At 44.9% G+C, this 144,179-nt stretch overlaps 1 pseudogene; it reads left to right on the top strand.

Moving 5' to 3' along the window:
- The first annotated feature begins 139,004 nt into the window (after positions 1–139,004).
- LOC123858553 (zinc finger and BTB domain-containing protein 1-like) lies at positions 139,005–140,374 on the top strand (annotated as a pseudogene).
- The last annotated feature ends 3,805 nt before the right edge of the window (positions 140,375–144,179 follow it).

The following is a 144,179-nucleotide window of genomic DNA, read 5'->3' as shown; positions in this document are numbered from 1 at the left end:
GGCCAGCATAATTCGATCCTCAAATCTAACAAGAATATTAAAACAAAATACCTTTACATACAGTTATCTCTCAAGAACATAGAAGAAAGCCTAAATAAATTATATTTCAAATCCAGAAATATATGAGAAGTACAAAATGTCACAACAGAAATTATTTATTCCAGAAATGTAATTGATCATATTTACTATCTTGATAAGAAAAATAAGTCATTTTATAGATATAATAAAAATGATAAAAACTCTTAGTAAATTAGGAATACAAAAGATCTTCCTTAATCTGATGAAAAGTGTTTGTAAAAATCCTGTATCTCTCTCTTTCCAGTCTGAGGAAAAAAAACCAAAAACCTAGAGAACACATCATATTAATGGTGAAATACTGAAAGATATCTTTTGGATATTGAAAATGAGGCAAAGATATCCACTATCAATATCTATTGGACAATGTACTGGAAGCCCTAGCTACTGTAATAAAGCAAGAAAATGAAATGGATGATATAAAATTGATAAGGAAAAAGATATGATTATTCACTGGCAATGTGATTGTGTATACTGAGAATCCATAAGACTCTACATCTTAATTGAAATTAATAAACGATTTTGTTAAGAAAATAAAAACCTTAAAAATACTATTTATTAAAAAAATCAACATCACATAGGCAGTAAAACTGTCTAAAGATATGGAAGACTTCTAAGCTGAGAACTATAAAATATTATGTAGAGAAATTTTAAAAGGCCTAAGCAAATACAGGGATAGACAATGGCTATGGATCAAAACACTCAATAAAGATACCAATTTCTTCCACATCGGCTTTACATTCTATGCAATCTCTATCAAAATCCCAGAAGATTCTGTTCAGGATAATTAACAAGCAGATTCTAAAATATATAGGAAGTGAAAAAGGTCAGGAAGAGACAAGACAATCTTGAAGAAGAACAGCTGGAGGACTTACATAACCAAGTTCAAGATTTATTATGGCATTCTGCATCATTAAGGCACTGCAAATATATACAAATAGACCAATGAAACAAAAAACAGCACGCAGATACGGACTCACATATTCATAACAAAGGTGACACTGCAGTTACGTGGAGAAAGCATGATCTTTTTAATAAATGCTGCCATGATAATCCCGACTCTGTATTTTATAATAGACATAAAAATCTCAGATGCATTACAGCTCTAGATGGAAACGGTAAACAGAGCTTCTACAAAATACCTTAGAATATCTTGATATCTTAAATAAACAAAAATTTCTTAAATAGGACAAACATATGAACAACTGACCATACAGAAAAAGTTTGACAGATCAAAATTTCAAATCTCTTCCTTAAAAGAAACCATTAAAAGTATGAGGAAGCAAGACATGATCAGAAGGAGATATTTGAAATTCAAGTGCCTGACAAAGGACTCACTCTGGATTATATAAAGAACTCCCTCAATCAATAAGTAAAAGATAGGAAATGGGGGGGGAAGAGTAAAATATTTCACAGTAAGAAATCACAAAAAAAGGACATCTAAGTGGCTAATAAACATATGAAAATAATTAGTCATCAGGACAATGTAAAGGAGTGCAAGGTGGCAGTATTACATACCCACTAGAATGCCTAAACTAAAAATACCACCAACACCACGTAGCATGCATGAATGAGGATGTGGAGCCATCAGAACATTTCTGCCCTACTGACAGGACCACAACCTGGTACAGCCTTAGAAAGCCATTTGATGGCACCTCCTGAAGGTGAACACACATGTACCATCTTATACAACATTTTCACTCCTAGGTATATGCCAAACAAGAATGAGTATGTAAGTCTCCCAAAGGACGTGAACAAGAATGTCGCAGCATGACTTCGTTAACTGTTAAAATTGGAAACTTCAATGTCTTCAAAAATAGAATAAATACATCTTTGTATATTCATATAATAAAATATTATACAGTAAGGAGGATGAACAAACCATTTCTACACACAACCACATGGTTAATTCTCAGAAAGGTAAGGTTGAGAAAAAGAAGCCAGATACAAAAGAGTATGTGTTCTAGGATTCCATTTACATAAAGTTCAAACAACACAATCATAAGTCAAGGTAGTGGTTCTGAACATGAGGGGTCATCTGGAGACTTGATCACATGCTGTTTCCTGATTTAGGTACTAGGTACTGAGGAGTGTTTATCTTTGAAAATTCATCAAGCTGTACTGGTATGACTCGAGCACCTTTCTGATGTTGTTTTACAAAACGTTTGCTCGACAAAAGGTTTACTTAACAACAGACTGTGTGGTATTCTAGAATCTTGCCAAAGTCCCTAGGACTATCTACCCCAACTTTTGGGCTCCTGGACAAAATTCCAATCTGTGCGTGTTTGGGGTGCACAATTCTCGGGACACCAGTTGGATGTCCTAGCATTAGCTCAGGTGACACTACCTGCCACTGGATAGCATCGGATTCCACAGGCTAAGGGTTCAGTCCTATAAGACTGCCTCCCACCCCCACTTCAGATGCCACTCACAAGCCTCGGTGATCACCTGTGCTGGATCAACTGGCTATAAATCAGAGGTTCCCAGGACGCCCTCCCTGAGCTTGATCAATTTGCTGGAGCAGTTCACAGAACTGAGAAAAACAGTGGACTTACTAGATAACCAGTTTGTTAAAAAAAAAAATGATGTAACTCAGCAACAGCCAGATGGAAGAAATGGACAGGGCAAGGTGTGGGGAGACGGTGTGGAGCTTCCATGCCCTCTCCAGGTGTGCCACTCTCTCAGGACCTCCACTTGTTCACCATCCTGGAAGCTCTCCAAACCCCTCCTTCTGCATTTCTACAGAAGCTTCATTACATTGGCCTTTGGTGATTGAGTCTACCTCTAACCCTTCCACCTCCTCACTGAAACCAGGGGGTGAGGCTCAAAGTTCCAACCCTCTATTCCTGACTGGCTCCCCCTGGTTAGCTCCCCATCTTTAGGTGCTTTCCAAAAGTCACCTCATTAACATGAACCCAGTTGTGATGGAAAAGGGCTTGTTAGGAATAACAACCACTTTTCAGGAACTGAGGACAAGAGACCAAATACTGTAATAAAAGACGTTCCCATTGCTCTTATCGCTCAGAAAAATTCCAAGGGTTTTGGGAACCATGGATGAAGACCAAAAATATATAAGAAATATATCTCTTATAAATCACAATATCACACCCCATTTTTAAACATTGCTTGTCTGAGAGATACTCTAACTAACTAAATGCCTGACATAGTCTTATGCTATTGAACAAGAGAAGGTTGTCTTTTTTTTTAAGTTTTTTTTTTATTTTTAAGTAATCTCTACACCCAAAGTGGGGTTTGAACTCACAACCTTGAGATCAAGAGTTGCAAGCTCTACCAACAGAGCCAGCCAGGTGCCCCCCCTTTTTTTTTAAGAATAGAAATGTATCCACCTAAAATAAATCAATGAACACCTCAAATATCATGTATATTTCAACTATTATAACATGGAAAATAAGACTCAAAAAAAAAACTAAGACAAAAATTACAACTAAAAATAAAAATATTAGGAAATTAGCAGCAATACACAGAAAATTCCTGAGGTTTTTCCCCAAATTACATGCCAGGGACATGCAGGTTCAACTCTCCAGATTAAACTCCAGATCTAGCTGAAAATTGCAAAAGAAGAGAGCACAGTAACATCACAAAACCATCTCTTCTGCTCATTAACTGGCGAATCCTCAATTACAAACTGCTCAGTTCCTGTGCACATTAGCCAACCAGCAAGCACGTGAAAGAATGAGCTATTGTCTGCACCTAAGCCACAACAAGAGCACCAAACTTTCATCTGAAATCCTCCACAACCTCCACCCCAGTCGGCAGCCCTAAACACAGCTGTTTGATATCCTAAGCAGATGTGAAACATAGGAACCTCACTGGGGCAGGATTCCAAGTGTCTGTCTGCCTTTGGGTCCTCAGCCCCAAACTATCTACTTGCAACAGAGCCTCGTCTGGAAACGAGACAATTCTCTCTTCTGGCGGGGGTTGCGGAGAGTAGAGGAAGAGAGCTTGGGAAGGAGAGGCAGAGTTAGGGGTGGGAAACCAACAAAATGTGGTATACACTTTCAGGAAGCTGCGAGGCTGGATCTTTCAGAGCAGCTCATATTTTTTAAGATGCATTTTCTTTGAGGTGCCCCACTCCGGATACCCCAGTGCCCTCCTTTCAGCCCAGACCCCTACTTCACCACCAGCCAGGGGAAGGGGCCGGGGCATGGCAGCGGTCACAGTTCTCTTGGATAAGCTTTACCGTAATCTTCATAAACCTCAATGCTCAAGGTGCAGAGGGAGATTGGAGGAAACTGTTTTTCCGTTGGTTTCTCTCTGACTTCTGTGGCTACTCATTCCTAGAACAGGAAGCTGGAGAAATTTAGGTGGGAGACACTCTTCCGACCAGTCAGGTTTCCTCACCCTCCTAGGGTACAACTGATTAGGAAAAGCTTGGGGGTTACATAACCTCCTTCCTCCAGGATGGTTTCTCATCAAAAGGTGAATGGGTTGCCCACCCCTAAGAAGCAGGGCAGGAATCTCGTGGTTGTGTTTTAGTTGCTGCACTGCAACACCCCAATGGACCAGTAGGGCAAGAGAACTGAATACACTCATTTATTCACCAAGTATTCATTGAGTCCCCACCATTCTGGGTTCTTGGGATTTATCTATAAACAAAACAAACACTCCTATTCTAGTGGAGGCAGACAGAATGAGCAACAGTAAATCAATAAATTGCATAGTGTGCTGGAAGATGACAAGTGAAACCAATAAAAGCAGAGCAAGGACAAGGCAATGGGGGAGGGGAAGTAGCGGGTGCAATTTTAAACAAGGTACAGGGTACAGGCCTTGAAGAGATGTCATCTGAGCAAAGCCTTGAATAAGATAAGGGTGTCAGTTATGTGACTATCTGGAGGAAAAGCAAGGATCTAAGGTAGGTGTGTTCCCAGTGTGTACAAAAGACAACAAAAGTGGTCAGGGTGGGAGGAGCAGAGTGAGCAAGGGAAAGAAGAGTGAGAAGTAATGTTGCAGAGATAGAGGGCCAGAGCAGGTAGGACTTTGCAGGTCATGGTAAGGCTTTGGGCTTTCAGAATAAATGCAATGGTAGCCATGGCTGCTCTGAGCAGAGAAGGGGCAGAATCAGACCATTCACCATCATGCTCACTCTGGACTGAGAACAAACACGGGAAGTTCCTTTAAATATCATTACCAGCTGTCTGCACTGGAGGTCCCTACAAGCTTCTACATGACGTCAGATTGACCTACAGACCCACGCCATCCTCACTGGCCTGGTGGGAGTAAAGGCGAGGGAGGGGACGCCAATAGCCTACCAGCCAACAACATGGTTTAAGTCATTCAACTGACCCATTAATATTTGAGAAAACAATTTTCCTGTAAAAGGAATGGCTTTACTCTGAGTCATTGCTCTCTCCCTTCCTCAAACTTCTTGGTAACCAAAGAGATTCCAAGGACCGCTAACTGGGTGCAGTCTAATACCCTCAGAACATAGCAAAGATAAATGGTTACTCTGGACCTTGGTACCATTAACAAATGCTTCAACTCTCCGCACTGGCCACCTATAATGCCTCATGGAATGCAATCATTTTTAAAGAAATAATGACATAGTGAGCACACTATTATTTCAGTGAAGTAGTAGATTGGGGGAATTCTTTTAAGCTTATCAGTTCATTTTGGGCAGGGTCACCAGCCTCTTTGATAGAAGAAAGTATTGCTTGTCGCTCTGAAGGCATGAAACCAGCGGGGGAAAAGACACTCAGAAATAATGACATTCTCACCCCAAAGTTCCAACAAATAATAGCAAGAAGGTAAGGTTAAAAGTAGTACAAGAGATTAGCCTAATATCAGTGACCACTGAATTTTGGATCAAGAAAGTCATCTAGACACTGGCCAGTCCTGATGTTAACCTGTGGCCTACAGGTTCAAATCCAACTGCCAGATATGTTTTGTTTGAACTTTGAAACTTTTGTTTCAAACTTTTGTTTGAATACAGCTTTTTCCCCCACCCGAATTTCTTAGGTACTCGCAAGTTATAGCATACACAAAGAAGTTTGTATTTCTTGCTTCTCTTTAAAAACGTGAATATTATATTATAAAAACGTGGTATTGTAATAGCATTGTATGGTGACAGATGGTAACTACATTTGTGGTGAAGGTACAGATTGTCAAATCATTATGTTGTACACCTGAAACTAATGTAATACTGTGTCAAATACAATTTTTTTTAAATCCCTTTTAAGACCAATAAAAAGAAATTTTCACATTTGTTCTATAAATATATATATAATACATATGAACGAATATATATACACATATGACTATCTAGCAACACCAATCTGTATCCCATCACGGCTGGACCTTAATAGTGGCTCTCCGCACAAATCAGGTTAATGGTCCCCAGTTCACCCCAGCCCCTTCCACTTATTATTACTTACTTTTGACCCATTTCACAAATTACAGCTCCTAACAAGCCCTCATCTCATCTAATTCCTTCTGTATAAAATACAGAAGGCTGAGGAGGGAGATGGTAGACTCTTGAGTCATAAATAAATGCAAGTGCTAAAAATAAAAACCTCACATGAGTTACGTTTACATGGCCACTCCTTCCTCCTAATGCAACCTGGTGGCCAAGCCTCCACAGTACTCTGGGGTCAGGCTCTTAGTTATATTTCGGAATTATTTTTAATTTGGATCTGATTCTGTTTCATTCAGTGCCCTACACTGAGCTGCATTTGTGGCGAAGGGCTTGAACAAGCCAACAGGAGTAGGAACCCTAGGTGGAAACCCCTTGTCCTGCCCCATTAGTGGTATTTCGACACTGTACGGGAGTCAGAATGAGTCGGCCTGCTGCTCTCCCTCCCTGGGATTGTGGCCTGGCCTGACTGGTAGCCAATGGTGAAATTTCTAAGAAAAACCTGTCTCGGGGACCCTTGGGCATGGCTCTCTGTGCTCTGTCCATTTGGTTCATGCCTCCGTCCCCCCTTTTGCACTTGCAAAGGCCCAGGCTGTTCCATTTCTTGCCCATTTTCACACCCTTCAGCAAAGATCTAGAATTCAGTGCACAGTCATCTGCTGCCTTTTTGGGGGGAAATTCTGGCATTAGGCTTTGCTACAAGGGAGGAGGAAAAGAGCTCCATGAATCACAAGCAGGTAGAGGAGGGATTTGAGTCAACAGAGTGCTTTCTTCACTCATTCATAACGAGCCACTGTTGAGTACCTACTGAGCTGGGTGTCTAGAAGATCTAAATATGACTAACACACCTGCCCTACCCTCAGAAAGCTCACAAAACCAAGTCCTGACCTTACAGTGTACACATGGGATGACTGAAGGACTCCCTCTGAAGCCTCCGTTTCCTCAGTTGTGATGGAAAGACCCCATTAACTTCCACCCTGGCCAGCTGTGAAGAACAAATGGGACAAATGGATGCTAACATTCTTTACAAACTACAAAGCACAACTCAGCACCTGATTGCCATCTTGTATCACTTGTGCTCAACGATGTGAACCACAGACAAGCAGTCTTCTGAGCAAATAAATACAGAAGGGAAATGTCTTCCCTACAGTAGAAAGCTAACAAATGTAGAAAGGATGATGGAAACAGAAAACCAACATTGGGCTACCACTGTAATAATAATCAAGTCAGGGAAGAATCATCAACACCTGATAAAACTAGTGGCTTAAGGTGTGAAGAGTAACAGAATGTTTACATAATAAAGTATCTTCTGAAAAGATACTTATTAATTACACAGGAAAAAAACAGTAACTTTACAGTAGAGAAACCTGGCAGACACCACCTTAATCAAAATCAACACTGGGAGAAATTGACATCCCGTGCCTCCTGATAGAATACCTGGAAAAGGACGCATCACTTCTGTGACATTCCAGCTGAAAATGCATAACCTGAATCTCATCAGGAGGAGACCTTAGAGAAACCCAGACTGAGGAGCATTCTACAAAATATCTGACCTATACTTTTCCAATCTGTCACTGTCAGAAAAGGGAATTGAGGAACTGTTCCACCTTAAAAGAGGCTCATCAGACACAAAAAAAAGTCAAGGCAGATCCAGTATTTTCTTTTGCTATTTAGCATATCACTGGGATAATTAGCGAGTCTGAATAAGGTCTATAGATTAGGAAGTAGTTTAGTTCTGTATTAATGTTAATTTCCTAGTTGTGATTATTTTACAATAGTTACATGAAAGAATGTCTCTGAGGAAACATACACGAGGTATTTAGGGGTAGAGGGCATCATGTCTGCAACTTATTCTCAAATAATTCAGAAAAACAATTATATGTAAGTAATTCTATATAAACATATATGTATGATATATGTCTTTGTGTGTGTGTGTGTTTGTGTGTGTGTATACACACAGGGGAGGGATTAACCAAAGTTGGTAAATTATCGACACTTGGGAATCCCTTGTACTCTTCTACAGAAAGGTCTGGCTGCATTTTCTGGAAACCCCAGATGCAAAATGTGTTTCACCCATTTTTCATCCCTGTCTTCAGGGTTTCTGATATTCATGACAAGATGGGAGATGATGCTAAATGGGCCCATTCTCTCGGTGATGGTTTCCCATAACTACCCATCCACGCAACAGAGCAGCATCGTTAGGACTAGCTATCATTCTCGAGACAGCTGGGGTCTTAAAAATTTATCTCCTGGAACCCATAGTTCAACTGCATCTCTTCCATTCCCGATGGAAGACAGAAGGGTAGCTCTACTGCAATGCATCATGCCAGCATCCATAGATCATGCAGAAATCAGGTGACAATTTGGTCCCTGGTGCCATTTACACCATCTGATGATTTGTTGTGCTGGACTCTTCATATGCCACTTGGGCCCTATGGTCAGCTCCTATCCATCCTGGAAAAAGCACTTGTAAAATCAGCCCAGGCGGGGCTCCTTTGCATTTTGGAGAGTTGTGAAATGGCCAGCCCCAGAGAATGGGCACACTGTAACCCACCACCCCCACGGTGACTCAGGGATTAAACAGGACAACAGGGACTAGACTTTGTCCCCTCCCTCCGCCTGGTTAAGACAATCTAGAGAAAGTGCAAGAGTGCCCCCTTCTGCCCAGAACTGGAATCTTTCTCCTTGGCCCTGTACACATTTCTATCTCAAGAGGACTTAGAATCAAGCCTTCCAGATAAAAACGTGATTCCAGCGCATCCATTTTTAAACAGTATACTACAGTTGTTCCTTACACCATCACTTATCATCTACAATAAGATTTCACCTTTATTATTTCATTTCATCCCTGCAATGACCGCAAGAGCCAGGCAGAGCAATGACATCACATCCCCTAACAAATGATTTGAAAAGACCGTGGTTACTTGTCCAGTGTTAGGAAGACTCTCCTCCATGTCTCCATCTTTAAAACTCAGCAACTGCAAAGAATGGCTTCTGAATTCTCTGCACCCCCAACAACACAGGTGAGATTCTGTGATTGTGGGTCATCCTTAAATGAAGCCGACTGGGGAAAACTGGTAAACCGCCATATAGAAACCATCCAAAATGACATCATTTTAAGTCAAAAATACAAACTGAACTTTCATGTTGGGATGTGACCCATCTAGAGCTACCTTCCTGGTTTCCTGTGAACCCACTGCTCTCCCTCCCTTCCCTCAATGACAACCGCCAGAATGGGAATGGCTGCCACATCTGAAGAGAAAACTGAGGAGACACAAGCCACACAGAGCATGGGTCCAGGACATATATACACACGGACATACCCAAACATACAGATAAAGACCTAGAAGGAGGTGCACCAAAATGTTAATGGTTTCTTCAGAGAAAAGTTCAGTGGGTGGGAAAGACAGCCCAAAGGGGGCTTCAGTCTCATCTGAAGTGTTTCACATTACCATGTAACAATGTATTTATGTATTAGATATGCAAAGGAAAGTTAATTTTTTCTTAACATTCAAAACATTTCTACTGGACACCTCAAATGTCAACTGGGGCATGGGGACAGCTTTTGTTTTTCCCAGACCAACCAGAGTAACTGGTAAAACCTATCCCAAATGGGGCCCTTTACAGTTCAATCAGTTGGTAGGATTTTAGGAAGACAGACCCAAATACCAGTCAGGATTGGACTGGAAAAGGACCCTGAAGTCCCTTTCAGTCCGAAGACATACTTAAGCATGCTAAGTGTGTATTAGTGCACTGTGCAATGTTAGGGCCTCGTTCTAACTTGGTGGGACTTTTCTACCTTTCACTACCACCCAATATGCTCACCCCCATAATGCACACATGCACAAATTCCCCACTCCCAATCAGGTGCAGTGAAATGAGTCTGCTCCCAACTGAGGCATATTCTCATGTCCTCTGGTCAAGGATTCTAACCTGGGGGAGAGGTAGGGGTGAGACTCTATGGTAGAAGCACATTAATAAATGCGTCGTTCCTCCCCTAGAGACATTTGAGTTGGCGGAAAAGAGAATGGCTTCCATGACTGACACAAGCAAACTGGGTCCTCTGTGCGCTGTCTGCTGCTTTCCCCATCTTCTGGGTAGACACAGACATAGGCAGACGCAGTGATCCAGCTGTTCGGGATTACCTCCACAGCTGAACTGGTTAGAATCGTTGTTCTTTAATTAGAAAGCCAAGAAGTTATGGTTTCGTGAGGTGAACTGCTGAGATAAACAGAAAAACCTGAAGGACCAAACTAGGACACGCTAGGAGCTGGCACTCTGGGGTGGGGAGAGGGTAGCTGCCTACAGACCCTCCCCGCTCAAACCCCGACACTGGTATCAAATTGCTCTTATCAGTCATGGAAGGAGGTTTGCATAGACTCGATGTGGAACAATGGCTGTGCTCACCTTGAAAAATAAAGTTAATTTTGTTGAGGTAGTGGTTGTGCTCTTGAAATTTAAAATAAACATACCCAAGATCTGTTCATAGTTGCTAATGGTACCAAATAAAGAAATGTTTTCCTGAACAGCTCTGAGGGAGTAATTAACTAATTATTCAGGCTAAAAAAAATGAGTTGAGAAGAAATGAAAAAAAATACTAGGAATTTGAAGACCAGGGTTCAACTCTCAGCTCTGCTACTCACTAGTTGTGTGATCTTGAACACAGTAAATATCTCTAATCTACAGTTGCTATCTGTAAAATGGATACAATGCTAACATGTAATCAGTTACATGTTACACAACACCATAACATAGTTCTCATTAGCCCCAGTTTACAGATGAGTCCATTGAGCCTGAAAGGGTTAAGTGGATTCCCCAAGGACACACAGCTAGGAGGGGCAGAGCCCGGTTTTAAACAGGGGGTATACCTGGCTGCAATGTCTCAGTTCCTTCCACACCCCCTGCCCCTACTGTTGCATGGGGTTTAACATTGATTATTTAAATTCCACCCATCACCAGCTCCACCCCCCAACACCCAGAATAAAGCCTATCACACAATAGGTGCTCATTACACGTATCTGTTGAATGAAGCAATCCACAAGTCAACAAATGAGCTAATTGTTGATTCAGTTGCAAATATTAAGCAGTTACATGCATAACACATGGAATATGACTGTTTCATGTTCGTAAAGTCAAAAATACATTTCTGCCAATTTGATGTGGGTGTTTCAAATATGAACATAGAGGATAATATGAGAATAAGATCAAGATAAAGCAGGGCACCTAGGTGGCTCAGTCAGTTAAGGAGCTGCCTTCACCTTAGGTCATGATCTCAGGGTCCTGGGATCGAGCCCCGCATCAGGCTCCCTGCTTAGTGGGGAGTCTGCTTTTCTCTCCCCCTGCAGTTCCCCCTGCTTGTGCTCACTCGCTATCAACTTCCCAAATAAAAAAAATAAAATCTTTAAAAAAAAAAGATCAAGACAAAAGCAATCAGCAATATGTTAGCAGCCCCCTCGGGACAAGATGGATGCCAGGCACCTGTCTTTGGAAACACTGGAAGCTCCCTAGGTATTTTCCCCCTCCACACCTCGTCTGACAGCTCTTATTCCGAACTACAGAGAGAACTGTCTAGTTCCTTTCTCCATCAGCCTTTGGTGCTCAGAAAAGGTCAGGTTTGAAACTGGATCTATTCTCTGCATTTCTAAAGTTTTGGCTTAAAGTGAGACGTAGCAGAGCTTTGTGATCAAATAACCAATGTGATCAGATAACCTTTCATTATACAATAAAGGCCACCAGAGCCTACCCACCCCCCCAACCTTGCCACCCTAGAGGAAGGGTCTATGGAATGCTGAACTGCTAAGGCTGGCTCAGAAATGCAGCTCCGGCCTCTAAGACAACATCCAGCTGGCTTTTCCACTTGCATTTATGCTTTATGTTTTCGAGACCCTCATCCTCTTATTTCCTCTTAGTTATAGTTTTCAGGCTAGACTGGGAAGTTTAGTGAACTCACAGGTAGGCTCACAGGTCTGGTGCTTATTCCGCTACTTCCCAGCTATGTTTGGGCAAGTTCTTTGACCCCTTGATTTCCTCATCTGTAAAAATGGGGATGATACCCAGAGGCTAAAATGAGTAGCACGTGTGAAGTGCAAAATGCTAATTAACTGGAAGGGTTCACTGGGCTGAAATATAGTTACAAGTATAGTTCTGATTATATAAAAGTGAGAATGGATTTCATTGAAAACAGGAGGGCATGAAATTATTCTCCTCATTCAAGACCCAGTTGAAGCCTGTCTCCTTGGGAAGCTGCCCCTGAGTGCCTTCAGGCATCTCGGAGCAGGCCTCTCCCAGCACTCCAGTACTCCATGGGGCACCTTCCTGTGCAACCATTCGTCTACCTGTCTGTAATCCCCCAACCAGATTGTGATTAGCTCAAAGGCCAGGGCCATGACATCTCCTGAATGCTTCTCCTCACCACCACTCAGCACAGATCATTCGATAAAAAAATGCTCACTGAAATCACTGACTTGAAATTGTAATAACCAACATGAATTGACCATTTAGCCACTAAACATGGCGCTAAATTGTAGTGCAAGGGAAGATTCTTACGACTCTTCCGAAAATGATGGCATTGAGACTCCGAAAGAGGAAGTGACTCTCCTAAGAATAGAGAGCTGAGGCTTCTGCCTCAAGATTTGTGCCACTTCAACCCCCAAATATCTTCTCCCAGAGAAGAGTACCCCATTACATTTGAATTCTGAATAAGCAACAAATAATTTTTTAGCATAAGTATGTTTCATGGAGTATTTAGGACATATATAGACTAAAAAACCTATTCGTTGTTTATCTGAAATTCAAATCTGAGTGTCCTGTATTTTTTTTTCCCCTGAATTTGGCTGCCCTCTTCCCAAACTCCAACATGGACCTACTTCATCAGCCCAAAGTCACCAGGCTGATGTGGGCCATGGGCCAGGTGGCACTTTTGATGGGAGCAGAAGGGACAGAAATGGAAGAACAGTTTGGAACTAGATGGGGAACTCTGTGGAGTCCCTGAGTCATAGGAGACTTGATCCAGGCACATGAGAAAGGGGCATGATGAGTAGCACCACAGGAGAGAAGGAAAGAATGAGGCCTTGTAGATGAAGCCAGAACCCCAGAGAGACACTGCCCCTGCCCATCTTGAGACTCCGTAACGTTGCAATAATATAACAACCTCATACGGTCTCTGCCATGATCAAGCGAGATTATGTTTAGTGCTAAGGCCCAGCACTTAGCAAACTCCCCAGGGTAGCTTTAGTTATTCTTCTTACTTCTGAAGGAACGTGAAGCAGCATTTATGGAACATACTGCATATGCCCAGCACCGAAATGAGAACTGTATATGTGTTATCTCATACAAACCTCCTAACAATTATCCAAGGCAGTTACTGTTATTAATTGCAATTTACTACGGTTCAGAGAAGTCGACACCTGCCCAAGGCCACACAGATAGTAAATGGTGGCGACAAGATTTAAAGCCAGGTCTGCTTATGCTTAAAGTCTCTCTTTCTCCACTGCACCAAGCTGCTTAGAAGTATCTTTTGGGGATCTTTGCTTTCTGATACTCTGTTCAGTGCTGACGCCCACTAGGAGACTTACAGCCATTTCTGAATGGCTCTAAGCCATTCCTTTCTAGAACAGCCTTTCTGACCTCTGCCTGAGGGAGAGCACATGGGAGCAGAAGGATTCTCCCAGGCTGCCCGTCAGAGAGTAAGTGCAGGAGGGTCCAACCTGAAATGAGGCATCCAGACAGGGCCCTTTTTCTCTTCCAGAGCCCCCTAAGTGACCAGCCCTGGAAGCAAGGCTGCATTTCTGGCTGTGACCTCCCATGCATGCCCTCGGACCCACTCTTTGCTCCATCTCTCTGGGCCCAGAACCAAGGGTGGGCTGTGGAAAGACATGAGGGTGGACAAGTCTGACTGAAGCCCCCCCTCCAATGGTCACACCCCCCCAGCCCCAATTCAGTTGAAGATTGCAGGAAGTGGTTTGTCCGTTTAGAAGTCATCTCAGCTCTGGGGCCCTTCTGAGAAATGAACTTGCAGTTCTCTAAAGATAGATTGCGCAAAACAGGAGGGGGCAGCCCCCAAGGACCCTCCAACAGCAACTCTCCTGAGGACTTCCAGAGCACTCTTCAAGTGCCTCACCCCACCCGCCCCACCACCAGCCAGCCCTCTAGCAGCTGCTGGCCCTGGATGGACCAAATCAACGCCCCACTCTGTGGTGTGTACTCTTGTGCAAGGCTCGGGTTTCGTATCCCCAGTGAACAAAGCTTGTTCTGAAGAGGGGAGGGGAGTTGAAGATGGTGGGGGCGGGGTTTTCAGCTGTTCATGTCATTTATTTTCCATGGGATCTTAACTGTAATTTCAAACTGCATCTGGGTTTTCTGAAACTATGTGATTGGACGTGAGGTTCACAGAGAGTTTAGGCCTCTCTCCAGACTTTAGCTCTTTCATGCCTAGGAGAACAGGTGGCAGGATCTAGGAGCAAAAAATAATGTGAAGAAGGGGGGTATTGCAGCCCCCTAACAGAGGTGCAAGTAAATAAGCAAAGAAGCAACTGGTTTGGTGACTGGTACGGGGTGAGGACCTAGAGGTGATTCCACTGAAAAATTGAAATTTCCTAGCAACCTGACAGGGCTGGCCTTTGGTAGAACAAATCTGCACTGTGTTTTTTACTTTAGACAATGACTTTTTAAGCAACTGGTTTTGGAGAAAGAAAGTAACTCACCCAAGAAGAACTAACAGAGGCTTGAGGCTTAAATGTGCCATCAACCCATATCCCCGATTACTACTCTGATCAGAATTACTCCTTCACTTAAGCAGCCCTCCATGCCTATTTGGGTTTGTTTCTTGATCTTCTCTCCTAAACATTAGGACAAAAGAGGTGACCAAAACACAATGAATTTAGCATCTAGTGAGAGATTTTTTAAAAAATGTAGATGAAGAAAAGACCCTGTGATTCCATATAATAGGATGAGTATTGCAAAGCACAGGTTGGCAGAGAAGGCAGCAAGCATCTCTCTGGAGGGACCAGGGAGCTGGGCGGCAAGAACATCAGGGAAGCCTTCCTGAAGGAGACGGCAGCTGAGCTAGGTCTGGAAAAGTGAATTCACCAAGCAGACAAAGTAGACAAAGCCAGTTCTGGCATGAACAACAGCAAGTGCAAAGGCATGGAGACATAAAATTGCCTGGAGCAATTGGGAGGTTTGTAATGGTCCAGGAGGAAAAGGATATTGGGCACAGTGGGATCAAAAGCCCCTAAGGCATCTGACCATGGGAGACAAGGGAACAAGCATCTGTTCTGAGCTCCACCCAGTGCAGAGTGGGCTCTGGGCCAACCTGATACCCTATAAAAGCAGGCACAGCGGGGCTTGGAATGTCACAGTCAGAATCCTCCAGCTAGCCAAGACTTAGCCATCATTGCACCCCACTGGTGCCCTGTTCACCATGACAGACTCGCCTTCACGAGATCTCTGCATGGCTATCCCAAAGCCCTGACCCCTGATTACCATCTGGAGCCCTGTAACCAGCTGCGAAGCCAAGCCACGGCTCTTCCCTGTGTGCTGGCTCGCATCCCTAGGACAAGCCCTTTAGTCGCTTCTCCTGTGCTCACACCCCACCAGCTCCATCAGAGTCTCTGTCCCCCACTCAGAACTCTGTTCACCCTCTCACACATCCCCACTGTTTCCCCAGGACCTAACTTCCTGTTAACCTCAACCTTTCCACGGAATGCTCATTCTTCCTCCTCACCTCAACTTAGACCTGACCTGGAAGCCTCCCCTCCTCCCTGCTCAGAATCACTGTCTTCCCACCACCCCATTATGGCAATCTGGCAAAACCCCAAACCTGAGCTAAACTCACACTCGCCTGCTTTGCGAGCATAGCCAGAGAAAATCACCAAGCTGGGAAGCAACACCCTCATCACCCACCTTCAAGTGTCCTGGTCCACACCTGAAAGCTCAGAGAATCAAGGTCACTAGTCAATTCGTTTTCTTCTGCTAGTGCAGCAGCCCTGCCACTGATTTCCAACACCTCTCCCTTCAGCTTCCCTATCCAGTCACGCCATCCTAGCACAGAACCTGACTTCCTAATGCAACAAAGACAAGGACATTAGGTATGCACGAACGAGCGCCCATCCAGCCTTCCCCAGAGTTAACTATTCCTGCATCTTCTCCCCTTCCAGTATTAGATGTATTTATTTCCTACTGCTGCTGTGACAAATCACGACAAACTTAGTAGCTTAAAATGACACAAATTTATTCTATTACCGAAAAAAAAAAAAAAACTTATTCTCTTACAATTTTGGAGGTCAGAAGTCCAAAATGAGTGCTACAAAGCTAAAATCAAGATGTCAACAGAACTATTTCTTTCCAGAAGATCCAGGGGAGAATCGATTCCTTGACTCTGCTGGCTTCTGGTGGCAGCCAGCATTCATTGCTTTGACCACAACACCCATCCAATCACTGCTAATGTGGTCACATAGCCTTCTTTTCTAAAGTCAAATCTCCCTCTGCCTCCTTCTTAAAAGGACACCTGTGCTTACATTTAAGGCCCACCCAGAATATCCAGGATAATCTCCCTATTTTAAGATCCTCTTCATTTAATCACATCTGCAAAGTCCCCTCTGTGGTCACTAGACATGGAAGATAACACAGAAGGTAACACTGGCAGGTTCTGGGGACTAAGGCTGGACATCTCTGGGGGCCTTAATTCAGCCTAGAAAGACAATGAGTGTGGCTCCTCTTCTTCATGGCCAGCCCTTCTAGAGGTCTCTGTCCCTCCCCTTCTTTCGAGGCCTCTATCTTTGGTCTTCTAGGCCTTCCATTCCCTATGGGCTCTCTCCCAGGAGCCTATAAACAAAATCAGGTGGCTTCCATATAAAAATATAAACACTCTCGATCTAACATTTCCCTCCAACCTCTACCCTATTTCTACTCCACTTTTCTTCTAGAAAGCTTTGGAAAGAGTATTTTTCACGTGCTATCTCTACTTCTCACTCCTCATTCACTAGCTGGGCTCTGACAATCTCCCTTGCTTCCCATCACTCCACTGGAATGCTCCTCTCAAAGTGTCCAGTGACCACAATCTTGCCAGAACAATGAACAGTGGGCCGTCCTGTTCCACCTGGACTCACAGCTCATTTGAAACTCTCTTTCCCTTGCTACATCCTCCTCACATCTTGCTAGTCAACCCTTTCTATTATTATTCATGGGCTCCTTCTCCTCTTGCCACTTCTGAGCCCTGGAATTAAGTCCCTGTTAGACATTCCTCTCTCCACTGGTGCTGTGCTGGGGGACTATAACCCACTCTCATCACTTTAGTGACCATGTCGGCGCTGACACCTCCTAAATTGACATTTCCAACACGAACATCTTGCCTACGTTCTACATTCAACGTAGGTGTCTATTTGACACCTCCAGCTTGATATACCACAGGCTTCTCAAGGTTACAAAACTTGTCCATCCTCCTACGTTTTAATCTCAGCCGAAGTCATCATCACCCACTGAGATATCATCTACTCTCTTTCTCTCAGTCACCAAATCTTAATTATTTCACCTCTCTGTGTATGTTCACCTTCACTACTGACCTACTGACCTAGTTTAGGGCATGCTACAAAGCCCCATCGCTGGTCTTACACCACCCCTGCCCACCGTGCACCCATCTTCTGCCCAGCCTTCAGAGGTGTCTGTGATCTCTCCACTTAAACATTTCAAGATGGCAAGGAGGATCCTGGACCCCCTCCTCCCGGGGACACACTGAATCTGCACGCGGAACAACTTTCCCTGCAAACAAACTAGACACAGAGCAACTCCCATACATCCAGCAAAGCAGAGAAGGCCCACGTGGAAGCAGGTAGGAGACGCAGGGCCACAAATTCGCCATAAACCGCATCCAGGGCGCAACAACCCACACTCACTAGGGAATTCAAATCCTGGAGCTTCTCCCTAAAGACTGAAGGGTTTGGACCCCACATCAAGCACCTCACCTTTTAAGACGTGCACCTGAGAGCCGAACCCCCCTAACATCTAGCTCTGGAAAACAAAGGAGCTCCACAGGAGGGGCCCCATAAGACGGCAGCGATCCGAGAAAACAGCTTGTAAAGGACTCACCCGCCCCAGGGCTCGGTGCAGAGGCGCCCTCCGGAGGCTCAGAGACTTGCAGGAAATGAGGTCCATTGCTAATCTTCAGCCTCAGCCTGAGGGGCAGGTGTCCGACTGAGCCCGCACCCAGGGGCCCTCTAGCCGGCGGCACCATCTTGGCGGCTCTCGCTGGCCAGGCTCCCCAGCCCAGTCCCTGAGGAGGCGAGCATTCACTCCTTTCACTGACAGCCACGTCCAATTCTTGCGGCTGTCCCCCAGAGAGACCTGGAATTGGGTTATTATTTTAATCTTAAGAGTTCTTTATTTACTGTAGATACAAGTTGCTCACCAAATTGTTAACCTTAAAAATAAAGCTGCCAGTTATTTTACCAATTTAAAAAAAAATGGGCTTATTCAAGAAGAGCATAGAACTGGGATGCAGGACAAGCAAGCTTCAGCTAAACAACAAGCACGTCTGCAGAATAGCGCAGAGAAATACTCTTTTATGTAGGAAAGGAGGAAGATGGGCGGGACTGTTTATAAGCAAAAAGTCCATTGGAGGAAACTGGGACCTCGAAGTGCAGTGGCTTCTCATTGGCTGAACTGTGACTGTCTCTCATTGGCTGAGCTGTTGCCAGGTGAGGAGGAAAGTCTTCCTCCTGCTGGGAGAGTAAACAGGCACAAGAGGCAAGGTCAGCTCTTCCTGTTCGGTTTGCAATTGATGAGGATGGTAGGGTCTTAGAGCTCCCCTGCTCACCTCCATTCTAAACGAGATTTCGTTTTATTAACTTTCACAAAATGTATGATTTGCAAATATTTTACCCCCATTCTGTAATTTATCTTTGCACTTTTTGGATAGCGTCCTTTAATGCACAGATTTTAATTTTGATGAATTCTTATTTATCTATTTTTTCTTTTCTTGATCATGCTTTTGGTGTCATATCTAAGAATCCACTGCCAAATCAGAGGCCATACAAATTTATCCCTACATCTTCTTCTAAGATATGTAGCTCTTATTAATTCTACCTCTTATATTTAGGTCTTTGATAAACTTTGAGTTAACCTTTTTATATGCTGTGAGATAAGGGTCCAATTTCATTCCTTTGCTTGTGGCTATCAAGTTTTCCCATACCAGACGATTCTTTCCAGGGCGCCTGGGTGGCTGAGGTGGTTAAGAGTCTGCCTTCAGCTCAGGTCATGATCTCAGGTCCTGGAATCAACCCTGCTCTCTGGCTCCCTGCTCAGCTGGGAGTCTGCTTCCCCCTCTCTCTGCCCTTCTCTCCCCCTCCCCAGTACACTTATGCTGTCCCAAATAAATAAAATCTTTTTAAAAAATAAAAGATGATTCTTTCCCCCATTGAATGATATGGGCACCCTTGTTGAAAATCAGTTGATCACATGGGTTTATTTCCAGATTCTCAATTCTGTTCCACTGATCTGTATGTCTGTGCTCATGCCCTACCACTGCCAAGTGAAATTTCATACAGTAATTTTATGTTTAACTTTTTGAGGAACCACCCAATTGTTTCCCACAGTGGCTGAACCATTTTTATATTACCAGCAGGAGTGTGTGAAGATTCCAATTTCTTCACATTCTCACCAAATTTTATATTTTCCTTTTGTTGTTGTTATTATTATACCCATCCTAGTGAGTATAAAGTGGTACTGCATTGTGTTTTCATTTTCATTGCCTTAATTACTAACACCGTTGAACATGTTTTCATGTACTTTTTGGCCACTTGTATAGATTCTTCAGGGAAATGTCTATTCAAGTCCTCTGCTTATTTTTAGCAGAGTTGTTTATCTTGGTTTTTGAGTGGTGGATTGGTTTCTTTGATCATTAATTCAATCTCATTGCTATAAGTCTATTCAAACTATTTCCTTTTGAGTCAGTTTCAATAGTTTGTGTCTTATGAATTTATCCCTTTCATGCAACTTGTCTAATTTTTGGCATACAATAGTTTTTATTTCTGTAAGTTCAGAAGTAATATTCCATCTTTCATTTCTGATTCTAGTAATTTAGGTCTTCAATCTTCTTGTTCAATCTAACTAAAAATTTGTCAATTGTGTTAATGTTTCCAAAATAACTCACTTTTGGTTTCACTGAAAATCTCTATTTTTTCTATTCTCTATTTGATTTCTACTCTAATCTTTATTATTTCCTTCCTTCTGCCTGCTTTAGTTTTAGTTTGTTCTTTTTTTCCCCAGTGTCTTAATGTGGAAATTTAGATTACTGATTTTAAATCTTTCTTCTTCTTTTTTTTTATTTTTTATTTTTTATTTTTTTAAAGATTTTATTTATTTATTTGAGAGAGAGAGAGAGAGAGAGAAAGCACATGAGAGGGGGGAGGGTCAGAGGGAGAAGCAGACTCCCTGCCGAGCAGGGAGCCCAATGCGTGACTCGATCCCAGGACTCCAGGATCATGACCTGAGCCAAAGGCAGTCTCTTAACCAACTGAGTCACCCAGGTGCCCCTCTTTCTTCTTTTTCATATAAGAATTTTACAGCTGTATCGGGGCACCTGGGTGGCTCAGTCGTTAAGCGTCTGCCTTGGGCTCAGGTCATGATCCCAGGGTCCTGGGATCGAGCCCTGCATTGGGCTACCTGCTCAGCGGGAAGCCTGCTTCTCACTCTCCCACTCCCCCTGCTTGTATTCCCTCTCTCACTGTCTCTCTCTCTCTCTGTCAAATAAATAAATAAAATCTTTAAAAAAAAAAAAAGAATTTTACAGCTATAAATTTCCCTCTAAATACTGCTTTAGCTGCATCCCACATGTTCTTGTTTTAGTTCACTCCAAGTATTTTCTAACTTCTCTTTTGATTTCCTCTTTAACTCTTTGGTTTTTAGAAGTCTGTTGTCTATTTCCACATATTTGGGAGTTTCTCAAATTTCATTCTTTTATTGACTTTTAATTTCATTCCAATTTTAGTATATGTGCTGCTGAAGCGAGCACTCTAATTTCATTCCATTATGGTTGAAGAACATAGTTTGTATTATTTCTGTCCCTTTACACTTATTGGGAATGTTTTTATGGCGTAGAATATAGTTTCTCCCATACTTGAGAAGAATGTCTATTCTGCTGTTGTTGAGTATGGTGTTCTACAAATGTCTGTTAAGTCTACTTGGTTTATAGTGTTGTTCATTTTGTATATTTCCTGTTGATCTTCTGCCTACTTGTTTCACTCATTGTGAAGCAAGGTATTAAATTCTGCAATTATTATTTTGAATTGTTTATTTCTTCATTTCTGTTGATTATGCTTCATGTGTTTTGATATTCTCTTGTTAGATGTACATATATTTATAATTGCTGTATCTTCCTGCTAAATTGACCTAGTTATCATTATAAAATATCTCTCCACATCTCCACTAATATTTTTCTTTTAAAGTCTATTTTGTCTGATGGACACTTGGGCTTTCTTGCTGTCACTGTGTACATAATACACCTTTCCCATCCTTTTACCTTCAATATATTTGTATCTTTGAATCTTAAGTATGTCTCTTGTAGATGGCATATTAGTTGGATTTTTTTATCTAGTCTGACATCACTACCTTCTGATTGGATTGCTTAATCTATCCACAGTTTATGATATTACTGATATAATTATTTTTACATCTGACATTTTACTTTGTTTCCTGTGTGTCTCATGTCTTTTCTATTTCTCTATTCCTCCTTATTGCTTTCTTTTTCATTAAGTGAATATTTTCTAATGTAGCATTGTCATTTCTTTAATGATTTTTTTCAGTTTTTGAAAAATAAAATTTAATGGTAGTACTAGGGCTTGCTATATACATCTTAATGTATCAAAAAAAAATCTTCGGTTTAGTTATTTGCAATATGAGCAAAGAAATCCCTGTCATATGGATCTAATACTTTTGTTTGTTTATTTTTGTGGCAGAATGTGAAATCAGTATATATAGTGGAAGTACTATAAAATGCATAATAAAAATTTCCCTTAGCAACTCTTGAGACATCAGTAAACCTAACTCAAACCCCCACCATTCCTCCGACATATAAATATATTTGAATATGGTCTTCTTTATGATATCCCCAAATTCTCTTCCTCTTGGCCCCATCAATCTCCCTTCCCTCTTCTACACTGGTCAATTGCCAAGAAAAAAAATCCACTGAAGCCAAACATCTGGTGATTTGAGAAACTACACTGAAGACCTGGGGTGTCAGAGCAGAGGAATATCATTTCTCACTTCACAGGACTCTGCCAACCTATCAAGTCTACATCTCATGATGCTCTCTTCCAAAGCCTATTATTCCCAAAACATGTCCCTTCCTGCCATGCACAGCCCCCTGGCAAGTATACCCATTACCCTAGCTCAGTTGCTTTCCTCCTGGATTATTGGGATGCAACATTTCCTCTACCACATCACATCCATAATGCCACATTTCCACAACTCACAAAGGAGAAGAAAAAGGAAGACCATAGGATTTTCCTAGAGTACAGATGTAAAAGCACAAACCCCACCAGACTTCAAAGCATGTTGGGAAAGAAAAGGAAACACATGCACACACACACACTAGATCCCACACGTCTTTATTCTTTTGTAGTAATGTGGCCGTAAAGAAGGTGTATCATGCCCAAAAGTGCCAGGAAACTGTATAAGGTCATCTGTGGCACAGGTACTTGACAAGTAATCAGATCTTTTGTCCTTAGGTAGCATTTAACCATAAATCATTACATTCACGTGAGTCATTCACTCCACAATTGTGGGTCCATGTGTTATACTCTTGTGTCATAATGAATCTTCAACAAACTTTCAACCAATGTTTTATAAAGCAACCTCATTTAAGAGTACCGAAAGATGTGTAAAACATGCAGTTCATGTTTTCACAATATTTTGTGCTTAACAGGATCTGCCTAATTTCCTGCAACAAAAACATAGAAACATTCTGAACAGTGTTCCTGATGTCACTATCCATTTGACAACATCATTCCTAATTACGACTACTGATAACCTGAATCGTCTGTACCTTACATCCAACTAAGAGCCTTTCACTATCTCATTTAATCCTCACAGACCCCAAGCACTCTGTCAGGAAAGCTATACACATGATTTCATTTCATCTCTCCTAACAGTCCTACAAAGTCAGTATGATTGTTTCTCGTTTACAGACTGGAGAAATAAAGGCTGATGACAGGCAAGAAGCTTGTCCAAAGTCACACAGGCCGGGTTTAAATCAACTCGACCTGACACAAAGACAATATTCTTGCTGTTACATCAAAGAAAAAATAGAAATAAAAATTCCCAACTGTGATTAGCAATTGATATAAACAGCATCCTGTGGGAACCCAGGATGTATTCATTTGTCTTCCATCCTCCCCCTCTTCTGCAAGGGGATAATCAGTCTACTTTAACTTGACCATAGAAATAGAAAAATCAACATTTCCTAATATCTGTGTTAGGGGCTGATGATAAGTGATTATGCAACTGATAATACATAGATTTCACATGCCATGCTCAACTTATAGTTTGATTGAAATAAGAGATGATTCAGAAACATTTTGAAAAATATACATTAATGAGCTCTGATGTTCCCATTAAGAATCAAAAAAGTCTCTTAAAAGACAAGTATCATATGATCTCACTGATACGAGGAATCTGAGAAACAAGACAGAGGATCATAGGAGAAGGGAGGGAAAAATGAAACAAGATGAAACCAGAGAGGGAGGCAAACCATAAGAGACTCTTAATCTCAGGAAACAAACTGAGAGCTGCTGGAGTGGAGGGGGGTGTGAGGGATGGGGAGGCTGGGTGATGGACATTAGAGAGGCTATGTGCTATGGTGAGCACTGTGAATTGTGTAAGACTGATGAATCACAGACCTGTACCCCTGAAACAAATAATACATTATATGTTAATAAAAAAATGTTTTTTAAAAAGTCTCTTAAGCACTTAGTTTGGGACCAAATAAATGCTTGTGTTTTCCTGCTATATTCCAAGTATTTCTATATTAAGTTTCCTTTTTCAGGAGTATCATCAGCAGTTCCAAAAAATGTCATTTGGCTTGAAAAAAGCCAATAAAGGAAAGTCTCCAGAAATCAAAACCCCTAATATGGGTACCTGACTCTACAGTTTACAAAGTCCTGTCAGGCCAATTATCTCATTTGAGTCACTCCAAGGTCTCTTGGAGGGACAGGAATTAATGATATCTGATACATCTTTATTCAGTTAACAATGTTAATTGAGAGCCTATTGTGTATCCGGTTCTTTGCTAAAGGCTTCAGATACAGTACTGCACTAATCACACACAACACCTGCCCACATGGAGCTCCTAGTCTAGGAGCTTTTAATTTTCATTAAAAATTATATTTCTCAAGTCAAAATACAAATTAGAGCCAGCATGTCATGAAACAGCTAGTAAGCACTGAGGACAAGGTTCAAATCCCCAGTCCTCTGTCTTCAAGACTTCTGATTGCACCTACAGGGTCATTTAACTTAGAGTCTCTATTTCCCCACCTCTAAAATGGGAGATGATGGTATCTACCATATCTGGTTATGGTGAGGATTAAAAGAGGGAACATATAAACACTCAGCACGGAGGAAGTGCTAGAGAAATATGTGTTCCCTTCTTCTGTTCCCCCCTCCTTTCTTTTCAAGACTCATCTTCAGTGAGAAGGCTTCCCTGCCGACCCTATCCCTCATCATTAGAGAACCTTCTCTCTGAACTACAATTAATCTTGATCTCTATGTCACCCCCATAAGAATTTTAAAATAAGTTATTTTTATTGTTTTCTTATTTTTTTAAAGTGGCCTCCATGCTCAGCGTGGAGCCCAATGTGGGGCTTGAATTCACAGCCCTGAGATCAAGACCTGAGCTGAAATCAAGAGTCGAACACTTAACCGACTGAGCCACCCAGATGCCCCTTATTTTTCTGATTATAATAGCAATATACTCTCATTACAGAAAAATATGTGATAATATAAGAAAAAAAAAGAAAGGAAGACAAAAATAAAGCAATTGCCTTAAACTCCAAGATAACCACTCTGGGTGTATGTATTTTATGTATTTATTCCTAGATCTTTTCTAAGCATATTTTCATTAAAAATTTTATAACCATTTTATAATATACTTGCCCACTAGATACTATATCATAAACAATTTTGTATTAAAATAAATATACTTTTGCATTATTTATTTCATTCTATGCATAGCTGGGGGCTACTGCATTGTCTGGATGCATTTTCTTAATCGATCTTGTATGTTGGCACATTTATGTTGTTTACAACCAGTGTTGCCATGAATAGCCATCCTCATCACTCTTTTTTTTTTTTTGCATATCCTGCATATTCCCTTAGTTCCCACTCATCCCTCTTAACAAGACTTGTCCTGATCACCAGTTCCACTAAATTGGGGTCTATCTGTGTCTTATAGTGCTTAAATTCCTCCTCAATGCCTAGAATGGGTGCTTGAAAATAGAAACTTTTCATTAAGCTTAGCCTGATGAGACTGTCTATCCTACTTTCTTTGAGGCTTTGAGGATGCTGTTCCCTATGATAGCCACCAGCCATGTGTGTGACTATTTAATTTTTTTCATTAAAATTAAATAAAATTATAAATTTAGTCACTTAGTCCCACTTGTGACAGTTCAAATGCTGAATAACCACATGGAGCTGGTGCTGCCATATTGGTCAGTGCATTTCCATTATCATAGAAATTTCGATTGGGTAGCCCTGGTCTAGAGGGATAGTGGCGATGAATTTGCTTAAAGAAAAAAAAAAAAAGATTAAAGCAGTCACTCTTGCTCCCTCATCCAAGTGTCTTCAAGACAGGAAAGTGTTGGGGGGTGTCTAGAAAGGAGAATCAAATCAGCCCCAGTGGTTAGGAAAACTGATGTTTAAGGTAAAAATTGAGGAGGACATAGCTTTGATTACTGCGTGGCTCATATTCATTAAGTTAAGAGAACCACCAAATAAGTGTCATCTTGGTTTTGCTAAAAGATAAATTACAATGTGTTTATAATGCATTGGGCTTTTGGTTTTTTCTGCATATAATTTTAATTCAAGTAAAAATTATACTGCTTAAATTAAAAAAAAAGGACAGGACCCAAGTAACTGTAAAACACAGACCCAAACCTCTGTCATCTCTGTTAATAGGTTCTGGTGGGACTCCCCTGCCCTCAGGATAAAGCCCATGGTCTTCCTCGCACTCTTTCATCATCCGAATCCTGCTCCCCCTCTCCTCCTCCTCCTCCACCCACACTGAATAACAGGCATTTTCCTGCTCCCTCTCACACTTCTGTGCTGAAGCAAATCAGGACCACCGCCCTGGAAGACCTTTCTTTTCTTTCTATACTTGGCTAAATTCCCTCTGTCCTTCAAGACTTGCTTTAAGCTTAGGTTTCCTCTGCCAAGTGTTTCTGGACATTTCCAGGCTCTACTGGGTTCCCTTCCATTGTGCTACACAAGACCCAAGACATATTTACATTAAACTGAAGAAGTTTAAGCCATAGGCCCCTTCCAGGCCTCAGGCAGAAGCCCTGGCACTGTGTTCACATAGTCATACATTTTTGTAAAACTGGCAAAAATAAGGTATTTTAACTGGAATCTGTTAGGAAATTCTTCCTTCCCATTATACTTTTTTTTTTTTAATGTCAATAGAATTACCGAGGCTTCCAGCATTTGCAGAATAGCTCTGGGAAAGGTAAATTGGGAATGTGTCATTTAATTTGCAAAACAGGTATTTTCTATAAATTAAATAAGTCAGAAATGAAAGGCTCTTTACATAAATATATATAAAGATACTTCTTTGTCATCTCTATATATTAAATAATGGAGAGAAAGCACAGATAAAAAAAATATGGAATAAAAGCAATATAGAAGAGTAATAAAATCAATAGAAATTATCCTGACCTCAAGAAGTAAATTACCAGGAGGGGTAGAATGAAGGGGGGGAAATCGGAGGGGTGGACGAACCATGAGAGACGATGGACTCTGAAAAACAAACTGAGGGTTCTAGAGGGGAGGGGGGTGGGGGGATGGGTTAGCCCAGTGATGGGTATTAAAGAGGGCACATTCTGCATGGAGCACTGGGTGTTATACACAGTGAATCATGGAACACTACATCAAAAACTAATGATGTAATGTATGGTGATTAACATAACAATAAAAATTTTTTTTAAAAGAAGTAAATTACCAAGAAAAAAAATTCAGACCATACCAAAAGTAGTGATTCACTAAGAGAAAGAAACAATTTTAAATAGAGTAATGAATAGGCTCTCAGATCACTTGATAGTTCAAATAATGAAAAGGAGTCAATCTTATGAACACATTGGAAAAATATTTAAGTTTCTTGCTAATTTAACTGACATTGACAAAGACAACAAAAAAGTCATAATACACAACTAAACAAAACATGGAGGACAAATCTGTTTTTGATGCGGTCAAGGAAAGGAGTGTTGTAAGCAGAATAACCGCTCTCCTCCTCCAAAAGATACCTACCTCCTAATCCCTGGAACCTGTAAATATGTTACCTTGTTTGGCTAAAAGGTCTTTGCAGATGTGATTAAGGGCATAGACCTGGAGATGAAGAGATTATCCTGGATTATCTGGGTGAGCCCAAACTATTCACAAGCATTTTAAAAAAATAGAAAAAGAAGGCAGAAGAGTGGGTTAGAGGGAAATCTGACTAGAGAACATTTGGGGCTTTAAAGATATTGAAAGGGGGCTAGACCTCAGAGCCAAGGAATGTGACTGTCCTCTAGAAGCTGGAAAAGGCAAGGAAATGGATTCTCCCCTAGAGCCTCCAGAAATGAATGCAGCCTTGCTGATACCTTGATTTTACTGCAGTAAAATCGGTATTGGACTTATAACCTAAAGAAGGACAAGATAATAAATTTCTGTGGTTTTAAGTCACTAAGTTTTTTATAGCAGCACTAGAAAAGTAATTAAAAAAAAAAGCCTTGAAGATTAGCCAGTACATAAGAAGTATCCTGAAATCTGATTGCTCATATATGAAGAAAACTTGATAAGGATTTTCCAAAATGTGATAGGAACCGCAGAAATTCACAAGACATTATTTATTAATAGTGGACTATGAAGTTATAACTTTTCCAAGCTTCCAGTTGCTTTAAAAAATTTTAGTACAATCATGTTAGAAGACTGAATTATCTTTCCAATCTCATTACAGAAAAATGTCACAAAACCATTGCCATGTAGAAGTAATAAAAAAAAATATGTAGCCAAAAATGAGGAAAAATATTAAAGGTGGGTTAGGTATTTAATTAATAAAAATGTAGCTGTTGTCTTCCTTCTCAGGTATTCGTGGAATGTCTGTGTGTCATAATTTGGGTTTCCCAGATGCAAATTCTAAGGCAGAGAAAGTGCAAGTAGTTCATTTGCGAGGGGACCCTACCAAGGACCAGGACCAGCTTTATAGGCCTACCACCTGTGTGATCACACAGCGCTTGTGTTCTAAACGGTCTTCTACTTGGTTTAACTATTACCATCTTGAAACTATAACAATTTTTCAAGAAGGGGCGCTGCAATTTCAATTTGTACTGGACCTCACAAATTATGTAGCTGGGCCTGACCAGAAAGGACCCACAGGGGAACGAGGAAGCAGGAAAGAAGGGAAGAAAGCTGATAAAGGTTGTTATTGGGCAAATTACTGCCATGGGTAAGCCTCAATCCCTCCAGGCAACTCTGGGAGTTTGTGTGGAAAATATCTTGGAGTTATCCCACCCAACCAAGTATTTCTTTCTTCTCCAACAAGTTATTCATCCTCTACCATCTAAGGATAGCTGGCTCCTGGCGGCAGTAACTCCCCCACACTTCGTCCCTACTACCCCAATCATGCGCCTGGGGAGGAGGGTTGCAGGTGCTTGCAGTAGGAACCTGACGCATTTGCTGGAATAGCAAGTGCTCAGAAGATGTGGCCAGGTCACTGACAGTGTGCGCCACAATTGAACAATTATAATTTGTTGTAGTATTTCTTCTCGTGCTAAATGAATATTTGGTTTCATAAATAATTCTGCTTTTCTTTTTTTACTGAATGCTTTAGGCCCCTCAAAACTGAATCCACTCCTATATGGCATCATATGCTTTTCTTTGTGATAGCAAGTATTGGTCCAGTTATAATTATTTCCTTTGCCATCTACTTTAATGGACCAGAATTATTCCTCTAGAGGTCCTTAACTCCAAAGAGATCACGTTTCTGGCCATCATTCTCCCCTTTGAAAATTCAGTGTAAAACAATATTAAGCAAAATCAATACCTCCAAAGCTTCTGGTAGGACCTCAGGGTATGGATTTGAAGGTTGCACACTGCACAATTCTAGAGGCCACCATTTATATCACAGCCTCCTCGAAAGGTACCTCCTGGAGTTGTGCTGTGCAGACCTGTGACATCTAATGTAGCCATTAGAGGTTGCTTTTTCGTCTGACATGAAATACTGAACCATTTTGTTTCTGTTTCATATATACCCATCTCTCCCTGCACTGAGCTCCCATAGCTTTTGCACTTCTTTGATACAAGAGTACTTACGGTACTGTAAGATTTAATCAGTGACTTTTCTAGCTATACTGAGATTCTGGGAGGTAGGAGAGTATCGACTTTTCATCTTTAAATCCCTGATACTATATTGTCTTGTCTAATTGCCCATGTTATCCTGCTCATCACTGCATGAAGCCTGGACCATAGTAAGATTTCAGTAAATATTATTTGACAACATATGTGAATGAGTAAATGAATGAGTGAACAAATGAATCCTCATATGCTCCATGTCTCTATCGTGCTATCCTGTCTTCCTTCCCAGCACTTTTGATTGTTCATTGTTATTCTCTGTACCCTGGATGTATGTTTCATGAGGGTACAGAAACTTCTGTTTATTGATTAACAAAACTTTATTCAGTACCTGACACGTTAGAAGATGCTCAAGAAAAGCTTGTTGAAAGAGAGGAGAAGTAACAACCAACACCACAGAGATACAAAGGATTTATAACAGCATATTATGAAAAATTATATGCCAACAAATTGGACAACCTAGAAGAAATGGATAAATTCCTAGAAACATATGACCTCCCAAAACTGAATCAGGAAAAAAAAGAAAATTTGAACAGACCAACTACCAGCAATGAAATTCAATCAGTAATCAAAAAACTCCCAGCAAACAGAAGTCCAAGACCAGATGACTTCACAGGTGAATTCTACCAAACATTAAAAGAAGAGTTAATACCTATTTCTCTCTAAGTATTCCAAAAAATAGAAATGGAAGGAAAACTTCCAAATTCATTCTATGAGGCCAGCATTACCCTGATACCAAAATCAGATAAAGACACTACCAAAAAAGAGAACTATGGGTATGATGAACATAGATGGAAAAATCCTTAACAAATTATTAGCAAACCAAATCCAACAATAAATTTTAAAAATCACTCACCATGATCAAGTGGGATTTATTCCTGGGATGCAAAGGTGGTTCAATATTCACAAACCAATCAATGTGACACATCACATCAACAAGAGAAAGGATAAAAACCATATGATCACCTTCAATAGATGTAGAAAAAGCATTTGACAAAGTACAATATCCATTCATGATAAAAGCCCTCAACAAAGTAGGTTTAAAGGGAACATAAGTCAAACTAATAAAGGCCATATATAAAAAAAAAACCCACAGCCAACATCATACTCAATGGCAAAGAACTGTGAGCTTTCCCCCTAAGACCAGAAACAAGACAAGAATGCCCACTCTCACCACTTTTATTCAACATAACATTGGAAGTCCTAACAACAAAAATCAGACAACCAAAAGAAAGAAAACGCATCTAAATCAGTAAGGAAGAAGTAAAACTTTCACTATTTGCGGATGACATGATACTATATATATGTAGAAAACCCTAAAGACTCCACCAAAAAACTGCTAGGACTGATATATGAATTCAGTAAGGTCACAAGATACAAAATCAATATGCAGAAATCTGTTGCATTTCTGTACACTAATAATGAAGTAGCAGAAAGAGAAATTAAGAAAACAATCCCATTTACAATTGCACCAAACATAATAAAATACATAGGAATAAACTTAACCAAGGAGGTGAAAGACCTGTACTCTGAAAACTATAAAACACTGGTGAAAGAAATTGAAGATGATATAAACAAATAGAAAGACATTCCGTGGATAAGAACAAATGTTTTTAAAATATCCATATTATCTAAAGCAATCTACAAATTTAATGCAATCCTTATTAAAATACCAACAGCATGGGCACCTGGGTGGCTCAGTCGTTAGGTGTCTACCTTCGGCTCAGGTCATAATCCCAGGGTCCTGGGATCGAGCCCTGCATCGGGCTCCCTGCTCAACCAGAAGCCTGTTTCTCCTTCTCCCACTCCCCCTGCTTGTGTCCCCTCTCTTGCTCTCTCGCTCTCTCTCTCTGTCAAATAAATAAATAAAATATTAAATAAATAAATAAAATACCAACAGCATTTTTCACAGAACTAGGACAAATAATCCTAAAATTTGGATGGAACCACAAAAGGCCCCAAATAGCCAAAGCTATTTGAAAAAGAAGACCAAAACTGGAGATATCACAATCCCAGATATCAGGAATGTACTACAAAGATGTTGTAATCAAAACAGTATGGTGCTGGCACAAAAATAGACATATAGATCAACAGAACAGAGAGCCCAGAAATAAAACCACAACTATATGGTCAATTAATCTTTGACAAAGGAGGCAAGAATATGAATGGGAAAGACAGTCTCTTCAACAATAGTGTTGGAAAACTGGACAGCTACATGCAAAAGAATGAAACTGAACCACTTTCTCATACTTTACACAAAAATAAACTCAAAATGGATTAAGGACCTAAATGTGAGACCTGAAACCACAAAAATCCTAGAAAAGAGCACAGGCAGTAATGTCTCTGACATCAGCCATAGCAACATTTTTCTAGATATGCCTCCTGAGGCAAGGGAAACAACAGCAAAAATAAACTATTGGGATTACATCAAAATAAAAAGCTTCTGCAAAATGAAGGAAACAATTAACAGAACTAACAGGCAATCTACCAAATGGGAAAAAATATTTGCAAATTACATACCTAAAAAAGGGTTAGTATCCAAAACATATAAAGAACTTAGACAACTCAACATCAAAAAAAAAAAAAAAAATTCAATTAAAAATGGGCAGCAGAAATGAACAGACATTTCTCCAAAGAAGACATCCAGATGGCCAACAGATACATGAAAAGACGCTCAACATCATTCATCATCAGGAGAATGCAAATCAAAACCACAATGAGATAGTGGATATACCTGTGGCTAAATTCAAAATGGCTAAATTAAAAAACACAAGAAACAAGTGTTGGTGAGGATGTGGAGAAAAAGGAAGCCTCGTGCACTGTTGGTGGGAATGCAAACTGGTGCAGTCACTGTGGCAAACAGAATGGAAGTTCCTCAAAAATTAAAAATAGAACTACCATATGATCCTATAATTCCACTCCTGGATATTTACCCGAAGATACAAAAACACTAATTCAAAAAGATGTATGCACCCCTATGTTTCTTACAGCATCATTTACAATAGCCAAGCTATGGAAGCAAGCCCAAATATCCATTGATAGATGAATGGATAAAGAATACACACACACACACACACACACACACATAGGAATATTACTCTGCCATGAAAAGGAATGAAATCTTGCCATTTGCAACGACACGGATGGAGCTAGAGAGGATGATGCTAAGTGAAATAAGTCAGTCAGAGAAAGACAAATACCATATGATTTCACTCATACATGGAATTTGAGAAACAAACAAACAAAACCAAAGGAGAAAAAAAGAGAAACAAAAAAACAGACTCTTAACTATAGGGAACAAACTGATGGTCACCAGAGCGGAGGGGGATGGGGGGATGAGTGATACAGGTGATGGGGATTAAAGTACACTTATTGTGATGAGCACTGAGTCATGTACAGAATGGTTTAATCACTATATTGTACACCTAAAAGTAATATAACTATATGTTAACTCTACTGGAATTAAAATAAAAAAGAGAAAGAGAAACTTTAAAAAAAAAAAAAGGATTTTCTGAGGGAAATTAGGAAAGGCCTCTTAAAAACAAGAAAGAAAAAAGAAAAGCTTGTTGAATAAATCAACAAAAGAAAAAAATCCCCAAAACTGTAGTTATTCCCATTTTATGGATGGAGAATGAGGTTTGGGGAGTTAAGTAGCTAGTAATTGCCAGCACTATTATTCAAACTCAGATTGATTTGATCTCAAAATGCATGTTCTTTCCGTTACTCCATCCTCCCCACCGTTACAGTAGGAGTCCTCTTAACTGCGCTTTCTTAGTTCAGAGTGACTGGCTTCCTCTGAGCTTGTGGGCACATAGTGGATGACGCTCACAAACCTGAAAGCCACACTAGTGGGCTACCTACTATTAAGCACACACTTCTGGACCCACTGAGGTATAGCCTCATCAGGAGTCACCAGGATATTTTTCTCAAACCAGTTCATGTCATTATGTACCCTTGGAAATGGGGATAATTATACTACTGGCCTTAAAGGCTGTTGAAATGATTAGCGAATTCAGGTCAAGCACCGAACAGTAACTGGAAAGCGTGAGCCCTCCAAGGCAGCTAACAATATGCATGTCATTTGGTGACATAATCTATAATCTTGTGCAAGCCGAATATAAAAAAATTACTGTTTCTATGAAAACTAAATTGAATTCTTTGGAAAAAATTGATAAAGGCGGTTGGTATTAAGAATTCTTTGTTGCAGGATGCCTGGGTGGCTCAGTCGTTAAGCGTCTGCCTTTGGCTCAGGTCATGATCCCAGGGTCCTGGGATCGAGTCCCACATCAGGCTCCTTGCTCAGTGAGGAGCCTGCTTCTCCCTCTCCCTCTGCTGCTCCCCCTGCTTGTGCTCTCTCTCTCTCTGACAAATAAATAAAAATCTTTAAAAAAAAAAAAAGAATTCTTTGTTGAAATTAATTATGGACAAAACAACCATAAAATATTGGGGGAGAAGACTGTAGAAGTCTGAAATCAAATTGCTTCAAAAATATCTCTAAGCTCCTGATCCACTTTAAAGAAACTAGAACTCAAAACATGGTTGATGCATTATGGGCGTGGCTTGAGCTTTTTTTTTTTGCAAGAAAGATGAAAACCAACACACAAATGCCTTGTAGCAAAAGACAGATGAATGCATATGCAGACATAAGTTTTAAGTAAAAACAAACAAAAAAATTAATGATACATGTATTTAAATCATTCCCCTCTTTTAAAATCTTGATTAACTGGCCAAATACAGGTTCTGTGCATGTTAAAGACAGGACTTTTAATATAGGTGCTCAAACTTTTAAATGAATAAATGAATGAATGAATCCCTGAATGCAAGCATAGTGATGCGTAAACAAATGATAAAATGAGTGGCTAATTAATCGGCCAGTTCTAATAAATGACCTATTTTCGAGGCACACTGTTAATCAAGGATAAAGATTTCTACCCTTCTGTTACTGGTCTGCTGGCTTGTTAGAACTTATTAAGTAAACAATGTGGGGACAGCTTCTTTTGGTTTACTCTTCCTTTTCAAGTTCCTAAAGCTCGTCTATTCTCTGCCATCATTTTCCCATTTTCTTCACCTGCTTGGGTGGATGAAAGAATCTTAGTGAAATAAAAAGCTCAATGAGGTGAAAATACCTCCCATAAAAACTCCCACGAAGGAGTTTACTGGCCGGGCTTGGACTTCCCTCACTTAGATGGCCATATTTTATCCCTCCCAAGGAAACCAGACACTCTTAATCCAAAAAAGAATGCAATGAGAATCAAAGCACAAGAGGCAGGATCGGGTTGCAATCCTTTTATTTGCCAAAGAGGGCTGAGGGGAAAGGGATGGGAAGAAATTTACAACTCGCTATTCTAGAGCCTTCTGAGCACAAAAGTTAAATCATTCTAACTTCTGCCTGATTTACTCGACCTCGACCTGAAGCCGGATTCTGTGTGAGGGGGATCTCTGGGCAAAATTGAAAATGAAAGAGCTGAAGTATAAATAATAAATTCAGCATACAGCTTTACAAATAATATGTAAGTATGTTGCATTAATGGATTTTTGTCTTAAAGAAGGAAAAAGAACATGGGACTTGGAAGTGAACAGAATTGGGTTCAAATCCTGACTGAGCCATTTGGTGTCCCTGTGATCCTAAGGCAGGTTATTTTTTTTAAGATTTTATTTCTTTATTTGAGAGAGAGAGAGAAAGCGGGTGCACGCATGGAGGGAGAGGGAGAAACAGACTCCCCCCTGAGTAGAGAGCCCGACGCAGGGCTCAGATCGATCCCCGGACCCCAAGATCATGACCTGAGCTGAAGGCAGATGCTTAACCGACTGAGCCACCCAGGTGCCCCTAAGGCAGGTTATTTAGCTTCTTTGAGACTCTATTTCGTCATCTGCTAAATGAAGATCATAATATCTATTTGGAAAATTTATGCTGAGAAGTATATAGAATACTAAATATAAAAGTGACTCACACAGCTCCAGTCTCAAAGTAAGTTCTATTTATTGATTTAAAGTAAGAGCTTTATTTCATCCTGGATGGACAACTCCACCATCCATATCCTGGGAGTATTAGTGACTTTAGGTAAGTCAGTCTGAGGGCGCTGGCTCTCCATAAACCGGGAAACAGGATGGAGCCACGGGGACTCCTTGCTTCCTGGGAAGGGAGCCTTCTTACTGCCTCTGAAGCGCAGCTGGATCACATCTACCAGCCCCTCTTGGCAGCTGAGTGGGCCTCAGTCTCTGAGGGCTGAGGTCCTGTTTATGGGTCCACCGGGCTGGTTCCACCTCCAGTTCTCTGCAGTGTGTTAGCAGCTTGCCTGCCGGGTCTCACCTGGCTGATGACGCTGCACACAGCATGCCTTCATTCAGTGCTTACTGCAAAGCAACGGGACTGAGCTATTTTAAATAATACCACCTCTGCACGAATTCCATCCAAACCAACACTGGCAACTAGCATGGGAGGAGCAATGATGGGGACAGGAGGATCATCCCCCAGGAACTTCTTGGGAAGAATCCATTAGTTCCTCCCCCTGTGATTCCCATCAGCCCTTCCGCAATGCCTTGATATGGACAACTGTAGAGTAATAAGCACATTCACATTTAGGATAGACCCCCTGGTTCCTCAGCCCCCTCTTCACTAATCTGGACTGCCTCCTTTGATCCTCTCCAAAGAAGAAACTCAGAAAAACGCTTCTGATGCGCCACATGGGGTTTAAGACACCAAGGTCCATTGGGCACATGTTGACTTGAGGTGCCCCTGGACGTGCCAGGGGAAGGTAGGAGAAGGTTAGTCCCTCCAGGCAAGGGGCAAAGGGACACTAGAAACAAAGGCAAGGAAGATGCCCGGCCACGGAGAGGTGGGTGACTGCAAGCCCCGGGGACGGGAGCAGAGTCCGCGTGAGAACAGGGACTGCCATAGAAGCATGTGGCCTCCATTTTGTGACTGGAGCAGCAAAGCCAAGAGGGGAGCCAGCTCTGGAACAGAGGGGGCGCTCCACCCACCTTCTCCACCAGCAGGGACAAAGGGCCAGTTGGAATCTGTGCCTCCCCATTTTAACCACCAAAGATTTCATTTGGCAGCCACTGTTCCGACAACACAAAGTCCTTTTCCCCCGAAATAAATTCTTCCTTTAAGAGGAGAAATAAGAGAGCCTTCGTCCTCAGAGCCCGTGGTGGCAGACAATGGCAGGAGCATGGCTGCCAGGGCTGCGTGAAGGGGGCCTGTGTGCCTCGGCCGCTGCCCTCCTTGTCTTTTATCTCCTGCCTGTGCCAGAGCTCTCGTTTTTCCTGGGTGTTTTGCCGACTTCTCTCCTTCAGCTGCTTTGACAGAATTTGCCGGCTGCCGGCTGATGCAAAACAACCGTCTTCTTGTGCCTGGGCCGCTCTGTTTTCACTCCAGGCCCCAGGGGAGAAAACGTGTCTTTGTGGCTTCCCTTCAATAGCTGTCTGAGTCCAAACCCCTCATGGGCCCTGGCAGGAGAAGCCCGCGAGACTGTGAATAGATGGTGTTGTTGGCTCCTCTTTGCAAAGCCGGCCTCTGGACATCCAGAAACGCATCCACAGCCCAGGCCTGGTGGTTTGGGGACAGATTCATGGGCGAGCTGGCAGATGGCCCGGCCCGTGGAGAATTACTATTGCTCGTGTGTGTGCAGCTCATTCAAGTCCCTCTACAAAATGCTTTCAGAGCTGCTGGCTCCTTCTTTTACCATTGACAGGGGACCTACTCTGCGCCTGGCACAGCCCTCGCCAGTTGTGATCTCCCTGAGCCCGAAGATTAGGCTCCACTGTGGGGATCGTTCCAGTCTCTTCATTTGACAACTGAGGAAACCGAGTCTCAAAAAAGTCAGGTGACTTGCACACGGCCACATGGCTAAAGTTACAGAGATGGAGCACCAGTAGTTTCAGAGATGCTACGTCCTCAAAGACATCTTATCCTCCGTGAAGCAACAGGGCAGGACCATAACGCCCACCAGCCTAGCTGCTGCTTCCTTCTCCCCACACGGAAGGAAAAGGAGGAAATAATGATTCTCCTCCCCCTCACTCCACATAACCTCCTCTCACACTCAATATCCAAAGGCCCTTTCACATAAAAAATGGAGTTTGTCACCCGGCTGACCCTGGCCTTCTTCACTATAACGGCCCAAACCTATGCATCTCCAATGCATTCCTCTGGCCTTGGCTGGACAACGTCAGGTGGCCTAGGAAAATCCCAGGCTCAGGGAGCAAGGCCAACCTGGAACGACCGCCCAAGTGACCATGAGCAAGCCACTTCTCTGTGCCTCATTTTTTTTCTCCTGTAGAATGGAGATGCTAGTAATACCTCCCAGGGTGTTGGAAGGATTAAAGGAAAACAAAACAAAACAAAACAAAATTGCTTTGGAGGGCAGAGCAGTAATTCCAGTGACACTGGAGCAGTAGAGCTGCATAAAATCCTGGTAGGAGGGACAGTGACAGTGAGGATGACGGTGATCTTCCTACCACCCTGGTGGCCTGAGCAGCAGTCCTTTACTCACTCGATCGTACAGCAAGCATTCCGTGTGTGTTACCAGGAATGATGCATTACCCTAGAAACCTTCACAGCTTCCACATCTGCAAAAGGATTGGTGGTGTCGGCAGGGAGGTGGGAGGTGGCCCCAACCACCAACTGATTGTTGGTATCTACCAGTTGGGGCAGACTATGCCATCCGACCGCCAATATGCCAGACTGAGCCCATCGATATGTTTTATTTGGCACATAGCTTTAAAAAAGTGAGCCAGGATTTTAAAATTGGAAGTTCTGACAATATTGAGGCTATAGTTGTACAAGGGAGCAGTCAAGTAGAGCTGGGTAGAGACTTCCTCCTTCTGCAAGGCCAGCAGGCTCCAGTTCACCATAGTCTCCACCGCTCCCTATCGCTTCTTGAACACTGCAGCTCAGTGTCACTAGATTGTCATCAGATTGCTGTTGTCCTTATAGTGAACATGCATTTGAGGGTAGCACTAGCTGCTGTAACTAATTAACCCCCAATGGGTGTGACTTCATGCAATAAACTTTTATTTCATGGTCTTGTAACAGTCGGTGGTGATGGCTTTCCTCCGGATGGTGAATGAGGGACCCAAGCTCCTTCCATCTCGTGGTTCTGCCATCCTCAAGGGCTCTGATATTTGGTCTTTAGCCAGAGAATGGGCAAAAGGGGAGTAGAGAAACCCTACCTGCTTACTAAAAGCTCCAGCCTGGAAGGGACCTTTGTCACTTCCTCACGCACCTCATTGGTGTGTTCTTATGGTGAGAACGAGTTACATGGCCCCACGAGATGCTAGGTGGTCAGGGGAATATAGAGCCACCTCTTACAATAACTCTACAGCATGGAAGGAGGACACTCAGTTTTGCTGCCTCAGTCTCTGCCACACCATAGATCTGGGGGAAAGTGGGAAAATAAAAGACAGATGAAGAACTACGTGATTTTTCTTACACTCACCTATTGTGCTCATTTATAGTCTATCCCTTGTGGGAACTTTTGTTTCTACTGTCTGGGCTGCACATCTAGGAGCAGATTCTGTTTCCACAGTCAGAGGGTGAACCTGAGACTCTGCATTTGTAATAAGATTCCAGGTGATGCCACAATGCCGATCTGTGGAATATGCTTCCCATGACGAGACTCTAGAAGGCTAGCCTTCCTAGACCACCTGCCTCTCCTCCCAAACTCCAACCCCCATCCTATCTATGCCCCTGTATGCGCTCTCGCCTAGCTTTGTCCCACTTCAATGAAATTAGGTTTATTAACCTGAAATGACATTTACTAGTCTGTTCCCCAGTGGAGAGTGAGCTCCCCAGGAGAAAAGGCTGTTATTCACGCTCAATACGTGTTTGCTGAAAGAACACATGAACATTTACTGAGAACCTAGCCATTCTCAAGGCACACAATGCCATGTATTCCAGGATACATGGTAAATGCAATAAACAAACTCTGAGTATTTGTCACGTACCCACCATGGTGAAACATGAGCTGGGAGTCACAAAGGTGAAACATTCTGGCTTCAAGAGGCCTTCTACCTGGTGGGGATAATAAGACTTAGAATGGGACTCAGAGCAAAATAAAAAGTCGGGGAGAACAGTCAGATGCCATCTTGCATGCAACTCATTCAGAGAATCCGGAGAAGGGAGAATGGGGGAACTAACTCTTCTTTTATATGCAGAATCAGCCGTATATTTTCATTGGTGCCAACCAGGCTCCTCTTGTGTTATGAGCTGAATTGTATCCCCATAAAATTTATATGCTGAAGTCATCACCCCCAGGACCTCAGAATGTGACCGTATGTGGAGGTGGGGTCTTTAAAGAGCTAATTAATTAAAATGAAGTCATCAGGGCAGGCTCTAATCCAATATAACTGGGGTCCTTATAAACCAGAGCAGGACACAGACACACGTAGAGGGGAAACCATGTGAGGACAGAGGGGAGAAGGCGGCCAACTACAAGCCAAGGAGAGAGGCCTCAGAAGAAAGCAACCCTACAACACCTTAATCTTGGACTTGCACCTCCAGAACCGTGAAGAAACAAATTCCTGTTGTTTCAGCAACCCGGTCTGTGGCATTTTGTTATGGCAGCCAGAGCAGAATAATACACCTTGTCTATTGACTTCATTCACACTCAGTACCCTTACCTTTCAAAGCAGGTGAGGGAGGTGGCGGGCAGATGTTTGTAACGTGCCTCTGGTAGGCAACTCACCTAATCTTATTTAATCCTCATCACAACCATGTAGAATAAACAGCTACAGTATTTCCATTTTGCAGATAGAGGGAAAGTGAGGATCAGAGAGATGAAGAACTGCCCCTAGATCATAGTCAAAGAGAGAAACCAGTCTATAACTGTCTCCATTTACCATAAAGCCCTAAGCTCCTGAGGCTACACCATATTGACCCTCTCAAAGTCAGCCCACAGACCTGTTGAGAAGGTAAACGACGTACAGGTGCCATAAAAAATAGTTTTAAACACTGTACATCCGAACGGCACTGCAGTTGCTAAAACAAATGTAACACTATTCCCGAATAAAGAGAATGTAGGAAAATATTGGGGCTCTAGCCTCAATACCCACATTTCTAACCTTTTAACACTAAACAGCCTCCAACGATAGTGAATTTTACTCAGGATCCTGCTCTTTCCACTCAAGTTGGCTTTGTGAGTTGTTGGTTTTATCGAAATTGAGTGAGAGTGTGTTCAATACAATGTTGGATTCATTGGGGAGAAAAAAGCAAAAGAAAAACCTCAGTTTCTCAATGCCAGGAGCTTACAAAGACATATAAACCATGAGGAATTCCAAGGACTTACTCAGAAGCCGTTCTGCAAAGGCATTTCTGGAACAAAGGGCCAATGTTCCTTTCAAGGAAGAGCGCGGTCCTGGTTTCCGGCATTTTTCTTTAAGTCATTTAGGACCATGCCAACAAACAAACATATACTTCTCCTGGGAGAAAGAATCTCATTCAACGCAGCTTACAAGAGTTCGATTATTGGGGAGGGGGTGCTTCATGGCACGTGCCTCGCCAGCCGGGCCCCGAATGTACAGATCTGTTTACAGGGCTTTATTGATGGCAGCCGCAGACAGATAGGAGCCTGTGGAGAGAGCTGACAATGCATGGATGCTCACTGAGCAGCACCATCCTGACCAATGCTCGGCTCTGCCAGGAAGAGCTGAAAAGTCTACCTTCTTCCTCGGGAGGTCTGTTTTCTAAACATGTCAAAATATAGAAAGAATATGCTCATGTCGAAAAGGTTGGAGATTCCCTTCACTGTGACAATTCAAGGGTTTTGGAGGACTGGGGATGATAGAAAATTGAACGACATTAATGAAGTGATGATTGACCCTTCAGCGAGATACTTATTACGGCTTTTAATGAACTGGAAATATTATAGGGCAGGCTCTGAAAACACATAGGCATTGGATTAAGAGAGGCCATAGCTCAAACTCCAGCTAGGCTGCATTAGCCATATGACCTTCAGTAAGTACCTTAATCCCTCTAAGCTCCAGCATCTTCGCCTCTAAAGCAAGGATAATACTACTACTTCCCAGGACCCACGGGAAGATGAAATCAGATTACAAAGGAGTGTTCAGACAATGCCTCGCATAAGGATAAACCCTTGAAATAGATGACCAGTTCTTCCTTTATTCCAAGGAACTGCTTTCAAATGTACAGCATGTTTTAAAGTACGACCAAGATTTTAGCATCACTGCTCATAGTACTAGTGAGTGAGGGAGATGTTGTTTACTCTAGCCGTTAGCAAGGGGTAGGCTTTCTACTCCTCTGCACTGACCTCGAAATTCATTCATTTATTCACGTGTATTTATGGAGCACCCACTCAGTACTGCACCAGCACGCCAGAGCAGAGAGGGCCACAGAGACGGATGAGAAAGTATCTGGGGGCTCCGACCCGAAAAGGGGTGACAAACGTGTGGAAAACAGACCACACAACAAGAAGAAGAAAGCAGAGTTACCATAGAGGAATAAGCCCTAGGAGAAGAGAAGTCTGACTGACTCCATCAGTAGCCCCACATAACAATCAATATCCAATCACAGACTGGAAGCTTCCTGAAGATTAGGACTCTGTTTTCTACCTTTTGATGCTAGCCCTGAACACATTGCCTGATACTCAAGCAGGTACTCAAAAAAAATAAAATTAAAAAAAAGTAGGCTGTGGACTAAGTGGATTGATCGCCAGCCTCATCCATTTTGCCTAGAAGGTGCTAGCTGTGACGCACCACTGTTACCCGGATCGGGGTGGAAGGGGGGCGAACGGCAGCGGCAACACCCAGATGCAGAGGGCAATCGATCATTCGTGAACCAGAGCGGTGGGACTCAAGACACCAACCTAGGCTGTAGGTCCAGGCCTGGGAGTCAGGTACAGGACCCGAAGTCAAGGGAGGCAAGTATCCAGGAAAGAAAGGAAATGCCGAGAGCCAGCACGGGAGCCAGGTGAGAACACAGTTTCGGGAGGCGCTTGCTCCATCACCAGTGAGCTGAGGTGTACGTGAGGAGGGAAAGGCTGATCAACCACGGGTCAGGAAACACCAGTGTGAAAGGCGGCTCTGGAGGAGGCCCATGTTCCCTGGGCTCGGGACCTTGGTGGAAAATGTTATCTTCATAGGACCACACACTCCCACGGACCCTTCTCCCACCCTAGCCCTTCCTCGGCTATTTGTGTGCACGCTGTGGTTTTCCTTTCTGACCCTTCTTATTGAAATTTTGGGAGAAAAGGGGAAGAAGGCCAGGATGTCACAGAAGGACTGGGGTTGGCAGAGGGCGAGGGCCTTGACCCTAGGTGGTCTCCACGGAGGCAACGTGAGGCCATAGAAGACCAGACTCTTCAGCCTCCCACTTCCTAGTGACATCAGTGATTCTGTAACTTGTCTGTGCCTCTGTTTCCACATCTATCAAATGCACACACACACACACACACACATTTCACAGTGTTCTCTAGACAAGGCAATAAAACTATGAATATGAAAACCTCTCACATCACGTCTGGTACATAACAGGTACCCAGTAAATGGGAGCTTCCTTTCCTCTGGGCAAGCCTTGTAACTGCTCTGGGTCTTCATGCTTTTAGAAAGCAGAGAGAATTAGAGTGCTACTGATCTCACGGGGTCATTATTAGGACCTACTGGGTGTTTTATAATGAATCTCTCCCACTGAAGAGCTTTTTCCCTGCCTGGTTCTCCTGTTGGAGGACCCAGATACAGGCAAAAGAGTTGAGATGTTACTCCTAACATGTACATGAGAGGTTTTTTTTAAAAAAAAAAATAAAGTGTGTGTATGATATAAGGTGAAGATGAGTGGATGGTTAGAGGGGTCTGACTTAATTCCTACAGATACAGAATCTTTCACATTCAGGCTGTTTCAACTTCTGAGGGCTCTCCTGAGAATCAGGGGTCACAGAAATCATCTCAGGGGCCTGAGGACAATGAAAAGACTTTCTCCTTATTTTGTATACCCAAAAACTAGCCATTCTTCATCAAGTCTTGTTTAGAAATGGTTGTGCGGCCTGAGAAAACTGGGTTCAACTTGCCATGTAGAATTTTGTTAATGGAGTTGTATAAACATAGCTCTTTATTAATCTAAATTACTGGCCTTCAGGGTGAGTTTATTTTATTTGCACACATGATCTTCAGTCCCTGGGAACCCTGAAGGACAAGTGTGTTCCAGTGAGAACAAGCCTTTTGTGAACCACTTAGAAATGGACCCTCGGGAGGTGCTACATAAACAAAATGTAATGAATTGTTCCCCTTGTCAAAAACGAACAATTCATAATGTGCCCCTGAATGGAACCAACTGGTCCTCTTGTCAAACACTCTGTACTTTGATGTCCATTTCATTGGTTAGAAAAAAAGAAGAAAATAACAGTCCTTTTTAATGATATTATTTTCAGAGTAAAAGGAGACAGAATAAACTCTCAGCTACCAAGTCACCAGCACCCTTCCTGGTGATCTCTGGAGGGGGCACTTTGGATAGATGAATTAGACTTTCCTAACTAAGAAAGACTTGGATAATGCAGTTAAAACATCCTTTACCAGTGCTGCAAAACAAACTATTTAGAACAACAACAATATTCCTGAAGTGGCCAGTGGGTGCAGTGAAAGTTACAATAGTAATTACATTTCTCTCTCTTACTATGTACCAGGTACTGTCCATTCATACTTTATGGCATGGAGTATAGCATTAAGCAATATAATTCATACAACCACCCGACAGGGTAGGTGCTATTATTCTCCCCATTTTACAAGTAAGAAAACCCAGGCAGAAAGAGATTAGGTCACACAGATAAACATGTCGTGGAACCAAGTATTCAAACTCAAGGAATTCTGGGCCTAAGGATTACTCTTGCTCCATGGTGCGCTCTAAAGAATACTAGACCAGGAATGATAAAATATCCTTTGAGTCCAGATTCTGCCATTAACTCCCCAGGTGACCTGAGGCAAGTTACAGAGAGACCTCAATTTTCCTACCTCTAACACAATAGGTTTTCCATGGGATAATTTTGGCATCACTTGGGTTTCTCTGGTTGCAGGCAATTGAAACCCACTTTGGCTAAGTGAAGTTAAAGAAGGAAGAGGAAAAAAAACAAGGAAGAATTCGTTAGCAAGATACTTAATCAGTGCATAGAACAGACAGAAGGCTAGAGGCTAGAGAACCAGACTTGGAAACAGAACATGCATCAGGACAGGAATCAGCCTGGCATTTAGGGTCTGGTTGAAAAAACTACTAAACTATCTCATAGAGGTGCCACTAAGAAAATAAATGAGCCCCCAAAATTTGTTCTGTTCTATGTCATCCGTTAAGATTTAAAGTCTTAAGTGGAAAGCACATTGGCCTTGCCAGGGCACCTGATTTAAAATCCCACCAAAACTGCACCCTCCGAATGGGGTTGGATTTCCAAAGAGAACCTGAGTCTTGCTAAGAAGGTATAGAGTTCTTGGGCGCCTGGGTGGCTCAGTTGGTTAAGCCTCTGCCTTCAGCTCAGGTCATGACCCTAGGGTTCTGGGATTAAGTCCTGTGTCTGGGTTCCTTGCTCAGTGGGGAGCCTGCTTCTCTCTCTGCCTGCCACTCCCCCCTACTTGTGCTCTCTCTCTCTGTCAAATAAATAAATAACATCTTTTTAAAAAAGGTATAGAGTTCCTTATAAATCCACTGCTACATCAAAAGTCACTTTCAGATGAATGAATAGATTAAATAAGATATACACCAGGTTTGAATTGAGTCCAACTCATGGTCAACGTGCCATAAATGTTGGAGGTTGCTGTAGGAAGGTGGTGGTGGCAGCTAGTGTCCTGATGCTTTTTCCACTGCTGCTGTCAGTCTTAACCTAGAAATTGGTAGGGTTCTGTGAAGTAGCCAGGACTAGGTCAGGGGATTTTTATCACCGCATCACTGATGGTCTATCAATGCTACTTCTAGTTTAGTGGGGTGTTCTTGCTTCTCAGAGACACTGATGACACTAAATTAAGCCCTTTGATGTGATTCCTCCTGCAAGGAATAGTATGGAGAATGAACAAGAAGGTAAACCATTAGGGTGGTTTTCCAGTATTTCAGATAAGAGATAATATATGTCTAAACCAGGTCAAAGAGAACAGGAATGAAGAAGACAAAGCACACTAGATAGACATTTTAAAGACTGAATTGACCCAGCAAATGGAAGGGAAATGTTAAGGATGACCCTGAAGTTTCTGGTACAGATGACTGGGTAGATGGAAAAACCATTTACTGTGGAAATACAAGAGCAGTTGGCAGCTTTCAAGAGAAGATAATGAACACTGCTTTGGACCTGTTGAATTTGAAGTCCTTGTGTACATTTCCAGAAGAGACATCTAGAAATCAGCTAAATTCAAGAATCTAAATCCTGGCATGGAGTTTGAGAATAGTATTTGGCAACAATCTACAGCAGCATTACGTTTGCTTAACGAAAGTAAAGTTTACGTGTTGAGAATGGGTGTGGGTGGGGTGGTTGCAGGGGGACCAGGAACTGGAGGTAGACCCCCTGAGGTACAGTGGAAGTAGGAAAGAAGCCCATAAGGAGATGAAAAGGAAGAATCAGGGAGGCAGGAAGAAAACAAGGGAGGAGTCATCAAGGTCTATTACCAGTAATATCTAAATCTCAGAATTCAAGTATACAAGGAGAGAAACCCAGGTAGAAAGCTGTTTTCGCCAGGGCCCTTGCGGGAGGGCAGAGCACTACATAATCCACTACATAATCACCAGCTGATGGTCCTAAAAAAGTAAGATTGACCATAGCAAGATGAGGCTGGAGAGAAGGTGAAACCAGACCACACACAGAGCCTTGTGGGCCATGATGAGTCTGGACTATATACCTAAGGCAGGGGAAAGGCACCAGGAGTTTCAAGGAAGAGGATGTTATGATCAGAATGAGCTTACAACAAGCTGCAGGGTGGAAATTCCTAGAAGGTCAAGAGTGGATGCAGTGAAACCAATTAGGAAACTCTTGAATAAAAGCAGAGGTGATAAAAGCAGGTGGTGGTCCAAAACATGAGCCCTAGAGTCCGACTGCCTGGATTTGAATCTTAGCTATGTCACTTTCACGCTGTGGGCAAAATATTGAACTTCTTATTGCCTCAGTTTCCACATCTGAAGACAGGTTCACAAATACTTCCTACCTCTGAAGACATTCTCAGGAGCAATTAAGTGCAATCATACATATAAAGCACCTCACACAGTGTCTGGTACATGGCAAAGGACTCAAAGCAATCTCTCACTATTGTAGCAACACAGCGTGAGAAACCACAGTGAGCAGAACTACAGCACAGAAGACGGAGACATGTGGGTGAATTTAGGAGACTTTTTTGGTGGCAAGAACCACAGAACTTTCACATCAGCTAAATTCATAGAATTTGTCTTATGTGTCTGAAAGCAGTCAAAAAGATGTCAAAATCGTAATTGATGAGAGTATAGTATTTTGTAAACAGAGTGGTTTTGGGGAAATTGTTATGAATTCAGATTTTGTATAATGAACGTGGAAGTGAAAGTCCAGATAAATAAACAGGCAATGTAAAAATCTGCATTTCTTGGGACGGATGGGAGAAGCAAACTGTAACCTTATCTGCAAATAGGCCCATTGTGTGTGAAGCATTACTAATTGTTATGCCTGGCTTTTTTTGGAGAGATTTCCCACAACTGCTAAAGAGAGCAGTGATGAAACAGAAAGCTTGCAATAGCAACAGCAATAGCTCATTCTTCCCTTGACACTGAAGCCTAAGAATCTGGGGTATTTGATTAGGGAGGATCAAAAAATATATGTGAAGGCAAAAAGCACAGAGCACGGTCCCTAGCTCATGGAGGCTGCATAATACTGCTTTCTTTCATTACATCTGATGACAATAGTTACTTCTTTGTGGGTCTACTAACATTACAAGCCACTCAAGTACACACCAGGACACTGAGAGCTTCATTAGCTACATGTGTTCAGAATATGTCATTTTGCTTGAGATAACAATAGTCCATCATTTGCTATATTCATTTTCATCGCAACATACTGGATTAATGATAAAATTTATATTGGCAGCATATTTTTAAGAACTTTTTTTTAAAAAGCCATATAGTCATTGACATCATAAGACAAATGGCAGCATTAAAAACATGTTAAAAGTCCCTGCCCAAAGCCTTCTCACCCCCTCCCCCCATGACTCTGTGACACATTCTTATACAGACAATAGACTGTTCCCGTCAAAAGGAAGAAAGAAACAGGACAGGAGAAACAGACTGAGGAAATGAGCCACAAGCAAGCTGGCTACACCCCAAATGCTGTGCTACGTGCTCTCACACACACCTAACATGTAACTCTCCACTGTCTGTGCTGTAGGAATTGTGCTCCTCCTATTTGACAGGAAAACAGTCTATGGCTCACGGAGATTAAGAATCAAGGTAGCAGATATTCAACATAGTATTAGAAGTCCTAGCCACAGCAATCAGACAACAAAAAGAAATAAAAGGCATCCAAATCGGCAAAGAAGAAGTCAAACTCTCACTCTTTGCAGATGATATGATACTTTATATGGAAAACCCAAAAGACTCCACCCCAAAACTGCTAGAACTCATACAGGAATTCAGTAAAGTGGCAGGATATAAAATCAATGCACAGAATTCAGTGGCATTCCTATACACCAACAACAAGACAGAAGAAAGAGAAATTAAGGAGTCGATCCCATTTACAATTGCACCCAAAACCATAAGATACCTAGGAATAAATCTAACCAAAGAGGCAAAGGATCTGTACTCAGAAAACTATAAAATACTCATGAAAGAAATTGAGGAAGACACAAAGAAATGGAAAAACGTTCCATGCTCATGGATTGGAAGAACAAATATCGTGAAGACATCAATGCTACCTAGAGCAATCTACACATTCAATGCAATCCCCATCAAAATACCATCCACTTTTGGGGCACCTGGGTGGCTCAGTCGTTAAGCATCTGCCTTCGGCTCGGGTCATGATCCCAGGGTCCTGGGATTGAGCCCCGCATCGGGCTCCCTGCTCCGCGGGAAGCCTGCTTCTCCTTCTCCCACTCCCCCTGCTTGTGTTCCCTCTCTCGCTGTGTCTCTCTCTGTCAAATAAATAAAATCTTAAAAAAAAAAAAAAATACCATCCACTTTTTTCAAAGAAATGGAACAAATCATCCTAAAATTTGTATGGAACCAGAAAAGACCCGACTAGCCAGAGGAATGTTGAAAAAGAAAAGCAAAGCTGGCGGCGTCACAGTTCCGACTTCCAGCTCTATTACAAATCTGTCATCATCAAGACAGTATGGTACTGGCACAAAAACAGACACATAGATCAATGGAACAGAATAGAGAGCCCAGAAATGGACCCTCAACTCTATGGTCAACTCATCTTTGACAAAGCAGGAAAGAATGTCCAGTGGAAAAAGACAGTCTCTTCAACAAATGGTGTTGGGAAAATTGGACAGCCACATGCAGAAGAATGAAACTGGACCATTTCCTTACACCACACACAAAAATAGACTCCAAATGCTTGAAAGACCTAAATGTGAGACAGGAGTCCATCAAAATCCTAAAGAAGAACTCAGGCAGCAACCTCTTCGACCTCAGCCACAGCAACTTCTTCCTAGAAACATCATCAAAGGCAAGGGAAGCAAGGGCAAAAATGAACCATTGGGACTTCATCAAGATAAAAAGCTTTTGCATAGCAAAAGAAACAGTCAGCAAAACCAAAAGACAACCGACAGAATGAGAAAAGATATTTGCAATGACATATCACATAAAGGGCTAGTATCCAAAATCTATAAAGAACTTCTTAAACTCAACACCCAAAGAACAAATGATCCAATCAAGAAATGGGCAGAAGACATGAACAGACATTTTTCCAAAGAAGACATCCAAATGGCCAACAGACACATGAAAAAGTGCTCAACATCGCTCGGCATCAGGGAAGTCCAAATCAAAACCTCAATGAGATACCACCTCACACCAGTCAGAATGGCTAAAATTAACAAGTCAGGAAATGACAGATGTTGGCGGGGATGTGGAGAAAGGGGAACCCTCCTACACTGTTGGTGGGAATGCAAGCTGGTGCAACCACTCTGGAAATTAGTATGGAGGTTCCTCAAAAAGTTGAAAATAGAGCTACCATATGATCCAGCAATTGCACTACTGGGTATTTACCCCAAAGATACAAAAGTAGGGATCCGAAGGGGTACGTGCACCCCGATGTTTATAGCAGCAATGTCCACAATAGCCAAACTGTGGAAAGAGCCACGATGTCCATCGACAGATGAATGGATAAAGAAGATGTGGTATATATATACAATGGAATATTATGCAGCCATCAAAAGGAATGAGATCTTGCCATTTGCAACAACGTGGATGGAACTGGAGGGTGTTATGCTGAGCGAAATAAGTCAATCAGAGAAAGACATGTATCATATGACCTCACTGATATGAGAAATTCTTAATCTCAGGAAACAAACTGAGGGTTGCTGGAGTGGGGGGTGGGGTGGGAGGGATGGGGTGGCTGGGTGATAGACACTGGGGAGGGTATGTGCTATGGTGAGCACTCTGAATTGTGCAAGACTGTTGAATCACAGATCTGTACCTCTGAAACAAATAATGCAATATATGTTAAGGAAAAAATAAAAGAAGAAGATAGCAGGAGGGGAAGAATGAAGGGGTGGAAATCAGAGGCGGAGACTAACCATTAGAGACAATGGACTCTGAAAAACAAACTGAGGGTTCTAGAGGGGAGGGAGGTGAGAGGATGGGTTAGCCTGGTGATGGGTATTAAAGAGGGCACATTCTGCATGGAGCACTGGGTGTTATGCACAAACAATGAATCATGGAACACTACATCAAAAACTAATGATGTAATGTATGATGATTAACATAACAATAAAAAATTTTTTAAAAAAAGAATCAAGGTAGCAGAGCCAGTGAATGGCAAATCGGGGGTCCAAATTTAGGCCAGTCTGATGCCAAATCTCTCTCCGTTCCCACCACATGGCTGTTCCTATGGGACTCTTATGGCCCTTAAAGCATGTGGGAAACACTTTTTGTTAAGAGAAAGGAAGCAGAGAGCTTACTTTTAAACATCTAAATTCAATTAAAGAAAAATATAGGTCTCCCTTTCCTAGCAACCGTAGAATCAAAAACTCCTTGTGTAAGAAATCTATGCTCCAGTGAGACTGAGAAACTATCTAGAAAACACCAATGTTCTTCTGGTCATCAACCATGTATTTGTTCAGGCAACTGTAGGTGTATAGGACACTGTCTGGTTCTGCTGCTAAGTTTGTGGAATCCTGGGAGTAGAGGACAAGATGACCTCAACAAGTAAAAGAAATACAGCAGTCACAAATAGGGTGAGGAACAGCGACATGTTGAGGACATTTAGACCAGGAAAGTAGGTAGGAAATAGAAACTGACTAGCAATACACACACGTACACAGACAGACACACACGCATGCAGAACACAGTGGTTCAGAGTTAAGGGAAGTAGCTGTTTTTAAATACTTTTTAATAATTTTACCAAAAAGAAAAAATCCTTTATGACTGTTAATTGTTTATGTGCCCGTCTCTCTTATTTTGTTTTGAACTTCTTGAGTTTAGTATGCTGTTTATCCTTGGATCTTAGGATCTTGCACAGTGATTGGCACATGTCAGATATTTAATATATGTTTTCCAATGGGATGGATATATAGACACAAGAGTGAAGAGTAAAAAGATATTAGAATAAATAAAGGAATGAATATGAATGGCTGCATTCACAAATGCATTTGCACTAGTAGTATTTCTCCGAATAGTAGGTGCTTTAAAGTTAAGATTGTTATCAAAACCGTACCACCCTTCCTGCCCTGTTGGAAAGAATTAGGTCTAGATTTGGGGGTGGCAGCCATGCAAACAGTGGTAGTGAATGGGTTTCATAGGTCAGGAATTTGGTGGCAGAGACTCCTCAAATACAAAGGAAGGCAACTGGTCAAAGTATTATTTTAATACATTGCTGATATTCAAATGTCAAGGAGACCAAGCATAAATCTTATAATGGACACTTCTTGGCTATCTCTTTGCCATCCACCACCCTCTTTGCTAATGGCCTGACTTCCACGTGCTCTCCTGGCGTAGAGCTGATAAGTTAGGCCATGCCATTCAGCCCAGTCCACCCCCTAGCCAGAAAGTTGACCCAGGGCAGTTCTATAACCTTAGCCAATTAGCATGAATCTCAAGACTTACGCTGAGAAATCTCAGGGAAAGAAGTTTTCGCATCTGCTGGATGAGGCAAGAAGATGTGTTACTCCAGGAGCTGTTGGTATGCATCTTGGGAACAAAGAAAGAACCAGACTTAGTGTGAAGTCAGGAAGAAAGGTGGGGGAAAAAATCAAGCCTTTAGTGAGAGCATTCTCTGAGGCTGAAGCTTTGTCTCTGAACTTTTCAGCCAGTTGTTTCCCTGTTATTTATAATGTAATGCTTCCTAACTGAGACCATCATCGCTTATCAAACAAAATCACATCTGGAGCAATAAGTGGGAGAGTGGTCCTGAGGGATCACCTCAACTTCAGCCTGTGATCACAGTAGACATATGACACACAACAGTAGTCAACAATGTAAACGATCATAAAGGTCAAATGGAAGTAAAGTAGGTATGAGCAACTGTAGGGACTCTCTCTGCTCACTTGTTTGTTCTTATGCATCTTTAAAGAATCTCGGCTGGGCCAAACACCCCTACAACCAGACTTCAGGGCTCACTGGAGATACTAACTGACCTCTCATCGAGAGGCATCTCTAGAGGACTCCCTTACTCCCCAGCTCTTTCCTAATCATGACCCTGTTGCTAAAACAGGCAATGCAACTGGGTATCCCTCTCCCTAATCACAGCTGCACTGACAGCAACTATGACAGAACGGACTGAAAATGTGGAATTTAGGAATTGGGGAAATGAGAAAAGCTCTAGAGTGGCTATCACTGAAAGAAAAGAAAGAAAGAAAGAAAGAAAGAAAGAAAGAAAGAAAGAAAGAAAGAAAGAAAAGAAAGGAAGGAAGGAAGGAAGGAAGGAAGGAAGGAAGGAAGAAGGAAGGAAGGAAGAGAGAAAGGAAGAGAGAAAGAAAGAAAGAAGAAAGAAAGAAGAAAGAAAGAAAGAAAGAAAGAAAGAAAGAAAGAAAGAAAGAAAGAAAGAAAGAAAGAAAGAAAGAAAGAAAGAAAGGAGGTAGGAAGGGAGGGACGGAGGAAGGAAGGAAGGAAGGAAGGAAGGAAGGAAGGAAGGAAGGAAGGAAGGAAGGAAGGAGGGAGGGAGGGAGGGAGGGAGGGAGGGAGGAAGGGAGGAAGGAAGGAAATCCCGGAGTGTATCGGGGGCTGGGGGAAGGAGAAGATTGAGGAACAGCTGTCAGCTGGAAATTGGATACAGGGTAACGTAATCATGGATGGATTTGCAAAAAGCTCAGCTGGTTTACAACAAGGGATGGAACTTTCCAAGCCCACATCACCCAAGTTCAGGAATATGTCGCCTTCTGGATGGGAACTGAGGCAGCCAGCCACAACCACTTCATTCAGTGAGCCATGGATCTGATTACTCAGGGAGTTTCACTGGCAGCCCATCCCCTGAAGTAGATGCTAAGCCCCTTGCTAGGAAAGTATAGGGTGATGCAATGAATTCCAACAAGATGGGGCAGGAACAAGAAAGAAAAACACACAAAAACCTCCAAATCTTTTCTAAGTCAGCACAGCAACTGCAGGATTTAAAATGAAATACCAATCCATGGGACGACGGCCAAGCCAGGAGACACCATAATTACAGGAGGTAAGACTTGGAATAGGATAAATTAGAAACATTGCCCCAAAGTTACAGATTCAAGAGGAAATAAAGACGACACACACAGTGAAATTTCTGTGATCAGGAGAATACATCAGGATTAAAGAATGTATATATTTGTAAGGAGCTATATTCACATAAATTTAAATTTATATAAGTACAGAAGTATGAATGCATATCCCCAGTAGTTCTCTTTAATTCAACAAACATTCAACTAACCATGAGCCAGGCACTGAGTTAGGCCCTAGAAATAGAACAGGATTTCTCAACCTCGGCACCACTGACATTTGGGACTGGGTAATTCTTTCTTGCAGGGAGAGGAGTTGGTGTGGAGACCATCCTGCCTATTGTAGGATTTTCAGCAGCATATCTGACCTTTACCCACTAAATGCAGTAGCAATCCCCCCTACCCCAGTTGAGACAACGAAAACTGTCTAGAGAAATTGCTAAATGTCTCCCCTGAGTGAGGTGCACAAAATCCTCCCTGGCTGAAAACCACGGAATAGAGCAGTAATTAAGACAGGATCATCACATAGTTCAATGCCTATGTTCCAGGGTTAAACTATCTGTATTTGAATCCTGACTCTACAACTTATTGGCTGTGTAACACCGGGAAAATGATTTAATATATTTATAACCTCAGGATCCTCATCCAGATAGTGAAAATAACTCTGTGGAATTGTTATGAGGATTAATCAGAAGCTCTATGTAAAATATCTGACACAGTATCTGACCCAGATTAGGAATGCAAATCTTTTTCTGAAGAGCTCACAATGTAATGCAAAGCAATAAGAGCACGTATACAATTAATTTTCATAGATTTCCCTTGAGTCATATTCAATGTTTCTCCCCTATTGCCAAAATCTCATTCCATCTCCAATTCAATTCTGTGACTTCTGCCACCGCCATGAATTAAGACTAGAGACTTTGCACCAAGCCTCCTCTTCCATCCTTCTCCAAGTAGCCTCCATCTTGCTGCCAAAGTTTATTTCCTGAAGATCAACTCTGAAAATCATTTTCCTTACGTCATTGACTCCACATGGCTCTGTCTGGCATTCAGTCTTCCACGATTTGGATTCATCATAGGTTCCCCAGCCCACCTGTTCCTCAAGAATTACTGCAACTCCAACCTCCTTCAGAATGTTTTTCCAGATCCCCCCACATAGAAGTTCTGTCTTCCTCTGCCACATACTCCCCTGTGCTTTCAGACGCCTATAAATGAACTCCTAACAATCTGCCTCACTTAAGAGTTCTTCATGCTGATCTGTCTCCTGTGTTAGTGTGAGAGCTACTGAGAACTGACACTGATCTTTCCATCATGTCCGTATCCTCAGTGCCCTCAATTCTGTATCTGCCACTGTGGAGTTATTATATACTACACTTAAAAGTAAATAAATGACACAAGGGAAAACGGAATCCAAACAAGAACTGGCCAGAATTTTCACACTATTTGGCCAGCCAGTGGTTCTTGGCCCAGTTGATCAGAATCTCTAGAATAGGATCTCAAATATCAATATATTTTTTAAAGATTTTATTTATTTATTTGACAGAGACACAGCGAGAGAGGGAACACAAGCAGGGGGAGTGGGAGAGGGAGAAGCAGGCTTCCCGCTGAGCAGGGAGCCCGATGCGGGGCTCGATCCCAGGACCCTGGGATCATGACCTGAGCCGAAGGCAGACGCTTAATGACTGAGCCACACAGGCATCCCTATGTTTTTTTTAATTCTTGCAGAACACTAGGATTAATCAACTATATGGAATACATGAGAATAGTTTCCCCCTCTGGGATGGGCAAGTTTCATTTCTGGGGCCAAGCCCAATTAATCAACAGTGGCTACCTGGAGCAATGCCTTGAGAGGGGATTTGAGGCTCCCCAGACACTCAGAAGAAGAGAGTATGGTGATTGATTAGCAATGTCTGCAAGAGCAAGCAATCAGGGGGCTGCAACAGTCCCATGGCTAATTGACCTTTCTGTGATTGATGCATTAGGAGGAGGAAGGGGATGGACCTAATGACATTTAAGTATCGTTTAAATATGTGTGTATTTACATATACACATATGTATATATGTAAACATACACAGAGAAACAGATATATCTGTGTTATAGAATAATAATTACCATTTTTAGCTATAGGCTAAAAACTGAATTAAACACGGGAGGTGTTACTGTACCACTCTGCTGTGGGCTCTGGCCTCATAGTGTGGACAATCTAGGGGAAGGCAGGTACTTATAAAATAATCACACAAGTAGATAATTTAAAAGTGAGAAAGAAAACTAAGGGATGCTCTCCAGATCTCCCAAAGGGGATACTGGATTTGTTTGGAGGGCCAGAGAAGCCACCCCCAGAAAGTGGCACTTGATCTGAGATCTGAGAGATGAGAAGAATTTAGTGAGGAGGACTGGGGAAGAGTTTTTCCGGCCAGAGGCCGACCGTGAGAGGGGCCTGGGATGTGGTGGTGGCACGTTACTTCAGCTCTGTTCAGGTCACCGGTAGGTGGGGGACTAGCAAATCGCGGCCCACGGGGCTGTAGCAGCCGGCTCCTCCAGGTTACATACACAGTGCCACGTGTGCAACCACAGGCAGGGAGGAGCTCTTCCCCTATAAAAAGTGGGACCGCTTCTGGAGCCAGAGAGACTTGGGCTCAGGTTCTGGCTCGGCATTTACTAGCTGTGTGGCTTGGTCTAATAATTTCACCTCCGAGCCTCAGTTTCCACATCTGTCAACTTAAGGTAGTAACTAACTGGATGGAGAAGACCACAGTGGTGAAGAAGAGCCTGCACTCTGGAGTCAGGCTGCCCATAGTCAAAAGCTGGCTCCAGGACTTTCGAGCTGTGTGGATTGAGCACACGCACCTCCCTGTGCCTCAGTTTCTTCCTTTTCTTCATCTGTAAAATGAGGATAATAATTGGGTCATTTGTGAAGATTAAATGAGACAAGGTAAGTAAAAGCTTGGACACAGAGCCTCTCACACAGAATGTCCTAGGCAGAACTGACTCTCTTGGTAAATTCTGACTTAGTGGAATTTTCTCTGCATTACGATTCGATTGGAACATTACCTACTCACAGGGAGTTAATTCTGATTATTGCCAAATGAAAGCTACAAAAGGCCTTGGGTTTTCAGAACTTTCAAGCCAAGAGACCCACAGCTGTGCCAGTCTGGTGCTGACATGGATGATGCTCTGGGTTAACATGGCAAGTTGCTCCTTGGTCCCAGATGCACCCCTGCAAGCTTTGAGTTGCATGTTCCACAAAGCCAGGTGCCCACCCAGCACCTAAACACTCTAGGTGTGAGGCTAGCCGGGCTTCCCAGTGACCAGCGTGAAGGCAGAGAAGTCCTAGTATCATGTCATTTATTAAAAACAGAACAGGGGAAAAAGCTGTAGGAGGGGGGCTTGAGTTTTCCCAAGTCTCTAAGGCCTCAGCACAGCTCAGAGCAGGTAGAAACGGAAGACACTCAGAGTATCTCTGTCCAGCAAGAGTTGTGTACTTTCATACTCAATAAATACGTCGTTACTGAATTTCTGAATAAATGAAGAGGATGAAGGAAGAGAAGTGGAATGATACTGTGTTGGCCCTTTATATAGATTCTCTTACTGGATCCTCAAAGCAATAACCCAGATAGTGACTATCTGCCTCACTTAGCAGGTGGGAAAACTAAGTTTCACGAATTACGTGGCAGAACCATCTGACTTTAAGGCTTTGCTTTGAAAAACAAGCTCCACATTTCTCCCCACAAGCTTCATGGATATTAAAACATGTTAGTCAATAAAGGGACAGATACAGAGTCAAATTTCAAGGCTATAAATGGCCACTTAAATAACCTTAGACAAGTTTCTCTCCCGAAGTACTGCTCAGAATCTTTAATATCAAAGTGAACACTATGAATCTGCAAATAGGGGTGTGTTATACTGTACGACCTCAGAGGCCATTCTTCACAGAGGGTCTTGCAGGACTAGGATTCAGGTGGCTCACATATTGGTAATTCCATACCATGTTCTACTACCTTTCTGACTGATAAAGTATGAATGAAGGAAGGAATTGAATGATATCTGATAAACCCCAGGGATCAGATCTGGAATATGAGGTATGACCAATACATGAGTTTGCTGGGGCTGCCAGAACAAAATGCCAGACTCGGTGGCTTAAACAACAGAAATTAATTTTCTCACCGTTCTGGAAACTGGAAGGCCAATATCAAGGTGTCAGCAAGGTTGATTTCTTCCAGGCCTCTCTCTTTGGCTTGCAAATGGCCATCTTCTTGCTGTGTCCTCATGCAGCCTTTTCTCTCTGTGCATGCACCTTTGCTGTCATTTTCTTACGAGGACATCAATTATACTGGATTAGGGCCCCCATGCTTATGACCACACTTAACCTTAGTTACTTCTATAAAGGCCCTATCTAAATATACAGTCACACTGGGGGTTAGGGCTTCAACATATGAGCATGAATTGGACTGAACCCATGAGCCCACAAGTCCATGAACTGAGCCTATTCTCTCAGTCAGAAGGGGTAGATGGGAGATACCTGGCATCGGGCCATAAACGGCTGGGCAGCGAGAGCACCTTAGCACAGAGGTAACAGTGGAGGATCCATTGGGCAGGAGAGGACATGCATCAGAGGGTAGGCCGCTCTATCCGTGTGCACAACCAGGAATAGTGAGAAGGCAGTAAGATACATGGAGCGGGGGAGAAGGGACTACATTCTAACAGGACTTGTTAAAATTCTAGGGAAATGTTTCCTTGAAAAAACAGTAGGTAGAAATAAGAGGGGCAATGATGTTTTCTACCCAAGGTCCATGCTCCAAAAGTAGCACTTTTTTTTTTTTTAAGAGAGAAAACGAGAGTGGGCATAGGGGCAGAGGGAGAGAATCTTTCAAGCAGACTCCACACTGAGTGCAGAGTCCAATGCGGGGCTCAATCCCACAGTCCAGGAGATCATGACCTGAGCTGAAATCCAGAGTCAGATGCTTAACCAACAGAACCACCCAAGCACCCCCAAAAGTAGCATTTTTTGAAGTTAAAAGACATCCAAGCAACTGGTGTGGGTAAACAGACTATGAAACACAAGAGAAAGTAGTAGAAGGGTGGCATTTTTTTGTGACCTTTCAATGTTCCCCAGCCCAACTCCCAGCTCCTCTCCCTGGGATGTTAAATGGGGTTAAGCTTCTGAGAAGAAGGTGGTCTCAGGAAATAGGGAGTTTGGAGGGGTCAAAAGCAAATCCTAGGAAGGGACTGGGGAAGTAGACAGATTACTGAGATGTCGTACTTTATCAGTGACAATGCTTTTGGCTGCAAGTAATAGGGGGAAAAAATCCAAGTGGCTTGAAGACTAAGGGAATGCTTGAAAGAGGGATGTTAAGAGGGTTGGTTAATTCCGTGGGGCCTTCATGAAGGATTCAGCTTACTCCAACCTTCCATGCTGCCATGCTCAGTGTGTTCTCAGGCTCAGACCCTTTGTGGTCCCCAAAACAGTGGCTGCAGCTTGGCCATCAGAGGTAGGCACATCAACATCCAGAAGCAGCAGCATGGCACCTGCAGTTCCCTTCTGAATATGAGGAAAACCTTCTCCACGAGGCCCTGAGCCATCATTCGCTCATGTCATTAGCCTAAATGAGTTACAAGCCCACGCCTAAATCAGTCACTGTGAAGTGGACTGGTCCCATGATAACTGGCTTAGAACAATGAGGAATCAGTCACTCCCTGAGTATGGGGCCACCTTCCCTTGATGGCCATAGATGGTGGACACCTGAGGAAAATCAGAGCTCTGTTAGCAAGGAAGAAAGGGTACAGCCATTGAGTAATGGCAGCCAACAATGACTGGAGCAAAGCTGAACCTCAACGATAGGAACAGGGGACACAGCAGGAACCAAAACCCCAGGAATTGGGAGCAAAGAAAAATTTCCATTATGGTGGTTAAATTAAGGGGATATCGGGTTCACAAAGGGTTATAGGAGGGGAATGTGTAGACCACAATGTGCAGACATACCTGCCCTGTGTTGAATGAGAGAGGAGTGGCAGAAGGGGGGCCAGGCTGCTTGCATAAGAGAAAAATCAGTCAGCTGCCACCTGAGTTATTACCTCGAAGCACAGGGTGAACTCTACTCTCCTAACCCCCAAAGCAGCAAGCAGCAGGTTGACCAACTCCATGCTTGAGCATTCTTGAGGTGAGTTCAGAGAATGCTTCACATCTCAGACTTATGTCCAGTGCCCACCATAGTACTTCCTGGGCTAATGACCCCTGGCAAGTTACCTTTAAGTCTTTATTTCTTCATCTGAAAAATACAAGTGATAAAAATACCTCTCTCTTCAAAGTGTCACAAGATTTATAGGAGATCATGCAAGGGCAAGGCATTGCCAATTTTATTAATGGCTATATTAATATATATTACTTAATGGTCATATCAATAGTCATTTAAACTCTAGAAAAGTCTCTCATGACCTCCAACTGAGCAAAGTATCTGACTCATCATACAAAATGGAAGACACCCCCCCCAAATTCAACCAGTCAAGAATTCAATTAAAGAAACCATATCAGATTCATTTCTAATCAAAATGGAGATCCTTGACTTTGGTGGTCTCGGACTCTAAGAACAGACAGCTCCTTTCTATCTCTCATTCAAGCTCTCTTCTGAATCCAATTAATTCTTTCCAGAAACAGAGCTCATCTCTACAGCCCTCCATGCTGAAGCAGTAATAACCACCCAACATGTCAGGTCTTGGGTTAGAAATTACGGTTTTTCATTTCTGCTCCACAGAAAACACCATCCAGAAATATGATCACAATATTCCAAAGGGAATGTGCACTCATTTTTTTCATCTCTCAGGCACGTGTGATAAATACCATCTCCCAATTTGTGCACACCACAAATCCGGCTTTTAAAAATAAAGATGGGGGCGCCCAGGTGGCTCAGTCATTGAGCGTCTGCCTTCGGCTCGGGTTACGATCCCAGGGTCCTGGGATCGAGGCCCATGTTGGGCTCCCTGGGAGGGAAGCCTGCTTCTCCCTCTCCCACTTCCCCTGCTTGTGTTCCCTCTCTCAATATGTCTCTCTCTGTCCAATAAATAAAATCTTTAAAAATAAATAATTAATTAGTTAAAAAAATAAATAAATAGAAATAAAGACGGACTTTGCTTTCGGAGCTCCCCTGATGGAGCTCTGATCCAGTGGCCAGAGCAAAGGGTTTTAATTTGAGCCCTGCTCTTAACTTGCTGTGCAACCTTCCCCGAGTTACTTCCCTTCTCTGGGACTTGCTTTCTTCACACACGAAATGAGGGCTAGGTGATTATGCACACTCCTTCAGTAGCCACCATTTGGTAAGAACCTATACTTTGCCCGCAATTTTTAGCTCCCATTCTCACTACAACCTGAGAGACCCTAGTCTCTGCCGGATGAAGTCTGGGTTCAAACCCCGGGCTGTGTGACAGTATCCTGCCCCAAAAAACATTACTATCTTAAAGCATCTGCTCTTTTCTAGCTTATCATTCTTTGAATTTTTTCTTTTTTAAATAAGTCACTTACTTCTGATCCCTGCTAGACCTGGATTGTGACACCCGGCCCAGGTTACAGATTTGGGAATCTAGGTGTCGGTTCCCGTGGCTCCTACAAAGGACCAGGGTGGAGGCCTGGGGGTGTCCCAAAGGGGAGGGGAGTAGGGGCAAAACCTGAAACATTGGGAATCTTGCTGCCTCTCTTGGCACCCCATTTTTGTGGCAGACAGCAGCTTTCCAGCTAGGTCCACCCACTCATTAGAAGCAACCCAAGCCCCTCTGAGAACCGTGAGTAAGAGGGGCAAAGCCCCTCCCAGGAGCACCTCCTTTCAAAGGTTTCACAAAGACTTTCCAGCACAGGCCATTACAGAGGATTAGGCCTCAGAGTTCAGGGGACCCTGAGGCTGGGTCACCTCCTGCAAATCCTTCCTTTTTGGCCTTTCCCAAGCTTGGTGGGCCAGTGCCTTCTCCCCTCCTGGCCTGATCATCTACAACAAAGAGTATGATGAGGGGGGAGAGGGATGGGAGGAATGATATTTAAAGAGGGGGAAATGCCCATTCTCAATGCAGACAAAAGATGAGATTAAATGGCCCAGAGGGCCCCTCCAAGTTGCTGGGGGGTAGGGGGATGGGGGCTCTGTGAAATTAATATACTTCCCTAGGCCTGCTGAGAAAGCTGCTCCCCTCCTAAATCCATATGCATGAGAATGTCAACCCAGGAACCTGGTTTAAGATATGCTTAATGTCAGAAAGAGAAAGGGCTGCAGGCAAGAACTGATCTAAAACCTTTGTCTTTCTCAAGTCACCCGTGGGGCTTTGCTTGGATGGCAGACACCAATTTCACCATTCTTAACAACCTGGGGAATGAGAACAAAGCTCTGGGAATCTGGATTCTAACTTTGTGAGTTGCCACAAAAACAGAGACTCCACTCCTTGGTGGCTGTGTGGCCTTCAACATGTTACTTGACCTCATAGCCTTGTATCTCTCCTACCCAACTGTAGAAAGGAGTAAGTATGAGATAAGGTATGGAAAGTAATTCATGGGTAACAAGGGTGCTTGTTTCTCCCCTCCCTGCCTTCCTTCCCTTTGCTTCCTCCCTATCTTACTTCCTTCTTTCCTTCCTCCCTTCCTTTCTTCTTGTTTTCAATAGAACACGCACTTCAGCACCTGCTGTGAGCAGGTGATTTTGCCAAGAGCTTAGGTTGCCAAAGAAAGTATTACTTCCCTCTGCTCTCTTGTCCAATGAAGAGGCAGTTTCAGTTGTGTGATAAAACCTAGGCACAAGACGAAATTATGCACAGGATAGGGATCCATAAATATTAAGTGTTTTAGATGATGCCTCTGGGACTCTCCTAAGCATTCCCTGAGTCTATAATTCACCATTCTTACTGCGATGACCCCAGGCCACCAGGGCAGAGCTGGGACCAGGACTCGTGCCTGGTAACTCCTAGTCCAGGCTCTTCCAACACGCGCCTGATGATAGAAAATTAGGAGGTCATGAGCCGTGATTTAAGAAGATGTTATTTAATTCATGTTCAAACAGGAACTGTCCTTTTGTTTTTATTTTTCTGTCTCAAAAGACAAACAAAAGAGATAGTGATTATTCTTAAAGTAAGATCATTTTGGCGGTAACACGAGTCTACAGAGCTGCAAAATTCAGCTTTCATAAATAGCTGCCTGGAAACGTAGACCCAGAGAAAAAAGGCCACTGGGGGAGGGGAGGCTTCACCTTTACCCATCCTTTCAGAAACCACACCACACAGCGCCCTGAGCGGGCTGCTTAAATTGCAGTTGAGACTGTAGGCTGAGACAAATGCTTAAAAAAAAAAACAACTCAAGCCCAGCTGACCTTTGTAGTGCTGTTGATTATGTCTAGAAGGGCAGTACGGAAAGAGTGGAGGGCATGACGTCACGAAGGGGTCGCTGCCACTGCTAGCCAGCCCGGCCACCTTCATCTTGCCGAGAGGTACGTTTCCTCAAACGTACAACTCTGTGAAGATCCCACATGCCAGCACGAGAGAAAGGGTTTTAAAAACATACAGCCATGTTGTCCAATATGGTAGCCACTAGCCACAGGAGCCTACCAAACATTAAATTAATTAAAATTAAATAAAATTTAAAATTCAGTTCTTTAGTCACACTGGCCACATTTCAACTGCTCGATACTAAAACGTACCTAGGTCCTACTGTGTTCAACAGTGCTAAAACAGAACGTGTCATCACTGCCGAAAGTTCCACTGGAGAGCACCCAGCCAGGAGAGTACCCCCGTGGTTAATAACAGACACCCTTGGGGAGAAGACCCCTGTTAGGAGACATTTTCAGTGTTTACTTTGTAAATTTCCATATTGTTTGCTAATTTTGCCATAAGGTGTATCTTATTTATAACTTTAAAAATAAAGAACAGGGGGCGCCTGGGTGTCTCAGTCGTTAAGCATCTGCCTTCGGCTCAGGTCGTGGTCCCAGGGTCCTGGGATCAAGCCCCGTATTGGGCTCCCTGCTCAGTGGGAAGCCTGCTTCTCCCTCTCCTACTCCCCCTGCTTGTGTTCCCTCTCTCGCTGTGTCTCTCTCTGTCAAATAAATAAATAAAATCTTAAAAAAATAAAAATAAAAATAAAGAACAACAAGGAAGTGATTACCACTAAACACAGGATAATGGTTACTTGGGGTGGGGGGAAGGGAACACTAGGACACTAATAATGGAATGTTTGGGCACAGATACTCAGCAAAAGAAACTGATTTTCTTAATTGCCATTAACCGTAAGTATGGGAGATACGTGTATGTCCACTCTAAAATTACTTATAATAGTTAAATTTGTTCTATACATCTTTTTCAAATGTGAGTTTTACCTTGCAATATGTATTTTAATAAAATGTTTTTAAATGGAAAAATAAATTGTGTCGCTGTCCTCATTAAGGAGGTACCATCCTTAGCATTAATAAATGATCTCAAGCTTGGTAAATGAGGAGCAGAGTTCAGCCCTCATCTTCACCTCTTCTCTTTCAAGCTGCCCTGAATAATGGCAGCCCTGTCCACTTTTGCTCATCACATTCTCCCTGCCCAGCTCCCACCAGGGATGCCTGTGAGAAACCAGCAGAAACCAGGTAGAGGTAACTGTTAGGAGGCAATCTATACCTGCAAATTTTTAAACATGCATATGCTTTGATACATCTATTTTATTCAAATTTTTACCTTGAAATAAGTAACTGTACAAAGATTTAGCTAGGAGGATGTTAATCATAATGATTTTCATAATATCCAGGAAAAATAACTGGAAACAATTTAAATGTCCAAACTAACAAACAGGTTAAATTCTGATATATCCAGACAGCTAAATACTGAATAGCTATTAAAAATAACATAATAAAAGAATATTTGATGTGGAAATCCATTCATGCTATATTATTAAGAGGAAAACAGCAGATTACAGAAAAGCACGTACACTATAATTCCTTTTTGGTCAAAAAAATTTATATTAAAAACTACCTTTGTTAATATACATAGGTCATCCCCCACTCCAAGAGGAGGAGTTTAATTGCCCTCTCCTTGAGTGTGAGCTGGGCTTCGTGGTTCACTTCCAAAGAACAGCGTATGGAAAGAGAGATTTTTTTTTTTAAGATTCTATGTATTTATTTGAAAGAGAGAGAGAGCATGAGCAGGGTGAGGGGCAGAGGGAGAAGTAGACTCCCCGCTGAGTAAGGAGCCTGATGCGGGACTTGATCCCAGGACCCTGGGATCGTGACCTGAGCCGAAGGCAGACGCTTAACCCACTGAGCCACACAGGCGCCCCTGGAAAGAGAGATTTAGTTAACTTCCAGGGGAGAACCCTTCGATCAAGAATAAATCACGTGGATTGCATGCACCCCTGAAATGATGTGACGCAAAGGGCATTTCAGCTTTGTGGTATTCTTTCCTAAAACCTATAACCCCAATCTACTCATGAGAAAAACATCAGACAAATCCAAACTGAGGGACATTTGTCAAAATACCTGACTCTTACTCCTCACATCTGTCGCGGTCATGAAAAACAAGGAAAGACGGAGAAACTGTCACAGATCAAGGGAGACAAAGGAGACATGATGACTGTATGTAATGTGTCCCAGGTTAAACCCTGAGACAGAAAGGACATCAGTGGCAAAACTGTTGAAATCTAAATAAAGTCTTGAGTTAGTTAACAGTAGGGTACTATTTTAATTTCTTAGTTTGACAAAGGCACCATGATTATGCAAGATGCTAACCTTAGAGGAAGCTGGGTGAAGTATATATGGAAATGTTCCATGTTATCTTTGTAACTTTTCTGTAAATTTAAAATTATTCCAAAATTAAAAGTTTTTTTAAACTACCTTTGCAGCTGTTTCTGGATAGTGTGCTTCTTTGTGTTTTTAAAACTTCATTCTCTAAATTTTCTAGAGTCAATACGCATTGTTTTTTAAATCAGATAAGCAGTTCATTACATAATCAGAAGTTAATTGGGAACCTCTCCTCTCCCACATGTCAGCATCCTGTGTGAGTGCCAGCAGGAGTCTATAGGATAACTATAGAAGCAAGTCAATTCAGGCATCTGATGAACTGGATGGTTGGCTGCAGACGACCAAAGCTGCGCCAATCAGAGCCTTTCTCTGGTATCTGACGACCAGAGAGACCTAAGAGACAAAGCCTCAGGTGCTCTCCAGTGATGGGAAGTGGGATTCCAGTGCTGCATTCCTTTACCAGGTGGAAGAGCCAGACTAAGGAGGAGAGGAATGAGGCCGGAATGCAGAGAGGAGAGAGAACACAGAAGGAGAGCAAATTCTGGTGATATTCCACTTATCCTTGGCCTGAATACATGCTGCCCTCCCCTCAATTATGTAAGTCATCCCTAAAACTCCCATTTTGGCTTAAAATTGTAGGGAGTTGGGTTTCCACCTCTCGTAATCCAAGGAGACTCCCCTACCTGATTCAAGTCCCTGGGAAGCCCCCAGAGGCACATTTGTCTGGACTCTAACTGGACCACTCTCCGAGTGGATCAGCTTAAGTTAGCGATCAATAATGAGTTGAACCAAACTGAAATCAGTTGAGCTGGATTGGATTGAATTTAAAAATTACCTATGAGTTCAACACAGGAGGTATTAAATGAATATCTTTTGTTCTTCTTACCCACCAACAACATAGACTAGACTTCTCTGTTTGCATCAGGGCAGAGACATAACACATCTCAGTTACTACCTGATCCTCAGTGTCTTCCACAGGCCTCCTGCACGCAGGTGCAACCCAGTAAATGAATACATTTTCTCTTCTCTGTCCATAGATTGCTAGAAATATATTGAACTCAACTGTATAGAATATAAAAAAAAAAATCATGTTTTCCTGTGGTTTAATAAACTACGACTGAAGCTAACACACTTTACGGTTACTCTCTACGCGTTGCATACAGAGCAAATACAGTATGCTTCCTGCAACTCCTCCCTATCTAAAGAATATTAAAGTTTGAAATGACTCTCTTAATGGAAATTGAATGACACATTGACCACTCAACATTTTAAATAGCTGCTGCCACCTCTGTGTTGTAGATGTGTGCCATGGGGGCAAAATCAGAAATCTGCTGGACTTGTTAGACTCACTGGAAATCCAGTGAGAGGGAGAAATAAAGAAACAAATGTACTGCATGGAGCACCAGGTATTATACGCAAACAGTGAATCGTGGAACACTACATCAAAAACTAATGATGTACTGTATGGTGACTAACATCACATTACGTAATAAAAAAATAAAAATAAAGTAATTTTTAAAAATTAAAAAAAGAAAGAAACAAAGCACAAGGAGAATGAGTGAATGGATGTCACAAAGGATCGATCCAAGACAGAGGAGGCAAACATCATTCTCAAGGGAAGAGCTCAAGGGAAATTTTTAGGAAGGATCCTTTCTGAAAAGGGGCGAACCCACCTTTGTGCACCCCATCCACTACATTATATTCCTTGAGCTCCTTATGACTCCTACCATCATCAGTAACATCTACCAATCACCCACTATGTGCCAAGCATGGTTTTCTCATGCGAAACTCTTAACAAGACTGAGTTAGAATTATTACTATCTCCGTGTTACAGACGAAGAAACAGATGTAGTAAAAGATTAAATAATTTGCCAATGGTCAGACTGTCAGAGATGAACCCGGGATCTGAACTCAGGAACTACAATATACTGACTCTCAATCATAAAACTTAAATCAGAGAACTTTAAAAATTCTGCAGCACTTGACTATTCCCCAGTCCAGATCCCCACAAAACACTAAGTTCCTAGAGGGCAGGGACCCTGTTTGATTGTTTCTCCAACACCCAGTGTCTCACACAGCGTTTGTGCTCAATGAACGGGTGAGAGATTGGAGCTGCTCAGTTTTCTTGATTTTCTTAATTTCTCATTTACAAGAAAGGTAGACAGCATGTAATGAGCTTAGAATTCAGAGTTTTAAAATACTGACCGTTCATCTCTGTATCTTCAGGTCCTGGAACTACATCTACAGGCTATTTGATATGTTCTCAAGAGAAAGGTACTAAATAGAGTTTTCTTGAGAAGCGTCCATGTCCAAGATCATACCAGTACTTCAGTTAATACAAAAAACCCAGAGTGAAAGACACAGACAGAGATGTGCCTGCCTAATTGAGCTACGTGTGACTAACCCAAATCACACCCAAAGCCAATCCCTCAGATTTCTTCTTATATAAGAAAAAAAAGTTGGTGCACTACCCATAATCACATTTGCCTATTTTCCCCTCAAGCTACAGTAAGATTAGGCTTTTGTATTATTACTTTTTAATTTACTATATATGGCTCACCTACTTAGGAATAAAACAAGGTTTGAGATATCAGAATAATTGATAGATAAATAAAAGCCATTTAAAAATAAAATCAGAGGGGACTGGAGATTCTATTTAAAAGAAACAAAAAAGGCTTACAATACTGTGGGTCTTTCTGTCCGAACCTAAAAATAAACTTGATGTAGTCCTATCTCCTTCTTTAGATCTTCTTTGGTGCCTGCGTGTGTCTTGTGGTTCTTAACAACCTTCCATTGCTAAGGTGTAGCAGGTGAGCTGCTCTGATCTCTTCTGTAACATCGGAAGGCCGCATGGGTGGGACTGTGTCTTGTTTGTCTCTACATGCCCCAGCATGTCACACTCAGCTTGGTGTACAGGAGGGACCCTGGAATTGGAGAGCTGGTAAGCTCTCTTCCTGGACAGTTTCCACATTCCTGGAACGTAGCATTCTGCCTGGAGGGCAGTAGGCACTCACTAAACATCTCACTGGGTCAGCTGATTGAGTTGAACTGAACAGCAAATCAGGTGGTATCTGTACTTTGGACCCACCGCATTTCTTTAAAGCTAAGTACGGTCCGCTAAGCACTCCATGGCCTCCCCAGAAAAGTAGGTATCACTTTCTCCTTTTTTTATGAAGAGTCTGAAGCATAAGAGGTTGAGGGTTTTTTTCCAAGGTCGTACAGAAACTAAGTGACAGGACCGGGTCTGGAATGCTGCTCTGAGTGGACACAAAAGCTGCATGATGTCCTTTCTGCCTCACTGCCTTGTCCCTCCCAGACAGAGAAATAGGCCTGTGCACATAAACACAGACGTGGCCCTTATTGGTTCTCCTTTGCCTGCAAGGGCTCAAAAGATACACACGCTCAGAGCCAAAAACACAACGTCCTATGTTCCCACGTTCATTAAATTCACGGAGCACCGTCACGTGCAGAAAATGGCTGGGAAACTGGCAGTGAGCGAGACAGCAGGTAGTGGAGAAAGAGAAAGCAGGGGTCTGCAAACATTTTCTGTGAAGGGCCAGAAAGCAAATATTTTAGGCTTGGCAGGCCAAACTGTCTCTGTCACAACTAGTCAGCTCCATACTTACAGAGCCAAAGCGGCCGCTGGGAATATGTAAACAAATGGGCATGGCTGTGTTCCGACAAAAGTTTATTTACAAGAATAGGCAGGTTTGATTTGACCTGTGGTAGTTTGTCAACCCCTGAGCAAACAATAATCATGGACATAAGTGGAGGAGACCAAAAGGCATAAAGGTGAGGTCTCTGAAGAAAATAAAGCAGTGTCATGAGAGAGAGAGAATGAGAGGCACCTTTAGATTGGGTGGAGGGAGGAGATGACATTTGCTGACGCACCAGCCATGTTAGGATCCTGAGAAAGAGCCTTCCAAGTAGTAGGAAGAGCTAGCAAATAGAGCCTTAGAGTGTGCCTCGGGAACAGAAGGAAGGCCAGCACGTCTGAACAAGAATGGTAGGAGATAGGGATGCCTGGATGGCTCAGTGGGTTAAGCGTCTGCCTTAGGCTCAGGTCATGATCCCCAGGTCCTGGGATCGAGTTCCGCATCGGGATCCTTGCTCAGTGGGGAGCCTGCTTCTCCCTCTGCTTATGCGCGCTCTCTCTCTCTCTCTGACAAATAAATAAATCTTAAAAAAAGAAGAAGAAGGGGGCGCCTGGGTGGCTCAGATGGTTAAGCATCTGCCTTCGGCTCAGGTCATGATCCCAGGGTCCTAGGATAGAGTCCCACATTGGGCTCCCTGCTAGGCGGGGAGCCTGCTTCTCCCTCTGCTTCTCTCTCTCTCTCTCTCTCTCTCTCTGACTTTCATGAATAAATAAATAAAACATTAAAAAAGAAGAAGAAGAAGAAGAACAGTAGGAGATAAAGTCAAAGACTGCACAGAGCCAGATCATGCAGCATCTTCTAAGTGCAACTGGAAAGCATTTGTAGGGATTTTGGCAGCACCATGGCACGCTTTAATTTACAAGTTTGAAAATATTAATTCCAGCCGCTGCACTGGAGATGGCAAAGTGAAAGGAGGAAAAGCAGGGACGTGGCTTCCATGTGGGGGTAGGAGAACAGAGAGATTTTAGAGGCAGTAGATCCAGCAGAAGTTGCTGGAGGACTGCATGTAGGGCTAGAGACAATGGAGGAGTCCAGCATGTGTTCACTTGGCTTGATTGCATGGACACAGAACAGTTGCTGGGCATTGAGCCGAATCTGTGTAGGTCACAAGGGAGAGGCACAAACAGAAAGCACCAGTGGTTTGGGTGCTCTGAAGACTGACCCTAACTGACCGGCAAGACAGCTCGTCTCAGGACAATCCTTGAAGAGGCCAAGTAATGCCTATTGTCTCACGCCACGTTTTGAAACATGTAAAACAGACAAGTAGGAACTATCCAAAGACTGTTCTGAGTTCTTATCACCACAACACTAAACGGTGAGGAAGCAAAAATACACAGCCCAGTTCAACTGGGGCCCATTTACCTAGTGACAAAAACTCCAATAATCCAGCGCATTCTCCACCAGAAATCCTTCGTTGGGCTCAAAAGAACCATGGAGTTTGGAGTTAGAAGATAGGAAAAGTGTTTGTGAGGAATGTGAATACAGGAAACTTCCTGTGGGGGGCAGGGCGTGCGGAGACACAGGATGGGAGAGACAGGCCAAGGCCGCTGAGGAAATTGGTCACCGCTCTAACGCTCTAAACGGCTGAAGACCAGGCCAATCCCACTGCAAGAAGCTTGAAGTCTTTCACTCGGAGAGTGGCACACTTTCTGTTCTCCCATTATCAGAAACACTGTCAGGCACACAGTGAGGGTTATGTAATAGGAAGCAATACTTTCCGGCCATTTCTCCATCCCCCTGTTATATAATAATCATGCCAAGATGAAGTGGCCAACGTCTGAGCCGCAGAGATGCAACACTGTCAAGTAAATTTATAGTTTACACTTCCTTTTCTTTTTTTTTAGCAAGTACTCCCTACCCCTGCCGTTCCCCTCCCGCATGCCTTGCCAACATGCCAGTTTCCAAGCTGATTTTTTTTTCTCATTAGTGGACCTGTTCCATTCATGAAAAAAAGGGGGAAAGGCTACTTTCACTCATTCACTCATTTACTCATTCAGCCAATCAGTTGACAAATAATTATTTAATAGCCTACCACTCAAGAGATTCTGCAACAGTTGGAAAGAGAAGACACTCTAAATCGTGGATTTGTGCCTACCAGCTAGAGGGCCTGGGACAGAGGATTTCAACTCTCCGAGCCTTACCTGTAAAATGGGCTAAGAAGGCCAACTTAGTGGGGTTCTGGGGAGAGAAAGAAAAGTTACAGGGACAAAGCACCTGCTCCTAGCCATTCTTCTTCTTCTCAACTTATCATATATGTGGCACCAGGATTACTGAAATAAAAGGACAAAGTCTCAGCTCTCGGAAAGTTCAAATCTAGTTGGGGGAGACACTAAGGGAAAAAAGGAAAGTAACAATCATCATTTGGTGTAAAACATACATTGCTAAAAGGAAGAACAGAGTGCCACGGGGACAATGAGGAGTACCTAACTCGAGCTGGTCTCTTTCATACAAGTGGTAGCATTTCATGTCATGTGTGCAACTGTAGGTCCCAAAAAATAGAATTAAAGAGGGGTTGGGACCTTAGCTTGGTAGGAATTTAATACAGGATATACAAACTGCAATCCTAGGAATTCAAAACCCCTTTAAAATTCAAAATTAATCAATTCAACTCATCATGTCAACAGAATAAAGGACAAGACATATGACCAAATCAATAGGTGCAGAAAAGACATTTGACAAAAGTTGAAACCTACCCATGATAAAAACAAACCAAAAAAAAAAATAACAAAAAAAACCTCTCGATACACCAGGAATAGAGGTAAATTCCTCAAGGAGATAGAGAGCATCTGTGAAAAGCTATTCCAACATCATACATAAAAATGAAAGACCAGGGGCGCCTGGGTGGCTCAGTTGGTTAAGCAACTGCCTTCGGCTCAGGTCATGATCCTGAGTCCCGGGATCGAGTCCCGCATTGGGCTCCCTGCTCAGCGGGGAGTCTGCTTCTCCCTCTGACCCTCCCCACTCTCATGTGCTCTCTCTCTCTCATTCTCTCTCAAATAAATAAATAAATCTTTAAAAAAAAAAAAGAAGAAGAAGGGAGAAGTAAATTTGTCTTTCTTTGCAGATGGCCTGATCATATGTGAAGAAAATCTTAAGGAATCTACAAAAATAACAAGCTACTGGAACCCATGAGGGAGTTTAGAAAGGTTGGAAGGTAGGAGGTCAGCATTAAAAAATAATAGTAATAAATTGTACCCTATATACCAGCAGCAAACAACTGCAGGTGGAGTTGTTAAAATACCATTTATGTTAGTATCACAAACATGAAATACATAGGGATAAACTTAAACTATATGCAAGACCAGTACACTGAAAACTCTAATTTGAAGATCCTAATAAATAGAAAGATGTGCTAATGTTCACACATTAAAAGGTTCAATATTGTTAAGATGGCCATTCCCCCCAAAACTGATCAACAGATTCGCACAATTCCAATCATAATCCTAGCAGGCTTTTTTGTTTGTAAAAAGTGGCAAACTGATTCTAAAACTTAAATGAAAATTCAAAGCACCTGGAATTGTCAGCACAATCTTGAGTAAGAACCAGTTGGAGATTGGTAATACCTAAGTTCAAGAAATTTACAGTTACAGTAATCAAGACAATAGTGTGGTACTGGTACATGGATAGACACAGAAGTGAAAGAAAAAGAATAGGGAGTCAAAAAAAGAATCCTTGGGGCACCTGGGTGGATCAGTCGGTTGGACATCTGCCCTCAGCTCAGGTCATGATCCCAGGGTCCTGGGATCAAGCCCCACATCGGGCTCCCTGCTTAGCAGGGAGTCTGCTTCTCCCTCTCCCTTTGCCCCTCACCCCCCATTGTGTCCTCTCTCACTCTGCTCTCTCTCTCTCAAATAAATAAATAAAATTTTATTTAAAAAAAAGATTCCTTAAACTGGCATATAGTGTTTGACCAAGAAGTCATTGCATTTCAATGGTAAAAGAATATTCTTTTCAACAAATGGTGCTAGAACAACTGAATATTCACATAGGAAAAATTACCCTTGACATTTCCCACACGTCATTCACAAAAATTAATTTGAAATGGATTATAGACCTAAATTTAACCACTAAAATTATAAAACTTCTGGAACAACATGTAAGAGAAAATCTTTGCAGCACTGGGTTAGGCAAAGATTTTTTTTAGGGAAAAAGAATCATGAAGCATAAAGAAAAAAATTGATCAATTAGACTCCATCAAAATTGAAAACTGCTTTTCAAAGATACCACCGAAAAAATGAAAAGTCAAGCCTGGAAGAAATATTTACAACACATACATCTGGTGATGGATTTGCATTCAGAAATATATAAAGAACTTTGCAACTCAATAATAAGCAAAACAGTGAAACTGAAAAAATAAAGGAGGGAGGGGGCAAAACATCTGAGCAGACACACTTCACAAAAGAAAATATACAAATGGCCAACAAGTACATGAAAAAAAAATGCTCAAAAGTATTAGTTCTCATGGAAATGCAAATTAAGATCACAATGAGACACTACTACACATCCATTAGAATGTCTAAAATTAACAAGACAGACAATGCTAAGTGCTGACAAGGAAGTAAGGGATACTCTCACACATTGCTGGCAACAATGTAAAATGATAACAATCAGTCTGAAGAACTATTTGGCACTTTATCCTATAAAGTTAAACATGCACTTAACATACAGTTCAACAGTTCCATTGTTAGATATTTACCGAAGAGAAATGAAAACATATTCATGCAAAAACCTACGCATGAGTGTTCATATTAGCTTTATTTACAAGAGACAAAAACCAAAAAGAACTCAAATGGCCACCAGTGGGTAAATGAAACAACACATAGTAATAACAAAGAACCATGACTGATACATGCCACAGAACAATCTCCAAAATGTTATCCTAAGTAAGGGAAGCCAAACACAAAAGACTAAGTGCTGTATGATTTTTATTAATACAAGTCACTAGCAAAGACTATTTTATCTATAGGGAGAGATGGCAGATCAGCAGTTGCCTAGGGCCAGGACTGAGTAGAAAAGGGGCACAAGGAAATCTCACACAGTGATGGAAATGCTCATATCTTGACCATCATCGTGGTTATATGGGCATATACATTTTTCAAAACTCATCAAACTGTCCATTTAAAATAGATGCATTTTCTTGCATGGACATTATACCTCAATAAAGTTTTTTTTAAATAATGTTTAAGAAGAGAAGGATACTTAGTTTGGTGGGGCTTTTAGAAGAGAATGTACACATTTCTAATAAAACGGACTTAGGGAGAACTGGAAGCAGTACAGAAGCCCCAACCTGGTTGAAACTGGTTGAAAGTTCAACCACAAACAAGCCTTTTTAATAGTTCCCTTGAATTTGAACTGAGATATTATACAAGGTCCTATAACATCTTCATAGACTAGAGTCCTATCACAACATAGATGATATACTCATAAGAGAAATGGAAGACAGCTTTCATGAAGGGACTGTTTTCAAAGGTGTGGGCAGAATGAGAACCAGAAAAAAATGGTGGAAGGCCCAGAGTCTAACAATAGTGGGGAGCCACTGGCAAAACTGAGGCTTGACAAGGATGGGTTACCAAAATCCAGTGAGAGTTAAACCATGGGAGAGGGACCATCCAACAGGAGCTGCAAGACTTCCGTGATGGAACAGGGCTCCTGCCAAATCATGGCAAGATACCCTGGCTTCTCTCCTTCTCTTGCCCTCTGGTCTCCAACTAGTTCCTTCCCTTGGCAAAACCCAACCAGAAGCTGGAGAGCAAGGAGCCCAGGAGATACAGTTCCTTGAATTCAGTCTCCCAGAACAGAGCAGATGGAGGACAGAAAGTGGTTGTGGATGGCAAACCAAGATTATCCAACATAAGATCCAAGTAGCATTTCAGAATTCAGTGAGTTGAGTCTGTTTATCATACTATTTTATGCCTATTTTTTACAGGGGCAAAAAAAAGAATACTTTGTTTTATAAAGCACTTTTCCATCCCTTGTTTATTTGATCCTCACAAAAGTCCCATGAGAAAGGAAAGGGCAAGGATTATGGTCTCCATATTAGAGATCAAAAAAGGAAGGTTCAGGGGGAGAAATGTCTTATCCAAGGTAACAGGACCAGCAGTGGATGGAGCTCCATGTCATGATGCTTACATGGGTATCCAAACTCACCCAAGTACTGATCAGACCACAAGGGAAGAAATGGGTATCTCTCTAGTCACTCTAGCCAGGGACAAAGGTGACATTCTGGAGAATGGACAGAATGGTCAAATGTCTAATACACTCAGGCCATGCTCCCTCTTGTGATGGTCAACATGATTATTCTTTTTTTTTTTTTCAAATTTTATTTTATTTTTTTATTTTTTTAAAGATTTTATTTATTTATTTGAGAGAGAGAGAATGAGAGAGAGAGAGCACATGAGAGGGGGGAGGGTCAGAGGGAGAAGCAGGCTCCCTGCCGAGCAGGGAGCCCGATGCCGGACTCGATCCCAGGACTCCAGGATCATGACCTGAGCCGAAGGCAGTCGCTTAACCAACTGAGCCACCCAGGCGCCCCAACATGATTATTCTTAATATATATCTGCCTACTCGACTCCCCTTGCTAACACCCTGCACTGCGTCCCCTTGCCATATGTAGCCCACCATGACTTGACCTCTGTTGTTATGTCCAAACTGTGGTCCCCCTGCGCTCCCTAGAAACCTCTATGAAGCCATAACTCACTCCTTTCTCATGCCCCATAGATTCCCTACGCACAGACGACCTCTCCTTTGCTTCTTAACAGTAGCTGCCTTTTGAGACACTAGTATTTCGTTAACCTAGTTTTACTAAGAAAGAGGAATTTCAAATAATTGGTTTTTCCAAGTTTAAAAAAAAACTTTTAAGTATAAATTAAATATCTTAGCTATTTGAAAAGAAAGGTGTCCCACCCCTCTGGGCTTTGTAAATTGAGGACACTAAACATAATTTTAGTCCTGTTCGGTGGCCAAGGGTCATCATGCACCTTACAGCCACAGGAATCAGTGACCTACGGTACGCTGTAGTCCTTCCACGAAATGCCAGAAAGTGGCCCCTTGCTGAGTTTTCTCTACTTTTTCCCGGTGGTTCTCTGCCAGGGCCTCTGGATTTGATGCAGCTTGCCTGAGCTGAACCCTGCACCCCCTTCCTCTTCCCACTTTTGATTTTCTGTATCTAATCTGCTATGTCTTGGGAAACCAGATTGCCAAGTTAGAACTGTTTCTTAAGTAAGAAAAAATAAGTTCTGCACCAAAGCCAGGAAGCATTTTCGCTTTAGTCCATGGGCTTTTTGACATTAGCTTTGACATCTCTGAGTCTTTTTGTGCCCATTTCCTGGTTCTCAAGTGTTTGTCACAGAGCCAATGTGGCCAGAGAAGTGACCTCTGAATGAGGAAGGTCTTATCAATTTTCTCGTAAATTACTGGGGTGATCCCCTAGCGCGGGCTCATTAAACTGTTCAGACTCATGTTCACATCTGCTCCCACACCTCAGGGGCGCCTTCCAGAAAGTTATTCTCTCCCTTTCTGCCTTCTTAGCAAAACTGAATTATTACAGGACAAAAAATATGTTGGGCAAGGCGCAATCCTGTCATCCTGGGAGAAGGAGCCATTCATAATCAGTGTCCTCCCAGCCTCTGAGATTTGCCCGCTTTACTCTCCTTGACAAACCTTAAAAAAAAAAAAAAAAAAAGGCAGCCATTGGTCTGCATTTCCCCTCGGGCCAGGGTGTTAAAATGAGGCGTTTAGGAAAGTGTCCTCCCTGGAAAGAGCATAATTGGGCCTTCAGGAAAAATGCTGAGGGGAGTTGGTACTCGGTAGTACAGCAAAAGGCAAGAAAATCACCTTTCTTCAGCAATCTCTGTGTGTTCGCCTCTCCGCTTTCCAGTCTCGGCTCCAGCTTCACTCCACCTTTCCCGAACCTCCTCTTCTCTCGCCTGCAATTAACTGTGCCTCCATTTGCCCTTGCCGTCATCAGTCAACCCAACAAAACAGTCGTGATACTTTATTAAATAATGCACTTACCACTCGGATGCCCCCGCTCGTCTCTGAGCCTCTTAAAGGTAAGAGTTGGGTCTTTTTCAGCATTCCGTTCCCCAAACCAGCACACTGCCAACATACAGAAGGTGCTTACTTAATGTTTAAAAGCCGGAATGGAACACACTTCAGAAAACTTAAGCTGCTGCTCCCTGGTTTCATTATTTCTTATTGGTCCAAGTCAGTCTATGGCTTTTGGGACTCAAGTAACTTGGGTTCAAAGATAAGGACACCAGGGCACCTGGGTCGCGCAGTCCATTAAGTGTCCGACTCTTGGTTTCCACTCAGATCCCGTGTTGGGCTCCACGATCAGCGCAGGGTCTGCTAAAGATTCTCTCCCTCTGTGTCCACCCCCCCACACTCTCTCTCTAAAACAAATAAATCTTTAAAATAAATAATTTTTTTAAAATAAATAAAAGAAACAAACAAAAAAGATAGGGATGCCATGCGTTTCTTAAAATTGCTGGTGTGCTTTATGCAGAAGAAGGCTTGAGTGTCCTCAGGCAGCCACCAAGGGGTCTACAACTACCATCTATTTCTCTCTGTGCCCCGGAAGGCAGCACTAGGGCAGACCAAAGCTGCGGGGACTGGGGAGGGGCAGCTCAGACAACGTGTCCCGGACACAGAGTCTACACAGGTGTTTGTCTTTGAGTGGGTGATGCTACTTGTGGGATTTATCGAAGGAGGCAATCAGATATACGTGCACAGATGTTCATAACAGAATTACACACATATACTGGAAAAAACTGGAAATAGTTCCAAGGGCCAACAGTAATCAAAGAATATGTGGCTCATTCATAGAGTAGGAAACTAGGCAGCCATTAAAATTTATGTTTTCAAGGAATATTTACTGTCATGAGAAAATGCTCACAATATAATATTATGTGGTCTACTATACATTACAGAATATATGAATATATACATACATGTCTGTATATTTGAGAAAATAATACATATATTTGGGAAAATACAGTATATGCGCACACACACACACACACAGTATTCCTTCAATTCCAGATGGTAGCAATTTAAGACTCACTAGCCAAATTAACATCACATTTGGGGATTGATAAACACTATAATATTAATAATAATAATGGTTGTAAAATATGTCCCAGTTTAGGAAGCATTAAAATGTAGGGGGAAACCCACCTTTGTTAGAAAAGAGAAAATAAAACTACATGATTTCAAATCTAGAAAAATAATGTATGTAAGTATACGTTAGACAATAATATAATGAAAAATTTGGGGCGCCTGGGTGGCTCAGTCAGTTAAGTGTCTGCCTTTGGCTCAGGTCATGATCCCAGAGTCCAGGATGGAGCCCCAGGTTCCCTGCTCAGCAGGGAGTCTGAGTCTCCCTATCCTTCTGCCCCTCCCCCCACTCATGCATGCGCTCTCTCTCCCTCTCACACCCACTCGCGCTCTCTCAAAGTCTTTAAAAAATAATATAATGAAAAATTTCAAAATGATACTTATTTCTGGATTGCTTCTAGTTTCTGAATGGATACTATCTCCTCCATCGAGATGCTCAGAGCCTGGTAGAGGAAGACAGATGTATGAACCAATGTTAGCAAGGACTGCACGTATGTGACAATGTCTGCAGAGTTCAGAGTTCATAGCAGTCAATTCTATGAGGAGTGGTGAGGTATCAAGGAAGTTTTCATCCATGGTGATGCTTGAATTGAATCTTCAAAGGGGAGCAGAGGTAGATGCTCTGCTCCCCTAGCCATGAAGGAAGGGCATCACACATGAAGGGAACAGCATGAACAAAGGCATGGCTTTTTCTAGGAACCACAAACCCTCTATGATTTGTTCACTAGCCATAAGGAATACCCATATGGGGTGATTAACTTTTGCAGCACTTGAAATATCTTATCCCCTACCATACAAAACTATTTCAAGATTTAGATGCCATGGGATGTAAAATACCTAGAACAGTTCATAGCACAAAACAGATGCTCAGGGGCACCTGGGTGGCTCAGTTGGTTGGGGCGACTGCCTTCGGCTTGGGTCATGATCCTGGAGTCCCGGGATTGAGTCCCGCATCGGGCTCCCTGCTCGGCTAGGAGCCTGCTTCTCCCTCTGACCCTCCCCCCTCTCATGTGCTCTCTCTCATTCTCGCTCTCTCAAAAAATAGATAAATCTTTAAAAAAAAAAACAAACAGATGCTCGAAAAAACCCTGTGAAATGAATGAATGAATGAAGAAATATAACTCAGGATTCACCTTTTTCAGTCAACCATCATCTTTATGCCCTTCCTTTATCTTCTGTTTTTAAGAAAATCTTTCCCTGGTAGGGTTATCACTGGTTACTCAACGTCAACGTCAATGAGTTAGATTCAAATGCCTAAGAGACTCTTAAAATTTACTGAACTAAGAAACAAAAAGCTGAATTTTTATTTCATCTCTATTTACTAGCCTTGTGACCTCAGACAAATGGCTTGAATTCTCTGGATCGTGGGGATTTTCTCATCTGTAAAATAGAGATAATTATATCCCCCTAGCCCTTACAGTATTGAGAGGCTCATATTAGTTAATAAGTGTCAGAGCTATTTTGTGACATCTACAATTCTATACGGCTACAAGAGATTATCACTTTATAAATCACGGGAAAACTAGAATCAATAATTTGCCCAAGGGTGTGGGAAATGGCAAAATGAGACTCTTGATCTAATTTCTCATCTCTGTCTATATTAACACACTCTCACCCGGAGCCCTCTGTTGGGGTAGAAAGTCAGGGAAAGAGCAAAAAGGTTTGCGCAGAAGAGGGGTTCCAAAACTCACTGTTTTTGCTTGATCTCGTAACTTTGTCCTCATCGGTCCTCCTCTTCTGTTGCCTTCTTAGGGAGACATGCAACCAAGGGGGCACAAATCTATGCATAAAGGCTATTTCTTCTGCTGGCTAACAGCTGCCAGGCCCCTGTATGGGGAGAACAGCCAGGTCAGGCTTGGGAGGCCAAAGCCAACACAGGTTTGTATAGCCCATCCACCCTTCGCTATGATTCCCTCTTCCTTCACAGGCCAGGATGTGAGCATTCATCTTTTTGGGTTCTTCAACAGTTAGTGCCCAGGACCCTTCTCAGGCCGTATATCATGGCACTGGAGGCAATAGGTACAGACAAAAGTCATCACTTGTGTTGACGTGGTGTGAAGAGGATGATTAATGAAAGTCACACATGGCCACCCAGCTTCTGACTTACCTAAGCTCACTAAAGTCGCTGACTTGGCTGTTTCTCATGGGCCATCTTTCCCACCCCTTTCCCCACCACTGCTCTCAATAATGGCTTCAGCTCTGGGAGTCTTATTTTGAAAGGAAGGGAGGGAAAACATTCATTGTCATCACGGAAATCACACCAGAGTCTCTGACAAGTCTATTCGCTCGACTTCTCATTCTCTGATCACTGCTGCTTTTCTTGAATTTGAAAGCCATTCGCTCATTTAACAAATATCTGTGAGTAGCTGCTCTCGGTGCTTGCGATACTTCAGTAAATAAAACAGACAAAATAGCTCTGGCCCTGGTGAAGTGGACAGTCTCGTAACAGAAGCTAGGTATTAACAAGTAAACTGTAATTATGCTGGAGGTGGTAAGTGCTATTGGGGGGGGAGGGCAGAGAATGGAGAATGGGAGAAAAGTACTGGGGTAAGGGGTCAGTTGCAATTTTAATTTTAATTAGAGCAGTCGAAGTAAGGCTCATTGATAAGATGATGTTTGAGCAAAACTTGAACGAAATAAGAGCATTAGCCAACCAGATACCTGAGCGAAGAGTGCACTAAGGAGTAGGAACACCCATTGCAAAAGCCCCAAGGTGGAAACGTGTCTGAATTTCTTGCAGAACAGCAATGAAGCTAGTGGGGCTGGGGCAGCATGCATGAGGGGTAAAGAGAGTAGGGATGAGATCAGAAAGAAAAGAAGGGTTGGGTCACATAGAGTCTTTAGGACATTATGGGAACACCAGCTTTTTCTTAGTATGAGATAGAAGTCCCTGGAAGGTTTTGATCTAATTTATGCTGTAAATGAGTCGCCCTAGCTATCATTTGAGAATAGACAACGGATAGTGCAAGGAGAGGAAGGGAGCCCAATCCAGGTGGGAAATGACAGTGACTTCGACCTGCTAACAGTGAAGAGCTGAACAATCACCAAATCCTCGATACACTGTATCTCATTGAGCTTAAGATGACAGTTTGTGGGACACAGTCCCAATTTGGAGATATTAAAAGGTGACATAATCTGTATCTTGGTATCCAGGAAACACGGTATTTTTAAGTTGAACTGGAGGGTTGCTGGCAGATTTGAAGTGGGGGTAAGAGAGAAAGAGGAGTCAAGGATGTCTCCAAGGTGTGTGGCCTGGACAACTGGAAGGCTGCCCTTGGCTGAGATGATGATGAGGATGAGCACAGGAAGGGCCCACTGGCAGTGCTGGCTCAGGTGCTGATCAGAACAGTTTGGGACATGTGGAATTTAGGTATCTATTAAAAATACAAGTGAGAATGCCTGTAGACAACTGATTATATGAATTCAAAAGAGGTTTAGACCAGAGATAGAAATGTGAAGGGGCACCTGGGTGGCTCAGTCAGCTAACCATCCCACTCTTGATTTTCGCACAGGTCATGATTTCAGGGTCCTGAGATGGAGCCCAATGTCGGGCTCTGCAGTCAGCGGGGAGTCTGCTTGAGATTCTCTCTCCCTCTACCCCTCCCCCTGCTCGCACGTGTGTGCACTCTCCCTCTAAATAATAAACAAATAAAATCTTAAAAAAATAATAATAATTGAAGCCAAAAGACCAAATGAGGTCACCAAAGAATGGAGCGTAGTTAAGAAAAAGGGGGCCCGGGTATGGGGCCCAGGGCCTTCCAACATAAGAGGTCTGGGTGGAAAAAAGAAACCAGCAAAGGACACTGAGGTGAGGTAAACAAGTGAGAAAAGAAGAAATAACAGAAATAACTGACAATGGCCACAAGTTCTGGATTGGTGTGGAGAAGAGGGAAAACCAACCTCTATAAATGCTTCTAAAATAGATATAACAAAAATGGCTTGGGGCGCCTGGGTGGCTCAGATGGTTAAGCGTCTGCCTTCAGCTCAGGTCATGATCTCAGGGTCCTGGGATTGAGTCCCGCATCGGGCTCCCTGCTTGGCGGGGAGCCTGCTTCTCCCTCTCCCTCTACTGTTCCCCCTGCTTGTGCTCTCTCACTCCCTCTGTCAAATAAATAAATAAAATCTTTATAAAAAAAAAAAATGGCTCATTTCTGTGCTCAGTCGACGAGAGGCGATTGGCCGGCACGGGACTGCGGCAGGAAGGGCCAGAGCCAAGAGAAGCTAACGTGTGAAAAGAAGAGGGGACCACGTCAATTTTTACACTTTTCATTCAATGCATTTCTTCTGAAGCCACCTTGCTCTAGGAAAGATTTAGGGTGGTTTGTGAGAAAGCGCTTGTTTGCATTGAGCATTTTTAACCTTACGAAGCAGTTCTGCCTCCCGCCCTAGTGTTCTCCCTATCACTTACTCAGCACACGCTGTCCCCCATTCGTTCACTGATCCCTTCCTGCCACAATACTTATTGACAACACCGTGAGCCCGTGTTCCAAGTGCTGGGTCTGACAGCTGACTTGAAGACACTCGATTCAAGCTTTTCCAGCTTAAAGCCAGTCCAGACACAAGACTAAGCATGCCGCAAGCTAATTTCTTGGACACTCACAAAACCCTGTATTTCAGTTCACAAAATGGAGAGAAGAAACCGAGGACACAGAAGCCATGGGTAGTCCGACCAGCGAGCACCAAAAGCTCCCATGCTAAATCAGGTCCACACAGTCGCTGAGCTCATCTATCCTTCCTGAGGTAGGCAGGGCAAGGAGGAAGTCACCAACAGTAATGGCAGCCATCGTGCACGGTGCCTTTCATGTTTAAAATCAATTTTCCTATCTTGCGTGTAAGTTAAACTCTATGGCAGCATTGAGAAGGGAGTACAGTTGGCATCCTGCCTTGGAGGAAGAAGCAAAGGCTCCAGGGAGGTGGTTTCCCCAAGAGGCATAGCTAGGAGGGGGCTCAGCTGGAACTCAAGCCCCCGTCTTCGGATGATTTGTAGCCAGCAGTGGGTTGGGTGCTTGGGGGAAGCTACCAACAGATAAACGGTAAAGGGCCTGCCTCAAAACAAGAACTAGGCAAGTGAGGGAGCCAGGAAACAGCTGGGAGGAGACAAGGCTCTGAGTAGGGCCAGGGAGCAGGCACTCAGGGACAGATAGGGAGGAGCATGGCACGTCCCTAAGTAGGTTTTGAAGGGGAGCCCAAACCACGTACTGCTGTCAAGAAAGCAGCCAAAGAAACCTCAACACCTAGGTGGCAGGCCCAGCAGAGGGAAGCCAATGGTCCTGGGTATTAGGCCCACCAACTGTCCCGGCCTGCCCAGGACCGAGGTGATTTCTGGGACGTGGGACTTTCAGTCTCGAAACCAGGAAAATCCCAGGCACACCAGGACAAGCTGGGCAGTCTGGTTAGCGTGCCAGCTCTGTGAACCTGGGGCACGCTTCTTCCCCCACTTCTGATCTTCCTCTGCACTAAAGTCGGTGTAAGAATGGGGCCCTGACAGGTTTATCAGGAGATTTTAGTGAAATAAGCGAAAAATCCTTAACCTACCATCTGGCACTTGGAAGGCATTCCACCAATGGCCGCTATTATTTTTCCTGTGAAGTTATGAAAACGAGACTTTCGACTGCACTTTTCTCACCGTTCCTGAAGCTGAAACGCAGTCTGCAGAGTCCTCCCAGAAACAGCTCTCCCAGGAGCTGTGTTTGGAGACAGCTGGTAGGGATCTTCGTAAGCACCGGAAACGCTGAGACGCTGAGGCTGCACTGTAGACAGAGCAAGTGAAACCCAGCTGTGGGTTCCTCGGCCCTCCAGCTGCTCCTTGAAAGTTTCTGCAACTACCAAGATAAGGCCTATCCTAGATCGGCTTCACCGCTGGAAAAGTTTAGTACACCAGGTTGACCCCGGGGATAACAGGGAAGCCAACCGAGTTTCCCCGGGAACAGCCCACATACCAGGAGCTCAGGGCTCTTAACCTACCTCTGTTCACCCCAGACTGCACGCCGTCCTCCTGCCCACCCAGCACATTCCCACAAGAACTGAAGGGTCTCTAGCTAATCGGATGCCATCACGGTCACTAACCCCTGGCATTCAAGGTTAAGTGTCCCCACTACAAATCGCATTTTAATTTCCAGGAGTATGAACCCACAGCTCTGTCACAAACAGAAAACTCAGGCCCCATACAGAAAACCATTCTCTCTCCCTCTCTAGGTAGAAGTCCCCGCTTTGAAGCTCTGCATTACGCTGTAGGCCGTGTGTTCCTTGGGCCTCGACTACTGTCATGTTGATTGCATTGCAATGTACTCATCTATCGAAGTGCCTGCACAGCTCCTGGAAGACAGAAGACAATGACATGCTTCCTCCACCGAGATGGAATATAGCATCTAGTCGTTGAGAACACCACTGCCCAACAGCTAATGGAAACAGGGCTTCCTATTAGGGTAATAAAAAAATGGTCTAAAATGGACTGTGGTGATGTTTTCTCATCTCCGCCAAATATACCAAAAACCACTCAACTGTTCACCTTAAATGGGCGAATTGCAGAGTATGTGAATTATATCTCAATGAGGGTGTTTTTGAAAAGACTGACAGCGAGAACGCTACCATCTGCCTCTGCTTCCCCGCCTCTCTGCTTGCCCTGTGATCCGGAGTAAGTTTCATGATTTCTCTGTGTCTCAGGTTCTTCACCTCTAAATTGGGTTAAAGCAATACCTACCTCAAAGGGCTGTTATGAAGAATGAAATTGACAATTATTGCTATTTCTTTCTTTCTTTATTTTGGGATTATTTGGGCGATGATTAAAGTATCAGAATAGCCCCTAGAACGTACAAAGCGGTATGTATAGGTAGGGGTGGTTACTTACCTTTCATCTCTGCGTTGCCAGAACACAGAACACAGAACACAGCTTGACACACCGTAAGGGAATGATGAAGATTTATCAAATGTATGTCCCCTGAGTTCCTCCAGGAATCCAAACGTGAAACACGTTAGCCCACGCGCCTCCATCAGCAGAAAGAAGACTGGGCTTAGGAGTCAAATGACTTGAGTTCGAGTTTCTAATCACCTGCTTAGAGCAAGATGCCTTTGAGCAAATCCTTTTCCCATTTACCCTGAGATTCAGCTCCCTCACCTGACAAAGCTGAAAATTGTTTCTACGGGCTTCAAAGGGTTGCTTCGAAGACGAGTTCACATATATGAATGCCCTTTAAAACTATACAGTGATGTACACATTTAAGTCCCCCCCAGAAATTGGTTCTGCCTTAAAAATGGCCCAAGTTTCTCTCTTACCACAAAAGCCCAATGGTGCTCGTCCACGCTCCCTTACTCATGCATCACTGTAGGAAGAGGGACCCAATATCAGACGCAAGCGAGGTCTGATGTAACTGGGCTCTGAGCACCAGGTTGGTCCTACTGTGCCGCGCTCTGGTTGGTCTAGGAACTCCAAAGAAATACTATTCCTTTAAATTTTGCCCCTCTGTGGCTCATGAATGAGTACATTCAGACAGCAGCTGTTGAGCTCAGCAGCAGAGAACTGTCCTGGGGCAGCATTCCCAGCATCGCCAGGGTAGGAGGCCTAATCAGGTGGGCCAGAAGCGCTAAAATCCCAATTCAAAAGTCTCTACTGCCATCTACTGGCCCTTGGGGGATTCCATTGGCAAAAAGCCAAGAAAGGACTTGCGGGCGAGAGAAAGGAGCCTTAGATTACCCCATACAGAATGGAAGGGACCTTACTGACCAATTAGTCCACTCCCCCATCTTCCAAATGGGGAAACTAACCAAGAGGTACAGGGGCTTGTCTATGTCTAGCCCATAGCTCCTAGATCCAGATCTTAGCTCTGCCCCATGCCATACTATTTCTATCTGAAAATATGAATGATCCGTGAAGCTGGCTTGGGGGTAGGGAGAGTTTCTGTAAGGCACCCCCTCCTCTCCATCTTCTGTTCCACCTTCTTCCTTTTGCACCAACAGCCCCGGACTAGACCTGCACTGACATCTTCTCCATCTAGAACCTAGATGACTCATCCTGCCCAGCAATCCCTATCAGAGACAAAATGTTAAACCATTCACTTGAAGGCATTTGCTTATATTTTAAGAACACAAAGGCCAGGGCACCTGGGTGGCTCAGTTGGTTAAGCGACTGCCTTCGGCTCAGGTCATGATCCTGGAGTCCCGGGATCGAGTCCTGCATCGGGCTCCCTGCTCAGCAGGGAGTCTGCTTCTCCCTCTGACCCTCCTCCCTCTCATGCTCTCTGTCTCTCATTGTCTCTCTCGCAAATAAATAAGATCTTAAAAAAAGAAAAATTTAAAAAAAGAACACAAAGGCCAGAGCAGATCCTGTAGAGCAGACACTCAACATGCCCATACTGTAGACAAGGAGAATGTCTTGGGGACATCAAAGAATGTGCTGTGGCAGGAGGTCCCAAGGAGCCTGACCTGAGGACCACTTGGGGATCGCTGACAACCTCCAAAGCCCAGGACATACCCCAGACCTATCAAACCAGAATCTCTGGGAAGGGAGACAGGCGACAGTAGTTTTGAAGACCTACCTGCCCACCCCCCGCCCCAGTCTTCCAGGTGATTCCAATAGACAGACAGGTCTGGGAGCTGCTGACTCATCACTCAATTGGCAAGGGAGACAGTACCCCAGGCCTTTCCGTGCCAGGCCCTGAATAATAGTACTGCCCACATCTCAACTGTCTGCATACACTTTAAAGACTTCTGCCAATTCCATGCTCGAACTATATTATTAATAACATTGTAAGCGACCCCTTTTTTATTTAAATCAATATGCTTTGAAGGGAACACTGTTACTTTCAGAGACGGAAAAGCAGTATCCACTTGCCACAAAATAAATTCAAACCATAAAATTAAATACACTTAAATACAAAAATTAAAAATGTACAATCGTGTATGAAATAAAGCTCTTTCATTTTTCAGTTTGGGAGCTATTGCGTACTGAGAGCAAAGAAAGTACTCCTCTCTGCTGACGAGACAGAGAGAATGCAGCAAAAATACACCTTGGAGCAGTGACTTGTGTGTTCAACTGGCGCCCCTGTGTGGGTCTGCCGTTTCTGCCCTCTGTGGTTCCGTCTCTCTCCAGCCCCGCTCCAGGGCTTCTGGGGAACACTCCCGTCAGGACCCTCCATGTTGTAAGTCCCGGGCCCGGGGACTGTGGGTTCTCAGCCAGACTGCAACAGCATCCTGCCCAGGCTCTTATCCAACAGCTGGGTCACCCTCACGCATTACTAAGAGCAACAGACATTCTTTTTGCGTTGCTCTAGCCGGTTCTCGATTGGCTGGCCCACCTGTTGGAGTGGAACTGTCAGCTCTTTGTCCCCCAGCCTGCAGACCAACGCCACGACCCACATTTCCTGCAGGTGAGTGTCATCATGCTGCTTGCTCGGAACACAGCTGTTTGGCAAAGGCGAGCAGCAGATGTGAAGCCCGGGCCCCAACTGTGCTTGGCAGCAGTATCCGCAATCCCACTGACCCACAGCAGCTGAGAGCGGCTGTCTTAAATGAACAAAAAGAGGGTTAATTAGCAATTACTGCGGATGACACAATTTGTGTCTGTTTTGAAAATATTTGGGAATCAGTCTTATACCACCTGGAAGTACCTTGGTTGTCCAGTTTTTCCCCAATCAAATAAAATCATCACCTGTACACCTTTAAAGGCAAAACTTTTTTAAACTAATTACCACCTTAACATATGGTCAGTGTATATACTTAAGGAAAAGCAGAAAAGCAAAAAGAAGTAAAAAGCACTGGTTGTCCCACCATCTATACAAAAACCATTATTAATCCACATGATGATCCTTCTCTCTTGATTGTTTACCTTATTTCACATTTTTTTAAAGACTTTATTTATTTATTTGTCAGAGAGAGAGAGCTCAAGCAGGGGGAGTAACAAGCAGAGGGAGAAGCAGGCTCCCCCCTGAGCAAAGAACCCGATGCTGGACTTGATCCCAGGACCTTGGGATCATGACCTGAGCTGAAGGCAGACGCCCTAATCGACTGAGCTACCCAGGTGTCCCTATTTCACATTTTTATACAAAAATAAGTACATACAAAACACCCCACTTTGTATCATTTGTTTCCCATAGCAACATATCATAACCACTCTGTCATTCAATGTTCCTATATGACATAACTGTAATGAACGCCAAAACTTCATTACAAATGAGTAAGATAACATGAAGAGAGCAAGAGAATTAATGTATTGAGTATCCTAAATATTGGATATTGCATCACCCATTTTAAAGATGTAAAAACAAAAGTAAATGAGTGGCCAGTTAATGGTGGAACAGAGATGCCCACCAAGCTCGTTTCCAACCGAAACTCCCACATACCCCTGTTGACTTTTCATGCCTGATCATAAGACTCACCTTGAAAATCTGAATTTTTAACATTAGCACATTTGATCATAAACTGAACTCCAAATAAGAACCCAAGAAGAGCCACCTGGGGTAGCTGATGACCATTATCCAGAAGAACAAGTTGAGTAGGATTTTGCCTCTGATGGAGACAGCCGGGATCAGATAGGGTTTCTTGCTCTGTCAACAATCATACGTGTCAAGATTGGAAAAGAATTCTGGACTAGATATCAGGAGATCTGAGTTTTGTTCTCACCTCCTCCGTTCACCAGCCAAAAAGTCATGGCCAAGCCAAGACACTCAATTTATCTGGACTTCAGTTTCCTCAACTCTGTGCCGGGGTAACACGACTGCTCTGCCAAGCTCAGAAGGTTCTAAACAATAACTGAAACAACGAAACACTATGCAAACATAAGAGATGCTTACAAATTCCTTTACAGATCTATCAACAGAGAATTTATCTAACACTAGAAAATACATCAAAGAATTTTAAATAGGGAAGGAAACTCTGAAGCCAACTAATTTTAGAAATAAGGAAACTGACTTCCTGAGAAGTTAGGAGGTCGGCTCAGAGTTTCACAATGAGTTAGGAGCCCAGCTAGCGCCAGAAGCCAGCGTTGGGATTCCCAGGGCCATCTTCCTTTTATAAGGCCCCCTTGGAGGCGATGAACGTCCCCAACATTCTCACAAAAATGGGTGGAAGGCAATTCAGTTCATTTCCATTTACTTTGGCTCAATAAAAAATGAACATCTGCCACATAGGGTGACCTCCTCAGTCATCGATGTCCAGCCCTGATTTGTTCTACCTAACTACCTCAACTTCTTTCAACCTTTTAGGTTGTAGGTTTCTCACCTAAGAAGAGCTGCCTGAAAGGAACAGGGAAAAAAACACAGAGAAACTTGGGGCTTGTGTTTTGCACGTGCTGGGAGCTCTTGGACCAGAAGCCAGACACAGGCTTCTCCTGAATGGGACCTGAAGTTGTCTGGTCAACTGATTACATCCCAGGCATCTGGAGAGCCGCCAGAGCTGGGAGAATTGGTTACAGAGTCACAGAGCAGCGAGGCCCCATCACGTGAAAGTCACTTCCAGCTTGGAACGGATTGCAAATTCCTGCCTTCTGACCGGTGTTTCAGATGACTGGGAGCTGGCCTGTCTGTGGGCAGTCACCAAAGCAGCAGAAGGAAGTCAGGGGGAGCAGAGGCATCCAATACCCTGACCCGAGACCCACGATCGCAGAAAACGGGACTCGTGGTGCTCCACCAAGCCTTGCCTTGACTTAAGGGTTTTGGTCAAAAGAAAATCAAGTTTCAATTTGCCTTCATTTTGAAACACAGACGGCATTTGTCTCCTAACAGCACAGAGGCTCTCCTGCCCCAACCTGGAGTCTTTCCAAACTGTCCGCAAGGCACAGATGAGGATGACAGGGTTTCACACATACACGTCAGAGCCTCTTGACGCTTATGTGCACCAAGCACGGTGCTAAGTGTTTCACGTGCCCTGACTCATCTAATCCTCACACTTAAGCTCAGGAGTGAGGCATCAGTATCACTATTACAGCCAAGCAACCTGGGACGGTTCAGTAACTCGTACAAGGTCAGCAACGGGTAACTGACAATGGAGGAACCTCACCCAGTCTGCCTGACTCCAAAGCCCAAGCTGCACTGATAAGAGGCCTCACAGCCCTCTACCAGGCAGAAAGACCTCCAAATCAAGAGAAGAGCATTAAGGATTTGGCCTCTGTTTTGTTGATTCCAGGACCATCTCAATTCCCAACCACCCATTACAAGGTTTCATGGCCTGAACTTCTGGAAAGCTTTCCTTATGTCAAAATGTTTCGTCACCCTTCATGCCTGCCTCTGCACACCACAGTCCTCCCAGCTACCAAACTGCCCCCTGAGAAGCCGGCCTCGGGCCCCGTTCCCATGAAACAGATCCGCTGCCATCACAAAGGGATTTCTGTCTGACCTCCATCCTTCTGATCACAGTTTAAGCAGAATGCTTCTTGCCCTCATCAACGTGAAAGAGCACGATTGTCCTCAATTTCATGTTGCCCCCACAGTTACAATATGTGCTTACATCTGGCGGTGTAAAACATGATTAAATTTTTTCCCAAAACCCCAGGGCTGGAAGGGGCTTGGAAATTTTATCTTGTACTTCCTCCTGCCTTCAGACAGGATGCTCCCCTACCCACCCCGACACCCACCCCACTAAATGAACATAACAGAAACACCCAGTGAGATCTGTAGGAAAACTGAGTATGACTAAGGCCACCTTACATACTTGGAAAGCAAGGCAGAGTGACCGATCTGAAGTCCCTCAAGTAGACTGCGGGGAAGGCAGGCACTGGGCCTCCCAGAGGGAGCTCTGGTCCCACACAGCCGTTCCCACAGCATCGAAGCCCTCCCACCCACTACACGCTGTAGACACGATGACGGTACACGGACATGTGGGCAAAGTATCTTCACACAGGCATTCAGTTTCATTTACCCAACATTTTCAGCACTGTGCTAGGGATACAGAGACAGGTACATCAGATTGCCACCTCCCAGAAGCTCAGGCAGAGGCCTCAGAATCAATAACCACCTCCGTAACAGACTGACCTTGAGCGCCCTCTGCGGGCAAAGCCGTGCCTTCCGAGCTGGGTTGATAGGGACTGTCCTACATCTGCCTGGTCCCTGACGTTCCACAATGCTCTGTAGTACACGGAGCATGAAGCAGGCTTCAGGGGGAGTCCTAGCCCAGCTCTGCTGCCCACCAGTTGAGCAGCTATGGGCAAATGACCTGCATGGATTGAAGCCCGGTTTTCTCATACCTAAGAGCAGGGTTAATAATACTTTGTAGTGGGCTGAATGGTGGCCCCCCTAAAATATGTCCACATCGTAACCTCCAGAAGCTATCGATGTGACCTTGGTTGAGAAAGGAGCTTTGGCGGATGTAATGAAGTTAAGGATCTTGAGATCACCCTGGATTATCCAGGTGGGCCCTAAATCCAACAAGGATCTTCATGAGAGATACCGGGAAGGAAGAAGACACAGGGAAAATGGAAGAAGTCTGCCTGAAGACAAAGACAGAGATAGGATTTACAATCACAAGCCAAGAAATGCCTACAGCCAGCCACCAGAACCTGCAAGAGGCAAAGAAGGATTCTCCCCGAGCCTTTGGAGGGAGTGTGGCCCTGCTGGGACCTTAATTTCAGATTCTGGCCTCCAGAACTGTGAGAAAATAAATTTCCGGAGTTTTTTTTTAAGCCACTAAATTTGTGATGATTTGTTAAGGCAGCCCTAAGAAGCACACCTATTTCATGGGCTGCTAGGCCTGGAAACTATCCTATCCTGGAGTCAGCCCTTCATTATATTATTGGTGTTATTCTTGCCCCGACTATGCTCAGAGTCAACTCAAGTCCCAGCTCACTCTGCCCATTCCTCCTGGAGACTGTCACCCTACCAAGAATCCAGAATAAAGGTTTTCATGTTTTCATTTAAAGTTGTTTATTTGTTGTTATTTACCCATTTCCTGTGGACACCGTTCAAAATAAGAGCCCCAAATTTTTATTCAAATGAATCTGGATGGGACCCAAAGACTGTACTTTAAAATACATTATACAACTCAGTACTACTAATAGAACACAATACTATTAATACGATATCTTGTCGCATATGTTTCTAAGACAAAAAGTGACTAATATTCAACCAGCACACTGACCAGCATCCTCTCTGCCCAGTTTGTGACTGGGTCATAATGGGTACCTATTCCTAACCTCGCCCCTGCCCCCAGGCCCTGCTCTTCCATCTCCATGGAAGGGAGAGTGTCACTGCAGTGTGGGGTAGACCTAGAACAGACCACGGAGAGGAACTAGTCCAGGGGGTTCAAGCTGTGTTTGGGAAAGCCAAGTTTGCACGGAGGAGCTTTGGGGAATGCATGTGGGAGCAGACAATGACAGGAAAGAACCAGACAGGACCCTGGGAGTCCCACCTCCTTCACACAGAACTGCTCTTTTTATATCTTATAAACTTGGAATATGCATAGGATTCTTTTCTGGAAAAAAAATTTAAAGCACTTTGATGCTTTTTTAAAACATATGTTTAAACTACTAATAGGACATGCTTCCTTTGCAGGTGGAAAACTGAGGTCCACAGAGCTGGAGTGGCATGCTCAGGATCACTGAGCAAGCGACTGAGAGCCAGGACCAGAAGGCTGGACTCGGAACGTTATCCAGGGACCGTCTGCTCCAGCCACAGCCACCCATCCCCACCGTGAGGCCTTAAGCACGGCCACTGCCGGCCCTGGGGCCCCTTTCCAGGTGCGAGAGCCCCCACACCTCTCAGGAGGTCCATGCCTGGGAAGGGTGGGGATGCCCAGGCAGTCCAGCCTCCAGGCCACTGGACCGGAGATCATGTCAGTGCCTGCGAAATCTTCCTCTCCACTCTACCTTTCTCCTTCCTGAGCGCTGACACCCAGGCCTTATCTCAGGTAAGGAAACATCCAGCTCGCAGGACTGCTGAAATGTTTCTTGGAATACAGTTGCAAGGCTCGTGTTTTCACGAAGAAAACGAAGAGGTGAAGCCACCCACCAATTACCACCGAGCTGGTTCTGAGAATGAGCCCTTATCTGCTCAGCCCCAGGTCTGGACCCAGGCTCTGGTGTTGGCCTCCCACCTGACCAATGGGACAGCCAGGAAAAGTCCAAGGCAGGGAGAGAGAGCCTAGCACACAAAAATGAAGGTGCAAAAAAAAAAAAATAAACATTATCAAGAGAGCTGTGGCCTCAAAGCCCTGGGCCACCCCCCACTGCTGTGCCTGAGGGAAAAGACAATGAAGCACCGGCAGATGTAAGCCCTGGACCCGGCGCCCCACGTGAGGCTTCTGGCATGGAGGGGACTCATGACAAAATGTAGTCAAGTTCAACATGCTTGTGCAGCATCTTCCCTCAAGGGACACCCAGGGCGGTGAGCAGGATACTAGGTGCATTTGCAATCTAAATGTTAGGAAGAGTCCAATAATAGTTCCAAGCAGAAGAAGAAAAAAAATTAAAGGTAACTCAGCCGTGGACCTGGAGCGGGAATGAGGGCCTGCCTGGGCCCGGCTGCTTCCTGAGTGTGTTCAGCCAGGGAGGGGAAGGAGAATCTGGGTACAAGCAAAAGGGAGGAGACATCATCCCAGGCAGGTGTAAAGAGCATCTGAGATCAGAGGCAGAAAAGTCAAAAGCACACCCAAAGCCATTAACAAAGAGACTGAGCTAGGATAGAAGTTTCTGGAATGGGTAATATTGATTGAGGACTTTCTATGCTAGGTGAAATTCTAAGAACTTTATATGTATCATCTCAGTTAACCTCCACATAATCCTGGGAGGTATGGAATATAATCATTCCCCATGTAGGGATAAGAATACAGAGGCACAGAGAAGTTAAATAACTTGCCCAAGATCACATAGCTGGTAAGTGGCAGAGGTAGGATTTGAACACATTCTGGATTGAAAGTCCATGTTCTTAATCACACATTATACTTGAAAGTGTTTGCCGTGGACAAGATGAAAAGGCTGGATTCGGTGCAGGCACTGCTTCGAATGGTGGGTGCACTCAATCTTTCTGCAGAAAAAAAAAAAAATGAAATCATTGTCCCTATAAACAGAAAGTGAGAGCAGAGAAGATCTCCTCAAGAACAAAGTCCAGGCAGGAAAGGGGCAGCAGCCTCCCTGCCCCTGGGAGTCCTCTGCATCTTTCACCTGCACTGCACTCCTCGTGTAATGGAAGCAGAAAGGATCCTCTCGGGGAGGAAGGTGTCCGGGAAGGGGAGCCAGAGGGAGGCCAGAGCCCGAAGCAGGAAGCAGTAAAGGCACAAACTGAATGGGAGTTCCGGGGAGACAGGAACAGTGGAGGTGCTCATGATAACAATGGAGAAGAAAGAACAAAACAGAATTGGGGAACATGGTGAGAAGAGTACGTGTTGCGGTGGTGGCGAGTTTAACCTACGGTGGACCCACCTTCCGACCCACGGAACAGGCTCACAGGTCCTCGTGGGAGGAGGGAGGCAGGCTGCCTGGTGCTGGGGCTGCCCCAGAGAGGCAAGGGCAGTCTGTCGCTGTGTCTGCGCCTGGCACCCTCTGCGTGCCTCCGGGAAGGATTCACTCGGGCCAGGGGGAGGTCTGCCCACAACTCACTGCAGGGAGAAAGACCAGACACGAGGAGAAGCCCAGGGCCCGGCCTCAAGAGCCTCCAGACTTCCCGTGTAGAAACCCACGTGCGGTTCCCCAGGCATCCATGAGGGCATTTCCCTTCCAGGATGTCATATATATGACTTTTCTCCATTCTGCCAGAACGATGGGGTGTGGGGCAAAGAAGGAGCACTTGTTCAAGGTCTGTTCTCTGCAGGCACCCCTGAGCTGTCCCACACAGTCCTCGTTCTCGCTGGGCCATGGTTCTTCTTCCTCCAACGTCACAGATGAAGGATAGAGCTCCATGGTGACAGGACAAAGAGGGAAGAGCCTCACGACTGGACACCGTCCACTCCTGTTTGCTAGGACAGGAGGGTGCGCCCAGTCTCACCATTTCCCAGCTGAGGAAGTCTAGGCCGCAAAACACCATGTGGGAAAATGGCAGAGTGCGGCTAGAGTCCCTCGCTCACAAGCTCTGGGTCAATGTTCGTTTTGCCTTCTATTGTTTTGAGTACACTTGTTTTTCCCCCTCGTTAGATGGCGAGTTCCTCACAGAAAAGGGGAGGCCTTTCGATCCTGACATCCCCACAGTGCCCAACACCACAGATGGCCCCAGAAGGCACGAAGCATGGATTGCTGGCTTGTTGGATGAACTGACTGTTACGTCATCTCTTTAGTGCCCCCAGTTCAATCTTCTTCAATCCACCCTTCCTGCTGCCTCTAGAGGAACCATGCCAAAGCATTTGTCTCCGTCAACAAATGCGATCCTTTTCCTGCTTAAGGCACAGCCAGGGGAAAGACCATCTCCCCCATGGAGGCTTCCCATCCTCACCATGATGATCTCCCTCTTTACCTCCTCCATGCCGCTCTGCTCCGCACTTGTGGGCGTCTGCTCCACGACGTTACCCATTCCTTTAGGAGCTGTCATGACCATCTTTGTATTCTTAATAAATGTTGATGAGCGAACACGTACAGGAATGCATTGATGGATGGATGGATGGATAGATGGATGGATGATGGATGGACAGACGGATGGATTCATCAATGAACAAATAAATGTATAGAGAGATAAAAGGAGGGAAACGCAAAATACTGGGACACAGGGGTTAAGAGGTTGTACAGTACAAAAAACAGTGAGTTCCATGGCAGAGGCTCCGAATTTTACAGAGCTGTATCCCTAACTTGCTCTGTGATCTTATTCTCTCCTGGGCTCTTTGTACTTGTGTTTAAAAAGACCATAATTGCTACAAGTCCCCATTCTCCAGTTCTGTGAATGGAAGTTCATCCTTGGACAAACCCATTAACGGAGGTTTGCACCTCCAGCCTTGCAAACAGCCATTCTCTTCGACCAGGGTCTTATCTGAAGCCACCTTCTCCGCCTCATCCCCACCAGGAGCTGCTATCTCGTGGGGACCTCCTGGGGTGTTTGTGAACAAAAGCAATAGTCTTATCTGGTCAGTCTCTCACGCCCCGCCCTGCCCTTGGAAAACATGAACGGATTTGCAGAATACCTGGCCTCTGATAGTCTCCCGTCCCCGGAATGGCTAGCAGGGCCATCTCGGCTTCTCAGAAGGATGGTGCCATTTCATGCTGCTATCAGGCCTGACATGGAGGCAACTCCTAGCCCTGGACCCTTCAGCTAAGTTCAACTTCAGGTCAAGTCAGGGGCCCCCAGCAGTTCAGAGGCACAGGATCCACAAGGAAAGAATTTCAGCACGTTGCCAGAAGCTAACAACAGTCCGCAGCTGTTCCTGGCCGCCTCCTGCCAGTAGTTTGGAGTGGGGGTCTTCACACACACACACACACACACACACAGCAGAAGGAGGGGTCAAACGAACAGCCGTGCCTCTGGGCCAGGGTGAAGGGCAGGCCGGGGGGAGCGGGAGTCTTTGTTCCTGGCAGCTCCTGCACAAGGCCCCAAGACCCTGGGCAGAGAGCTCCCCGTCCCGGGACCTCTGGGGGACCCTGACATCAGTTGTATGGATGCACTATGACAGCCTGCCTGTGGCCTGGAGCTTCACTCCGCAATCCCTTCGGGGGCACATGCTGTGAAGCTCTCCTAATAAACGGCCGTTCCAGAACTGATCTCCCGGGAGCGAAACTGAACACACCCACCTTAGAACGAATCTGCTTCCCCACGGCCCCCCACCGCCGGCCCCACTCATCCTCAGGTCTCATCGGTAATGAGATGTGCCGCCCTCCATAGACCAACTCATGCCCCTCCTCCCGACACACTCATCCACTCCCCCGGGTGTGCTCCTTCCCAGAACCTGACGTGCACTTGTGCGTGTGTGTCCGTGTGTGTGTCCTCGTAATGACCATGCCCCTCAGCTGTACTTCGATCCCACGGTGACAGAGGCTGCTGCTCATTTTTGTCATCACTGTCCAGAATCCACACGCTGCCTGGTACATAGGAAGAGATCAAAAAACAGTTGTTGAATAAAATGAATAGAATCATGAACAAATTCATTAACTACCAAATACAGGAGAGTATTACTGTCAGAATCCTAAAAGAGCAAACTTTGTACTTACTAAGAGCTATGACACGCTTAACACGTGGTCTCCTAATTCGTCCTTTTCTTTTTAAAAAGATTCTTATTTATTTATTTGAGAGAGAGTGTGCACAAGCAGGGCAGGGGCAGAGGGAGAGGGAGGGAGGGAATATCAAGCAGACTCCCCACTGAGCACGGAGCGCAACTCGGGGCTCAATCTCATGACCCAGAGATCATGACCTGAGCCGAAATCAAGAGTTGGACGCTCAAGGGACTGAGCCACCCAGGCGCCCTGTTAACTGTTCCTTTTCTTCAATGGAAAAGATAGAGATGAGGAAGACAGTTCTATGCTCTCAGGAATTCACAGGCTACTGGAGAACCAGATGTGGCATCCACAGACAACAAACAGCACATTCTCACTGAATCCTCCTGTGTGGGGTAAGCACTATGATCCACATTTGACCAAGAGGGCCTCTGAGGCTCAGAGACGTTAAGTTCTTTGCTCAAACCACAGAGCTAGTGAGTGTTGGAACTGGAATCCAGATCTCCTGAATCCTAGCACAGAAGGTTTTCTACTCTCTGTCCTCCTGTCCTTCTCAACCTGGCCTGGTTTTTTCTTGCACTTGATGGGCCCAGAGCTCTGGCAACCCATACCATTTGCCAGGAGTGACTCAGAAGGACCAGGAGGTGGTCTTGCTTCTGGTCCCTGTTGCCCTGCTCCTTATTCCAGTCTGAGACACTCGATGCCAGCGACCACCCTCACCCCTGCAGAGCCGGTGTTGACACCTTTCCTGGCCCAAGGCATTCTAGAAGCCTTGCAATGAAGAGGCTTCTTTGGAACAGCAGCTACCACGGAGGAGGCACCCCATTAGCAAACGGCCCCTCATCTGACCTGCAGGGTTTTCAGGGTTCTGTGGATACCGCTGAAGGAAAGATGCATCAGACTCAGAAACTGCTCCCTTCCGAGCAGCGCCGGGGAGCACCCTGCCAGCCAAGCTCCTTCCCTGGAAAGTACGAGGTTTTAGACTCACACAAAACTGCCTCTGACACCGACTGTATCATTTGGGACGAGTTACCCAAATGCTTTGAACTTCGCCTTCCTAATCTGAAAAATAGATGCTTCTGGCTGTTGGGAAGACAAATCAGACAGACCACACGGGGCCATTATTGGCACTCAAGCAGTGTGCGTTCTGTGACAGCCCTCCTCGTCCCCACTCTGGTCTTTTTTTTTTTTTTAAGATTTTATTTATTCATTTGAGACACAGAGATACAGAGAGAGAGCATGAGCAAGGAGAGAGGCAGAGGGAGAGGGAGAAGCAGGCTTCCCACTGAGCCAGGAGCCCTATGCAGGGCTCGATCCCAGGACCCTGGGACCATGACCTGAGCCAAAGGCAGACGCTTAACCATCTGAGCCACCCAGGCACCCCACTCTGGTCTTTAAACCTTTATTTTCCCCCCATTTCCTAGTTGGAGCCTCCTTTGGGCTATATCATCCTGTTATCTTCTGACTCTTCCTCCTATCATCAAGGTCCTGTGGTTTCTGATTGCTTCTGGGGAGTAACTCACACCTTCCAATGGTCAGCATGCAGGAGAATGCAAAAGAGTGACTCCATGTTCCCGAGAGCGCCGAGAACAGCTGAGCAGAAGAGGAAATTCTGAACTAAATGGACCACAGAGCAGAAGGCTGCCCGGTGGAAGAACGTGCGGGGGTCCTCAGAGCGTCCCAGCCGGGGCCACAGAGCCAAAGCTCGGAGGTGGGCCGGGGCAGCAGAGGAAGATGGGGCTGAGGAAGTGTCACGGGGCCGTTGTGAAAGTCCTGGGTGTCACTAGGAGTCCTGTGAATGCCATCCCGTGGCTCTGGAAGGGTTTTACACATGGGAGTGAAATGACATTGTCTGTGTTTCAGCGGCAGCCCAGGTTGGCAACAGAAAGGACAGGCAAGAGAGAAGAGAAACCAGAGACTTAAGAGATCACTTAGGTTTTCGAGATGACCCAGGCAAGATAAGATCAGGGCAAAGGACAAGGAGGGTGGAGAGGAGGCAGAGGATCAAGGGGTGTGCCAAAAACACGACACACAGGGGTCGGCCTGTTGATTATGCGGGAGGCAGTGGGAACAGCGTGAAAATGCCTCTGAGGGGTCTAGCTTGGGAGGCCAGGTTTCCAGTGTCACCATTAACAGAGATTTTGGATCTGAGAGACATACCCACAGCAGGAAGAGAAAATGAGCTTGATTTGTGACACATGGTGTTGTCCAAAAGGGATGTGATCAAACAGGTCTGGAGTGGAGATAGACCCCAGGAGACAGTATGAAGGTGCCTAACGGAATCCATAGGAATGGGTAAGATCACCCCTGGGATAGAATTCCTGTTGGAAAAAAAAAAAAAAAAGGCTTAAACACCAGCATTTCAGAGGCACCTGGAGAAGCAGAAGGCTCCTGAGGGGAGCAGGAAGGAGTGGGCTGAAAGGTAGGAGAACCAGGTCAGGCAGGGAGGGCCTGGGGAAGGAAAGGACCAGAGAAAGCAGCCACACACGGCGGTTACACAAATTTATACAAATGCTAAAATTCACAGAACTGTACACCAAAATGAGTGAATTTTGTTATATGCTGAATTTAAAAATAAAATCAATGAAACGCAAAAAGAAAGAGTCATTCTGAGATCCTACTTACCAACAGTGAGAACCACTGCTAACATTTTGGCATATGTCCTTCTAGTCTTTTTTTTTTTTTTTTTAAGGCATTTTTTGAAATAGAATCGTATCTGCATTTAACAAGCACAAATGTGATTTTTCCTAATTTATGTTACGTTGTTTTAAAATTCCATGCTGTTCAATAAATAAACTGGTGCCAACACAGGAAGGGACGAAGAGAGGGAAGAAAGGAGGGAAGGAGAGAAGAAATAAGAGGAGAGGGACTGTAGATACTGCCGAACCCAGCAGAGGGGGAAAGACAATATAAGCCTGAGAAGAGATATGGCCTCTTTCAAATTTGTTCTAAATCCTACCTAAAGCTTAGAAGTATACATCCTTTTAGAAAGTTCTCTTTCCATTTTTCAAAGAAGAAGAGAAAAAAAAAAGAAAGAAACCACACCAGTCTGCTCATTTTTTTCTGGGAAGGGAGGTGGTGGCCATTGTGTGCACCCGCCCGGACCCCTCCTGCACGCAGTAACATCGCCATCTGCTGGGCATGATGATATCACCAGGGAGCACCGGCTCGTAAAGGCGCCCAGACCTTTGCAATAGCCTAACCCAGGCGCGCCTCCCCCCGCCCCCTCCTCCTTTAAACACTCTACCACCCCATGGCCACAAAGAATTAAGAATCGAACACAATACCAGGGGAGATTGGGGTCTGAATGCGAGTGGGACAGGATGCGATTTAAGCCTTTTTCGTAGCAAAAAATAGCAAGCTGGTATGTGAGCAGCACCACTATGGACTCCCAGGTGCCGGGCCAGCGCTGCCGCCAGTGTGGGGAGACTCAGGTCCACCCAACAAGATCACGGGCTTTGCCACCAAGCAGATGAGCATCTGGGGCTGACATCACAGCAATGTTCTTAACGGTAATTAAGTTGATCTGTTTTGCCTCCAACCGCCTGTCATCTCTCCACTTCTTTGTAAGCTCTGGACACAGAGTGGAAAAAAAGGGTGTGATTAATTAGCATCCTCAAACTTTGTATCTTCCCGGAGAGTATCTGCAGAATATAAATAAATAAGTAAGCAAGCCTAGCCAGGCAAAGTCTACCACGGAAGCCAGGGTTCTCCCCAGGGCCCCCTGGGAGAAGTTATATGGAGCGAGAGATTTTTCCTTACCCCTTTCTGTGACCTCCACATACGGGACTCCCCACCTGCTCACACACAAGATCAGGCCCTGCCACATCTGAGCCTCTGACTGAAGCTCCAAGATGGGATGTGTTTTATCCTCTCTCTTCTCCTAGCTCACCTGCTGAGAGCCCCAGAGTACGTGAGGCTGAGAGTTCCCAGAGAGGGAGCTGAGGGCCCCAAACTCCCGGGGTTGGTTTCGTATTAGCACTGAAACTAATATGATTCTTGGGTCTGGACTGCAGCCAAGTAAACAGATGTGAGCCTAACAGCTGCCTCCAGCAAGGGAGGAGGGCAGGACAGAAGTGGCATCGCCAAGCAAGCGGCTGGCAAAGGCCAGGATGAGAGAGAGGAGATCGGGGGACCCTTGCTACCCACTGTCTGAAGGGCCAGGTCTCCAGCCTGTAGTGCACACCCATGAGTCACGACCACGACCTCAGCCTCACGGTCGCTCCATACTAGATCATCTGTGAAGCACAACGTTCCGATAATAGAAATTTCTGGCATGAAAGAAAAGGTTTGATTTGGTGAGGTAGGCAAAAATGCCCAAAATACCTAATTCCTCTTCTCTCTGCTCTCACTTAATGATTCCACTCACAGAAACTACCAAATCATCGGTGTTTGGGGTTTTATGCTTTCATTAATACAGTGTGTTTATTTAGCGCCTACTGTGGTCAGGCGGCGTATGGACCCACACCGGGAAGACAACAGCCAGGGAACCGGGCTCAGGCTCGTCCTTCGGGAGCTCGCAGCCATGGGAGGCAGCTTCATGGACAGGGGCGCGGGCTCTGGGACCAGACAGCAGTGTTCCCATCTGTCACTTCCTACCTGAGTGACCTGGGGCAGACTGCTTAACCTCTCCGTGTTATCATTTTCCTCACCTAAAAAATGCAGGTAATACTAGTACCAACCTCATAAAGCTGGTATTGAGCTTAAAGCTGGGCCAGATTCATGATAAACATTTAATAAATGTGAGCAATTATTACCATGTGGCAAGTCCTAAGGGTCTTCATCCTAGGACAGTAACTGTCTTGAACAGTACAGATTATAGGTGTTAGGAGGGGAGGAGATTACCCTGAGAGGGCACTGACTTATTAAAGCCTTACGTAGATATCGTGGCAGGCAGAATAATGGTCCCAAGACATCCATGTCCTCAACCCCAGCACCTGGAACTTTATATGGCAAAAGAGATTGTGAAGATGTGACTAAGTTAAGGATTGGGGGGGGGGGGTAGGAGATGATCTGGGATTAACAGGCAGATCCAGTGCAATCACACGGTCCCTATAAGGGAGACAGAAGGGTCAGAGTCACGGACAGAAGTGATATGATGACAGAGGGAGGGAGGAAGGTGAGGTGATGCGACCCCTTCTCCCTGAGTCAAGGAATGTGGACAGCTCCAGAAGCTGGAAAAGGCAAGGAAGCTTCCAGAAGCAATGGAAGCCTGGATTTTAGCCAACTAAGACTCATTTTGGACTTCTGGCCTCCAGAACTATAAGAGGATAAATTTATGCTGTTATTGACCACTAAGCTTATGGCAACTTTTCACAGCAAGAGTAGAAAACTAATACAGATTTGAATAAACACAAAAGTGTATTTCCTTACAATGCATCTCTTTTGAAAGACAGCATAATGAAGCTGAAAGAGCACCAGGCCTGGGGTTTGAATCCTGTGTGTCTTTGGGTAAGTTATTTAACCTCTCTGAACCTCATTGTTCCATCTCTCAAATAAAGATAATGATTTCAAGTGTTGGCTACAAAACTACAAGGTAGGCACTCAACAACTGTATCACTCTTTCCATGAAAAACACAGTGCCCTCCCCCCCCCCAAACAGCTGACTATTTGAAGGCTCTAGCTTTTCTGCACTTTGATTAAAGGTGTTCACTTGTACACAAATTTCTAAGTACTTGACTTCTCTGTTGTCAGAGGTTGGGATTGACCCAGCTACCCTGTGTTCGCCAGAGATAACATTTTGGGTTCTGTTGCCGGCCTACTGATAACCTGAGCTCCACCCAGTCGCGTTCCCCACCCCTGCTTGTGAGTCTGAGACCTCCTGGCTGAGAGTCTGCCCTCTGCTCTAGGTTATGTTGTCACCAGCCCACCAGCTCACCATCACCTCACCCTATTCCGGAATGCTAGAGAAAGGTCAGAACATTCACATACCCACCGATTACAAGATGGCTAGCAGACGCTAACTGCCCACACTGCACTAGAGACGGTAGAAGACTCGAGGTGGGGGGGGGGGATGTCTTTCAGCCCCCCCAAGTCTTTTCCTGGAAGGGTGTTCCAGTAAGAAGAAAAATGCATCCTCGTTAAAAAATGACATACCGGAATTCTGCGGTAAAAGGTGGTCAATGGTCAATATTAGCAAACAAGGAAGTCTGCCTTGTAGATGTTTCCCTCTGTAAGAGTGAAGACAAGAGAAAAGTCGCCCACTCCCCACCCCTCTCCGTCTCTGCCCCCACCTCTAGCTACCAAAGGGATTTACAGGAGCTAAAGTGTTCATTCCACCCTAAACACGATCAAAGGAGAGCTAGATAGAACTCACGAAACCAGAGTGAATTCTGGGTGGGCAGTGAGACAGACAGAGGGGTGCGCCATGGGGGCACTGGGAAAGAATGAAGGGGGGGTATCAGGGTCGAGGGGCTCACAGACGTCCACGGCAGGCTGAGAGGCAAGCTCCCTGCAGCCCTTCCTCCAGACTCCGCACACACGGTCATCCAACGGCGTGCCTCTCGTCGCGGGAATGAGCCACACGTTCCCATCGTTCTGCAGACAGAGCGTCTCTTCATCCTCAAGAGAATCTGTTGAGACAGTTCAGTCGTTCCCATAATGCAGAGGAGGCGCTGACGCCCAGGGTCAACACGTCCAAGGTCACCACTAGTCAGACCAGGCTCTAAACTCCACTCCAAGGCCCATGCTCTTTCCAGGCACTGCCCTACCACTGCTGCTGGCCCTTGCTTCCCCTCCCCACGACGGCGTCCAGAGCCAAGAACATCTCCAGGGCCTCTTCCAACCGGCCTGAAGCCCTGGGTGGTCTAGGAACCTTGAAGCAAGCGTCGAGCTTTATCCCAGAACAAACGAAGGGCCTTCCCAAACTAGAAACAGCTGGGCCCAGCTGAGGGGCAGGCTAAGATCACCTCTCCGTGCAGCACTGTCCTTCGAGAGGAGGCCTATCCACTTCGGGGTCTTGGAAGCAGGCCAGGGCTGTCTGCACAGCGCGGGCATTGCGGTCTGCACGAGCGTGGGCCAGGGGTGGCAACAGACGCCGGACAGCTGCTGAGCGAAGGTGGCCCTGGGCTGGAGGACTGCGGAAAGGCCGTGGGAGCTCTGGGCGTAACTGGAAGTCAGGCCGGTACACACTCATCCAGTCGTCCCGGGACCCACACGGAGGGTCACATGATCCCAGGGCACCCAGCGTGTGTGGCAGGCGCCGCGCTGTGTGCTTTCCTGGGTGCTACCTGAGACAGTCAGAGAGCTCCTTCGGGTCCAGACTCTCCAGCACCAGCCTGCTGCGGGCCCCAAACCTCCTCCATTTACGGCTCTGCCTGAGTTCAAGTTCAGTCCTGTCCTGGACCTTTCTCTCATGTCCCCGAAGACACCAAGTTCACCTTGGTTCTAAACCTTTAGCATACGTAAGGATCACGGATCTCATAGGTCCAGACAGAAGGATGCTTACATGTTTCACAAGAATCCTCAGGTCATTTTTTAGGGGGATCGTCCCCAGACTACTCTTTGAAGGGCCACTCCTTTCTCCAAGCCTCCTTTTTCAGACCGGCCACTAGCATGAGGTGCTGGCACCCCTGCTCTCAGATCTGCTCTCAGATCTCCAGGCTGCTGCCCTCACATCCGGGCCAGCCCAACGGTTCAGCCAGCAGGTACTGGTTCAGCTTGTGAACGTCACGAGACACCTGAGAAAATCTGCCTGCAGCAGGACCCTTCTTTGACATTGGTCTTGCCTGATGGATTCTACTTTTTTTGCTTTCTGGACCTCCCCCACCAGCTCCCCTTCTTCCGTCACTTGACTCAAGTCTCTCTTCTCTAGGCTGGGTCTTTTCCCAACTTCACCCCAACCCCAGGCTTGACCCCAAGGAACTTCATCTGAGTGCACTCCTTACCCGCCAAGGCTCCGTGGCCGGGGAGAGAGCCCCAAAGACCTCCACAAGTTCTCAGGCATCATGAAAATATGTGGTGTGGCAGGAAGGAGAAATAGAGCAAGTAAGTGCTTTTCAGAGCTAGCACAGGAATTAGGCCAAGTGGCAGGAGAATGTGGATAGGTCACTGAGGAATTCCGACCTGGGAGCCCAAGTTAGCCTCCTGGAGGGAGGACATTCCTCTGAAGTGTCTGGTCTCCCTCAAAGTCCTATATGAACTGTGCTCTGCTCCATCAGAGACCTGTGTTGGTTCGAACACATCGTTCACGTTTTAAATCAGTTGTGCCCAAGGCAGATGGGGGGGGTGGGGAGTGAAGAAATCCCTCTCGCGACTAATCTGTGTGTCTACTGCATAACTCGATTACAGAAGTTACAGGAGTAACACTCCAGCATGATGCAGACTGTCCGACCCATTCCTCAGAGATGCACAGAAGACTGGGGTGAGATGAATCTGGTTGTCGAGAGGAGGGAGGCAAGGAGCCAGAGCAGGACCCAAGCCAGTGTCTCCACGGCTCCAGAACAAACTCGGAAGGTAAAGACATAGGAGGTTAAAGGAAGCAAGGAAGGTCTTGAGGACAACGTGACAGAGACGCGCGACTCGCCATCACTGTTGCCTGGAAGAGACGCGGACAGGTGCGGTGGGACGAGCACAGAACCAGTGAAGCCCAGGAAACGGACCACCTCCCCACCCCCCTGCAGAAAATCATCTTGCTCAGCCCCATTTTACAGGTAGGGAAACAGGGTCCAGAGACAGGGGATCTGCCCCGAGATGTCGGCCCATGGTCTAAAGCCAAGATGACATCAACCTCGCCCTGGGTTGGGCTCTGTCCACGGGGTACCTGGTTTCCAATTCAGCATGAGGCTTCGAGGGCTTCTGTGATAGGCACGAAAGTGGCGCGGTCTGACCTGCAATCAACACCACTGCTAATGGTCTCTGCTCCCCATGACCAACCGCATGCAGCCCTGTTCCCCCGCACGCACCCACTGAGACAGCTGAGGCCACTGCCGGCCTTGAGGGAAGTGTGGGAGCCAGGAGAGACGGGAGAGCCCGGGGATGCTGAGCTGACATTCCTTTCCCTCCTCCCTTGCCTGCCTCCCTCCCTTCCCTCCTCCCTCCCTCCCTCCCCCCACCTCCCTCCCTCCCCCCCTCCCATCTTCCCTCCCTCCCTTCCCTCCTCCCTTCATCCCTTCCTTCTTCTCTTCCTCCCTTCCCCTCCCTTCCTCCCTTCCTTTCTACCTTCCTTCCTCCCTTCCTCCCTCCCTCCCTTCCCCCCTCCCTCCCCTTCCTACCTCCCACCTTCCTCCCTTCCCCCCTTCCTCCCTCCTTTCTCCCTTCCCTCCTCCCTTCTCTCCTCCCTCCCTCCCTTCTTCCCTCCCTCCCTTTCTCCCTTCCCCTCACCTTCCTCCCTCCCTCCCTCTCTCCCTTCCCCCACCTTCCTTCCTCCCTCCCTCTCACCTTCCCTCCCTCCCTTCCCTCCTCCCTTCATCCCTTCCTTCCTCTCTTCTTCCTTTCCCCCTTCCTCCCTCCCTTCCTTCCTTTCTACCTTCCTTCCTCCCTTCCTCTCTTCCCCCCTCCTTCCTCCCTTCCCTGCTTCCTCCCTTCCCTCCTTCCTCCCTTCCTTCCTTCCTTCCTCCCTTCCTCCCACCTTCCTTCCTCCTTTCCTCCCTTCCTCTCACCTCCCCTGCCTCTGTCCCTCCTTCTTTCTTTGCTCCTTCCTTCTGGCATCACACAAACAAGGCACCATAAACAAACAATTTCCATGGTAAGCCCCAATTCTGCCACTGCCGTCATTGGGAATGTCCCCCTACTAGGGTCACTTCAAGGTTCTGAAGGCCTTATGTGGTGTGGAGCACTCAGGGGGTCGGCCTCACTCATGATCCCCTGTCCATTCAGGGGACTGCAAAGATGCCCTTGTCCCTGTCCTCAAGTGCTCCAGGTTGGACAGCTCTCTGCTGCTTCCGGCCAGGCTTCCTCCTTGGGAATCCCTTGCCAGCAGCCTGGGGTCGCAGCTCCATGACAATCAGCCAGCTCTGCCTCCCATGGGCCTTGCTGCCGGATCCTCACTGCTCTGGAGCCTGCAGACTCCGTCTCCACTCCCCAGCCTGGGAGAATCCCATCCTGGTCTGGTGGCTGAGCCAAGTCCTTTTATTGCTTCTCCCACACACTCTGCCCATTCTCTCTCTCTCTCTTTTTTTTTTTTTTAATTTATTTGACAGAGACACAGCAAGAGAGGGAACACAAGCAGGGGGAGTGGGAGAGGGAGAAGCGGGCTTCCCGCCAATCAGGGAGCCCGATGCGGGGCTCGATCCCAGGACCCTGGGATCATGACCTGAGCCGAAGGCAGACGCTTAACGACTGAGCCACCCAGGTGCCCCCACTCTGCCCATTCTTGAGATGCCATGACACAGGCCCAAGCTGTTTACCTCTCTGCACTCGGTTTCTCCTTCTAGAACAGTATCTACTTATAGGTTTCCTGAAGACGCAATGTATTTAGAACGCTGACGGCCACACAGAGAAATCCTATAAGCCATCACCGTTACCATCAGTGGTACCCTGCCACTGTCTCCCCACCAAAAATACATTTTAACAAGAAGGAAGAACACCATCTCAGAATGAAGAAAACCCTTTAAATTCATGAACTTGGCTTTCTGGAACCCGTCTACTCTTTATCCCAAGATAAAACCTCATCTGGACAGACACCATACAGGACAAAGCAGGACACCGTACAACAGCCCTAAAAAACGCATGGAAGAAAAATCAATCCAAACTCATGAGGACAGAGCAGAGTCTGTGTTGGCTGCTCTGACTGTCCTTGGAAAGCTGCATTCTCTCTAGAGCCCACACTGACCCCCGCCCCCATTAACAACAACCCTCCCATTGCCATAGTAGTCAGATGCTTTCATGTTCATGAGTTCATTCATCAAGCATTTATGGAGCACCCACGACGTATCAAGCGACGTACTCGGTTCTGGGACACACAGCAGCCAAGACAAAATAGGGCACCTGCTCTGTGCTCCCCTCGCCAAACCGTAAATTCCTAGAAGAGCAAGGCCTTGCAGCCCCTGTTGATCTATTTGTCTGTGGACGTCCAGTGCCTGGAAGGGTTTCACAGTCAGACAATGGTTAAGCACCGAGGCAGCTCTGCTGGCTTCTCAGCCCAGATAAGTCAGGTGGCTGTTCAGGTGACACACTGCAAAAATATTTGATCAAATAACCCCTGAGTGCAGGGAGAGCTACATCACTACAGGACCCTGTGCAGAAGAGAAATATAGGGCCCCTTGTTCAAAAAAGAAGGAAAAAGTTTCCTTACAGCAACTAAAATATAAAACTTTTCCCTCTTTCCTGGCCTCTCTGTCAATTAGTCGTGGTGTTTTCTTATTTGCTATTTAATATCATCGTAAGGGAAAATTTCTGAAACCTTAATTAGCATGAACTACTCATCTCTGTATCGTGCAATGCCAACTTTAAATGCAAATATAAACACACTGAACTCATGAAGAATCACTGAAACTACACAATTCAAATTTGGTAGCTGGTGTCCCATTCTTGCCAGCATGGTGGAAACCGCACAACAAAAGTAAAAGATACACACATATTCTACCAACGCTCTGCCTCTGGCTCCCAGATGACAAGGAGGGACATAAAGGAAGGAACTACGGGATGACCTATCTTTGCCTTTCGTTCTATGCCATCAAATTCGGCATAAGTGGCTGGTGAACACCAGGAAGTAACACAACAACGGATATGAGAGGATTGCATTCGTCCTCCGTGGTTCATGCTTCTAGAACGTCATTGCCTTCTTTCTGTGTTCAACACAAGTTCTAGCTCAAATAGGAAGCTTGGTTGGGCGCCTGGATGGCTCAGTTGGTTAAGCGACTGCCTTCGGCTCAGGTCATGATCCTGGAGTCCTGGGATCGAGTCCCACGTTGGGCTCCCTGCTCAGCAGGGAGTCTGCTTCTCCCCCTGACCCTCCCCACTCTCATGCTCTCTATCTCATTCTCTCTCTCAAATAAATAAATAAAATCTTAAAAAAAAAATAGGAAGCTTGGCTTCTTGAGGCCATCGGCACCTCCACTTCGTTAGGTGTAGACAGAACACGCCCACCTTTCTCACTCGGAATCATGCTGACCTCCCACATGTCATGTCCGTCAGACTCCAGTGGGCACCACAAACACTACGTGTGAACACGAAAGCACCAAGGCCATCACATTGTGCATGCTTCATTGACCCATTAGATCCACTTTCAAAGTACAAGTTCAAGGATAAAACTAGTAAGAATTTTGAGACTGTGGCAACACAGCTTTAAATGCAGCACGGGGTCTTTCTAAGCATGGATTTTGTGCACCTGCGCAGGTCACATGCCCATGAAGCCAGCTCTGCCTAGACAGGACCAAGGGTTCACAGCCAAGGGAACAGTCCCTGAGGCCTGAGTGGGGCCCCGGCTGGAGCATCAGCAGCTCCCGAAGAGCCCAGGACTCCACAGACCCAGGTGAGGTTAGCCAGTTCAGCCTGAATAAAGAGGAGATACTGGTTCCTTCTGGGAGCCTCCTTAGTAAGGAGAGAAACTCCAGGTCCTACAGAAAGAATGGCAGGGGAGCCTCTGTCCCCCCGGGGAGCTCAGAGATGAGTTTGGGGTGAGAAGCAAGAGAAAGCAATGCAATCCAGCCAAGCCCAGACTCAGAGTAACCTCCTTGAACCTAGAAAGGGAAACAAGGCCAAGACAACGTTCCCATACTCAGCAGCCTCAGAGCCCCAGGCCATTCCAGTCCCAGCCAGAGCAGGTGCCTCACACACATGCTGGTGACAGATGCCAGAGGAGCAGCCGTGGGAGGGCACTGGATGCGACCAGCCATTTGGCACTGGCCATGTGGACAGCTGGGTTACCGCCATCACACAGCCCACTCCTAGCCTTTATTCAAGCATTGCCAGATGGAAATGCGGAATGCCATCCTTCACCAACGGCAGACAAAAATGGCCAAAATGGCTCTTCTGACACAAACCCCTCTCCAGCTGTAGAACTATTGGCTCTCTTTCTGATACACCACCGAGATGTGAAAACCCTTCCCACTCCAGGCAAGTGTCCATGCCACCAACTAGCTGAGTGTCCTTGGCTAATTACTCTTATGGGCCTCAGTTTCCCCATCTGAAAATAGGGATAATCATTCCTGCTCCCTAGGGGTGTGGTGGAGGACAAATGAGGAAACAACGTACAGAGAAAAGAAAGAGGGAGGAAGGATTCTCCTCAAGCTTCTTCTGTCCTCCCTGCCCAGGATGCACTCCCCATTCTCCGAATCTGAGAGAACCTCACACAAGTCTTATACCATCCACAGGACTTCTGTCTCCAACTCTCACTGAACTCCCCCTCCAGACATTCAAGAAGCATGTTTTTCTATCCCACACACCGGAGCAACTGGTTACATTAGGCTTGCTGGTGCTCCCGGAAAGGGAAAAAATAGCACTGGAAGAATTTCTAAGCTCACGGTATTTGTTCTAATAGGAACGTCCTCGGCACAAAACCTGACATGCCAGAGACACACACAGCAGATTAAACCAGGATGATGCCCAGCTTCAAACTCTTCAACAGTTTCTCTTTGACCCCGGAAGGAAGGAAGGAAGGAAGGAAGGAAGGAAGGAAGGAAGGAAGGAAGGAAGGAAGGGAGGGAGGGAGGGAGGGAGGGAGGGAGGGAGGGAGGGAGGGAGGGAGGAAAGGAAGGGGAGACAGGGGAGGCAGGAAGGCAGGAAGGCAGGAAGGAAGGTCAATCGATCCAAACTCCTGCACTATCTGGTCCCTTCCTAGCTCTCCAATCTCATCCCCCTTCCACCGTGACTCTCCGATCTGCTAGCCTGTTTCTAAATGTCTCCTCGAAAATGTCCACCTCTTTTCCACAATAGGGCTTTGCATATGCCATTCCCTCTGTCTGGAAGGCCCTTCCCCCCCGTTTGGCATGGCAATCTCTTCCTCATGTCTGAGACCTCAGCCTACCAGTGGTGTTCCTTCATCAGCTAGTCTAAGGCGGTCTTCCGCACCGCCCTGGTGGTAGAAACGGTACCTTGTTGCTCATTTCTGGGTACCAGCATCTAGCACACTGCGTGACCCACAGTTGGTAACTAATAAGGATGTGTTCATGCATTAATGCATGAGTGATAAATGAAATAAATATTTTTTCCTCTCCCCTGTGCGGGCAATTCTTTTCTGGGGGTTTTGCAAATGCAAATCGTGTCTCCCATTAGGACGCAGGCGGGGTGAGCGTTATAGATTGCTTTTGTCTCTAGCCCAGTGTGCAGCACAGTGCTGAGCTTGTACACAACACTTAAAAAATGTCTGATGGATGAATGAATAAATCATTGAATAAATGAGCAATCGGGCGCTTACCCAAAACTTGCTGGACTGAACTGAATTAAGGAGACCTGCACGTGTAAAGGAAGTGCCACATCCTTGGGACAGCGAACATGTGTTCTGCATTTGTCAGCGGGGCTTTCTTGCGCTCCGCTCCCTCCCAGGGCCGTCACCCATCAGCCTGCTAATGGGATCATAAAGGAAAGGGAATCTGGGTCCTGGGCTTTCTCAGAGTCATCAGCTCAAAGCCCTTTTAATGTGAGTTCCTGACTCAATTGGGTGTGGAGAGAAGAGAAAAGGTGATGAATGGCCCCAAGACAAGGAAACCCAGATACCTGACTTTGTTCTTATCTCGGCAAGAATGCGCAGCCTCAAAGAGTCAGCAGCGGGTACACTGAGTAGGGATGAACTAAGAAACTCAAGAATGTCCCTTGATAAATGTTTGCTGGATAAATGAATGAATGCTTCTGTTGCTTATTACCTTTTAAGTGAATAGGGTCAAAGGTTGGTATTAACCCAAGGCTCATGGGGTAAAATATTCTTTGTGACCTGGCAGGAATAATTACCAAGGGCAGGCTGGGCCAGCCAGTTCACAGGGCTAATGAAGCCAGGGTCACAGGTTTGAGGCTCCCTGGAGACTAGTTATCTGTAGGCACAGGAAAAATCTGCTTCACAGCCATACTCTGTGCGCTAACCTTAACGCTGGGCAACAACCTTGCAAATTCAAGCATTTGCCCGGGAGAGGGGAGGGGAGGGTAATCGTAGGGATGGCTTAGGAAACCCTTCAGCAGAGGAAAGCAACTGAGATCTTGCTTGCATTGACATGGGACGCCGTAAGCACCGTGAGGATGACAGCTAAAGCTACTGGGTAGTCACCATGGGCCAGGCAATGGACAGAGCCCCTTTGCAGGGCACCTATGACCATCCCACTTTCCAGAGGAGACAGGTGGAATGTAAAGAGGTTTACAAGGTGCTTTCACACCTGCTCTGATTCAGGTCATCGAAAGTTGGATGCAGCCTTGTGAGGTAAATGTCATTCTCTTTCTTCTACGGAGGAGAAAAATGATGGGGGGAGAGATTTGCTGACTTGCCCAAGATCACCCAGCTGGGAAGTGGCAGAGCATGATCCCAGATGCAAGTAGTTGCCAAAGCCAATTCCGTTCTCTTAACTGAGATGCCAGAGACACTGTTTTTTTCTTGACGAGCAGATGAATAACATGGTCTTTACAGACGAAAAGTGACTAGTTGAGAACCAATGAGAGCAAGGCATTTGACTGTTGCCAAGAATTGCCACCTAAGGCATCACCCAGGTAATCTCCCGAATTCCAAGGCCGAGGAAGGGGGCAGTGATAGGCTGAGGAAGAGCCAGGTCTTAGGCCGGGGGTCCTTTTTGCAAGTCCCAGCTTTACCACTCACTGTGTATTGCTGGACAAGCGACTCCACACCTCTAGCCTGGTTAGGCATGGTTCCAAATGCTTTAGGTACATAACCACCGTTTAAGGTGGGCAGGACTAGTCCTTCCCCATGGATTAGAAAATTGAGCCATAAAATGGCTAAGCAGCTTACTCTAGTGACTCAATCGGAAAATGGCAGAGTTTGGATTCCAAGCTAAGCGCCCCAGCTATAGGGCCTGTGTTCTGGATGCAGCAATAATACTAATAATAACACCACCTACCTCACAGGCTTTGGGGATCTGACCCATGTAAAGTGCACAGCAAAGTGGTCTGTAGTATTTATTCAATACAGGGCACATTTTATCGTTAACTGAAGTTTCCCACCTCAGGAGATTCATTCTCATTTTTTAGTAGGTGCTTAGGAATACCCTGATCAGCTGCAGATGGATCATGCAGGCAGATGGTAGAGGAGTCTAGGATTTGAAGTCGAACATTTTGTGCATGGGCTGAGCTGCAAGTCCTGGGGAGGCATCCAGCCCCACAGGCTGACTCTGGGGCAGGACATCTTCACTTGTGATGGCTGCTAGCTCAGCGTGACCACCGGCCATGGAAGACAGAACACAGCAACAAGAAACAATGAGCAGTCTATACTCTGAAGCTCCAGGAGTGCTGTCTTCAGCCAGCAAGACCTGAATCTTGGGCTGGGGCTCAGAGACAAGGCGACAGGCCCCAGGGAGAAGATCTCACTAGGGCAAGGCGGGGCTCACAAGTATCTACATCAGGAAAACAAGGACTTGGCACAGAGAATAAAAGAGGGATGGGAGCCTGGGGTCAGGACAGTTTCGTCCCAGTGACTGGGCAAAAATGGGAGATAAGAGGAAGAGCCCAGGGGCACCTAGGTGGCTCAGATGGTTGAGTGTAGCCTTAGGCTTGGGTCATGATCCCGGGGGCCTGGGATCGGGCTCCGCGTCAGGCTCCCTGCTCGGTGCAGGGCCTGCTTGTCCCTCTCCCTCTGCTATTCCCTCTGCTTGTGCTCTCTGGCTCTCTCTCTGTCAAATAAATAAAGTCTTAAAAAAAAAAGAGGAAGAGCCCAAGTGGGACCTGAAGTTGACTTTCATGCACCAGATCATCTAGAGTCTCTTAAAGCTCTCCTGCCTTGGGACAAGCAGGGGTCCTGAGAGCTTGGCACAGGGGGAAGGTATGAAGGAGGCTGGGAGGTTCCAGCTGGCAGAAGACGCCCACCAAGGCTGGCGACCAGGCAGGGCCCAACACGCCCAGACTGCAGCTGGATGGGCACTCGTCAGGGATGTCGGGGGCGGGGGGCGGTTCTTGCATTTGGTAAAGTGTTGTATCAGATGACCCCTAACACACCTTCCACTCTGCCATCTCATGATTCCAATAGGCTCACTCCCTCGTACTCCCCCATCCCCCCACCATCAACATGAGGCATCTTTGGGCTCAACCAAGACAAACTGGGACTGCATACATGATTGCACTTCAGTTCCAAATATGGAGACAGCACAATTCTCCAGAATCTGAGCCTGGCAGAGATGTCTCTGAGAACAATCTCCCTATAAAGTCAACGCTCATCCCGAGATCTAAGATTCCACAGTGGCACATCTGTTCTCGTAGGTGAAGTGGGGAGGCAGGAGCCCCAAGAGTGGCGCCAAGTCTCTCGAGGAGCAGGGATGGGATGGTCCCAGCCGTCAATGGAGCTTTGTGGCCTCAGTGGAAAGTGAGGAACACCCTGTCTCAGGAATGCAACCTCAGAGTGCTGAAGACAGCCACTCTTTGCCATTATGAAACCCCAAACACTCTGGGTGTGGTGGGGTTTTTAAAAGCGTATTCTGCTACCACTGAGAAGTCTTGGAAATGTGGAGAGCGCACCACCCAAGCCATTAAATGCCCAGACAGCTCGGGACAGAGGCAGGAACAAGGAGCCAATGAGTTTGGGGCAGAGTGTCTCAAAGAAATAAACATGCGGTGAAGGTATTTCCATAGCCCGTAAATACTGTCTTTCAGGGGGCTCAGAAGGAGACCAAACAGCCTGCCCCCACTACCCCCCGATAAAAGAGTGACACTGTGTATCTAAGGAGTGAGCAGCCAGGCACAGAAGCCAGATTTGCCAGCCACCCCTTAATTTATAGGCCGTTAATGATGGAGCCCATGATCTATTGCCCCTGACTCAGGGGGGATTTATTCTGGCTAAGAGCACACACAGAGGCCACTGATATAAGTGATGGCCTTGGGCGGAAAAAGGTCGGGCTCTCACTACACACTAAGCAAAGATGTTTGGAACAGACAGTTATATTACTAAGAGATGGTTTCTAACACAGCACAGGAAGCAGCTGACACTACCCATCCTGGCCGAGGTCAAGCTGAAGGGGAAGACAACCCAGGATGCTGCCACAGGGAGGCAGTCCCCAGCAGCTGGTGGCCGGCCTTAATCCCTAGCGGCCTCCCCGCTGTCCTCCTACCCAGCTCTGGCCCCGTCCAAGCCCACTCTGGGGTCAAGGCTGGTTCCACTCCTTCACGTGAGCTGCTGGTATCAAAGCACCATGAGGGTCTAGACCTCACCTGTTCCACCATCTCTGTGATGCAAGACGATTTGGTGCCCGTCGTGGACCAGACACTCGGTAACTCTTAATTCAATGGACAGACATAAACAGTCTGCTTCTTTTCATCCATCCACCCATCCCCCATCTGTTCATCCAATCAGCCTTTCCCAAAGGTCATGACCAGTACATATTTTGTGCCCGGCCAGAAAGAGAGCCTTTAATAATGTTTTATGTCACGCATACATATTTATCATTGTCATCTGTATACAGTAAGCAATACCGATTTGCCATTTGTGGTAGTGGTAACAAAAATTTTGTCTTCAGATGTCTTCATATAAAAGTAGAGAGTCGGGCGCCTGGGTGGCTCAGTTGGTTAAGCGACTGCCTTCGGCTCAGGTCATGATCCTGGAGTCCTGGGATCGAGTCCTGCATCGGGCTCCTTGCTCAGCGAGGAGTCTGCTTCTCCCTCTGACCCTCCCCACCTCATGCTTTCTCTCTCTCTCAAATAAATAAATAAAATCTTAAAAAAAAAAAAAAAGTAAAGAGTCAACCGAAATAAAAACATTCAATTAAATCCTAGCACAGGTTTTTTCTTTTTTTAAAGATTTTATTTATTTATTTGACAGAGAGAGACACAGCGAGAGAGGGAACACAAGCAGGGGGAGTGGGAGAGGGGGAAGCAGGCTTCCCATGGAGCAGGGAGCCCGACGCGGGGCTCCATCCCGGGACCCCGGGATCATGACCCGAGCTGAAGGCAGACGATTAAGGACTGAGCCACCCAGGCACCCCATAGCACAGGTTTTATAAGGATATGGCAAAAATCTTAAAGGTGGCACAGGAATGACTAAACCTTGGGGAGCACCACATGCAACAAACATTTATTGATTAGAACAGTTCTGGAGTTAGTACAGTCCAAGGTGAAAAGCACCCACAAGGAAGTTACATCTTTTCAAAGTTCCTCTTTGCACTTACTGAAATTTTCTGTCCTTTTCACTCATGTTGTTTGTCACTGGTACAACCCTATTATTTGTTATTTTTCTAAAATCAGTCACTGTTAGGGACTGAATTGTGCCCCTGCCCCATATTCATGTGTTGAAGCCCTAACCCCCAGTACCTCAGAATAGAACTAATTCGGAGATAGGGCCTTTAAAGAAGTTAAAATGAGTGTGTGAGTGTGGCCCAAGTCCAATCCAACTGGTATCCTTATAAAAAGGAGAGATTTGATGTGGTGCCTGGGTAGCTCAGTCAGTTAAGCATCTGACTTGGGCTCAGGTCATGATCTCAGGATCCTGGGATCGAGCCCCATATCATCAGGCTCCTTGCTCAGCAGGGAGCCTGCTTCTCCCTCTGCCCCTCCCCCAACTCATGCATGCACACGCTCTCTCGCCCTCAAATAAATAAATAAAATCTTAGAAGAAGAAGAAGAAGAAAGAGGAGGAGGAAAAGAACAAGAAGAAAGGAAGAAGAAGAAGAAGAGGAAGAGGAAGAAGGAGAAGAAGAGGAAGAAGAAGAGGAAAAAGAAGAAGAAGAAGAAGAAGAAGAAGAAGAAGAAGAAGAAGAAGAAGAAGAAGAAGAAGAAGAAGGAGAAGGAGAAGGAGAAGGAGAAGGAGAAGGAGAAGGAGAAGGAGAAGGAGAAGGAGAAGGAGAAGGAGAAGGAGAAGAAGAAAAGAAGAAGAAGAAGAAGAAGGAGAAGGAGAAGGAAAAGAAGGAGAAGAAGAGGAGGAGGAGATGTGGACACACAGAGAGATACGAGGGGTGTGCTCACACAGAGGAACAGACCACATGAGGACCCAGGGAGAAGACAGGCATCTATAAGCCCAGAAGAGAAGCCACAGGAGAAGTCAAACCCGCCAACACCTTGATCTTGGACTTCCAGCCTTAAGAACTGTGAGAAAGGGGAGTCTGGGTGGCTCAGTCGATTAAGTGTCTGCCTTTGGCTCAGGTTGTGATCCTGGGGTCCTGGGATTGAGCCCCAGCTCAGTCTCCCTGCTCAGCAGGGAACCTGCTTCTCCCTCTCGTCCCCGCTGTGCTCTCTCCTGCTATCTCTGCTCTGCCTCAAATAAATAAATAAACACCTTTTTAAAAAAGACCTGTGGGAAAGTCACTTACTGTTGCTGAAGCCACCCAGTCTGTGGACTGGACCACGGCAACCCCAGCAGACTGAGACAGTCACTACACCCTGCATTGTCTTCACGTTGCTCGTGATGCGCCACGTGAACAGGTTTAGATGTGAGTGCAGATAATGGCGGACACCTACCCCAGTGGACATGGGGCCCGAGTGTGAGCAGGGAGGACCTGACCTCGCCTTGATTAGCGTCACCCGTGAGCAGGCTGGTCGAAAAGTCAGTGCCTGAGGCACGTTCACAGGAGTGGAGGTTCTGAAAACAGTTCTCTCCCCATAAAATCATATTATTTTATAATCTATTCAGTACTAACTATTTGCTAGTCTTAAGTAAAATATCTGACAATTCTGTTTCCATGGATTTGTGAATGAAACCTCAAATGTTCTCTCTAAAGTGGCCAAAAACTCATGCATTTGGTGCTATTTCATCCATACAAACTGCACTTGTGTCCACATGGGGTGATCAAGTGTCCATCTTCTGGGTAGAAAAGGAGTTCCTGAAAGCAAGTGAAGGTCTTTGCCACACCCCTGAACACAGTTGCCCAGTTCACCGTGTGAAAGAACACCGATATATGACCTGCAGCCTCTGCCTCATGAACTTTTTATCTAATAGAAGAAACAGACAAGCGAAAACTTCCAGTGCCACGCACGATGGAGTAAGCAGAATGCAGCCCATCTCTCCCACTATTTGCAACTAAAAACTCTGCAAAGTCAAAAGCTGACTGAACCAAAAAGATAAATAGAAAAGTCAGCAATTATATTCTGAGATTCCAATACCCATCCCTCAGTAGTTGATAGAACAGGAAGGATACAGGAGATATGAACAATGGTATCGACCAACTGGACCCAACTGACATTTACAGAACACACTACCCAGTACCAGGATAATTTAAAAAAAAAAAAAAAAAGACAGCAAAGCTAGTAAGTTGGCAGGAGCCAAGAGTCAAAGCCTGTGCTTCTCCCAACACAGAAATCAGATATCCTCATGGGGCTGCAGTGAGAACAAACAGGATAGTGCTCATGACCCTGTTTTAAAAGGCTAAAAAGCACCAACTCAATGTAACGATTAATCACTATTAGTAATATCAACATCCAAGATTATGAATGTGAGTACTTACGACGTTCCAATACCAGGACATACCACATACGTTTCTTTTTTGACCTAAATTCTTGTCTAACAGAGAACATTCTAAAAGCCAGTAACTTCATTGTTTCCTGAGTACTGAGATAAATACACACACATTCACACTCACATACACATATCGTGCATGAAGACGCTTAGAGTAATTACAAACACGTAAAACACTAATGCTGTTATGTATTTATATATATACATAATTTATTACGTATTAATGAACACATGCATAAATATTACATACATTTGCAATGATGTCACCTTAACCACACACACACACAGTTGATTACAGGCTTATAACAGTATCGTCAGCTTATATTCACATATTAACTTACAATTTACATGGCATTTCCACAGTCACCATTTCGTCTTAGGTCCCCAATTGTCTAACACTGTAGTAGGACTAGAAATCATCATAGCAAAGCATAGTGGGACAAGCATGGGTTCTAGAGACAGGAAGATTTGGTTTGAAATCCTAGCCGCGTCTGTTGCAGAAGCAAACTCACAGACATCATGATAGTAAAATGTGGTAAGTGTGGTGGAAAACCGAAATAGGTATTAAGATGCCCAACTTCAGGTGCCTGTGAGGGACAAACAGAGAGGACTGCCTGAAAGAGGTGCCATCTGCACTGTCTCAAAGAAGTGACTGACATAAAGTCATGGAACTCAGGAAATCAGGACCACACACAAAATCATGGCGACAAGATATCACCTTCATTCATTCCTCTTCCTGCTCTTAAATCCCCAACCTGGGACCTCTCCTTGGGTCTATACATGCTATGAACTGAACTGTGTCCCCCCAGAATTCCTACGTTGAAGCCCTAACACCCAATGTGACTATATTTGGATAGGGCTTTTAGGAAGCAATACGGTTAAATGAGGTCATAAGGATGGATTCCTAATCTGATAGGACAACCTCCTTATAAGAAAAGAAAGATACTTTCCTTCCCTTCTCCCTCCCTCCCTCTCTTTCTCTCTCTCCATGCACAGGCACCTAGGAAAAACAAGAAAACAGCAGTCTGCAAACCAGGAATCTGACAGTGCGACCACCCCAGTCTTGAACTTCCAGCTTTCAGAACTGTGAGAAAATGAAGTTTTATTAAGCCACTCCCTCTACTGCATTTTGTTATGGCAGTCCCAGCAGATTTAGACACCCACCCTCAAGCCCTCCCTTGGTTATTTCACTACTATTTATTTTATTTTATTTAAAGATTTTATTTATTTATTTGACAGAGAGAGACACAGTGAGAGAGGGAACACAAGCAGGGGGAGTGGGAAGGGGAAGCAGGCTTCCCACTGAGCAGGGAGCCCGATGCGGGGCTCGATCCCAGGACCCTGGGATCATGACCTGAGCTGAAGGCAGATGCTTAATGACTGAGCCACCCAGGCGCCCACCACTACCCATTTTAGAAAGGGTCTCTCTCCTCTACTTCAGTCCTAAATGTCCAGCTGCCAGACTGGATGTCCAGCCAGCACTCGAAATTCAATACAATCTATGATGGGTTTCCCGACTTTCTCTCACTCCAGATCATTGTCCTGACTTTTTTTTTTTTTTTAAGATTTTATTTATTCATTTGACAGAGAAAGACACAGTGAGAGAGGGAACACAGCAGGGGGAGTTGGAGAAGGAGAAGCAGGCTTCCCGCTGAGCAGGGAACCCAATGCAGGGCTCGATCCCAGGACTCTGGGATCATGACCTGAGTGGAAGGCAGACGCTTAACGACTGAGCCACCCAGGCGACCCCTGACTTCTTTATTTTAGTTAAGAACACGACCATCCTTTAAATCATCAAGAAGCTGAAACCTTACTGGCTCCTCCCTCTCTCCTTCATGCACCATATTCTTCTATAGTTCTTCTCAAAAACTTCCCTAATTCCAATTACTTTATTAGAGCCTTGTTATTGTTCACCTGTATTAAGTATTCTGCTGTATTACCAAGGGCTCTTTTTGCAAAAATGGCAGAAATTCCAGGTTAAACTACTTTTACTAAAGAAGGTAGTTTGTTGGCTAATGTAACTAAAATTCAGGCTTCAGGCAAGGCTGAATCCAGGGCCTCACTATTACCAAATATCACTCTCCATAGCTCTGCTCAAATTCACTGAGTTGACCTCACTCTCAGTCAGGCTCCCCTCATGTAAGGGCAAACACAGCTTTGGGCTCACATCCTACCAATTAGCAACACCACTGGTGACAAGTTGCTTCATCCACTGTCCCAGCAAACATCCTATACAAGTGATGACTGTGGCTTGAGAATAATGTGCTATGTGTACTCTCAACAGTCAGACCCAGTCCACTGACCCTAGCCATGGTGGGGGGGGGGAGGGGGTTCCATCTAAATCGTAATGACTATGAGTGGGAGGGATGGTTCCCCAAAGCACCACTGAGAAGCTGATACCCTAAGGTAAGGAATGCTAACTAGATAGATAGATACATAGATAGATAGATAGATAGATAGATAGATAGATAGATAGATAGATAGATAAATAGAATAAAACATCTGTCCTATATGCCTCTTAATTGATTTTCTTAATTCCAATGTCACTCCACTTCATCTTAAAAATATCTCTGACAATGTCTTTGCTCTGTCCCCAAACCTCTAAACCCCACTGCAGGGTCCAGGGATGGCAATTCACAAGCACAAAGAGAAATTTCAGAGCTCTCCTTGAATGAGAGGAAGAAACTTGGAAAGAGATGAAGCTTTCATGACAGAATCACTGGGAGGGAGAGTGGAAGGGAGGGTATTACGGTTTTGTTTCATTTCCTGTGGTCCCATTGGACACCTTGGGCTGGTAGTGCTTGTAAACCTGTCTGTGACATAAAAATCCACACATCCAAGATGGCATTCCCAGCAAAGCATCCAGAAACTCAGATTCTGGCAGCCCTGGGTTTCCTGTGCACCTGTCAGAACCCTCACCCATCTACTGGAGTCCTTTTTCTCTCCTCCTTCCTCAAGAGAGCTACAGTTTTTCTTTCCTCCTCATTATGTCATGAGCCCCACTAGAAGGTAATACTATGAGGACAGGGAGTAGATCAATTTTATTTATGTCTCTATTTCCAGAGCCTAGCCGAGTACCTGGAAAGTTGTACCCTTAATAAATATTTATTGATTGAATGAATGAATCAGAGGGTCCAAACATTATTATTTTTTTGCACTTTGACAGAACTTCATCCAGAGTCTTGTGTATGGCACGTGCTCAATGGATGTTTACTGGATCTAATTTATTCCAAAATATATAAAAAAGGATCCTAATCAGATTTCCTTGTTTGGGGCCAGTGCAAATTTTGGGAAGCAGCTGGATTTGAGTTATCTCTGTGCCAGCATCCCTAAAATTTACAGCCTCTAATCACAAAACTACAGAACATTCACAGATGTGAGGAACTTACAAACAAGCCATGTTCTATTTTCTGTGTCATTCCTGTTTCATTGCAAGGCCTGCCGAAGCAAGTGTCAAGGACATCTGAAAACAAATGTTATCCTTTCTTCGATATAAATCATGTCATTTTTCGCCACCTATATGGAGGAATAACGGCCACATATGCACATCCCTCCCCCTCCCCCAGGCAAACTCCGCTCCTTCCAGGGTTTTCCCACCTCAACACCCACCCTCGGCCCTGCCAGGTGGCCATCCGGGCTCAGCATCCAACAGTTTCTCTTCTGCTTGGGAAACCCAGTGAATTTTAATGCTATTGAGCAACTCAGCTCAAACACTCCTGGTGTGAACTGAGTAAAGCTCTGGTTGCTAGGCAACCATTATAAAAGAAGAAGAATTTCCAAAATAAAAAGTGACCCAGAATACACTTGAATCAAGTACAATTGCACACTTAATTTGCAATTGGTTGGAATGCACCCTCACCTTGGTTAGATGGTCTATTTCTTGGTTACTTTAGCCTTTCAAATTTTTAATGAAGCTGAAAGTATTTTTGACTCTTCCCAGAGGCCCAATAAAGAAACAAAGAAAAATGTTTCAGTGCTGGGATTCCTGGCAAGTAGTGGGTGCTCAATAAATGTTTGTTGAATGAATGCAAGAATGAACGAATGAATGGATATGTGGGCAAGAGGGCCTGCTTTTGCATCCTGAGGAGTCATGACCTTGGAAGATGTATACACACAAAGTTATATATTTATGTGATGGTTTTAAAATAAGTCCACAAATTCTTTGGTCTTCCTCCCCTCAGGAGATGAAGCAGGAGTGGGAGTCAGGCTTAACAATTAATTTCTAACAAATACAAAGTGACAGAATTCACAGCGTGTGACTCCATCATAGAAAAAAACTGAAACTTTCCCCTCTCTCCTTCTCTCGCATCACTCACTCTGGGGAAGCTACCTGCCATGTCCTGAGGACACTCAAGCCATCTATGGAGAGGCCCACGTGGTAAGGAGCTGAGGCCTCCTGCCAAGAGCAGTGTGAGAGAACCATCTTCAAAACAGATTCTCTGGCCTCAAGCAAGCCTTCAGATGACTGTGGCCTCTGCCAACCTCCCAGCACAATGGCACAAAAGACCCCCCAGCCAGAACCACACAGGGAAGGCCACTCCCAAACTCCTGACCCACAGGAACAGGGAAATATAAATTAAATGTGTCCTATTTTAAGCCACTATGTTTTGGGGTGATTCATTATGCGGCAGTAGATAAACCTCTTTCTCCTTTCTAGACACAACAGCTGATTAAAATAGAAACTCCCTGAGGGTGTCTTGTTCACTCTTTCATCCTCAACACTGGCATCTTGTGTGCATTCGGTAAACAATGGGGAGCAACTCATTTAATGAAGCTCGTCCCTAATCCTCTACGGAAACCTATACATGCAGATTCACACACCGGAAACAGGAGCATGCTTCACTGGTAAAAGAGACTTTTAAACAAAGAACCATTAGAGAGCTTAATTATTTAAAAAGGAACTATTAACTTGAATTTTATAGAAAAAAGAAAGACCATTAAAAAAAATTTAATGAAAAGGAACTATTAGAAACTATGGAAACAGTGCTGTAAGAATTTGCATAATCCTCCTCCCTTACTGGAGTGGAAAGGAGCTACATCTAGAGGGAATATAAGGCATATAAGGAATATAACATATCCAAGGTAAGAACAACCAACGAAGGGCAGAGGCTGCGAAGTCCATTCTTCCCCTGAGAAGGAGAAAGCATTACAACACAGGACACAGGGGCAACGGTGGGTCTCAGATCCCACTTGGGGATTTTCCTGTCGTTCTCCTGAAGTAATGTCATCAAGGGAGTTCAAGGATACAAAGGCCAGGTGAACTGGATAACCCTGCAGTACATTTCTGTCTTGAGCTGCTATGATGGGAAGTCCTCCTGCCTGTGTTCCAGGAACACCTAGGAGACAGGTGGGGAGCACGCTTGACCTCTGCTGGCCCAAAGAGAACCAAAGTGGAAGACCTGCCAGCAACATGGCCCACATTCAGGCTCACATGTTCCCCATTCCATCATCATAGGATATTATCAGTTTCAGGGCAGGCCATACACCTCTGTAGAAATGAGAGGGTGACTAACGGTAGCAAATCACTACCTTATTTCCTCTGTGACGAGTAGGGCCATACAGATTAAAAGCAAGGTTTGCCCTCCATGCCAACCTCAGACAATTGAGGGCTAACTGGATTCAAATGCAAAGACCCACTGATATTTGTATTTCTTTTTAACAGGGGATACTGTGTACTCTACCGTATACTGTGAAGTAAGCAAGGAAAGGAGTATCTAGCCCAGAGTCCAAGTAACTTATCACCCCACTCCCAACAGAGGGGACATTTTTAAATATGCCCAATTGCCTCAGAATACCTCAAAATTAAAATAGTAATTTAAATGTCCCAGACCATGGGGCGCCTGGGTGGCTCAGTTGTTAAGCCTCTGCCTTCAGCTCAGGTCATGATTCCAGGTCCTGGGATCGAGTTCCGCATCAGGCTCCCTGCTCGGCGGGAAGCCCGCTTCTCCCTCTCCCACTCCCCCTGCTAGTGTTCCCTCTCTCACTGTCTCTCTCTCTGTCAAATAAATAAACAAAATCTTTAAAAATAAAATAAAATAAATGTCCCAGACCAGAGAATCCCACTCTTCTTGTCATGCACTGCTTTTGAGTCTTCCTAGGGCCACAATGTCAAGTACAAGGCAGGCTTCCCAAACTTAACGTGTTACTGTTGCCCTTAGTTATTTCAAGGAAAGCTTACTGAGTATCGGCTATCTGTTAGGCACTGTGGTAGGTTCTTGACATACATTACTTAATTTGGTCCAATAACACTTCAATAAATGAGAAAAATGAAACTCAGAGAATCTGAACTCTCTACCAGAGGTCACAAAGCTAGAGAGGTGTCAACCGCCAAACCCAGATTCTTGCAGCTGTCCCCACTAACCAATCACAACACTCTACTAAGTGTCTGAAGGCAAGCTTTGTTTCCATCACGATAGTGCACCCCACATTGTCGCCCCCTCTGCTTTCACAGGTATTGACCAAGCTTCCAATGTTTTCAAAGAGTTTAATTGCTTGGCTGAATTTATTTAGAAATAATATACCCCTGCTTATTAAGAGACATTCAAAACTCTTAATCTGGGCTTTTGCTCAGCATGAGACAATCAGATTTATCACAGAATCCATAATGGTCCTGGCATAAACCGCTGATATTTTACTAAGGTATAGCTTTTCTGAAACATTGAACATAGCTCTAAATTCCCCATAATTCAGGTCTTACCTCCCAGAGATCTTTAAGGGGGGCATTTATAATACAACCAATGTAGGGTTTAAGAGGGAGATTCTATTGTGAGGATATAAAAAGAACCCAGTGTTAACCCCCTCTGCCATTGCCCCATTTCTCCCAGCCTATCCCATGTTAACCCAGCAGGGAGGAAGCTGGAAGGGGAAGAAATGGAGCAGTGGGGGAGGGGAGGCAGCCGAGTAGAGTTGGAAGAGAGGAGACTGCCTTTCACTCCATAGGTCCCCAAGCAAAGAAAGGGAAGAGGGCCGGTGTCGCCAGCAAGCTTCCTGCTGTTTGACAATGCTGCCACCTTCTGGCACAAAGTGAAAATTCATGAGAAAATACTACCAGTCACGCAGTTCAATAGATAAGCCAACAAAGATGTGGTCCCTATGGACCAATAAAGTTAGAAAAAAAAATTACCCCAAAGGCATTCCTGGGATCTATTTAAACTAGAATTAAGTATATTCACTTTTCAGGCTCCTACCTTTTCAAATATACCATCTAGTGCCTGGACAATTAGAGAAACTTCTTTAATATTCTCCCGACTCCCGTGGGTGCCCCCCTTCCAATCCTTTGCTCCACCCAGCAGTCACAGCTCCAGTGACTTTTCATTTTACCTGGGGACAAACTTGTTGCTCTGGCCCATGAGGGATCCCAAGCTGGCCACCTACAAGCCCGATTTCAGCAGCTCCATGTGTGTGTGTGCGTGTGTGTGTGCAGACAGCAACATTTTCAAGTGCTTTAAGCGGCGCACTCCCTACCTCTTCAGTCAGCTGCCAACCTCCACCTATACCCTACATGGATATGCACACACCTTCACACCCCTCAAGTCAGGAAAGCTCACTCGGAAATCCACATCCAGCAGAACCTCGAAATGTGACCTTATTTAGAAATAGATATACTTGCAGATATACTGAGTGAAGAAGGGGTCACACTGGATTAGACCGGACCCTAAATCCAATATGACCGGGGCCCTTATCAGAACAGGCGCAGTGACAAAGACACAAGAGAGAAGTCATGTGAAGACAGAGGCAGAGATTGGACTGATGCATCTTCAAGCCAAGGAATGTCAAAAATTGCCAGCAACCACCAAAAGCTAGAAGAGGCAAGGAAGGATTCTCCCCCAAGAGCCTTGATGTCAGACTTCCAGCCTCCAAAATTGTGAGAGAAAAAAACTGTTGTTTTAAGCCACCCAGTTTGTGGTACTCTGTTACACAGCAGCCTTAGGAAACTCAGACATTATTTGTTTTCTGTATCTTCTACTAAAATAAAGAACCCTGAAATAAACCCCCACAAACGTGATCAAATTATTTTTGACAAGGGTGCCAAGAGCCTTTGGTGGGGAAAAAAACCATCTCTTATACAAAATCAATACACAAACATCTGTTGTGTTTTTATACACTAATGACAAACTATCAGAAAGAGAATTAAGAAAATGATCTCATCTACAATTCAATCAAAAAGAATAAAATACTTATGAAGAAATTTAATGAAGAAAGTGAAAGATCTATACATTGAAAACTATAAGACATTAATGAAAGAAATTGAAGAAGACACAAAAAATTGGAAAGATATTCCATGCTCACGATCAGAAAAATTAATATTGTTAAAATGTCCATGGTACCCCAAAGAAATCTACTGATTCAATGCAGTCCCTATCAAAATTCCAATGGCATTTTTCACAGAAATAAGATAGATAATCCTAAAATTTGTGTGGAACCAAAAACACCCCAAGTAGTCAAAGCAATCCTAAAAAGAAGAAAGCTAGTCGCATCATGCTTCCTGATTTCAAATTATATTATAAATCTATAATAATCAAAACAGTAGGTATTGGCAAAAAACAAAAACAAAAAAAAACAGCAACCAAAAAAAAAAAAAAAAAAACCAGCCACATACATCAATGAAACAGAATAGAGCCCAGAAATAAAACCAAGCATATATGGTGACTAATTCACAACAAAGGAGCCAAGAACATACACTGGGGAAAAGGGGGGTCTCTGCAACACTGTTGGAAGCACATGCAGAAGAATGAAACTGGGCCACTATCTTACACCACACACAGAAACCAACTCAAGATGGGTACAGACTTGACTGTAAGACCTGAAACCATAAAATTGTAGAAGAAAACAAGGCGGGAAGCTCCTTGCCATGAGTACTGGTGATGAATTTTTAGATTTGACACCAGAAACAAAGGCAACAAAAACAAACAAGTGGAACTTCAGCAAACCAAAAATCTTCTGCACAGCCAAGGAAACCATCAACAAAATGAAAAGGCAACCCACCAAATTGGAAAAAGTATTTGCAAATCATATTTCTGATAAAAGGTTCCTATCCAAAATATATAAAGAACTCTTACAACTCAATAGCAAAAAACCAAACCCCCAGTGAGAAAATGGGCAGAAGATCTGAAAAGACTTTTTCCAAAGAAGACATCCAGATGGACAATAGGTAGGTGCATGAAAAGATGTTCAACGTGACTCATCATCAGGGAAATGCAAATCAAAACCACAATGAGATACCACCTCACCCCTGTCAGAACAGCTATTGTCAAAAACACAAAAAACAACGAGTACTGGTGGGTTTGTGCACTGTTGGTGGGATAGTAAACTGGTACAAAAAATATGGAAAACAGGATGAAGGCTTCTCCAAAAATTAACAGTGGAATTATCATATGATCTAGCAATCCCACTTCTGGGAATCTACCTAAAGGAAACAAAAACACTGTGTCGAAGAGATATCTGCACCCCTATGTTCTTGTAGCACTATTTATAGTAGTCAAGTCATGGAAACGTGAGTGTCCACTGACAGATACATGGGTAAAGAAGTTTAAGAAGTTGTGGGACACACACACACACACACGAATATTATGCAGTCATAAAATGAAATTCTGCCATTTACAACAACGTGGATGGACTTGGAGAGCATTATGCTAAGTAAGTCAGACAGAGAAAGACAAATACTGTATGATCTCATTTATATGTGGAATTAAAAAAAAAAAATTCAGGGGCCACCGGGTGGCTCAGTCGTTAAGCGTCTGCCTTTGGCTCAGGTCATGATCCCCGGGTCCTGGGATCGAGCCCCGCGTCGGGTTCCCTGTTCTGCGGGAAGCCTGCTTCTCCCTCTCCCACTCCCCCTGCTTGTGTTCCTTCTCTCACTGTGTCTCTGTCAAATAAATAAATAAAACCTTAAAAAAAAAAAAAAAACTTCACAGATAAAAGAGATCAGCTCTGTGTTAACCAGGGATGGGGTGGGGGGACAGGTAGAACTGGATGAACCAGGTGTTCAAAAGCTACAAGCCTCCAGCTATAAGATAAGTAAGTACTAGAGATAAAACCACATTATAGCGATGGCTGACACTGCTGTATGGTACTTTTTTTAAGATTTTATTTTTTAAGTCATCTCTACGCCCAACATGGGGCTTGAACCCACAACCCCGAGATTAAGAGTTTCACGCTCCACTGAACAGAGCCAGCCAATGTCCCGGTCTGTGGTATATTTGAAAGTTGTGAAGAGAGTAAATACTAAGGTTTCTCATCACAAAGGGGAAAAAAATGTGTTTTTCTCTTTTCTTTTTGTAGCTATAGGAGATGATGGATGTTAATTAAACTCACTGTGGTCATCATTTCATAATTGATGTAAGTCATGTCGTTATGCTGTACATCCTAAACTTACACAGTGCTGTATGTCAATTAGATCTCAGTAAAACTGAGGGGGGGGTGGGGAGAACCATCAAAATTTTAAATAAGAAAAAAAACTTTTTAATGGACAAAAGATTTAAATAAATACTTCACCAAAGAAGATCCATAGATTGGGTGGAAGGCCAGCATGGGAGAAGATGTTCGGCACCATCAGTCATTAGGGAAAAGCAAACTGAAGCCACAGTGAGATACCACAATGCAGCCATGAGAACGAGGAAAATCAGAACACATGGCAAGGCCAAGTGCAATCAAGGGTGCAGAGAAACCGGAACTTTGTGGGGAATGCAAAATACGGCAGCCACTTTCAAAAAACAATTTGGCAATTTTTCGTGAAGTTAAAGAGCACACACCATACAACCCAGCGGTCCAACTCTTAAGTGTTTACAAGTGAAATGAAAACCCACGTTCGCAGAAAAATGTGCACAAATGAGTCTTTATGCAGAAGTGCCAAAAACTGGAAACAACTGAAACGTCCCGCTCTGGTGAGCAGGTCAGTGCATCCTCAGCAGCAGAAAGGAAGACACACAAGTGATACACGGAGCAGGAGTATATCACAAGATGAGACGATGAAACAGGATGCTCAAATGCACGACGCTAAGAAGCCAAACTCCGGAGGGTCATGCAGTAGGATTGCATTTACGTGCCAAGGCAGAAAACCAATCAGTGGTTACGAGGGGCTGAGGGTCAGGAGACCGGCTGACTACAAAAAGCCACAAGGGTCCTTGGGGAGGGTGGTGACACAACTGTAGGCATTTGCTGAACCTCATAAGAAGCGCAGAAAGGGTGTGTTTTAGGTAATATGAATTATATCTCTGTGCACACCAACCCCTGATGACCCCTGCACTCCTGCCGAGAGCACTTCAGTGAGCCGCTCGGGTCCCATTAGCAGGGTTTTCAAGGACACAGCCCCAGACGTGTCAGGCCCCTGCCTCTCTTTCCAGCCTCATCCGCCATCCTGCCTCTCCGCCTCCAACCCCACGGCCTTCCAGTTTACTGAACACACACTTCCCTTATCTTTCATATGTTCCCCCGCCCAGATCAACTCACGCCTCATCCTCGATTTCGGCCCCCTTCCCGCAGCCCAAGGAAACCTCCTCCAACCCCCAGGTCCGCTCCGCACTGCATTGCGCACACTCACGCACCCTCCAGCCTTCTGCTCTTCAGGGCGCACCACGCGCTTTGTGCTGACAGGTGTCTCATTACTGGAATGCTAATATTTAGAAAACAAGTGATTGTAAGTACTTTCTCCCCTCTTTGAAATACATATACATCCTTTTGAAAATTCAGCTTTAGGACTCAGGAATGTCTTTCTCAAGGACCTGAGAACCACTCTTTGAACAGTAAAAATGAAGAGGTATCACCCCTCCCAGTTTCCGTGGAAGGACCGGAGCCCACGTTCAATGCGTACCGTGCTCCAGGTTGCCAATCTACTTCCCCTCATAAAAATAGGAGACCTGTGTTTTTCTTCTAGGTAAAGCTAATCAACTAACATAGGTGGTCACCCCAATTAGGTAAAGTCAGGATAAATCATTCTGTGTGATAGATGGTGCTGTCAAGCCTGCTTCCTGGAGAACTAGTTTTCATTTATCTTGCCAGTATATATGAAATTGGCTGTATCTGCATGGCTATATTAAAAAGTGAAATTTCTATCTCTTTGCAATCTCCAAACGGGTTGCGTGATGTGCACCACACTCCAGTTTAACACGACTCAGTAATGACACTCTCTTCTTTCTTGACTACCTTGGTGGGCAGGTTTCTTGGCTTAGGAGAAGAATTTCTTTTTCATTCTATTTCCCCAACAGCTGAATCTCAATGAAGGCATTCTAATTTCCTCCAAAGTCACACAGCAAGTGCTATAGCAAATTATCAAGCTGTTCCGCACATTATTTTCCTTTCTGATCTGTTATGAGGATTAAGTCAGATCCAGTAAGTCCAGTGTTCACTGCACTGGGCCACTGTAAAGGTTCGGTCTCTTCACCCTTAGGCCTGAAGTGCGTCCACAAACCCCACTTGTCCCATTTTCCTCCTCCTTAAATTAAAAGCACTTTAGGGCGCCTGGGTGGCTCAGTTGGTTAAGCGACTGCCTTCAGCTCAGGTCATGATCCCAGGGTCCTGGGATCGAGTCCCGCATCGGGCTCCCTGCTCTGCAGGGAGCCTGCTTCTCCCTCTCCCACTCCCCCTGCTTGTGTTCCCTCTCTCGCTGTGTCTCTCTCTGTCAAATAAATAAATAAAAATCTTTAAAATAAAAAAAAAAAAATAAATAAAAAAAATAAAAGCACTTTATTATTCTCCATGACCCTTAATAGCTTCTCCTTTTGCCTTCAGCAGAGTCTCTGACCTCTGTCTAAAGTGTGAATCCCATCCTCCTCCCTACCCGTCTGTAGAGAGTTGCTTTGGGCAGGGCTGGTCTTTCTTCAGAAGCAAAGTCCACTGACTCTGTGTGTTTGGAGAGGTTAGCTCCTTCTATCTACTGCCATTGACAGGAGGTAAGTGACACCAGGATGCTCCATGACAAAATGTTGCCATAAGGATACTATAGGGAGGGTGTGTGTGTGTGTGTGTGTGTGTGTGTGGTGAGGGCATCCCAATCCCTGAGGAGCTGGACCCCAGCTGTATCAGGCTCACCTCTTAACTGGGACTTCAATTTGGGAAGGGACAGGCCAAGGACTCTGAGCTGGTTGTGCCCCCGGCACTCACCATTCCACCCAGCGATGCAGCTGCTGTTTGATACAGAAGGTTCCCCCTCGTGGAGTCAGAGCCCAGAGTGTCAGTGTGCTGGGGGCCTGAGGCTGGGGGTGGGGGGAGGTGTAGATAAAACCCTGCGTTATGCTCCTAGGGCATTATGTCTGCAGTTTTGCCTGGGATCATGCTGATATCCCAGGGGCTTGGACCTGCAGTTATGGGTATCCTGGGAAGCACCTGTGGCTCCCCCATGTGAGCTGCTGAGAGTGGCCTGAGTGAGTCCCTGAATGATTGGAGATGGTGGGATTGGGGCTGCACTTTGCCCCGTGCTAAGGACACCTCCGTCTGGGCCCCCGTTTGTCCCTCTCCACGTGGGAGACTGTCTGTATCTCCCCGCAGCAAGGTTTCAGGAGTGCTGGGTGGGGGCGGTGGGTGGTAGGATGTGTGTGCCCCCACAGCCGGGAAATGTCCCCGGCCTCCTCCATGAACGGGCAGAGCAGTGACCGGGTGCACGCAGGTGTTCCTTCCCCTCTCGAAAGCCGCTCTCTCCTGAGGGATACAAACGAAGACAGGACTCACATTTCTGAGAGGTCAGAGACTCCTGCTGAGGCCACCAGGAGATGCTAGTGCTACCAAGCTCGTGGTAAATGAAAACGTGCTATATATATAGGGAGGGGGGAAAACACAACACTTCATGTTTTACAAGTGTTGTTGGCAAGCGTGAACCGAACCAAGTTAAAGGCTCTCACAGCAGCGCCTGCAAGTCACACCACGTCCACTAGGGGGCGAGGGGGACTTGCTGTTCACACATTCCGGGCTCCCGGGACCACAAGGAACCTTTAGCACGGCCCAGGGCTGCAGACCTTGGACTTCGATGAACTACCGCAATCATCATGACAAATCAGAGAGGAACCTAAGTGTAGCACAGTTCAGTAACTTGTCACGGCACTGGCTGTGCAATTTCAAAGAAAACCAGACTCTGTCAGCCGTCTCGTTTATAAAATGGAAATGAGCCCGTCTCCAGAGTGGCTGTGAGAAGGAGTGATGAACGTGTGGTGATGTGACTGACAAAAGTCATCCTTCTCTGTGACCTGACAATAAGATCAGGTCCCTGTCCTCTCATAAACCCCCTCACCCAAGTGTCCCCTCTAGTGACCGCCTCTTCCCAACCACTGTCCCCTCACAGACCGCTTCCTTAAAGTACCATTTACATGTCGTGCGCTCACCCCTCCCTGGCATTCACACCTCAACCCACCAAAGTCTGTCTCCCAGTGAATTTACTCCACGGATATCACCAAGAGCACACACGTGATCTTCCATCCTTGGAGCTCTCTCTCCCCTAGACACTAGGACACCCTGGTCGTTGGGATCTCCTTTATGGGATCACTTCTATTCTGTCTCCTTCGCAGGCTCTTGTCCCTGGCCCAACACTTAAATCCTACTGTTGGGCAAATCCCAGGGCTCAGCATTTCTTATATGCAGTGTGAAATCACCCAAGAAGAGGGCAGGATTGGGAGCAGAAACAAGTGAGGGAGGAGACCTCAGGAGAGTAAGACAAAGGGCACCAAACAGACAATCCTACCCAAAGAAGGAGGGACAAAGCCAATTACCTTTACCTTACAGAGACAGTTCTCCAATGTCAGAGAGCACAGTGATCAACCAAGGTGCTTATGAAAAAGGCAGGCTCCAGGGTCCTCTTCAGAGTAAGGTCAGGGGTTCTGAGTTTTAGCCAGCATCATGGGGGACTACGATGGGAGGGGTCTCCAGGCCCCACTGAGAAGAGCTGCCGCAGCTGGCCTGGAGGAGGAAGTCTGGGGCTGCAGGTGCAGGGATATGAAAGAGTTCAGCAGGAATAACCTCAGCTGTCCTGGCCTGACTTCTTCCCATCCAGACATTCTCATCACAGATGATGACAAGCAGAAAACCTTTCCAAGGGGCGCCTGGGTGGATAAGCCGAGTAAGCGTCTGCCTTCAGCTTGGGTCATGATCTCAGGGTCCTGGGATCCAGCCCCACATCAGGCTCTCTGCTCAGTGAGGATTCTCCTCCTCCCTCTCCCTCTGCCCCTCACCCCTGTTTGTTCTCTCTCTCTCTGCTCTCTCAAATAAATAAAATCTTACAAACAAAAAGCAAACAACAAACAAAAAAGCCTTTCCAAAAGGTGAGCTCCAGAGCTGGGCAGGTTCTCTGCCTAGACTGCTGAGCCCTGACCCCCTTTCGGTACCAGTAAGAGCCATGCATAGGGCTCAGCCCCCACAGACCCACAAGGAAACCTTTCCAGCAAGATTCCTCCACCACCTCCTACTTTCCCCTGCCTTTGACTCTGGCACAGGCCTCTGGCCACAGAGAAAGTCACCCTTCTCCTTTGAACACTGAGACAGGGTTGTGGCGGGGGCTGCCTGGGTCTCCATGTGCCTAGGTACCAAGTCAACTGAAGTAGTGGGAAGAGGTAAGAAATCCAGGGGCAGGGGGTGGGGGGGTGTGGGTAGGAAGAAGAGGAGGAGAAATCTGGGAAGAGGAAGGAGAGCGGTGGGAAGAGGAGAATAAGGTTTTGTGAATGAGCACTTCTGTTTCTCTTTCCAGGGAAATGGTTTGTGAGTTTCCTACCATCATCTGGTGAGTGGGTGATTTTCAAGGCAGGAAGGTGGGACTATATCCCTCCAGGAGACCACTTTGCACAAAACCCCCCATGATTGCCTCTGCTGTCCTTACCTGAGGCAGGAAGATCTGGCCCCTGGGCAAAGGGCAGGAGTAGATGGAAAAGAGGGGGTCAAGGAAGTCAGGGGCAGAAGGTCAGAGAAACTGAATGTCTTCAGAAGCTAATCTTGGGTGGGGGATGTACTTTCTCTTTTAGACACCCTCATAAGAGGTCCCATCCCCCCAATAGGTATGTGTTTGCTGGAGGCGAGGATGAGGATCCCATCCTGCACACATCTGGTCAGCAGGGCAGATTGCCCTGGCCTTTGCCACCAAGGCCCTGGGGCCTGGCCCTAGTTTTTGTGGAATAGGAAAGGTTCAGGAAGGCCATGGAAATGGACGGATGGACCCAGATTGGGGCAGGAAGAGGTTTCGCAAGAGGAAGTGGTAGAGAACAGAACCCTCCAAAGTGTCTCAAAAGCAAATTTGTGCATGTGAAAAGAGATGCTCACTTGTGATTCTGTTTCCAGGAAGAATATGGGGAGTACTCCTGCAAGGTGAGTGTCTATTAAGAGAGAATTAAGGGGCCTCCAGGGTAGGAACCTGCAAAGCCGAGAACCCAAATTGGAGTTTCCATGCAACTCAGAAAACTGAGCTCTACTTCCAAATAGATGATCTGGTCAGCTCTGCTTATGCGTTCTTTTATTCATTTGTGCATGCCTGTGACCAACATTTATTAAGAACTTAGTGGGCAACAGGCATTATTCTGAGCCCTGGGGATACAGCAGCGAACCAAACAGAAATGTCTGTGTCACTCAGCTTCCATTCCACTGGCCTCTCACTCAGATCATCTTGAGGGCACCTTAAGTCTGCTAGCAAAAGCAGAGAGCCCCTGAATCCATTCCTCAATTAATTCTTCTTTTTTTAAAGATTTTATTTATTTATTTAAGGAACACAGAGAGAGAGAGAGAGCATGAGTAGGGGGAGGGGCAAAGGGAGAGGAAGAAGCAGATTTGCCACTGAGGAGGGAGCCCGACGTGGGGCTCAATCCCAGGACCCTGAGATCAAGACCCGAAACGAAGGCAGATGTCCAACTGACTGAGCCACACAGGCGCCCCAATTCCTTGGTTAATTCTCTATGGATATAGACGATACAGGCAGAATTACACAGTAAGAAGGACAGCTCATGTGCACCCAGTACTACCCCCAAGCATTTTCCATACATAAACTCAATTTAATCCTTTTAACATCCCCATTTAACAGATGTAGAAACTGAGCCCAGGGCACTTAAGATCCTCATCTCAAAGAGCCCAACATTAGAATCCACTTATGTCAGACATGTCCAAGAAATGAGCACCTGGTCATTTTCTTCCACTTCCCATGACCCCTTTCCAGAATCTCCCCTCTCTGCTCCCTGCGTTCTACGCCCCTCATTTCATATCACTATGATTGTGTTTGCTAGTCTGTTATTTCTAGCCTATTCCCAGAGCTCAAACGTGCCATTCACAGAGATGCTTTTGGTTGATAAAAGGGCTCCTATTGATGGGGAAGGGCTGATCATCCCAGGAATGTTCTAATCAAAGAATTGTACCCATTTTCTCGTTGTTGCTGATTCCTGAGGGCAGATGTCAAGCACCTACATGAGGAGATTTTCCAGGAACAGAGGCCCTCGCCCAGCTCTCAAAGGACGCTCAGGATGCCATATTCCATAATATCCTGAACATGCTTGGGAACCGAGAGGCTTTGCAGAACCTCACGGATGAGGGGAGGGGTTCCTACAGCTACCTAGGGCTGATCAAAAGTGGTAACGGGGGCAGGTTTAGGAGATACTGCTACCAAGGCACATGGGGGAGGGGGAATGGGGCAATGCCAGGGGAAAGAGTAGGATGCGAGAGATGCAGGACATTGACCCCAGGCACGACAGGGCCAGGGAGTGCAGTCCCAATTACTGAGGCTGCTAGGAATCCCCTGGCGCAGGTAAAGCACCCTGACCTCCCACCCTTGTTAATCACTTACAGGCTTAAAAGACACAGGCAAAATTACTTAGAAATACTAGTTGTAGTAGTAGTAAGATCATATTACCAATAATACCAGCCTCCTACAGCTGGATGGGAACCCCTGGGATCCTCTGAATGACTTTGGTGGCAAAATCCTAAATGAGATGCAAGAGGACATAAGAGACCTATGGATCCAGGAAAGATTCCACATCATTTACCTCCTTGAAGCCATAATGGGTAAGAGTGATTTGGGGGAAATGTAGGAAAGTCACAAGTTTGACCTGCAGACCTCATGAAATCCATGGGTTAGATGCCACCACTCCAAAACCCTTCAAATATCATGATCTTCATCCTCACATATCGCCTCTCTCCAAAGTCTGGAGGGCTGAGTGAGATAAATTTGCTATGTGAACAGAGACCCAGCCTGAGGTCTAGAAAGTGACCCACCCAAGTTCATCCAACAGATCATTGTGGGTGGGATGATTCCAGGCTCCAGCCTCGGGATCCCATCCTCTGGACCATGTCATGTAGCATCCTGGAGACCATCCCAGGAGCAGAAGGAGGACTTTCCAGTACAGGGAACTTGACCTTCAAGTCCAGTGGGTTATTCCTCTGCCTCAGAGTTACCCTCTCATGGGGTCTCCTAGTTTACAGCAGGGAGAGGAAAATATGACTCTTCATCACTCTTTCTCCAAATGTCCCCATTCCCAGCGCTGAGTGACACCCAACATGATCTGCTGGCCTAGTCCATGAAGAAGAGGATCCTGCTCCAGCAGCAGGAGCTGGTGAGAAATCCCCAAGGGTCAACGTCCAGGGAAGAGGGTGAAAGAACCAGAGTTAAGAATGACTCTGAGGAAAAAGAGACAATGGAGGTTTCTGCCAGGGAGACAGGATCCTGCTTTGGCAACTGGGAAATCCCTGGCTACATCTGCCTCTAGGGAACAGGCCCAGTGGGTATGAGGCTACCTTGGGAGGGTCTCTGTTTCCATGGCAACCCCTGCAGAGGCCCCCCCAACACCCCCAGTTCTAAAATAGCCATATAGGAACCCAGGTTTGGGAACTCAGGGGCTCAGAGTCATATCCCTGCTTTACTAACACAGTTACCATTTGGGAATTGCTCTCTCTTTTCTCTCTCCTCATACATATACGTAAGTACTTATGTGTGTGCAGACATACGCATATACATATACACACATTGCACACGTGTATGTACGTGTATACACATCTGACTGCAGATGCCACTATTCTACAAGGGAAATGTTAGCGTAACCATTTAGCAGCTGAGGAACCAATGCTCAGCATTTTCCAATAATGTGTCCACAATCACACTGATCACAGGACATGACCAGGACATGACTCCTGGTCCCCTTGACTCCAAAGCTCGTCCTTTTCAGTTACCCTGCATGGCCCTCTTGGGGACAAATTTTCTCTCTCCGACCTCAAATGCTGACCTGTAACATCAGATACTGTTTATTTTAGGTAAGGAGCATCCTGGAGTCCAACTTCAATTACTCCGGGAACATCCCCTTCACCCTCAAACCCGAGCTCCTTGCCCTACTCCAGGATGAGGATTTGGCCATCACCTACGGCCTGCTGTAGGAGGCCTTCCTCCTTCAGTGGCCTGAATATGGAGCTGAGTAGCGCCAGGTCAACCTGGAATCTGGAAACCAAGCAGCCTCTGTCTGCCCCGTACGGGACTCTCTCCATGCTGCAGTGGCTGGCAGTCAGTCCAGAGAGGCCTGGCCCCGCCCCAGTCTATGCTGGGAGTGCCCCTGATGAGCTCAGGGGACCTAGGGCCACCCACTTCTGCCGTTCCAGGTAGCATGGAGCCAGGGATCGGCACACTTGAGGGAATGTTCTGAAGTGATAGATCTGTACCTTGCTAAAGATTCATGCAATTGTCAAAACTCATCAAATAGTATCTAAAGATATGAGCATTTTGCTGTATATTAATGCTACTCCAAAAAAAGTAAACAAATACTGAACTCTAGTAACAATATGAATTGTTTGGGGTGAAGTGTACTGGTAATCTGTAACTTACGTGAAATGCATCAAAAAATAAGGTGATTAATGAAGGGACAGAGAGATAGATATGTGACCAAGAGGAGGTGGTAAAATGTTAAAAACAAGAGGGTTTTTTTCTTTTTTATTCTTGAAACATTTTCGTTTGTCCAGAATTGCTTCAAAAAAATTAACCCCCCCCAAAATTATACCTGTGTATATATATGTTACTTTTCCAAATTATGCTTTTTGAGCTATTTTAAAGGGAACACTGAGGGGTGCCTGGGTGGCTCAGTCATTAAGCATCTGCCTTCGGCTCAGATCATGATCCCAGGGTCCTGGGATCGAGCCCCGCATCGGGCTCCCTGCTCGGCGGGAAGCCTGCTTCTCCCTCTCCCGCTCCCCCTGCTTGTGTTCCCTCTCTCGCTGTCTCTCTCTTCTGTCAAATAAATAAATAAAATCTTTAAAAAAGACACCAGCCAGGCTGCTGCTGATTCGACTCCAACCACGGGGAGCAGAAAGAGTAGCACGGTGGAGTCTGAACTAGCCAGTGAAGAAAAAAGCAGAGGGGCTGAGAGGAAAAGAACCATTACCAAGATGGAGCCAGAAGATATTCCTACAGACGAACTGAAAGACTTTAACACTATTAAAGTTACTGATAACGACTGTAATGAATCCACTGACAACAATGAATTAGATGAACTTGAAGAGCCATTTCACAGATACTACGTTGAAAAAGTTGTTGGTATTAAGAAAAGTGGTAGGAAAACGCTAAAACCTCGCATGTCGATAAATGCTGATGAAAGAGGTGGTCTAGAAAACATGAGGCCCCCTAACAATAGCAGTCCAGTACAAGAGGATATGAAAATGCATCCTGTGAGCTGTGCGGATTCACAATAACTGAGCAGGACCTGTCATCTCATTACTTAGCCAAACACATTGATCATATCTGTGCGTGTGGGAAATGCGGACAGGTCCTTGTTAAGGGGAGGCAGCTTCAGGATCATGCTCAAAGAGGTAGAGAACCCCAAGATCTGACAAGGAACAGGTTAGGAAATACTGAGGAGAAAACGGACATGGAAAAGAATCCTGATGAGCAGTCAGAAGTAAGAGATATGTTTGTGGAAATGTTGGATGATTTTAGGGACAATCATTTCCAGATAAACGCATCCCCAAAAAAGCAGTTATTTAAACATTCTGCCTGTCCTTTTCGACATCCAATTGTGGCCAGTGTTTTGAAACTGAAAATCTAGTGCTTGAACATACGTCTAGCTGCCTAGACCAGATTGTGTTTAAGAGTGCCATCATGAAGAAAACGAAAGAGATCACAGACGAAAGCATTTTTGTAATCTGTGCGGAAAAGGATTTTATCAGAGGAGTGACTTAAGAGAACACTATACTGTTCATACTAAGGAAAAACAGTTCATTTGTCAGACACGTGGAAAGCAGTTTTTAAGAGAACGTCAGTTGCAACTGCACAAAGGCATGGCCAGGAATGTTTGTTCCACCTGTGATCAAGGAAACCTCAGAAAACATGACCATGTACGGCACATGATTTCTCATTTAACTGCTGGCAAGACTAAATGCCAGGTCTGCTTTCAGATATTCCCAAATATGAACAGCTGGAACAGCACAGGGATGTTCGTCTGCATACATGTGGAATATGTGGAGCAAAATTTAATTTGAGGAAAGACAGGAGATCACATTATAATGCCAAGCATTTGAAAAGAATATAAGTGATTTTCTACTGTACTAATGTTTAGATGATAGCAGACAAAACACCAAAGCAAAGGATATGAGCTATTCAGAAATTGATTTTATGAGATGAATTGTTGGGAAAAAATTTCAAGGCCCTCTTAATACTTTTGTTTAGGATCTTAAGTATCTACATGTTAGGTGTTATTAAATGTTTATAATTTTTATTATTTCTTAATAGGATTCTTTGATTTTAGTTTGTTTTAGCTATGATTAAAATTCCTTTTGGGGCACCTGGGTAGCTCACTCAGTTGAGCCTTTGCCTTCGACTCCGGTCAGGATCCCAGGATCCTAGGATCTGGCCCCACTGATGGACTCCCTGCCCAGTGGGGGGCCTGCTTCTCCCTCTCCCTCTGCCACTCACCCTGCTTGTGCTCTCGCGCTCTCCCCCCAACCTCAAATAAATAAATGAATTCTTTAAAAAAATAAAATAAAATTACTTTTCAATGTAGACTACAAGTGGCTGTTACCCCTTCAATGTTTATTAAACTTTAGTTTTTTTATTGAAAAAAAAAGAAATTAAAACTATTATAAAAACTCAATAGAAGGATCAGAAGGTAAAGTTGAGGAGCTTTCCCAAAAAGTAAAGTAAAAAGTCACAAGATGAAAAATAAGAAAGAAAAAAATAAGAAATTCAGAAGCCTAACAGCTGGATAAAACAAGTTCTCAAAAAGAGAACACACACACACAAACAAATGGAGAGGATACCATCAACAAAATAATTCAATAAAATATCCCATAACCAGAATATGAGTTTCCAGATTTAAAGAGCCCATCACATACCTGACACAAATGGATGAAAATGGGACCATACCAAAACACATTTGTGTGATGTTTCAGAACATGCAGGACAAAGTAAAAATCCACGGAGAAGAATAAAGGTTATTTACAAAAGATCAAATATAGGGGGCACCTGGGTAGCTCAGTCGGGTTAAGTGTCTGATCTTAATTTTGGCTCAGGTCAAGATCTCAGCCTCCTGAGATCAAGCCCTGCCTCAGGCTCCCCACTGGGCATGAAGCCTGCTTGAGATTCTCTCTCTCCCTCTCCCTCTGCCCCTCCCCCGCCTCTCTCCCTCTCTAAAAAAAAGAAAAGCAAACTAGAGGCAATGGAACAATGACTTCCTACATTTTGATGGAAAATTATTTCCACCTAGAAGTCTACATCAAGTTTGAAGGTAGAATAAGGGCATTTTCAGACAAAAATTTTTTAAAATTACTGTCTATGTTCCATTTTCCAGAAAACTATGAGAGGTTGTGATACAACAAAATGAGAGAAACCCAGAAGGAAGATATTGGCGACAGGGCAAAGATTTAGTGTAGAATAGAGACAGGGGGATTCCAGGGATGACAGTTGGGGGGGGGGGTGGCAAAGGACAAGTCGTCCCCATCTGAGCAGATAGGAAGGCTTTGGGGGAGATTTCTCCAGGAAGAGAAAATTGATAGAATACCTCGAATCTGAGATATTAAATACAAGATTTAAGGAACTGGAAGGTTGGATTTAATTAGATACAAACACATAGAAAATAGAAGGAAAAATGACAATGAGAAACAAAACAAAAATCCTACAGGAAAGGAAAAATAATTACGGTTTATTAATAGCTGAGTAGTGTTTACATAGTCATAATTGTGACGGGACCTGTGGTGTGTAGAGCCAAGGAGACCCTAAATCCTCATCTTCCCTGGTGTAAGTCCATGGACAATGCCTGCAACTGAGCAAGGTTATTATTAAGAGATGTCAGACACAAAAGGCCACATATTATATTATCCCGTTCATATGAAATATGTAGGAGAGGCAAATCCAGAGAGCCCAGAAAGTACATCACAGTGGTTAGGGTGGGAAGTAATGAAAATGTTCTAAAACTGACTGTGGTCATGGCTGCGCAAGTCTGTAAATATATTAAAGCCACTGATTTGTACACTTTCAAGGGGTGAACTGTATGGCTTGTGAATTATATCTCAAGAATGCCCTTTAAACAAGAAATAAGGGAGGTAATTACCAAAACAAGCAACAAAACACATTTAAAGTGATGGTCTCTGGGGAGAAGCAATGGAAGAAGGTGGGGGGGGGCAAGACAGAGGGGGTGGGATCAGATCAGCTTTGATTAAAGAACACAAAGCCTAAGTATTAATGTAAGTCCACACGCCGTTATCGAAAGCTGGAGGTTCGCCCCATGTGTCAGGGTCAGGGCTGGAGAGGGTGGGGTACCACGACACCTGGGCAGGGGCAGGGCTGGAAACCCTGTAGTGCCAGACGCGGGTTCCAGAGAGTTCCTGCGCTGGGCACAGCCTACAGTCCGGAACGGTCACCCGGCCACCGCCCTACGGGCAGCCGCCCAGAGCCTCAGGTGGGTGTGGGGGGCCGGGAACCCCGGGTCCTGGAGGGGTTGCGGGACTGGGGGCAGGGAGGGGGTTCCAGGCAGGAGGGCAGGCCCGCAGTCCCCTCCCCCGCGCCTCTCCCGGCCTGTCCTTCTCTGCACCTCCCCCCCAACCCTTTGGAGAGGGTCTACTTACCCTCCCCGATTGCAAGCTGGCGCTGGCGCTGCCCTCACACGCTCCCCCAGGGTCCTCTCGGTCACTACCTGAGCCAGCACCATCTCCCTACGCGCCCCCGCAGCCGCCCCTCTCGGCGCTGGTGTGGACGCGCCTCTGGCGCCCCCTACAGGCCTGAGCAGGCCCACGCTTCCGCAGGCCGCAGTCACTTTGCGGGGCCCCTTCCTCCGTAGAAATAGCAAATATTGTCATTTAAGGCTGTGTTGGCCCATTCCCAACAACACGGAAGTTTCTCTTTGGCTTTAAGTTGGACAGAAAAGGAAAAAAAGACTATTGGCATAAAGACGAATATATTAATACTCTGTATTAAGATACTCTCTTAGACCTAAAATCTTCTTTGTTTCTTCTGATTTAAAGTAAATTAAAACATTTTCATGGGCCCTAAAAGTAGCGTGGGCCCTGGGCACCGTGCCTGGTGGAGAAGCTGGTCCCTCAGCTGCCTCCTTTCCCTGGGGCTGCAGACAAGGCTGGCCCCCACATCACACTGGAGCCCTGGGTCCCACTCCCCTGGACGGTAGTCATAAGCTCCTGCAGTCTCCCCTTTCCAGTGGGCAGTGAGTGCTGGTCCTAAAACACGTGCACTGGCTTGCAGTGTCATTGCCCTGCTCACAAGCCTTCGGTGACTGCCAGGGCCCACCTCAGGAAGGTGCTCACAGAAATGGCAAACTCCATCAAAGACGTAGGAACAAAATGCTACTGGGGCCCATCGGAGGGGGAAACAGAGGCTCATCCTAGATGCCTCTACCCAGAAAACTCAATTATGTGTGCTAAGAGGAGCGAGGAGAGGAATTCCTGTTCCCTTCTCATGCCACCCCCATCTCCTCTCCCTCCTCCCACCCACCTGGGCACCCACTACCTCAGAAAAGCAAGCAAGGCCAGAACACAAAGGGTAACAGCTTATCAATAAATGCCAACATCAACTTGTTAGTCCTCATAACAGTCCAATGGAGGATGTACTGTTATAGATAGTAACTGTCTATATTTTATATAAATATGAATAAATTTCTACTTTACAGCCGAGGACACCAAGGAGCAGAGAGATTTAGTAATGTTCCCAAGGGAACACCTGTTCTAAAACTAAGAAGGGAGTCCTTAGCCTTGGAGCTTCTCCAGGGGAGTGATTTAAAGGCTATTTCCAGGGTGGTTTTGACCACCTGGGATTTCCACCTATCTGCTGACTTTAGAACCCAGCCCTGGGTCAGAAGCACCCGGGAGAAGTCTGCTCAGGGCTCCCCACTCCTCACACTTCTGCTAGAAATTCAGTTCAGCTGAGACTTCACCAAGGTCTCCACAGCCTTGTAGGACACCTGCCCTCTCTTCGCTCCTCCAGGA

This window comes from Mirounga angustirostris, unplaced genomic scaffold (assembly GCF_029215605.1).
Source record: "Mirounga angustirostris isolate CCGP_5_RB_7025 unplaced genomic scaffold, mMirAng1.0.hap1 SCAF_4, whole genome shotgun sequence".
NCBI classification, from domain to species: domain Eukaryota; kingdom Metazoa; phylum Chordata; class Mammalia; order Carnivora; family Phocidae; genus Mirounga; species Mirounga angustirostris.
This window is presented reverse-complemented; position numbering and strand designations above follow the sequence as displayed.